This window comes from Cetorhinus maximus, unplaced genomic scaffold, assembly GCF_964194155.1.
Source record: "Cetorhinus maximus unplaced genomic scaffold, sCetMax3.hap1.1 HAP1_SCAFFOLD_458, whole genome shotgun sequence".
NCBI classification, from domain to species: domain Eukaryota; kingdom Metazoa; phylum Chordata; class Chondrichthyes; order Lamniformes; family Cetorhinidae; genus Cetorhinus; species Cetorhinus maximus.
Genome location: NW_027596402.1, coordinates 26,832 through 171,010, shown reverse-complemented (window position 1 = coordinate 171,010; position 144,179 = coordinate 26,832). Strand labels below are relative to the sequence as shown.

Sequence of the window (144,179 nt, the reverse complement as noted above, 5' to 3'; positions counted from 1 at the left end):
CACCTGGCCTCCTCCCCCTTCTGCCCCTCTCTTCCTCCTCAGAGGAGATGCTGCCCAGCGGAGACCACAATCCCCATGACCAAGGTAACAGGAGGCTGTCTGATACCTAGAAGGGGCCACACGATCAAAATCGTCAGGGGGCCTGGGAGACACCAGTGAGTCCTGAAATGAAGCCCTGAACAGAGATGAAGCTGCCAAGTACCGATAAGCAACCAGCAACAAACTATTGCCAAAACCCCTCATTACTCACACTGGAAATGCTGCTGACCCTTATTATCCCGCCCGTGGATGAGGTTTGCGAATGGTCGGCTGCCCGAGCGATGAGCGCAAACTTGCACTGGCAACGTTAAATCGGTGTCACTTGGCTTAAGGGCCTTAACTGGCCTCTTAATTAATGGCGGGAGCGGCTCTGACTCCCATGCGTGCCCGCTGACTGAACTATCCGTGAGTGTGCGATGACGTTGGGACGCTCGCCCAAGGTCTTCGCGCGTCACCTTACGCTCGAGCGTGTTGGGCATGCGCCCGAACGCCGGTGCAAAAAATTCTGCCCCAAGTCTTCTTTCCATCCAGTAATTCCAATGTTCGTTTCTCACCAGTGATTGGAAAGATCATGGTGATTCTTTTGGTAAAAGGCAAATATCTTTACTTTTTATCTCCAAAATTATTATTAGTGTTGTTAGAAACAAGATTTGAGGTGATATTCAAAACACAGTGAACAGTGATGTGAAATAAACAACATGCATTTTAATTTCCAAATCTATGATTGTCCACCAGTGGGAACAGACTTTGGCCTTTTGTTAACTTTAACTGGTTTGAATTGGAATATAAAAGATATTGTTTGGTTTAATAAAGTTTCAGTCTAACAGGAGCCCCAGAGTCAACCCCGAGCAACACCCACCCACCACCTCCTGTTACTGGGCAGCACGATGTAACCTCCCCTTCACCCACTGTCCTTATCACTTTAATGTCACATTCAAGCCCAGATGGGCAGCCGATCATAAAATGATTGGGAGTAAAAAATGAAAATGCTGGAGAAACTGAGCAAGTCCTTCGGGCTGATACCTGGCAGGGAGAGACCATGATCATGTTGCTTCTGCATATGTGCAAATGTAGTTTTTGTGGGTATCATTTCTTTTACCGGGTGGTTTCAGCAAAGCTTTTGGCCTTTTTGCCCTTTGGTATTGGAGGCTCTTCTGTGGTTGTTTGTCCTCCTTTGAAGAGGCTTCAGTGCCGAACAGGAGTGATGGCTGCAACCAGTCAAGCCCCAAACCAGCGTTAGGGAGGCAGTGAAGGACAGCGAAGGAGGGACACCCATTGGCTGAGCCTTCTTCATTAAAAGAGTCCTTTTGGAATCCTGTGGAATTGAAGCTGCTGAGACCTACTGTCTGCAGGACTTGCCCAGCGCTGGATACTTCAATGTGACCTTCAAGAATGTTGCTGCCTGTGCCCAGTTCCTGAAGGTGTTTGAGGAGAAGGGAGACCAGCCACAGTTGAGAATCCTCACGGTGGAGCCACTCTTTACTCGGACTCCGCAATGGGACCATGTGGTGACTGTGCTTCACACTCGCTTGAGGTGCAGGCAGAGGCAGAGAGTGGGATATGCGGAAGGATCTGGCGGGGATAAATGAGGGAATGTGTGCCGTGGTCTCCATTGTGGAAGAGTTCCGGTGCAGCAGCGGCACTGCGTTGACCCTCATGGTTGAGCGCACTGCCGCCTCCATGAGGAGAGTGGTGAGTCTCATGGAGAGGCTGCTCCAGGGACAGAATCAGGGGTTCCTGGGGTTGCGCTCAGGCCTGCAAGCCCTCACACAGACGCTAACCTCAAGTGGGAAGTGGATGGGGCACCCAGTATCCCAGCTAGCTGCCCATCCATCAGCAGCAAGCAGGGAGGTGCACAGCGACCTCACGTTGGATCACGACCTTCTTGTTGTCTCTGCGGGCTCCTCTCAGGGCGCTCTGGATGATGGCAGCAGCTCCTCCATCCCTCTGCCAGTGACTGTCACATTTGATGAGGCTGCGATGACTGGGACGATGCCAGCCGTGGCACTGGCCGCTCCCTCCCAGGCGGGGCCAGCACAGGCTCCACTGGCCAGAGGATGACACCAAGATCATCAAGGCCAACAGGACAGCAGAGTCAGCAGGCTGTCTCCAATGTCGGTGCCAGTGAGGGGAGAGCACCCGTAAACGCAAGTTTAAAGCACCTTAAGAACAAGAGGGACTGGTCACCGGTCATCTATTGTTCCCTGTTTTGTTTATCTTGTTTTAATGGTGTGACCACCAACAGCGGATATTGTTCCCTTCAATACTATGTGACTTCCAACATTAAATTATATTTGCTTTTGTGTTATTGGCGTGTGTCTGTTTCATTTATTTTGTAGGTGCAGGGTACGCCGGTATGTAATGCTGGATGTGGGTGGCTCAAAACTTTATTGCACAGGCACTGAGTGTATCTTGGGGCCCAAGGAAAGGGTGATTTCTGTGATCCAGGATGGAGGTGGCAGCCCTGGCATGAGGTGGTAGTTCTTATTTGGCAGCCTAGCTGAAGGAGCGTTGGATCAAGGCATCCCTGCCTCCATAGACGTTACTGAGTCTCCCTCCACACCCTCAGCGTTTTCCTCACTGTGCTCCTCTTCGGACTCACTCCGGGATTCATCATCTGTGGCCTATGGAGCTGTGTCAAGATCCTCTTCCTCCAGTGGGTCCCCCTTTGCCATTGCCAGATTGTGGAGAGCGTAGCATGCAAGCACTATCAGTGACACCCGCTCTGGGGGGTTATTGTAGTGCTCCCCCGAACGGTCCAGGCATCGGAAGCGCATCTTCTGAAGTCTTTTGGTCCTCTCTTACCACCCCGCTTTGGAGGCTTGGCTCCTGTTGTATTGCTGCTCTTGGATGACGGAGAGGCATCATGAGCCACCTTTTCAGGGGATAGCACTAGTCTCCCAGGAGCCATCAATCCAGATGGGCTGTAGCACTGAATAGCCTTGACGCCTGGGAGTGTCTCAGGATGTAAGTGACATGGGGTCTGCCTGGGTACCTTGCATAGACTTGCAGAATCTGCATCCTATGGTCACACACTATCTGCACGTTCATGGAGGGGAATCCCTTCCTGTTGACGAAGGCATCCGGCTTACCCACTTGCACCCAGGATGGGAGGGCATCCCAGTAATCGCTGCAAAGCCTCTGGCTCGCTCAGCCTGGCTGGCCTCGTCTTACGGAAATGAGTGAAGTCAATACCCGCCTGAACAGAGCTTCTGTCACCAGCTTGACACAACTGTGGACAGCTGATTGGGAGGCTCCACACAGATGCTCCACTGAGCCCTGGAAAGAGCCAGAGGCATAGACATTGAAGGCCACAGTGACCTTCAGAGCCACTGGCATGAAGTGTCCATCCACGCAGTCGGAGGTCATCTCAGGCCCGATCATCTGACAAATGGAGGTCACAGTCTCGCTGGAACGATGGAGCCACCTTCAGCATTGCACCTCAGACATATTGAAGTAGCTACATCACTGCCTGTAAACCCTGGCAGCAGGATAGTGGCATCTTCTGCGGCCCCTTGTGCCTTGGACTACCTGCTGGCCCTGCGCCCCTTGTGCCTGCAACTCTCCTCCCGCAGGTCACTCCCCTGGACCTGCATTGGGACACTTGGCCTCCTCCCCCTTCTGCCCCTCCCTCCTCAGAGGAGGTGCCTCCAGCAGAGACCACAAGGCTGTCTGATACCTGGAAGGGTCCACACGATCCGAATCCTCAGGGGGCCTGGAAGACACCAACGAGTCCTGGAATGACGTGTGGAAATGCTCTGAATGAAGCCCCGATCAGAGATTCAGCTGACAAGTACCAATAAGCCACCAGCAGCAAGTTATCTCCAAAACTCCTCACTACTCACATCGACAATGCTGCTGACCCTTCTTACGCCGCACGTGGATGAGGTTTAGCGAATTGTGGGCTGCCCACCTGCCTGTGCAAGGACTGACAAGTCGCACGGGGAACATTCAATCAGCATCAGCTGAGTTGCTAAGGGCCTTAACTGGCCTCTTTATCAATGGCAGGCGCGGCTCCGACTTCTGCGTGGGTCCGCCGAGCGAAATATCGCACGAGTGCGCGATGACACCAGGACACTCGCCCGCCGCCATCGCCCGTCATTTTACACTTGTTCAAGTCGGGCGCACGCCCGCCCAGGTGAAAAGTCTGGCCTATATGTATTTCTGTAGACTGTATGTACCTTCTGTAACTTTGTAATTTCTGTAAGGCAACGTGTCACTCTGTACTTTCACCATTTTTTAAAATTAACTTGTACCAAGCACAGGCAGATAAGAATTCTAGAAGACATCTAGACATCAATTAAACAGTTAAGTTAGTGAGCCTCATACCGCTACCTGCACGTTGGTAGAGGAGAATATTGGCATCTTGAAGATGCGATTCTGAAGCCTCGACAGATCTGGCAGAACGCTCCAGTCCAATCCCCAGAGGGTCTCACAGATCATCGTAGCTCAGTGAATGCGGCCTAACCTGGCACTACAAAGGGGTGAAGACTTATTCGTGGGTGTGGACATCACTGCCTAGACCAGCATCTATTGCCCATCCCTAGTTACCCTTGAGAAGGTGATGGTGAGCTGCCTTCTTGAACTGCTTCAGTCTATGTGGTGTAGGTGCATCCATAGCACTGTTAGGGAGGGAGTTCCAGGGTTTTGACCCAGTGACAGTGAAGGAAAGGTGATATATTTCCCAGTCAGGATGGTGAGGGGCTTGAATGGGAGCTTCCAGGTGGTGGTGATTCCATGTGTCTGCTACCCTTCTCCTTCTAGGTGGTAGCGGTGGTGGGTTTGGAAGGTGCAGTACAAGGAGCCTTGGTGAATTTTTGCAGTGCATCTTGGGGATGGTACACACTGCTGCTACTGTGCATCGGTGGTGGAGGGAGTGAAGGTTTGTGAAAAGTCCAGCTAAACGCGATTAGGGATGGGCAATAAATGTTGGCCGAGCCAGCGACACCCACATCCCATCAATCAAAAAAACAAACACCTCACCCGGAGACTTCAGAGAGGCACAACTGATTTGAGCTGGGCTGCTCCAAAAAGCAGGGACAGAATTGTTATGTGAGCCATCAAATGCTGAAGCCTTTTATCCTCAGGGTGGGGATTTGTAGAAAGTTTAGCTTTAATAATTAGCTTGTAGTTCAGTTATGTTTAGTGATCAACCAATCGAAGTATGTTCATCAATTAACCCAACATGACTTTGCTGAATTGTAGTCAATACAGGACATTAGTGCATCACATGACTAGGCCCTTGTTAAAAGTCAGATCCACACTTGATCGAGTGGACACACCACACGGCCCCAAGCCAGTGCTCTGAAGTCAGTCAATGTTGATTCGATTAGAATGTAGCGTCATTGTGCTTCCTAGCAATTGAAATTCAGATTGCATTTCAAAATTTAAATGAAGAAATTTAAAAGGTTTATTGTGTGAAGTAAAACAACTGCAAGGTTCTAAACAATTAATCAGAACCAGCTTAGTCTTTTTAAACTGGGAGTGTTGTAAATATATAACCATCCTCGTCTCTGTAAATTTAGTGAAGTTCTGTAATCGGTTTTTGTAGCTGTGTAGTTCCTGTGACTTTTATTCTTTATGAACCTGTGATATATTAGTCTATATCTTGTACCTGTACCTTGTTACCTTAAGATAAAAGCAAAAAATTGCAGATGCTGGAAATCCAAAACAAAAAACAAAAATACCTGGAGGAACTCAGCAGGTCTGACAGCATCTGCGGAGAGGAGCACAGTTAACGTTTCAAGTCTGTATGACTCTTCACCAGAACTAAGAAAAAATAGAAAAGAAGTGAAATATAAGCTGGTTTAAGGGGAGGTGGGACAGGTAGAGCTGGATAAAGGACCAGTGATAGGTGGAGATTGCCAAAAGATGTCATAGACAAAAGGCCAAAGAGGTGTTCACGGTGGTGATATTAGCTAAGAAATGTGCTAATGGTGACATTAAGGGTAGAAAGCAGGACGAGCAAGGTACAGATAGCCCTAGTGGGGGTGGGGTGGGGGGAAGGGATCGAAATAGGCTAAAAGGTAGAGATAAAACAATGGATGGAAATACATTGAAAAATAATAGAAATAGGTGGGAAAAGAAAAATACATATAAATTACTGGAAAAAGGGGAAGAGACAGTTCATGATCTAAAGTTGTTGAACTCAATATTCAGTCCGGAAGGCTGTAAAGTACCTGGTCGGAAGATGAGGTGCTGTTCCTCCAGTTTGCGTTGAGCTTCACTGGAACAATGCAGCAAGCCAAGGACGGGCATGAGAGCAGGGTGGAGTGTTGAAATGGCAAGCGACAGGGAGGTCTGGGTCATACTTGCAGACAGGCCGGAGGTGTTCCTCCAAGCTGTCACCCAGTCTGCGTTTGGTCTCTCCCATTGGGAGAAGTGAATGCAGTAGACTAAATTGAGGGAAGTGCAAGTGAAATGCTGCTTCACTTGAAAGGAGTGTATGGGCCCTTGGACGGTGAGGAGAGGGGAAGTAAAGGGACAGGTGTTGCACCTTCTGCGGATGCATGGGAAGGTGCTGTGGGAGGGGGGTTGAGGTGTTGGGGCTGATGGAGGAGTGGATCAGGGTGTCTCGGAGGGAACGATCCCTGCGGAATGCCACCGGGGGGGTGAAGGGAAGATGTGTTTGGTGGTGGCATCATGCTGGAGTTGGCGGAAATGGCGGAGGATGATCCTTCGAATGCAGAGGCTGGTGGGGTGACCTCAAGGTAACCTTGTTACCTTAAGTTTAATACAGCAGTAATCTCTATGCACTGATATATGCATTTGTGTAGACTGTTTGTACTTTCTGTAACTTTGTAATTTCTATGACGCTATGTACCAATTTGCACTTTCACTATTTTAAAAATTAATTTGTAACATTTAGGTGAATGAGTCTAAATGTTAATCAGTAGTGTTGGGCACCACACTCTCCTAACATAATCCAAAAAATAGAACTCATCATGCACATGGGTTGTACTTTGGAAAGAGTTAAAAGCACCAGCTTTAAGCTGTCAGGCATGAATTTGAAGATTGAACTGGGAGCAGAAGACCACAGAACTGATAGAGAAAAGGTGGGGGGAGGGGGAGAGAGAGAGATGGGGGGAGGGGGAGTGAGAGAGAGGGGTGGAGGGGGAGAGAGAGAGAGAGGGAGAGAGGGGGGAGGGGGAGAGAGACGGGAGAGAGAGAGAGAGAGGGGGGAGGGGGAGAGAGAGGGAGAGGGGGAAGGAGGGGGAGAGAGAGGGAGAGAGAGAGGGGGGAGGGGGAGAGAGAGGGAGAAAGAGAGAGAGAGAGAGGGGGGGGAGGGGGAGAGAGAGGGAAAGGGGGAAGGAGGGGGAGAGAGAGAGGGGGGAGGGGGAGAGAGAGGGGGGGAGGGGGAGTGAGAGAGAGGGAGAGAGGGGGGAGGGGGAGAGAGACGGGAGAAAGAGAGAGGGGGGAGGGGGAGAGAGAGGGAGAGGGGGAAGGAGGGGGAGAGAGAGGGAGAGAGAGAGGGCGGAGGGGGAGAGAGAGGGAGAAAGAGAGAGAGAGGGGGGGGGAGGGGGAGAGAGAGGGAAAGGGGGAAGGAGGGGGAGAGAGAGGGAGAGAGAGAGGGGGGAGGGGGAGAGAGAGGGAGAAAGAGAGGGGGGAGGGGGAGAGAGACGGGAGAGAGAGAGAGCAAGTGAGCCTAGCTTGAATGGAGAAGTAAAAACTGTATTAAGTCAGTAAATTCACTGCCTAATTGGTTAATTCTTATTTTTGGTGCTTAATAAACGTTCCTGAGTTACATTACTAGATTGTGTTCTGTTGCCTGAATGGTTAAAGTCTCAAAAGAACAAACTAATATTGGGTGAGTGGATTTGGAGGTTAAAACCCTGAAAAAACTTAGTGGCCATGTACTGAACAACTCCACACAGACACACACAACAGGAAGAGACCAGCTGAGCTGCTACTTGGATACAAAGCAACAGCAAGATGCCAGAGCTGAGGGAGATCAGTGTAGATCAGGAGGTCTGAGATCATGATGCTGAAAAAATGCAGAGGCTGCTGCAAAGCTTTATGGAGACCACTGAAGGCGGGCGGTGGGGGGGCACGAGACAGTCTGATCAAATACTGCTGAGACAAAAGAATCTGAGGGAGAACGGATACACCATTTTACCCCAAGCTGTACACTGTCATTGCCGAGAAGGGAAACCGTGCGAATCTCCAGCTGCCAGAAGCAGTACTGTGTGGCACAAATTCTCCATGTGTCGAAAAGGATTCTGGTGACAAAGGCATAAGCAGCAGATGAACCAGATGTAGGAGCTGAGGCAAAGCTGACATCCAGTAATCCACAAGCCCAGGTCAGCAATGCTGACGGCAGGCACACAGCTAGCTATCCAGAGGGGAAAGCACCAGTTCCAGAGGGGAACCTAACCCTGACATGATGGCCAGAGTTCCCAAAACAGCAGGCAGGGCCACGATGCGACAGGTTTGGCTCAAAGAAGGGCAGGACTGGGCATTAAATATTCTCGGTGTTTGGGAGAGACAGGAAAGGGGGGAAACGGCCGGGGGTGGATGGGAGCGGCGATATTGGTTAAAGGTGGCTTTACAGTACTGGAAAGAGAGGATGTCCCAGAGGGGTCAAGGACAGGATCTCTCTGGCTAGAGCTAAGGAATGAAAAAGTTGCAATGACATTGATCAGTGTAGTATATAGATCGCCAACTAGTGGAAGGGATGTGGAGAGATAAATTTGCAAAGTAATTTCATAGAGGTGCAAGAATTATAGAGTAATCGTAATGGGGGACTTCAACTATTCAAATTCACACTGGGATAGGAATAGTGCAAAGGGACAAGAGGGGCCAGAGTTCCTGGAATGTGCTTAAGATCATTTTCGGCGGCAGCATCTTTCCAATCCAACCAGAGGGCAGGCACTGCTGGACCTGCTTCTGGGCAATGAGTTGGCCCAAGTGGTCAAATATCACTGGGAGAGCCTCGAGGGGACGGTGATCATTGTATCATAAGGTTTAGATTGCCCATGGAAAAGGACAGAGAACAATCCAGAGCAGGGATAATTAATTGGGGGAAAGACAACTTCGATGAGATGACAATGCACCTGAGTCAAGTGAGTTGGAATCGAATGTTGGCGGAAAAGACAGTGGCTGAACAATGGACCATGTTCAGAGAGAAAGTATTGTAGACCATGTCAAGGTATATTCCCTTGCAGGGAAAGGTCGGACAAATAAATCCAGAACGCCCCTGGATGATGAGAGATGGAGGTGAGGTTGAAATGGAAGGAGTGCACATATGTCAGGTGGAAACTACAATCGACAATCAGGCTAAATATAGAAAGACCAAAAGGGAAGTGAAGAAACTAATAAGAAAAGCAAGGAGAGAGCCTGAAAAGAAGCTTCCAGCGAACATAAAAGGGAATTTCAAGGTCTTCTATCAACATGTATATAAAAAGAAAGGTTGGTAAAAGAAAGGGTAGGGCGGATTAGGGACAACAAACGGGACTTGCACGTGGAGGCTGGAGAAATAGTGGAGGTATTGAACAAGTAACGTCTGTCTTTACAAAGGAAGACGATGCTACCCAGGCCGAGGTGAGAGAGGAGGTAACTGGTACAGTAGAAGAATTTACAATTGATAGGAAGGTGGTGTTGGAAAGGCTATCTTTACTTAAAACAGATAAGGTACCAGGACCGGATGAGATGCATCCGAGTCTTCCAGTCTTCCTTAGACACCGGCGAGGTGCCAGAGGACTGGAGAATTGTGAATGTTACACCCTTGTTCAAAAAGGGTTGCAAGGATAAAGCTGGCAACTACAGACCAGTCAGTTTGACCTCAGTGGTAGGGAAACTTCTGGAAACTATAGTACCGGATAAAATCAATAATCACCTAGACAAGTGCAGGATAATTAAGGAAAGTCAGCATGGCTTCATCAAGGGAAAATCATGTTGAACTAACTTGGAGTTTTGCGGAGGTAACAGAGAAGGCTGATGAAGGAAATGCTGTTGATGTGGTGTATATGGATTTTCAAAAGGCATTTGAGACAGTGCCACACAACAGACTTGTGAGCAAAATTCTAGCTCCTGGAATAAAAGGGAAAGTAGGCACTTGGATAAGAAATTGGTTGAGTGACAGGAAACAGTAGTGATAAATGGTTGTTTTCCAGATTGGAGGAAGGTTTGTAGTGGGGTTCCTCAGGGGTCAGTTGTGGGGCCCTTGCTCTTTCTGATATATATTAATGCTCTAGACTGTGGTTTGCAGGGCACGACTTCAACATTTGCAGTTGATACAAAGATTCAAAATGTTGTCAACTGTGATGAGCATAGTCTTGAACTTCAAAAGGACATCGACGTTGAAGATGCAGAAAATTTGGATTTATTTTAAAGTACTAGCCAGGACCAGCAGCTAAGGCACCAAAGCATACACAAACAGTCGCAGCCTTACATGAAAGCTATAAACTTGTACAAAGGGCTCAGCTGTAAATTTGCAGTTAGGAAATGGGAGACACACGGGCGGGGACACGGGATAACTCAATCAAGAGATGGGGAAGCCCATTTCGCACCGTCTGATAGCAATCTTCAAAAGGACAATGCCCAGTCCCTGCACTGCAATTACTGTACAAGAACACAATTATCAGCCCACCGGGGGGGGGGTCATTGTGCTGTGGCCTTTGTCTAACGAATACCATTAAGTTGTAACTGATAGTAAAAGATATATAAACTGTGCTCATTTCAACCTCGGTGGAGAAGCGCCCGAATTTCCCAGCATTTTCTCCCTGCATGTGTAATAAAGGAACCACTTGAATATTGCATCTGGACTCCGAGTGTTGAAATTTTGTCCCAGAGTATTCCTCGGACCTTTCAATTGGTGCTGCGAGCAGGGCCCGAAGGATGCAGGACACCGACGGGGAAATGGGATGAGTCAGTGTGAATTCATTTTTATTCATACTAAATCCGACTCCGTCCCGATCCAGGAACCGTCAGGCGCCCCACGTATCAGAAACCTGGGCTCCAGGCAATAGTTCAAGGGGTGGTAAGGGTGGGGTAGTTCGCTTGTCTTATAGATTGTTATAATTACATCCGGTATTAGCCGCAAGTAACGAGTTCGGTCAGAAAGGACCCAGGGTAAGAACCGTACCGCTGACAACAACTATACCCCGACCGTCTTACCCAGAGATGGCCAGTGGTGACAAACTCGAGTGGGGACCAGAGGGATCCTTGACACAGCATTGAGCTGACAAAAATAAGAAATCGATAGGCAAAATGAGAAAGAACAATTGGAACCCATTTGACTCACCCGCTGATCAGAGAAAATGGTGGGATAATCAGAAAAAAGACAAAGATGATGAAGCCTGGATCCTAATGTTAAGACAACACGTAGAGTTAAGTAAGAAAGTAAATCGAATGTTGGCCAACAAATCCCAAAATGAAGAGCTGGTCCAGGCAAAAAATCTCATGTCAGTTTCGGCAGCTTTACCACAGCCACCAGTAGCTGCACAATACGCAGATAATGTAGATTGGAACGGGCTGGTGGAACAAGCAGCAGGATATGAGGAACAACGGGAAGCGGGTTGGGAATCACCACCCCCGTAACCCGTGGCCCCAATTAAGATAGAGCATGTGCCCCTGGTGCCCGGACAACCAGGCAGACCAGGCACAGCAGCAAGCTGATTTCCGAGCCTTTAGAGCAGAAATGGCACAAGACTTAGGGCAAGCCCCAGTTAATTGGAATACAGTGACTGGAGTAAAACAAGAAAAGGGCGAGAGTGCCCATGAATATGGCAATCGGAGGTTTGAGGCATATTGTAACTACAGGGTTGTAGGTGCTGCGCTGAACCGAGACGATGTACAGATTATGCAATTGTACAAGGATGGCCTTAGCCTGGCCCACCAGGCAATCCTAAACACCAGGCCTGGGCCCACCAGGCGATCCTAAACACCGGGCCCACCAGGCGATCCTAGACACCGGGCCCACCAGGCGATCCTAGACACCGGGCCCGGGCTAGTAGACAAGAACACATATGATCGAGGAAGATGGGCCACCGGGGTAGATAACCACATAGGGAAAACTAAGATAAAGGTGTCGGCAGTGAGGTTACAGACCCCACTGAAATGGTGGCCACTGCAGCAGCCGTTCCTAAACCCGAGGTGTGCTTTAATTGTAAAAACCCGAACATAAAATATTTACAGTGTTAGATGTAGCCAATGGATTTTGGTCGATACCACTGGACCAGGAATCCCAAGATAAATTTGCTTTCACAGTGGGAGGGAGACGGTGAACATGGGCGAGGCTCCCACAGGGATTCCACAACAGCCCCAACATCTTCCATCGGGTCACGAGTGAGAAGCTGAGTCCGTGCGACGTAGAGTCTAACAACAGTACAATCTTATAATATGCAGATGATATCCTAATAGCGTCAGAATCGGAAAGGGGCCACATCGGAGCTCTCCTCTGATAGTCATAAGGACACTGAAAAATGCTGGATTTAAGATAAACCCCTTTATGAGTTGCTGACCGGGAGGGCGATGCGCTTGCCAGAGGGCAGAGCCACCGGAAGTGAGGATATGGGACCCATCAGAGATAAAATTAAAAACGATATTAAGCAATTGGATGGACAGCTAAAGGAATTACAACAGGAAGTGAAGGACCAACAGGCTATCAGGGATTTAGAAGAGAGGACAAAAGGGGGACCCCCGTCACCACCGGCTGAGGTCGGAGACATGGTGTTTGTTCAAATCACCCCTAGCCAACCAGGTTTTGCCCCAAAATGGACTGGACCGTACGGAATTATTCACGTGCCTGCGCCGATATGAAGGGAAAAGCTAGGTGGAAACACTGGTCGCAACTGAAAAGGTATGATGTAAGTAAGAAAGACTAAATTACCAGGCAGCGGGGGGAAAACGGGCAACGAGCAGTCCGTACTGTGTAGGCCAAGTGGTTTAGGATTCATTCCCGATCTGGAGGACCGGCCATCTGAAAGACAAAAGGGGGAATCCTCAACTACGGGGAGGGTCACCGTGGGCTGTGCACGAGGAGGGGCGTAAAGGAGAAAGCTACAGTGTGTGAGAGATTTTTCGCAATTTACCTTCACACCCCAGGAGAACAACAACTGGGGTCACTGTCCCGGGGAGGAAGACTTGGGAATGACAGATACCTGGCATTGGATCTTGAGGGCCAAACACGGAGAGTTGACTGCAACGGCGGACCCCCGGACCGACACCACCCTGCTATCACAGGACACGACGACACCACAGAGACTATCTTGCCCAGACATGACCCCTGGGCCACAGAATGGACTGGTACTGTATACGGACGGTGAACTCTTGTATGATAATGTTAAACATGAAATTGTACAGGTAATTGTGAACCTGGCAGGTATGCGACTGCCAGAGTATTGCAGAAACCAAGCGCCCCTACGAAAACTGTACAAATTACTGAGTAAGGCTGTGATTAATCAGCCGGCCGACGCCACGGGAGCCACTAGATTCAGGGCACCACCAGAAGAGAGAGTTAGTTAACAATGTACTGACAAGGGTGAACACAGGGACTTCCCTGGTAAACTCTCTCGACATTCAAGGAATCAACTCCGAGGTCACGAATCTTAAAGGGATCATGAGGCAGCTTGCTCATAAGAGTAGCGAGGGGTGGTGAAACGGCAGCGGCCCTAGGGGGCAAGAGTGTGGCATCTGTATTGGAAAGCGTACACGTTATAGAGACCCATGCTAAAGCCACCAGCCAATTAACAGAAAGGGAGGAACGACAAGAGGACAGCACCCAAAAAAGCCAGCTTACGGCCGGTGGATGATCGGGCAATTAAGACACAATCTGGGCCAGATCCAAAGTGGGGAGGTACCGGGCTGGATCAACAGTGCCCGGTTGTGGGGGATGGACAAGAACCCAGGCGTCATCGACGCATGTACATTGAAAGGAGTGACCAGGGTGTATGCGGTGATTCAGAAGTGCACCTCAAACCAAATGAACGTGATAGGTATGGGCAATCCCCTCAGTCACAGCAGACACGGGCCCACACCCTCAGTACCAAGTGGAGAACATTGGGTTAATCTGAGACAATGACTCCCTCCGGTACTACCCCATAGATATGCATGCCATACGCAAGAATGAGGGCATACACGGGGAATCACTGAGCGGGTGCAGGAGGAAAGGTAGCCTCACAATTAGCTCCCATCCAGTTGGAACGGGGGGGGGTGCTGGACAAATGCGGGTACAACCGAACGGAGGGTTGTATATTAGAAATTACCCACAGAGAAAACCATCACACCCGCTCAGGATACAAGGGAACCCCGGCTCCCAGTTACTATCAGACACGCGTGAATGATGTACGTCCAACAAAGGGGTCAGGTCTCAGTCAACCCCTCCGACACACTCCACCATGCCCTGGAACACTATGACGAACCTAAGCAGGCCCCAATTCCCAACCTTCCCGAAAGTCTGACAAAGTTGAAAGGTGTCTTACGAAAGGTGAGGAATCAGCATTACGTGTTACAGGCGGTGTGTAAAAGGCTAATCAATGATATGGAAGAGCACTTGAGAGATCCGACATGGTGGGAGCAAGTGTGGGAATGGGGGCTGAATGCGGACATACACCCCTGGATAAGAATAAGCTCTCATATACTCGTCGCAGTGCAGCTAGTGTTAGCATTGTTTAACTCTAATTCTTTCAATGTCTTCTCCAGACAATCCAAAAAGTACCAGGAGACCATGAGTGGCGTACTGAGAGGCTGCGAGGAGACATTTGCGTTACATTATGGGACCAGCAACACTCACACACACACAGATTACACAATCCACACTGACATCACTAAAAATCACAGACGGAATCTCAGTAACAATCCACATGCTTTGCACAGTCTTGTGTTGGGGGTTTAGTGTTTGATATTTCGAACTGCAGTGACATTCCCGACAAGATGAGTTAAAGTTTTAACATTAACCAGAAAATGGCTGAAACATTGTTTTCCTGGGATGAACACGTCAAAGGACAGGAAGAATCAGAAAGTTGTCCTGCCCTGGGATTAACATATCAATGGACAGGCCTCCTGGGGAGCAGATTGAGAGACATCCCAACATGCCAGGGGTGGAGTCTGCAAACTGCTCATTCAGGATATACCTGGCTAGGAACCCAATCCGAAAACCGCCTCCAGAGTGCGGAGCTAGTCCCCACTCTGGTTTAATGTGCGTGTGTGTTCCCTCTGTCTCAATCTGCTTTATAACTCTTTGACTTGTTTGTATTTGTAACTGAGAGTGAATCATTGGCTCTTGCGTTATTTTGTTTGAAAATGTTCTTTGCTCTCTGTTTTAATGGAATTAATTTTCTCCCCCACCCCTCAAAGAATTTTTATTTTGAAACCTGCAATCTGAAGATCCAGACTGGGACAAGGACTCTTCTTCTTCAGGAGTTTCCTGAGACCTTCTCCAAGGCCGTGCCCCATGGGCCCACGTGAGTTTGTGTCCGTTTCTTACCCTGAGATTTAATTTCCTCTCCGGGACCCTGGTTTTCGGTGGCTCCGGTTAACCAGTTCCTGTTGGACTGCGGGCCTGGAGTTTCAAAAAGAAAATCCTGGGGTTAAAGTAGCCCAGCCTTGCAATCCAAAACTTACATGTTAGCCTCCAGTGTGTGAGGAACAGGAGCCCCACAAGAGGAAATGAAAAGTCCTAAAGTGAAGCTGCCTAAAATCTTGTTATAATTCAGGGACAATGCGTGTATTTTGGGCTGTGCGATCATTCTGACGGTTAAACGGGATTCCCGGTGGTCATTTTACTGAGGGTTTAGATTTCTATCTGCCTTTCTCCAGTTTTCTTTCTGTTTATTTCTTCGCTTTGCGCTATTTAAGCCTTCAAGGAATAATCACAGGTGAATTGATGGGCCTACAGCAGGGCAAGTGAGCTGCAGAAGGGGCAGGGAAAGACTTTTACACATGAGGAGAGGGGGCAGGAGTTTCAGAAGGTAGGAGTCACACAGGGGGCTGATTAAGGGGGAGATTATACAGAGGGGGTGGGAGGCTGCTGTTCGTTTCGGAGGGGGATAATTAGAATGAACATGGGGACAGGGTGCTTGTTCATGTTTGAAATAGTGAGGGGTCGCTGCTACATGTTTAAAATGGTGAATGCATATGAGTTAATAGCTGATATGAGTTTGTATTTATACAGACGTCCAGATAGATAGGGGGTGGGGCGGTGCTGGGAGTGCGGGGACTGTTGTGATGGTGGGTCGGGTGTTAGATGGGGGTTGTTTGAGAGAGATTTTTGAGTGGGCAAACGCGGGGTTAAAAATGGCGCGAGTAATTTGGCGGCCACGAAACAAACGGTCTGGCGAAAATGATGCATAGATGGAATAATTGTCGGCTGATAATGACAGGGAGGAAAAGAATGGGGGTTGGATAATATTTGCGAGGAGGAAAGAAAAAGCTAAATAACCAGTCCAGTATAGATTTTGAAGAGCACACATTGGGGGTTATATATTTCTTTTTTCAGAAAAGGTTGCTGACAGGAAATAGAAGAGAAAATGAAAGATATAATGAAATCTATTTTTTGAATTGTGAATCGGGGAGAGCGCAAACGCAGTCCCCCACTACCACAAATTTTACAGTCGAGTATCCCGCATTTGGGGACATCGCAGGCGTCAGCACACCCGAAGTGCAATGGGCTAGCCTCGTCCTGGGAGAACCTTTTTTTTTTGCAAAAATATACTTTATTCATAAAATATCTTCAACCACATTCCAAACCATTTCAAAAACACCATTACAAGGGTACAATCCGGTTCAACTTTAACAAAATGTATCACCAGGTGCATCAGTACAAACAATATTACAATCATTTACAGGCTTTCACTTTGAGCTGTACAGCCCGAGGGGCTCTAAACAGTTCCCAGTCTCTCGGTGCGCTGTGGCAGAAAGGTCTTAGACAGCGGCCCTTCCCCATTGCGCTTTTGCAGCAGCTGCCCCAAGCTTTAGTGCGTCCCTCAGCACGTAGTCCTCGGCCTTGGAATGTGCCAGTCCGCAACACTCGGTCGGGGACAACTCTTTGCGCTGGAAGACCAACAAGTTTCGGGCAGACCAAAGCGCGTCTTTCACCGAGTTGATGATCCTCCAGCTGCAGTTGATGTTTGTCTCGGTGTGTGTCGCTGGGAACAGCCCGTAGAGCACAGAGTCCTGTGTCACAGAACTGCTCGGGATGAACCTCGACAGAAACCACTGCATCTCTCTCCAGATCTTCTTTGCAAAGGCACCAGCTACAAGGATGTGAACAACGGTCTCATACCGACCACAGCCACCTCGAGGGCAACATGCCAAGGGGGTGAGACTCCTGACTTTGACAGTCTGCTCGGGGAACCATCCCACAGGGTCCACCCTCTCCTTTTCCCTCAGGGCCTCTAAGACGTTACGTGCTGACCACTGCCTGATGGACTTGTGGTCAAAGGTGTTTTTCTGCATAGATTTTTCCACCAGGGACAGGTGGTACGGCACGGTCCAACTACTTGGAGCGTTCCGCGGCAGCGTGGCCAGACCCATCCTTCGCAACACCGGGGACAGGTAGAACCTCAGCACGTAGTGACACTTGGTGTTTGCGTACTGAGGGTCTACGCACCGCTTGATGCAGCCACACACAAAGGTGGCCATCAGTATGAGGGCGATGTTGGGCACGTTTTTTTCCCCTTTATCTAGAGGCTTGTACATCGCGTCTCTGCGGACACGATCCATTTTTGACCTCCAGATAAAGCGGAAGATGGCTCGAGTGATCGCCACCACGCAGGAGTGTGGAATGGGCCAGACCTGCGCCACGTACAGCAACAGCGAGAGTGCCTCACACCTGATGACCAGGTTCTTACCCGCAATGGAGAGGGAGCGTCGCTCCCACATGCCCAGTTTCCTTTTCACCATAGACACTCGCTCCTTCCAGTTTCTAACGCATGCCCTGGTCCCTCCGAACCATATCCCCAGCACCTTCAGGCCGTCAGCCCTGACAGTGAAGGGGACAAAGGATCGGTCAGCCCAGTTCCCAAAGAACATGGCCTCGCTCTTCCCACGATTTACCTTGGCTCCCGAGGCCAGTTCGAACTGGTCGCAAATGTGGATCAGTCTGCGCACCGACAGCGGATCCGAGCAGAAGACGACGACATCGTCCATGTACAGGGAGGCTTTTACCTGAGTGCCTCCACTGCCTGGGATCGTCACTCCTCTTATGCCCGGATCCTTCCTGATGGACTCGGCCAAGGGTTCTATGCAACACACGAAAAGGACAGGCGAGAGAGGTCAGCCCTGCCTGACTCCAGATTTAATCGGAAAGCTATCTGTTTCCCACCCATTGATTGAGACTGCGCTACTGATGTTAGTGTAGAGCAGTTGGATCCAATATCGAATTCCCTCCCCAAACCCCATTTTGGAAAGCACATCCACCACGTAGGTGTGCGATATTCTGTCAAAGGCCTTCTCCTGATCCAGGCTGATGAGGCAAATGTCCACACCCCTATCCTGCACATAGGCAATCGTATCCCTGAGCAGCGCCAGGCTGTCAGAGATCTTCCTGCCCGGCACAGTGCAGGTCTGGTCATGGTGTATCACCAATTCCAGAGCGGATTCGACCCGATTGGCGATGACCTTGGACAGAATCTTATAGTCCACATTCAACAGTGAAATGGGTCGCCAAATTCTAATTTCCTCCCTTTCTTCCTTGTGCTTGTAGATGAGGGTGATGATGCCTTTCCTCATGGATTCTGACATGCTGCCGGCCAGGAGCATACTCTCGTACACTTCTAGTAGGTCTGGGCCCTTCCAGTCCCACAGAGCCGAATACAACTCCACCGGCAAGCCGTCGCTTCTGGGGAGATTTACTCTTCTCGAAGGACTCAAGGGCCTAAGTCAGTTCGTCAGGAGTTCGCGGTTTGTCAAGCCTCTCCCGTGTACTGTCGACTAAGACCTCCGTGATAGAGGACAAGAAGGACTGGGAGGCCGTGCTGCCCGTGGGCTTCACGTCATACAATCCGGCATAAAACGATTTGCTGATCCTCAAAATGTCGGACTGCGCTGACTTTACTGAGCCGTCTTCTTCCTTCAGGCTGCTGATCACAGAGCTCTCTCTCTGTACCTTTTCGAAGAAGAAACGTGAGCACGTCTCATCCTGCTCCACGGAGCGCGCTCCGGAATGGAAGATGTTCTTGGAGGCAAAGGGCTAGGCTTGCTGGCTCTTCACCTCTTAGAGTTCCTCCTTGACATCGACCCCCACCGACTGCAGCCGGAGCAGATTCTGCATGTATTTCAGGAGTCGGGACATTTCCCTCTGTTCCTTTCTAGCTTTCTGGGTGCCTTTGACGATGAAAAACCTCTTGATGTTTCCCTTGATCGCTTCCCACCAATGTGTCAGGGACTCAAAGAGGGGTTTCACGGTTCTCCAACCTTTGTAATCCCTCTTGAGCTCCTCAATGTTCTCTGGGGTCAGCAGTTGCACGTTTAGCTTCCATGCCCCCCTGCCCACCCTCTGGTCTTCCTCTAAGTGACAGTCAACCAGTAGGAGGCAGTGGTCAGAGAACACCGGCTTGACATCGGTGGATCTGACTGCGAATGCGCGGGACACAAACAGTTAGTCTATCCTGAAACGGATGGACCCGTCTGGTCGCGACCGGGTGTATCTATGCTGTGCTCAGTCTGCAGGGTTGCTGAAGACGTCGTGCAGCTTGGCATCCTTAACTGTTTCCATCGGGGATCTGGACGTAGCGTCCAACCTTCTGTCGGCCCTGCCGGATCGTCCAGCCGCATCGATGTTGCAGTTGAAGTCACCGCCCACAATGACCGGCCTGGACGTCACCAACAGCAGTGGGAGCTGCTGAAAAACCGCCAGCCGGGCGGTCTTTTGTGCCGGGGCATACACGTTAATTAACCGGAGTGGAGCATTCTTGTACATTACTTTTGCTACGAGGAGGCACCCACCCATGACCTCCTTAACCTCGGAGACAGTGAAGTTGCCTCCCCGCAGCAGAATACCAAGGCCGGAGGAACGAGAGTCGTATCCGTCCGATCAGATCGATGGCCCGTATGACCACCACCGTGACCATTGTCTGTAGTAGCTGAGGTGCGGTATCGCACACTCCTGCAGAAACAACAGGTCAGCTTTGACCTTGGCAAGGTAATCCAAGGTCGCTACACATCGCGTAGTTGATTTAATGCTATGCACATTTATGGATACCATCTTTACACCCATTTTAAAGCATTTAGTCTCTTACCAAACCTGTTGCCTCTGAGAGTCCCAGGCCTTTGGTCTGCTCCTGCATACCCATAGTGTTTACAAATTGCCTCACTTTGGATGGGCTGAGGAAACTGTCCTGAACATCCCCATTGGCAATGTTCTGCTCAGGTGGCATCTGGGGTTCGTGCAGAGAATGGGATTTGAAATGTCCTCTGTTGGAGAAGCTTCTCCAATCCTCTCCCTCTCTGGGGCGTTGCTACTCCCGGCTTCCCGGAGCTGGGGTGCGCTGAGCGCCTCACTGCTCCCAGATTCCTGGGGCTGGGATGCGCTGGCCTCTTCGGGTTGTGGGCAAAGTTGGGGTGCGCTGGTCTCCTCATTGTCTCCAATGTTCTGGAGCTCAGGTGTCTCGTCCTCCAACTCCCTAGAGCTTTGCCGCTTCTTCTGCAGGTGTCGCCCAGGCACTTCTTCGTCCGAAGAGCAGCTGCCCTTGTTATCCGTGTCGGATGGGAGACGCCTCTTGCCTCTTGTCTGGGAAGTGGCTTGGTCCCTTCTTCCTTTTGGCTCTCTTCACCAGCTGCCACTCCCCCTGCTGATTTTCCGCTGCTTCCTCCTCCTCCATTGATTCGCTCTCCTGAGGAGTGGGAGGTTCAGGGGGCAGTGCTGTTGATCGGTTGTCTGCTGCCTCAATCTTTTCCTCCACCTTGTCTCTCCCTGTGTCCTCCTTTGTCCCCTTGTTTTCACTGGGGGCCATGGTGGTTGGAGTGTTGCAAGTGTCCTTGGTAGTGGTGACTCGAAGCATTTCTGCTGCTTCCCCCTCTTTGGCTTTGGCTGCCTGTGCATAATTGAGGCAGCGTTTGGGGCAGGTCCTGTAGAGGTGAGCTGCCTCGCCACACAGGTTGCAGCTCTTAGTCTGTTTGCAATCCTTTGTCTGGTGCCCTTCCTGTTTGCAGTTCTTGCAGAGGGCGCCGATGCAGTTGGCCGCCACATGACCAGACTTGCCGCATGAGCAACAAAGTTTGGGTTGCCCAGCGTAAACAAAGTAGCCATGGCTTCTCCCGATAGCGAAGCTGGAAGGAGGGTGGAAGATGGTTCCCTTACCGTCGGGGTCTTGAGCGTGACCTTAACCTGGCGTTTGCATGTCCAAATCCTGAAGGCGTCTCTATCCTCGCTGGAGCTCCCAACTTTGTTGACGTACCTGGCGAGGAAGGTGAACACGTCGGCGACAGGGTCGTAGGGGTTACAGAGACGCACCGTCACCACATGGTCCCGTTGCAACGGCGGAGCAAAGAGCGGCTCCACCGTCAGGATCTTCATCTCCGGCTGGTCTCTGTTCTCCTCGAACACCTTCAGGAACGTGACGCAAGCTGCCACTCGCTTGAAAGTCACATCGAAATGTCCAGCGCTTGGGAAGTCTTGCAGGGAGTAGATCTCCTCCGCTTCAAATCCACATGCCTTCAACAGGATCCGCTTGATGAAGAAGGCCCGATCCATGGGTGCTCCTCCTTCGCTGCCCTTCACCGTCACCCGAACAGTGTTACGTACCCCATCATATGGGGCTCGACTGGTTATAGCCATCGCTTCACGACTACACTTTATCTTAGCCAAAAGGCCGAGTCAATCGAATGTTGGCCAACAAATCCCAAAATGAAGAGCTGGTACCGGCAAAAAATCTCATGTCAGTTTCGGCAGCTTTACCACAGCCACCAGTAGCTGCACAATACGCAGATAATATAGATTGGAACGGGCTGGTGCAACAGGCAGCAGGATATGAGGAACAACGGGAAGCAGGTTGGGAATCACCACCCCCATAACCCGTGGCCCCAATTAAGATAGAGCATGTGCCCCCGGTGTCCGGACAACCAGGCAGACCAGCTCAAGCGGCCGTACCGGCACAAAATGGGCAGCCGGCCCAGGCGCCAATACACGGACAGAGAGCTATAACGGGGGGTTCCTGGCGCAACTGAGAACCACGTATGTGTCCCTGTCACCTAGCGACACTATGAAGCTATTGGAAATAAATTACCCCAACTAAAACCTAGACACGGAATGAGTCGTTTTGGCAAAAATTGAGGGAAATAAGGCAATGCCACCGTCTCCATAACAGGGACGTTCGCGGGTTAGTCCGGATAAAACTACCTGAGGCGTTTTGGGGACGGCTGCGGCGAGCGTATCAGGACGGAACCTGGTGTAATGATATCGCTGCAGACCAGGCACAGCAGCAAGCTGATTTCCGAGCCTTTAGAGCAGAAATGGCACAAGTCTTAGGGCAAGCCCCAGTTAATTGGAATACAGTGACTGGAGTAAAACAAGAAAAGGGCGAGAGTGCCCATGAATATGGCAATTGGAAGTTTGAGGCATATTGTAACTACGGGGGTGTAGGTGCACTGGAGGTTCACTAGAGCTTTCCCCACCAGGGACTGCAACGCCACCACGGCCACAAAGATCCTCGCTTTTGAAGTAGTACCAAGATGGGGAATCCCTTTACAGATAGATTCGGATCAAGGAGCGCATTTTACGGACAGTATTATGAAAAGGACGTGTGAGCTGCTCGGAGTAAAACAGAAATTTCACGTACCTTACCATCCACAAAGCTCAGGAATGGAAGAATGTATGAACCGCACGTTAAAAAATGCTATTGCAATGGCAAACACAACAACTGGTGGGGGATGGGTGGATGTGCTCCCCTGCATATTGATGCGACTGAGGGCTACCCCCAACAGGACAACTGGTTTAACCCCTTATGAGTTGCTGACCGGGAGGGCTATGCGCTTGCCAGAGGGCAGAGCCACCGGAAGTGAGGATATGGGACCCATCAGAGATAAAATTAAAAACGATATTAAGCAATTGGATGGACAGCTAAAGGAATTACAACAGGAAGTGAAGGACCAACAGGCTATCAGGGATTTAGAAGAGAGGACAAAAGGGGGACCCCCGTCACCACCGGCTGAGGTCGGAGACATGGTGTTTGTTCAAATCACCCCTAGCCAACCAGGTTTTGCCCCAAAATGGACTGGACCGTACGGAATTATTCACGTGCCTGCGTCGATATGAAGGGAAAAGCTAGGTGGAAACACTGGTCGCAACTGAAAAGGTATGATGTAAGTAAGAAAGACTAAATTACCAGGCAGTGGGGGGAAAACGGGCAACGAGCAGTCCGTACTGTGTTAGCCAAGTGGTTTAGGATTCATTCCCGATCTGGAGGACTGGCCATCTGAAAGACAAAAGGGGGAATCCTCAACTACGGGCAGGGTCACCGTGGGCTGTGCACAAGGAGGGACGTAAAGGAGAAAGCTGCCTCTTATATCCAACCTAAACCCTGGTGATCACCAGCAGTGTGCTTCATTACAGAAATAACAATAACCGGGTAACCTCCACGCCAAGATGGAAAAAAGCTGGGTGTCCATGATCATTACCAGGGCCCTGGCTATCGCAGCCACCGGCATACAGAATGTAAACCGTGAAGCAGTGGCCGGTATGGGCTTATACTACAAGAATGTCAGCGACGGATATTGCGTGAAAGGTGTGAATGTCACAACGGAAAGGTCAATGCTCTTCAAGTGTGGCACCGGGCTTACGCAACTATCCATTGGAACGAGCGATGGTGAGAGCCTAGGGCAGAGCTCGCATTCGGGAACGGAACTCCGATGGAAAAATGAGGGTCCACTATGCTTCCAGATCAGCGATGGTTCGGACGGACCCTGGACATGTGCGAAGGGGGCACAGGTCCAGATACAGTGTGTGAGAGATTTTTCGCAATTTACCTTCACAAGGAGGACTTGGGAATGACAGATACCTGGCATTGGATCTTGAGGGCCAAACACGGAGAGTTGACTGCAACGGCGGATCCCCGGACCGACACCACCCCGCTATCACAGGACGCGACGACACCAAAGAGACTATCTTGCCCAGACATGACCCCTGGGCCACAGAATGGACTGCTACTGTATACGGACGGTGAACTCTTGTATGATAATTTTAAACATGAAATTGTACAAGTAATTGTGAACCTGGCAGGTATGCGACTGCCTGAGTATTGCAGTAACCAAGCACCTCTACGAAAACTATACAAATTACTGAGTAAGGCTGTGATTAATCAGGCGGCCGACGCCACGGGTGCCACTAGATTCAGGGGACATCCTGCTTTCCACCGCCAGAAGAGAGAGTTAGTGTGGAAGAATAAAATACATCTACAGGTCAACTAAGGGTTAAACAGTTAGCACCATCGTGGAATACTACAGCACTGTTCCCTCTCTCGTTAGCACCATCGTGGAATACTACAGCACTGTTCCCTCTCTCGTTAGCACCATCGTGGAATACTACAGCACTGTTCCCTCTTTTGTTCTAGCAGGTACACCTGCAGCTGCCAGCTAATTGAGCAGGAGGGGAGAAAGGGAGTGTCATGGGCAGGCTTCCTGGAGTCATTAAGACGGGGCTGGGATGTCTGCCCCCAACACAAGGAGACAGGATCAAGCAATGGTCATCTGTTCTCTAGAGTGTACACCGCCTAGCACTAAAGATAAGGTCAAGCATGGTTATCTATTCTCTGTCTCACTTTTTATTAGTACGTGAGCTTCCCCTAATATCCTGTATAGTCATAAACTTAGAATAGACTAATTGTGTGACAATGATTCTCAATGTAATTGATCATTGAAAGTTAGACAGTCTTATCACCTTCAAGCTCTTTGATATGTACAACCTCTACTATAAATATGTGTGTGCTCTGATGCTTCCTCAGAGTGTGCTTGTATGTTACTGGGCTCTCCGTGATATCACGATTAATAAAGGCTTCCGAGACAAACCTCCTGGGTCTGAGTGTTCACTCCGATTTCCGCGACAGTTAGTTAACAATGTACTGACAGGGGTGAACACAGGGACTTCCCTGGTAAACTCTCTCGACATTCAAGGAATCAACTCCGAGGTCACGAATCTTAAAGGGATCATGAGGCAGCTTGCTCATAAGAGTAGCGAGGGGTGGTGAAACGGCAGCGGCCCTAGGGGGCAAGAGTGTGGCATCTGTATTGGAAAGCGTACACGTTATAGAGACCCATGCTAAAGCCACCAGCCAATTAACAGAAAGGGAGGAACGACAAGAGGGCAGCACCTAAAAAAGCCAGCTTACGGCCAGTGGCTGATCGGGCAATTAAGACACAATCTGGGCCAGATCCAAAGGGGGGAGGTACTGGGCTGGATCAACAGTGCCCGGTTGTGGGGGATGGCCAAGAACCCAGGCATCATCGACGCATGTACATTGAAAGGAGTGACCAGGGTGTATGCGGTGATTCAGAAGTGCACCTCAAACCAAATGAACGTGATAGGTATGGGCAATCCCCTCAGTCACAGCAGACACGGGCCCACACCCTCAGTACCAAGTGGAGAACATTGGGTTAATCCGAGACAATGACTCCCTCCGGTACTACCCCATAGATATGCATGCCATACGCAAGAATGAGGGCATACACAGGGTATCACTGAGCGGGTGCAGGAGGAAAGGTAGCCTCAATTTGCTCCCATCCAGTTGGAACGGGGGTGGTGCTGGACAAATGTGGGTACAACCGAACGGAGGGTTGTATATTAGAAATTACCCACAGAGGAAACCATCACACCCGCTCAGGATACAAGGGAACCCCGGCTCCCAGTTACTATCAGACACAGCGTGAATAATGTACGTCCAACAAAGGGGTCAGGTCTCAGTCAACCCCTCCGACACACTCCACCATACCCTGGAACACTATGACGAACCTAAGCAGGCCCCAATTCCCCACCTTCCCAAAAGTCTGACAAAGTTTGAAGGTGACTTACGAAAGGTGAGGAATCAGCATTACGTGTTACAGGCGGTGTTTAAAAGGCTAATCAATGATACGGAAGAGCACTTGAGAGATCAAGGGGAATGTCCCCCCACCCACTCAGGGAATGGCTCAGGGAATCCCCCCCCCCACCACACAGGTAGCTCTCAGCGATTGCGAGCGAGCATCACGCTGCCCGGGCCTTAATTGGCCCACCCACATAAAATGGCAACTCGCCCCCGATTGGGGCGTCAATTGGGTTCACGCCGGCCCCTGCACAACTCCCCCCCCCCGATGGGGGGAAGATTCAGCCCATGAATATATTTCAATCTGCGTCACTCGGCAGTGAGAGAAAAGCTGAAAGGATCAATGATATCCTCAGGCTCGGTGTTCATACTTGAATTGTTGGCCTTTGTGTCATCGCATATCACATTTGGACAAAATGCTTTATAGTAAGGTTGATATAAATTGGAACTATTTCTTCCCTTCTATCACTTTACAGATAAACTGCTTTATGCAATGTGCTGCTGACAGTGGAGAATGGCCTTGGCTGACCTCTTTCTCCGGACATGCTTATTCGTACTGTCCACTTTAACAGGCTTCTCGTGGAACCCGCTCAACAGCTACCACCCAGCAAAATAGATGTGGCTGACTTCTTACCTTCCCACTAACTTCCTCATTTTTAAATTAATCCACTGGCCGTCGACATTTTGTTCAAATCGATGGGATTTTACTTTGTCCGAAAGCCTTGCAGATCCGACTAATAATAATGGATCTTTCTGATGGTGATCAGAGAAACAATGAGCGGGACATCCATCGATGTTTGTCCCCCTGTTGGAGCCACTGTCCTGGGTCATGGGAGAAACTCCGTTTCCTGACCACTGTTTCCATCCCTGGCATCTGTCGAAATCTGAGCTCCTTTATTGACAAGAAATCTTGACCCCAAGATGAGCTTCTGAACACTGAGCTGGACCCGGATTTTCCTCCACTCGTTTCTTTCCGCCCACCCAGCCTTTTTCCAGCTCCCACAAACTCTAATTTTCCTAATGACGGTTTTCCTTTCATTCCCCAATAGCTTGTGACTCCAGCCCCCTCCCCGCCGCCGCCGCCCACCAACTTGCTCCCCCCCCTCCCCCACCCCCCAGTCTCCCGCCCCGGAGTTCTCTCTCCCCCCCCACCACACCCCCGTCTTCCCCTCCGAGCTCTCTTCCCCCAACCCCGAGCTCCCCTTCCCAGCCCCCTGCGCTCCCTCTCTCCCTCCACCCCCCAGAGTTCTCCTCCCCCCCCGCGCCGAGCTCTCTCTCCCCCCCGCCAACCACACCCCCCCCGAGCTCCCCTTCCCCCCGCCCCACCCAAGATCCCCTCCCCTCCACCCGAGCTCCCCTCCTCCCACACCCCCCAACAAGCTCCCCTCTTCCCACAACCCCCCGAGCTCTCCACCCCCCCGCCCCCTTCCCCCCGAGCTCACTCTCTCTCCTCCCCCCGCAGAGCTCTCTCTCCCCCTCCGAGCTCCCCTTCCCCCCCCAGCTCTCCTCCTCCCCCTACCCCCTGAGCTCCCCCTCCTCCCCTCCCCCTCTCCCCCGAGCTCTCCCCTCCCCCGCTCCCTCCTCCCCCCCAGCACTTCGCCACGCCCCCCCGAGCTCCCCTCCTCCCTCCCAGCTCCCCTCCTCCCCCTCCAGCTGTACCCCCCACCCGAGCTCCCCTTCTCCCCCACCAGCTCTCCCCACCCCCAGCTCCCCTCCTCTCCAGCTTTCTCCCTCCCCCCCAGCTCTCTCTCCCTCCCAGCTCTCTCTCTCTCCGCTCCCCCCAGCCCTCTCTCACCCCCCCAGCTCTCTTCCCCCCCCCCAGCTCTCTTCCCCCCCCACCCCGAGTTCTCTCTCTCCCCCCACCCCCACCCCGAGTTCTCTCTCTCTTCCCCCCCTCCCCGAGTTCTCTCTCTCTTCCCCCCCTCCCCCCGAGTTCTCTCCCCTCCCCCCCCACCCCCCCGAGTTCTCTCCCCTCCCCCCCCACCCCCCCGAGTTCTCTCCCCTCCCCCCCCACCCCCCCGAGTTCTCTCCCCTCCCCCCCCACCCCCCCGAGTTCTCTCCGCCCCCCAACCCCCCTCCGAGTTCTCTCCGCTCCTCCGCTATTTCTATATTTTGCCCTCGGTCCTTTTCTCTCCCGTTTGATTCTCGATCGCCGCGCGCGCCATTCAGTTTACCGCCAAAACCAACCGCCGCCTCCCGATCCCCGGCAACGGCCGCCTGACCCGGCTCAAACCTCGCGAGAGGGCCCCGGAGCGGCATCACGTGACAATGGGTATTTAAGGCGCCGCCGGAGCCCCTGTCTCTCCAGCGGGCAGGGTTTGGGAATTTATGTCTTTGGGAACTCTCATTGGGGGGAAACTCTCAGGGAGGGAAAAACGGGCCGAATGGGCTTTAGTCCGATGAGGCTGTGTGGAGAGCTCGGGCTCGGCCACTGACATTAACACTCGATGTCCGGCTCTCTCCGCTCTTTCCAAAGCTTCTTGTGACATTCAGGCTTTTTCTTCTCTTTCCATCCGGATGAAGCAAATGTGGCTGCAACAAAACAAGGCCAATGCGGTCAGACATTGTGGAGAATGTACTGCCTGGAAAGATGCTGGAAGCCCATGCAATGATTTCCCTAAAGGAATTGGACATCAGCTTGAATTGGAACAATGGCTGGGGTTGGGGGGAGAGCAGAGGAATGGGATCAATTGGATCTTTTAAAGAGCCAGCACAGCCTCAATGGTCGAATAGCTGCCTTTTTTAATGTATGATTTTAGACACTGAAGAATCAATGGGAATCTGCATTGGTGCAAGAATTCATCACATTAATCCTCATTAATTTAGCATTTAATTAGTTCCCTGATTCAAGAAGCTGCTGATCATTTCCAGAGAGTATTTATATTTTCCTGATGCTCTGGACATTGGTGAGAAGTTGTGTAAACATCAACAGCTTGTGTTTTTGTGCAGGCTCTCCCCATAAAAGGATGCCCCAAACTGCTGAATTGTTTAAGTGCTGTCACTTATTGTAAAGAGTCAACACTAAAATGGAGGCCCTTTGGCAAAACTGTTCACTGATTTTAAACTCCTCAGGAGTTCCCTCCCACTCTGAACTGTTTCCACCTGCCTGTATTTCTCTGTTCCCCTCAGGCTCCCCTTAAATGTTTGCAATCTGTTCTACTACTCTGTGGTAGTAAGTTTCATCAGAGTATGCAAGTATTTTCTCTCTAAAATCTTGATTTGATTTTAGTGGTTCTTGTGTTCATTTAAGCAAATGTGGGACCCCTTTCCCTCAGCAGACTGTCACTGACAGCAATGAGTGTTCATCTGTCCTTGTCGTGTAATTGATCTCCCTATATTTTCTGAACATCAACTTGAATAGGCAAACAAAGCACCCCTCTCAACATCTTTTGCTTTTGGGGGATTTCTGATAGTACGGTGGACACGTGTTGGGGAGTAAGAAGCTGGGGGAAGTCTGGAGGGTATTAAATAATAAAAAGGTACATGTCTTTATTACATCATCTGATTTCTGGATTGTTTAAAAGAATGCAGTCTATTGCATTGAGCTAAAATGAATTGGTGCCAATATTCTACTCTTATTAGGAAGTGAAAACAATTTGGGTACAGTTTCCAGAGATGCTCAACTTGATTTCCAAACCATTAGTATTTTGGCTGTCAACACTGGCAGGGCACCTACAATCATGGCCCTTAAGGGTGTCAAAAATCAATTTCCAGACTTTGTAAACAAACATCCAGCTCTTGGTGCATGAATGGTTTCTTCAGAAGAGCCATTGCAAATCGTTGTAAAGCCTTTTTTATGGTGAAGGAGGGGCAACAAAAGAGAAGGGGCAGCATAGGACGTGAACATGTCCCAACACCGTGCCCTACCCTGCATAGAATGCAATGTACAGGTAACAAAATCACAAGGGCCTTGGTGAGATGTGCATTAGAATTGTATACCTCAACATAGGGGGTATATGTCATCTCTGCCACCTACTGCATGAAGACCAGCAGCTTATCACCTGTCCAGTTTGAAGGTGTTGACCAAAGTACGTTTATAGCACAGACTCTGAAATGGGGGGGCCTCTGGGACATCTCTGTAATGCCTGAGTCTGTGGGACAGGAGAGCAGGGAAACTGGTCACATTTGTCACCTCAGCAAAGTGGTAGCAAGATGTGGCCATTCAGTCTCACGAGGTCACTGGCTTACTTATGGTCCAGGCTACGTAACTAATGCCATCAATGTTGTGTTTCATTCTCAAATAGAAAAGCACCTCCAAAGGACTTTTACACCCAGAATATACATTGTGCGTGACAACACATGAGGTTTCGGTCAATGTGAAGGATGCTGGAAATTATGATGTGTTCCTTCCAAATTTCTCTTGATCTCATCTTCAAAACAAAATCATTTCAATGGATGGCTTGTGGTTGACCTAAGTTTAGCTCCTCTGCCATGGCTCTGACCTCCAGATGAGTGCTCCAAATGTTACCTGAGGTGTGCCAGTGACAAATTGTGTGTGTGCCTCTACAACAGGATTGGTCATTTACAGATTCTTTGGGATTTTAAAGGGGCCACTTTTGCTGCCTACACTAACCTGTAGAGGCTCTGCAGTATCTTTAGTTTGTGAATATGGGGATATTTGAAACCTACCGCATGCAGTACAAATTCATCATGCCAAAAAAAGGCCTGAGCTGCTTCATTTGAAGTGCTCGGTAGAACGCAGTTTACCTTGTTGTAGAAGGTGTTGAGCTTCTTGTGTTGTTGGAGCTGCACTCGTCCAGCCAAGTGGAGAGCATTTCATCACACTCCTGACTGGTGTCACAGAATTCCCTACACCCATTAGCAATAATGCCGGTAGTTGCAAACGTGTTACAAGAAATTAACAGCGAGTTGTCAACCCCCTGATCTTTCCTTCTAGTAGTTGACCCAGGCTGCTTGGTTAAGCACTTTTATTTTTATTTATTTATTTTTTTGCAACAATTTTTATACCATTGGATGGGCAGGATATTCCATTGACAAGGTCATTTTTAAAAAAATTCATTTATGGGATGTGGGCTTCGCTGGCTGGGCCAGCATTTATTGCCCATCCCTGAAGGAGGAGGAGGAGGTGGTGGTGGTGGTGAGCTACCTTCTTGAACCACTGCAGTCCATGTGGTGAAGGTGTACCCATAGTGCTGTTAGGAAGGGAGTTCCAGGATTTTGACCCAGCTATGGTGAAGGAATAGCAATATATTTCCAAGCCAGGATAGTGAGTGGTTTGGAAGGGAACTTCTACGTGGTGGTTTTCTCATGTATCTGCTGCCCTTGTCCTTCAAGATGGTAGTAGTCGTGGGTTTGGAAGGTGCTGTCGAAGGAGCCTTGGCGAATTCCTGCAATGCATCTTGTAGATGGTACACGTTGCTACTGTGTGTTGATGGTTGAGGGAATGAATGTTTGTGGACAAGTGTAGCTTAAGCTCGATAGGACAACGTGCTCCTTCAGAGATCCAGCACTGATCTGATGGGTAGAATGTCCTCCAGTGCTGTAACCAATGATATTAGATACTCTGTCCATATCCTAGGCTTTCCCTGTCTATCATCCCAGCTGTGTATGATCTGATGGTGTTCCCTTCACAAGCCCCTGTCGAGGTGCTATGTGTTTGCCTTATTTCAATATTAACTGTGTGCAGTCTCTTTGACCTTATACTGTGACTGAGTGCTTGAGAAAGCAGTTCATACATCACCTTCCTCCCTCTTGAGACTTTGGCCTGCTCTGCAGAGCTCTTTCCATATCCAGAGTATTGATCTCAGTCAGACCTCCCACTCATACCATGCTAACTGGCACTAAGTCTCACTTTCTTATGCTGTGCTCAGCACTAAATTTCTTGGCGTTGTGGGTGTGTTTTCCATAGCCTGGCTCTTTCTTTTCCCAGGAAGCCTTCGTAAACGGCCTCAGCATACAATCTGGCAACGTGCTCTCTTTTCCCCAGCTGCTCTACAAAGGTGACAACTTTACACCCCTGGTGGCAGAAATGTTATTCTTGAATCTGCAGCCTTAGCTGAATGCAGCAATTTCTCAGTTGCAGGATGTACCTTTTTTTTTCCTGAGTGAGCTTGAGAATGAATGAAAATTTTTCAGAGCAAATGGATTTGCCATCCTCCTTCAAATTCCTCAGGAAGCGCACCCTTTTGTGAGCAGGGCTAGAAGGGGTGGAATGTACAGAAGAATGGGGAGAGAGCAGTCCCCTCGCGTGACTCAAGGGGTTCACACAGACTCGAGGGTCAAATGGCCTCCCTTTGCATTGTTACATTCCATGATGACTCCAAAGCAGGATGGTGTGTTACTCAGCAAGGCTTGCAGGCAATGCTATTGTGAACTGGGACAATCAAGATTGTCTGTCTGTACAATTTGTTGCAGCATCAACTACAGTTGTCATCTGAAGCTTCATATGGCAATGTTCATTTAGTGAAATGCTTCCTTAGAGTAGATCAGGCAGGCATCAATTTGCCCTAAAATCCTGGAGCTGTGTAAAGTCTGAACAAGTGCATGACCTAGATGTTAAGTGTTCTGAATGGGTGCATCACATTTACAACACTTGCATTTGGCAGGGCAGTGATGAGTTCATTTTTGTTTTAAAGAAAGGAAACATGGGCTAGGGCGAGTCCTGAGCTCTGGTAATTAGGACACAAGTGATGTGGTGGGCAGATGCTGATACTGGTCAGATGGAATATTGGAAGTGGAGATGGAGGTGAAATGGGTGCTGTGCCACCACCAATTTTAACATCATTTTAACTTCCCAGTGTTTAATGCAGTTTGTTCGTGTAATACAGGATTAAGTTTAAAAACAAACACTGGAATATGACCTTGGAAACTCAAAAAAAGCCCAAATTTTTAAAGAGCACTACTCTGGTTTGGTTTTCCCTTTTCTTTAACAGTAAGATATGGAGCTGTAACATGGGCCTTCTAAGCAGTGACTCTTGGCAGAATGTTTAGTGGCCAGTTTCTGCTGTGTGATTTCTAGCATTTCCAGCGACTTTCTGCCCTGGGGTTTCACCTCAGCATACGTATTGTGCACCTCTTGTGCACACTTCACAAGCTTGCTACTGCCAGGATTACTACTTTTGCTTTACTTTGCAAAGTAAGCTACACTTGACTGATCCTCTGCTCAGTGCTAATTTTGCTGTTTGGATGGCGCTGAATATGCTAAAGTTCATCCAGAGGCATCCAAGTCCATGATATTACCCTCGCTGCTTAAGCAACACTTGGCCATAGGCACATACCTGCTGCATAATCCATTTGGTCAGCATCAGCCCTGATAATTTTTGTGTGTTAAATAAACCAATATCATTAGAGGATGATGGTAATACTCAAAAGTATAGCACGCGTGCAATTTCCCTTGTTCTCCAGTCTGAAGTCGCTGGCCATTAGTGACTGATACTGATAAACATTTTGATTATTATCAATGACTCAGAATCCTTGCATTTGAAGAACACTCTTTTTTTCAATTTGTGTGATTACGTCTAATAATGACCCTGGAACAAATTCCAGGCAGATTCTGTGAATCTGCTTTTACAAGCTCCGCTCCTTCTTCCAATCACAGCACCTCTTGCAGATGGAGAGCTTCAAATGCAAAGGGGAATGAGCTGGTTGAGTGGGTGAACCTGCTGAAAGTAATGTCTGGGAAGAGTGGAATCAGATTAAAGCTTAACTGTTTTTATTGTTAATTCAACAATTTACAGACTTTATTATATCCTTTGGGAGGAAGGGACTTGCCTGAAGGTGGCAGCTCCAAGTTTTACTTCGCAGACTTTTTTTGTACAATTATCACATGAGAGATCTGGATTTTGCTCATCGTGTCCAGAGGTGAAATGAGAACTACCAGAATGTTGACTGAAGCTTTGCACTTTCACACCGATTTTAATTTGGCGGGGAGGTTTTCTTTCCGGGACAGAGATGAGCATTTTAGAAGATGCAGGCAGCAAATCAACTTGCAGATTCACACTGTCGGCATGAAGCTTAAATGACCAAATAGTGTCTATGGGGGAGAATTGTTGATACACGTACCTATAGGTCCTATAGGGTGTAATAGACAGAGATACCTTGATGTCAACTGACCCACAAGTTTCAGTTCCCAGCATGTGCACCTTTTGTATGGAAGCTCAGAGCTGGCAATGTGAATTCATAACTTGCACCTTTTATGGAGCCTGCTATTACATACTGACTCAGCTACAATTAACAATTAATGTTTTCAAAAGCACTTGAAGTTATTAAGCAATTAATTAATTAAGACATTAATTGCGTAAAAAGACAGACAATTAAGCACAGCTTGCTTTTGTGTCTGTCTGGGGGTTGAGTAACTGGAATTTTGATGTTGCTGAAATTGTCTGGAGTTGGATTCCAGACTTTGATTTTTCTTGCATCCCCTCCAAAACTTTCAAGAAAAGGATCATTAAAGGAAATTGCACGATGGTTCAAACCACAATGCAGGTGCTGTAGTGTCCGGACTGTCACATGACCGGCTGCGAGAGAAACACAGCTGGGAAGATGCTGGGTTAACAGCAGTGCAGTAATATTTTAACAGGAGCAATTACAGCACGAAGATATCGGGATTGGGAGGGTCCAAAATAACAGGCAACACTGAATTAACGCAAGAGTTATTTGAATTCATCTCTGAAAACAATACTGTTGTGACTTTCTTAATTCATTGGAGCACTTCTAATGCAGTAACTTTAAACTGGTGCTGAAAACTGACAGGTATGTTGGCTGTATATTTCTGCTCTGTTTCTCTGCAGCATCCTTCCTGCTGCACTAATACTGGTTTCAGGCTAGCTGAGCACTGATCAAACAATCAAACCATTACCAACTGAGGCAGGAGGGGATCTCCTAGAAAAGTTTCAGGTTCTCTTGACATATGAATGATTTCATATTTTGCAATTTACATTAACTAATGACGTGAATGTGTTCAATCCCAAGTACCAATACTTGATAGTAATGCAAAAGGGTTTCACCCTTACAGTAAACAGCTCTTAAACTGCTGTTGGAATTGATTTTTAGTTTCACCCTAGATGAAAGCCAATCCAGTAGATTCCAGATAAATTTTTCCATAAGCCCATTTTCATACTCATAGGTTGCTATATTATTCGATACGTAAACATTGCAAAGAATATGATCGAACCTCTCCAAAATATAGGATTGTGGGAGTGAACAAAGCATTTTGAGAAGCTCTTTGTCAGTATAAAAACTCGTGGTCTTAGATTGACAGGTGGCAATTAAACGGTGGAGTTATAATAGGCCCTGATATCTTGGAATGATTTAATAGTAAAAGACAGCCAAGAGTATAAACCGGTACCCAACACTTTCCCTTTCCATCCTCCTTTTTCACTGTCAGTGGTAAAGTAAGAGCTTTCAGCCCAGAGAGCAATTAGTGCAGAGGGATTACTGTACATTGAAAGACACGGCATGTCTAACCCAAGCAAACACTTTCAATGTTTCCTGTCATCCAGCCAGCAGTGATCTGCAGCTGGATATTATCATCTCCACACAGAATAGAATCATAGAAAGTTTATGGCACAAAGCGGCCACTTGGCCCATTGTGTCTGCTCGGGCTGAAAAACGAGCCACCCAGCCTAATCCCACTTTCCAGCATTTAGTCTGTAACCCTGCAGGTTCCGGCATTTTAAGGTGCATATCCAGACACGCTTTTAAATGAGTGTTTCTGCTTCTACTAATCTTCAAACTTCTTGATCATTCCCCCTACATTTACATCCAAATTATTAGATATACCTCAAAAAGCAGGGGATCTAATACACGTCAACCCACAAATGCAACTATTTATATGGAAGTATTTCTTCTAGAGCGGCTGAGGTGGGATGTGGTCGTGTTTTATGGAGAAGGTGATGGTTGGGACTGAGCACAAAAAGATCAGTTCTATTGATTTGAAATTTTCACTTGAAATAATAAAGTAATAACGAGCATCACTGCGGTCCTGCAGCTGAACCTTGTAGAGTTTAAAGACTTTCCATTCTGGAACTACCTCACTCATTAAAAATTGGTTCCAGTGTCATTATTAGACCTGCATGTTAAGGACTAGCTGACTACACCTTTTGTAGCCTTCATGTGTACTGTGTATGGAAAAGCCTCAAACCATCCTTGTTCCTGTGAAAGGTCTTTGCATTTTGGTGATGTTTCTTTAACAGGATGTGCACAGCAGCTTGACCAGCTCCAGCTCAAAGGATTTTCCCAGCAGTGGCTGCTCTCACTCCAGGCCTTTATCTGTACCTCAGATCAGCAGGAGCTGAATACAAGATTTGTGCCAGCAGGTACAGGCTAGGTTGGGAGTGGACAAAACTGCAGCATTTCAGGTTCTACTTGGAATTTACTCAGATATAAAGAGTCAAATGTTTCTCCTTTAGCAGCCACTACAAAAAGAGTACAGAGCACTGATCTATTACAGAGCATTGTAAACTGTGAGGAGGACAGTATAGAACTTCAAAAGAACATAGACAAGTTGGTAGAGTGGGCAGATAGGTGGCAGATGAAGCTCAATGCGGAGAAGTGTGAGGGGATGCACTTTGGTACAAAGAACATGGAGAGACAATATAAAATAAGGGGTACAATTCTTAAGGACGTGGCGGAGCAGAGGGATCGGGGTGTTTATGTGCATAGGTCATTGAAGGTGGCAGGACAGTGGTGCGAGCAGTTAGTAAAGCATGCAGTATCCTGGGCTTTATTAAGAGGAGCATAGAGTACAAGAGTGGAGAGGTTATGCTGAGCTCACATAAGATGCTATTTAGCCCTCAGCTGGAGTATTGTGTCCAGCTCTGGGCACCACACTATAGAACGGATGTGAACACATTGGAGAGAGTGCAGAAGAGGTTTACAAATATGTCTCCGGGGTAAGAAACTTCAGTTACGAAGATAGATTGGAAACGTTGGGACTGTTCTCCTTGGAGAAGAGAAGGCTAAGAGGAGATTTGATAGAGGTGTTCAAAATCATGAGGGGGCTGGATAGAGTAGATAGGAAGAATCTGTTCCCGCTCTGAAAAGGATCGAGACCGAGAGAGCACAGGTTTAAAGTGATTTACAAAAGAAGCAAACGTGATGTGAGAAAAATCTTTTTCACACAGCGAGTGGTTCGAGTATGGAATGCACTGCCTGGAAGTGTGGTGGAGGCAGGTTCAATCGAGGCATTCAAGAGGATTATCACTAGATGATTATTTGAATAGAAACAATGTGCAAGGGTAAGGGGAAAAGGGAGGAGAATGGTGCTAAGTCATAATGCTCATTCGGAGAGCTGGTGTAAATATGATGGGCCAAATGGTCTCCTTCTGAACCCTAACAATTCTGTGATTCTGTGACATTATCTGATTGGTTTTCCTTGTGGGAACTTTTATGTTTTTCATTCTAATGGTTCAGTTTCTGCTGTGTTTCTCAACCAAGAGGCAATCATTTCTATTCCTGCTCGCTACTGGATGGTGCAAAATACTTCAATCAATTAAATATTTTTGAAGTGCTGATATCTGTTGTGATGCTGGAAATGTGTCAGTTAATTTACTCACAGCAAAGTCCCACATACAGAAATGACATCATGACAAATAATGTTTTCAGTAATGTTGGTTGAAGGAGAAATATTGGCCAGGAGACCAGGGAGAATTCGGCCACTCTTTCTTGAATAGTGCCATGGAATATTTTGCATCCAGTTATGATGTTAGCTGGAATATCTGCTCAATTCTCTGGGGTGATACTAGATCTCACACAACCCTCTTCCCACAGAAAAACAGCAGTTTAGAGGTCTACTAATGGAAGTCAAATTACTTTTGGTTATTTTAATGGACTATCTCTTTAAATCTATGAGCAGTGGGCAGCCCAGCTCCACAAGCTTTTCACACACAATCTGGAAACAGGCTTTTTATTGGGGTGTGGGGAGCTGTGTAGCTGTTGGGATGAGGCTCTTTGTCAGAACACAGTACTCTCCAAACAAAGGGTCAAAGGGACTCGAAATGTTAGCTGTGTTTCTCTCTCCACAGATGCTGCTGGACCTGCTGAGCTTTTCCAGCATTTTTTGTTCTTGTTTCAGATTTCTATCTGCATCCAGCATCCATCAGCAGTATTTTGCATTTACTCTCTGATCAAATCATGAGTTGTCTGCAATTTTCCGTTTGAATGTCAGACCTGATCTGCAGGGTGTCTTTGTTTTCAATGTGTCTCACTTCTCACTTCCTTGCATGTCTGACCTATCCACATGTTCTTTGTTTTGCTAATGTCTTTAATTTCTTCAATGCTTCTTTCCATTGTTTCCATCTCACTCAACAATGCAGCAGTTTACATCACAGAAACGAGCTGAGATAATTTCACTTTGGGTACAATCGGGAAATTGCACGGGAAGAACACTTGAAATTGTGCAGGTTAGGTTAGGCTTCTGGCCACCAATTCATTTGGAAAATCATGAATGCAAAATCTCCCTGAACCAACGCAACAAGGCAGAATAATAAAAAGTAACTTTATTTTCTCTGTATTCCTTGATGCATTTGAATGGTAGGTGACAGATAATGTTTCAGTGATATATCTGAAACTGGTTTATTGTAATAAAATGAGAATTTGTAATCTGGGTGACCAGTTGTCCCTGAGTAAGCTGATTTAAAATGGCAGAAAAAAAATTATACTGAACCACTTAATTGTTTCATTGGGACACATCAGTAAGTTTCTTATTAAATTAAACAATTCTGATGCGACAAAAACTTTTAAAACATGCCGATGTCCACTACATGCTTTAACCTGGTCTTGCAGGGTATAGCAGAATGGTGCAACTCCCCTGTTTACGATGAGCAGATGTAACAGTCAACAGAACAATGTTTTTACAGCTGCCTGACCATGCTTTACATTTCTTCTGAAACTGCTCCTCATTAAGAGTTGCTTTTCTCACCTTCAATGTGCCATTTACATGTGGGTATTTGCGCTGAAGTTCAGCTCAGGGCCTTGCAATTTTTCTCCTGTGCAGCTAGGCCAGACACTGCCCCCTGTTGGATTTCTGTGCAACTGCAGGCACAACCACACTAAGGCAGTTGTCCACGTTAGAAAATAGGGTGACAGCACCTGTACCCCGCTTCACCCTGTTGGCTGCAGTTTCTTTTGCCTGTGCCAGCCTTCCTATCCTTTGTGCTGTACTCTCCTTCCCTCCACTTTCCTCAGCACAGCCTTAGTGAACCCAAGACCACGGCTCATTCTTCTAAACTCCAGAAAATATTGGCCACTCCATTCAATCTTTACTGAACCATTGTTGCATCCCTACTATGGAAAATATATCCTTCATTTGGTGAGGAGACCAAAACAATGGTACACAATACTCTGGGTATGATCTCGCCAAAGCTCCGTTTGTTGCAGCAAGAATTCATGTAAACACAAATAAGGATCCTCGGCTTTATAAATTGAGGCGTGGAGTCCAAAGGGAAGGAAGTTATGCCAAACCGTTATGATACACTGGTTAGGCTACAGCTGAAGGAACAGGAAGTGACGGAAGGTAAGAAATGCTTTATCTGATTGTGCTGTGCAGCAACACAAAGGTTGACAATTCTTCAGGTGTGAACCCTGGTGAGCACCACTGATCTTTTCCAACTATTAAACCACTGTCCAATAGCACAGAGTGAAATGTGCTCCTGTTACATTTTCCTGAAACTGAAGTCGGTTAAACACAGCAGCCCATGTTGAGCAATGTACATTGAGTTTGGCTGCTGGGTAGTGATGCAGCAATGATGTCATTAGCACAGTGACCTAAGACGCCCCAATGCTCAGGCCCAAGAATCCAGGCCCAAGTGTCACTCCGTGCTGAGATTCTACCTCTTCCCGGTGTTGGGAAGAATGGATATGGCTATGTTACCAGAGAACGCTCCATTCAGTTGGAACCTGCTGTATCACCTATCCCTTGTGGAACAGTTTATGCAGAAAAACCTGTTGACCACAAGTCCATCAGGCAGTGGGCTGCACATATTGTAATGTGGTCCTGCGGGAAAAGGAGATAGTGAATGCTGTCGGGTGGTTTCCTGAGCTGACTGTCAAAGTAATTTGGAAGAATGCCTCATCACCAAAACTTTCAAATTAGCATTAGGATGTAGCTTGGCTGATAGTGACAAAGGCCCTCCCCATCATGTGCATGACGGGTGTGGACACCTGCCTCATCAGCTTGGATCAGGAGAAGGCCTTTGACAGAATATCGCACACCTACATGGGGGATGTGCTCTCCAAAATGGGCTTTGGGGAGGGAATTCGAAATTGGATCCAACTGCTCTACACTAACATCAGTAGCGCAGTATCAATCAATGGGTGGGAAACAGATAGCTTTCCGATTAAATCTGGAGTCAGGCAGGGCTGTCCTCTCTCGCCTGTCCTTTTCGTGTGTTGCATAGAACCCTTTGCCGAGTCCATCAGGAAGGATCCGGGCATAAGAGGAGTGACGATCCCAGGCAGTGGAGGCACTCAGGTAAAAGCCTCCCTGTACATGGACGACGTCGCCGTCTTCTGCTCGGATCCGCTGTCGGTGCGCAGACTGATGCACATCTGCGACCAGTTCGAACTGGCCTCGGGAGCCAAGGTAAATCGTGGGAAGAGCGAGGCCATGTTCTTTGGGAACTGGGCTGACCGATCCTTTGTCCCCTTCACTGTCAGGGCTGACGGCCTGAAGGTGCTGGGGATATGGTTCGGAGGGACCGGGGCATGCGTTAGAAACTGGAAGGAGCGAGTGGCTATGGTGAAGAGGAAACTGGGCATGTGGGAGCGACGCTCCCTCTCCATTGCGGGTAAGAACCTGGTCATCAGGTGTGAGGTACTCTCGCTGTTGCTGTACGTGGCGCAGGTCTGGCCCATTCCACACTCCTGCGCGACGGCGATCACTCGAGCCATCTTCCGCTTTATCTGGAGGTCGAAAATGGATCGTGTCCGCAGGGACGCGATGTACAAGCCTCTAGATAAAGGGGGAAAAAACGTGCCCAACATCGCCCTCATACTGATGGCCACCTTTGTGTGCGGCTGCATCAAGCGGTGCGTAGACCCTCAGTACGCAAACACCAAGTGTCACTACGTGCTGAGGTTCTACCTGTCCCCGGTGTTGCGAAGGATGGGTCTGGCCACGCTGCCGCGGAACGCTCCAAGTAGTTGGACCGTGCCGTACCACCTGTCCCTGGTGGAAAAATTTATGCAGAAAAACACCTTTGACCACAAGTCCATCAGGCAGTGGTCAGCACGTAACGTCCTAGAGGCCCTGAGGGATAAGGAGAGGGTGGACCCTGTGGGATGGTTCCCCGAGCAGACTGTCAAAGTCATTTGGCAGAATGCCTCATCGCCAGAACTTTCCAACAAGCACCAAGACGTAGCTTGGCTGGTGGTGAGAAAGGCCCTCCCCGTCAGATCCTTCCTACACGCCAGGAAGCTCACCCCCTCTGCACGTTGCCCTCGAGGTGGCTGTGGTGGGGAAGAGACCGTTGTCCACCTCCTTGTGGATTGTGCCTTTGCAAAGAAAGTCTGGAGAGAGATGCAGTGGTTGCTGTTGAGGTTCATCCCGAGCAGTTCTGTGACACAGGACTCTGTGCTCTACGGGCTGTTCCCAGGGACACACACCGAGACAAACATCAACTGCAGCTGGAGGATCATCAACTCGGTGAAAGACGCGCTTTGGTCTGCCCGAAACTTGTTGGTCTTCCAGCACAAAGAGTTGTCCCCGACCGATTGTTGCGGACTGGCACAATCCAAAGTCCAGGACTACGTGCTGAGGGACGCACTAAAGCTTGGGGCAGCTGCCGCAAAGGCGCAATGGGGAAGGGTCGCTGTCTAAGACCTTTCTGCCACAGCGCACCGAGAGACTGGGAACTGTTTAGAGCCCCTCGGGCTGTACAGATCAAAATGAAAGGCTGTAAATGATTGTAATATTGTTTGTACTGACGCACCTGGTGATACATTTTGTAAAAGTTTAACCTGGATTGTACCCTTGTAATGTTGTTTTTGAAATGGTTTGGAATGTGATTGAAGATATTTTATGAATAAAGTATATTTTTACAAAAAAAAAAAAATCAGTTTAATATCTGATACGTCCCTTATCTGGGGACCATATATTAAATTGATTTTTGGAGCAGGGAGATGGAATAGGGGCTTGCTCCGTCCACTCCACGCATCGACCCGGTATTGCAGTATCTCTGGGAATGGTGCACCACCCCTTTCCAGGGGATTTTCAATGCTAAAAATAGTTTTCTTACAAACATCTGCTTTCTTTACTTTTCAACATGCACATCTTTCAAAACACAACTTTCTTTCTTTCTCATCGCTTCTCGGCCTTTTGGCTAACATCAAGTGTTGCAGGGGCGACACCATGGTCCTGCCAAGGCAAGGTCGGGATGGAAGGGCGATAACCAATCGCAATCCAAATCCATACCGTGGGCTACCTATCACCGTCCGAGTCACGGTGAACCACAGCGAAGGAGGATCACCTATGGATCGGGGCTTCTTCACCAGGAGGATCCTGTTGAAGGCGTGCGACTTCCAAGCTACGGAGATCTTCACCCTGCACGACTCCCGCAAAGGCGGTTATTTTGACGTGACGTTCAAGCGGGTGGCAGACTGCGTCCGGCTCCTGAGGGTGTTCGAGGAGAAGAGAGACCTGCCGGAGATGAAGATCCTGACGGCGGAGCCGCACTTTTCTCTGCCGTTGCAACGGGAACGTGAGGTGATGGTGCATGTGTACAACCCCTTCGTCCCTGTCGCCGACGTGGTCACCTTCCTCACCAGGTACTTCGATAAGGTGGGGAGCGGCACCGAGATTCGAGACGACTTGGGGATCTGGACAGGCAAACGCCTGTTTAAGGTCACGCTAAAGACCGATGGTAAGGGAGCCATTTTCCACCCTCCCTCCAGTTTCGCTATCGGGGGAAACCGGGGCTACCTGGTCTACGCTGGGCAACCCAAGCATTGTCGCTCATGCGGCAAGGCTGGTCATGTGGCGGCCAACTGCAGCGCCTCCCTCTGCAAGATCTGCAAACAGGAAGGGCACCAGACAAAAGACTGCAAACAGGCCAAGTGCTGCAACCTGTGTGGCGAGGCAAGTCACCTCTACAGGAAATGCCCCAAACGCTGCCGTACTTACGCACAGGCAGCCAAAGCCGACCAGGGGGAAGCAGAAGAAACGTTCCGTGTCACTCCAACCACCAAGGCCCCCAGGGAGCTCAACGGGACAAAGGAGGACACAGAGAGAGACAAGGTGGAGAAAGAGATTGAGGCAACAGAGAGCCAACCAACAGCACTACCCCCTGAACCTACCAGTCCTCAGGACAGCGAATCAATGGAGGAGGAGGCAGCAGTGGAAAAGCAGCAGGGGGAGTGGCGGACGGTGAAGAACAAGAAAAGTAAGAGGGAGCGAAGAAGAAGCAAAGGCGTTTCCCAGAGAAGCGGCAAGAGGCGTCTCCCATCCGACACGGATGACAAGGGCAGCAGCTCTTCGGATGATGAAGTGCCAGAGCGGCACCGACAGAAGAGGCGGCAAAGCTCCAGGGCGTTGGAGGACGAGACACCCGAGCTCCAGAAAATTGGAGACAACAAGGAGACCAGCGCACCCCAACTTTGCCTGCAACCTGAGGAGGCCAGTGCACCACAGCCCCTGGAATCTGGGAGCAGTGAGGCAATCATCGCACCCCGGCTCCAGGAAGCCGGGAACAGCAACCCCCCAGAGGGGGTGAGTTTTGGAGAAGCTTCTCCAGCAAAGGTCATCTCAAAACCCGCTCTCTACGTGAACCTCCAGATGCCACCGGAGCAGAACACGGCCAAGGAGATCTACCTCAGCCCATCCAAAGTGAAGGAATTTGAGCTCACTACGGGTATGAAGGAGCAGACTAAAGGTCTGGGACTCTCAGAGACAGTGGGTTTGGTAGGAGAATAAATGCTTTAAAATGGGTTTAAAGATTGTATCCATAAATGTGCGTAGCATTAAATCTACTACGCGATGTGTTGCGACCTTGGACTACCTAGCCAAGGTCAAAGCTGACCTGTTGTTTCTGCAGGAGTGTGCGATACCGCACCTCAGCTCCTACAGGCAATGGTCACGATGGTGGTCCCACGGGCCATCGATCTGGTCGGGCGGAAACGACTCTCGTTCCTCCGGCCTGGGTATTCTGCTGCGGGGAGGCAACTTCACCGTCTCCGAGGTCAAGGAGGTGGTGGGCGGGCGACTCCTCGTAGCAGACGTAATGTACAAGAACGCTCCACTCCGGTTAATTAACGTGTACGGCCCGGCACAAGGGGCTGAGCGGCTGGAGGTTTTTCAGCAGCTCCCACTGCTGCTGGCGACCTCCAGGCCGGTCATTCTGGGCGGGGACTTCAACTGCATCATCGATGCGGCTGGACGATCCGGCAGGGCCGGAAGCAGATTGGACGCTACGTCCAGATCCCTGATGGAAACAGTTAAGGATGCCAAGCTGCACGACGTCTTCAGCAACCCTGCAGACGGAGCGCAGCGTAGATACACCTGGTCGCGGCCAGACGGGTCCATTCGTTCCAGGATAGACTTCCTGTTTGTGTCCCGTGCATTCACAGTCAGATCCACCGAGGTCAAGCCGGTGTTCTTCTCTGACCACTGCCTCCTACTGGCGGACTGCCACATGGAGAAGGACCTGAGGGTGGGCAGGGGGGCATGGAAGCTAAATGTGCAACTGCTGACCCCAGAGAACATTGAGGAGCTCAAGAGGGATTACAAAGGTTGGAGAACCGTGAAACCCCTCTTTGAGTCCCTGACACACTGGTGGGAAGTGATCAAGGGAAGCATCAAGAGGTTTTTCATCCTCAAAGGCACCCAGAAAGCTAGAAAGGAACAGAGGGAAATGTCCCGACTCCAGAAAAAGATGCAGAATCTGCTCCGGCTGCAGTCGATGGGGTCGATGTCAAGGAGGAGCTCCAAGAGATGAAGGGCCAGCAAGCCTCGCACTTTGCCTCGGAGGCCTCCAAGATCATCTTCCGTTCCAGGGTCCGCTCCGTGGAGCAGGATGAGACGTGCTCACGTTTCTTCTTCCAAAAGGTACACAGAGAGCGCTCTGTGATCAGCAGCCTGAAGGAAGAAGACGGCTCAGTAAAGTCATCACGGTCCGACATTCTGAGGATCAGCAAATCCTTTTATGCCGGATTGTATGACGTGAAGCCCACGGACAGCACGGCCTCCCAGTCCTTCCTGTCCTCTATCACGGAGGTCTTAGACCACAGTACGCGGGAGAGCCTAGACAAACCGCTAACTCCTGATGAACTGACTAAGGCCCTCGAGTCCTTCGAGAAGAGTAAAACCCCCGGAAGCGACGGCTTGCCGGCGGAGTTGTATTCGGCTCTGTGGGACTTGATCGGCCCAGACCTGCTAGAAGTGTACGAGAGTATGCTCCTGGCCGGCAGCATGTCAGAATCCATGAGGAAAGGCATCATCACCCTCATCTACAAGCACAAGGGGGAAAGGGAGGAAATTAGAAATTGGCGACCCATTTCACTGTTGAATGTGGACTATAAGATTCTGTCCAAGGTCATCGCCAATCGGGTCAAATCCGCTCTGGAATTGGTGATTCACCCTGACCAGACCTGCTCTGTGCCGGGCAGGAAGATCTCTGACAGCCTGGCGCTGCTCAGGGATACGATTGCCTATGTACAGGACAGGGGTGTGGATACCTGCCTCATCAGCTTGGATCAGGAGAAGGCCTTTGACAGAATATCGCACACCTACATGGGGGATGTGCTCTCCAAAATGGGCTTTGGGGAGGGAATTCGAAATTGGATCCAACTGCTCTACACTAACATCAGTAGCGCAGTCTGAATCAATGGGTGGGAAACAGATAGCTTTCCGATTAAATCTGGAGTCAGGCAGGGCTGCCCTCTCTCGCCTGTCCTTTTCGTGTGTTGCATAGAACCCTTTGCCGAGTCCATCAGGAAGGATCCGGGCATAAGAGGAGTGACGATCCCAGGCAGTGGAGGCACTCAGGTAAAAGCCTCCCTGTACATGGACGACGTCGCCGTCTTCTGCTCGGATCCGCTGTCGGTGCGCAGACTGATGCACATCTGCGACCAGTTCGAACTGGCCTCGGGAGCCAAGGTAAATCGTGGGAAGAGCGAGGCCATGTTCTTTGGGAACTGGGCTGACCGATCCTTTGTCCCCTTCACTGTCAGGGCTGACGGCCTGAAGGTGCTGGGGATATGGTTCGGAGGGACCGGGGCATGCGTTAGAAACTGGAAGGAGCGAGTGGCTATGGTGAAAAGGAAACTGGGCATGTGGGAGCGACGCTCCCTCTCCATTGCGGGTAAGAACCTGGTCATCAGGTGCGAGGTACTCTCGCTGTTGCAGGTCTGGCCCATTCCAGACTCCTGCGCGACGGCGATCACTCGAGCCATCTTCCGCTTTATCTGGAGGTCGAAAATGGATCGTGTCCGCAGGGACGCGATGTACAAGCCTCTAGATAAAGGGGGAAAAAACGTGCCCAACATCGCCCTCATACTGATGGCCACCTTTGTGTGCGGCTGCATCAAGCGGTGCGTAGACCCTCAGTACGCAAACACCAAGTGTCACTACGTGCTGAGGTTCTACCTGTCCCCGGTGTTGCGAAGGATGGGTCTGGCCACGCTGCCGCGGAACGCTCCAAGTAGTTGGACCGTGCCGTACCACCTGTCCCTGGTGGAAAAATTTATGCAGTAAAACACCTTTGACCAAAAGTCCATCAGGCAGTGGTCAGCACGTAACGTCCTAGAGGCCCTGAGGGATAAGGAGAGGGTGGACCCTGTGGGATGGTTCCCCGAGCAGACTGTCAAAGTCATTTGGCAGAATGCCTCATCGCCAGAACTTTCCAACAAGCACCAAGACGTAGCTTGGCTGGTGGTGAGAAAGGCCCTCCCCGTCAGATCCTTCCTACACGCCAGGAGGCTCACCCCCTCTGCACGTTGCCCTCGAGGTGGCTGTGGTGGGGAAGAGACCGTTGTTCACCTCCTTGTGGATTGTGCCTTTGCAAAGAAAGTCTGGAGAGAGATGCAGTGGTTGCTGTCGAGGTTCATCCCGAGCAGTTCTGTGACACAGGACTCTGTGCTCTACGGGCTGTTCCCAGGGACACACACCGAGACAAACATCGACTGCAGCTGGAGGATCATCAACTCGGTGAAAGAGGCGCTTTGGTCTGCCCGAAACTTGTTGGTCTTCCACACAAAGAGTTGTCCCCGACCGATTGTTGCGGACTGGCACAATCCAAAGTCCAGGACTACGTGCTGAGGGACGCACTAAAGCTTGGGGCAGCTGCCGCAAAGGCGCAATGGGGAAGGGTCGCTGTCTAAGACCTTTCTACCACAGCGCACCGAGAGACTGGGAACTGTTTGGAGCCCCTCGGGCTGTACAGATCAAAATGAAAGGCTGTAAATGACTGTAATATTGTTTGTACTGATGCACCTGGTGATACATTTTGTAAAAGTTTAACCTGGATTGTACCCTTGTAATGTTGTTTTTGAAATGGTTTTGAATGTGGTTGAAGATATTTTATGAATAAAGTATATTTTTACAAATAAAAAAAAAATCTGTTCTTATCAGTTTAATATCTGATACGTCCCTTATCTGGGGACCATATATTAAATTGATTTTTGGAGCAGGGAGATGGAATAGGGGCTTGCTCCGTCCACTCCACGCATCGACCCGGTATTGCAGTATCTCTGGGAATGGTGCACCACCCCTTTCCAGGGGATTTTCAATGCTAAAAATAGTTTTCTTACAAACATCTGCTTTCTTTACTTTTCAACATGCACATCTTTCAAAACACAACTTTCTTTCTTTCTCATCGCTTCTCGGCCTTTTGGCTAAGATCAAGTGTTGCAGGGGCGACACCATGGTCCTGCCAAGGCAAGGTCGGGATGGAAGGGCGATAACGAATCGCAATCCAAATCCATACCGTGGGTTACCTATCACCGTCCGAGTCACGGTGAACCACAGCGAAGGAGGATCACCTATGGATCGGGGCTTCTTCACCAGGAGGATCCTGTTGAAGGCGTGCGGCTTCCAAGCTACGGAGATCTTCACCCTGCACGACTCCCGCAAAGGCGGTTATTTTGACGTGACGTTCAAGCGGGTGGCAGTCTGCGTCCGGCTCCTGAGGGTGTTCGAGGAGAAGAGAGACCTGCCGGAGATGAAGATCCTGACGGCGGAGCCGCACTTTTCTCTGCCGTTGCAACGGGAACGGGAGGTGATGGTGCATGTGTACAACCCCTTCGTCCCTGTCGCCGACGTGGTCACCTTCCTCACCAGGTACTTCGATAAGGTGGGGAGCGGCACCGAGATTCGAGACGACTTGGGGATCTGGACAGTCAAACGCCTGTTTAAGGTCACGCTAAAGACCGATGGTAAGGGAGCCATTTTCCACCCTCCCTCCAGTTTCGCCATCGGGGGAAACCGGGGCTACCTGGTCTACGCTGGGCAACCCAAGCATTGTCGCTCATGCGGCAAGGCTGGTCATGTGGCGGCCAACTGCAGCGCCTCCCTCTGCAAGATCTGCAAACAGGAAGGGCACCAGACAAAAGACTGCAAACAGGCCAAGTGCTGCAACCTGTGTGGCGAGGCAAGTCACCTCTACAGGACCTGCCCCAAACGCTGCCGTACTTACGCACAGGCAGCCAAAGCCGACCAGGGGGAAGCAGAAGGAATGTTTCGTGTCACTCCAACCACCAAGGCCCCCAGGGAGCTCAACGGGACAAAGGAGGACACAGAGAGAGACAAGGTGGAGAAAGAGATTGAGGCAACAGAGAGCCAATCAACAGCACTACCCCCTGAACCTCCCAGTCCTCAGGACAGCGAATCAATGGAGGAGGAGGCAGCAGTGGAAAAGCAGCAGGGGGAGTGGCGGACGGTGAAGAACAAGAAAAGTAAGAGGGAGCGAAGAAGAAGCAAAGGCGTTTCCCAGAGAAGCGGCAAGAGGCGTCTCCCATCCGACACGGACGACAAGGGCAGCAGCTCTTCGGATGATGAAGTGCCAGGGCGGCACCGACAGAAGAGGTGGCAAAGCTCCAGGGCGTTGGAGGACGAGACACCCGAGCTCCAGAAAATTGGAGACAACAAGGAGACCAGCGCACCCCAACTTTGCCTGCAACCTGAGGAGGCCAGTGCACCACAGCCCCTGGAATCTGGGAGCAGTGAGGCAATCATCGCAACCCAGCTCCAGGAAGCCGGGAACAGCAACACCCCAGAGGGGGTGAGTTTTGGAGAAGCTTCTCCAGCAAAGGTCATCTCAAAACCCGCTCTCTACGTGAACCTCCAGATGCCACCGGAGCAGAACACGGCCAAGGAGATCTACCTCAGCCCATCCAAAGTGAAGGAATTTGAGCTCACTACGGGTATGAAGGAGCAGACTAAAGGTCTGGGACTCTCAGAGACAGTGGGTTTGGTAGGAGAATAAATGCTTTAAAATGGGTTTAAAGATTGTATCCATAAATGTGCGTAGCATTAAATCTACTACGCGATGTGTTGCGACCTTGGACTACCTAGCCAAGGTCAAAGCTGACCTGTTGTTTCTGCAGGAGTGTGCGATACCGCACCTCAGCTCCTACAGGCAATGGTCACGATGGTGGTCCCACGGGCCATCGATCTGGTCGGGCGGAAACGACTCTCGTTCCTCCGGCCTGGGTATTCTGCTGCGGGGAGGCAACTTCACCGTCTCCGAGGTCAAGGAGGTGGTGGGCGGGCGACTCCTCGTAGCAGACGTAATGTACAAGAACGCTCCACTCCGGTTAATTAACGTGTATGGCCCGGCACAAGGGGCTGAGCGGCTGGAGGTTTTTCAGCAGCTCCCACTGCTGCTGGCGACCTCCAGGCCGGTCATTCTGGGCGGGGACTTCAACTGCATCATCGATGCGGCTGGACGATCCGGCAGGGCCGGAAGCAGATTGGACGCTACGTCCAGATCCCTGATGGAAACAGTTAAGAATGCCAAGCTGCACGACGTCTTCAGCAACCCTGCAGACGGAGCGCAGCGTAGATACACCTGGTCACGGCCAGACGGGTCCATTCGTTCCAGGATAGACTTCCTGTTTGTGTCCCGTGCATTCACAGTCAGATCCACCGAGGTCAAGCCGGTGTTCTTCTCTGACCACTGCCTCCTACTGGCGGACTGCCACTTGGAGAAGGACCTGAGGGTGGGCAGGGGGGCATGGAAGCTAAATGTGCAACTGCTGACCCCAGAGAACATTGAGGAGCTCAAGAGGGATTACAAAGGTTGGAGAACCGTGAAACCCCTCTTTGAGTCCCTGACACACTGGTGGGAAGTGATCAAGGGAAGCATCAAGAGGTTTTTCATCCTCAAAGGCACCCAGAAAGCTAGAAAGGAACAGAGGGAAATGTCCCGACTCCAGAAAAAGATGCAGAATCTGCTCCGGCTGCAGTCGATGGGGGTCGATGTCAAGGAGGAGCTCCAAGAGGTAAAGGGCCAGCAAGCCTCGCACTTTGCCTCGGAGGCCTCCAAGATCATCTTCCGTTCCAGAGTCCGCTCCGTGGAGCAGGATGAGACGTGCTCACGTTTCTTCTTCCAAAAGGTACACAGAGAGCACTCTGTGATCAGCAGCCTGAAGGAAGAAGACGGCTCAGTAAAGTCATCCCGGTCCGACATTCTGAGGATCAGCAAATCCTTTTATGCCGGACTGTATGACGTGAAGCCCACGGACAGCACGGCCTCCCAGTCCTTCCTGTCCTCTATCACGGAGGTCTTAGACCACAGTACGCGGGAGAGCCTAGACAAACCGCTAACTCCTGAGGAACTGACTAAGGCCCTCGAGTCCTTCGAGAAGAGTAAAACTCCCGGAAGCGACGGCTTGCCGGCGGAGTTGTATTCGGCTCTGTGGGACTTGATCGGCCCAGACCTGCTAGGGGTGTACGAGAGTATGCTCCTGGCCGGTAGTATGTCAGAATCCATGAGGAAGGGCATCATCACCCTCATCTACAAGCACAAGGGGGAAAGGGAGGAAATTAGAAATTGGCGACCCATTTCACTGTTGAATATGGACTATAAGATTCTGTCCAAGGTCATCGCCAATCGGGTCAAATCCGCTCTGGAATTGGTGATTCACCCTGACCAGACCTGCTCTGTGCCAGGCAGGAAGATCTCTGACAGCCTGGCGCTGCTCAGGGATACGATTGCCTATGTACAGGACAGGGGTGTGGATACCTGCCTCATCAGCTTGGATCAGGAGAAGGCCTTTGACAGAATATCGCACACCTACATGGGGGATGTGCTCTCCAAAATGGGCTTTGGGGAGGGAATTCGAAATTGGATCCAACTGCTCTACACTAACATCAGTAGCGCAGTCTCAATCAATGGGTGGAAAACGGATAGCTTTCCGATTAAATCTGGAGTCAGGCAGGGCTGTCCTCTCTCGCCTGTCCTTTTCGTGTGCTGCATAGAACCCTTTGCCGAGTCCATCAGGAAGGATCCGGGCATAAGAGGAGTGACGATCCCAGGCAGTGGAGGCACTCAGGTAAAAGCCTCCCTGTACATGGACGACGTCGCCGTCTTCTGCTCGGATCCGCTGTCGGTGCGCAGACTGATGCACGTCTGCGACCAGTTCGAACTGGCCTCGGGAGCCAAGGTAAATCGTGGGAAGAGCGAGGCCATGTTCTTTGGGAACTGGGCTGACCGATCCTTTGTCCCCTTCACTGTCAGGGCTGACGGCCTGAAGGTGCTGGGGATATGGTTCGGAGGGACCGGGGCATGCGTTAGAAACTGGAAGGAGCGAGTGGCTATGGTGAAAAGGAAACTGGGCATGTGGGAGCGACGCTCCCTCTCCATTGCGGGTAAGAACCTGGTCATCAGGTGTGAGGTACTCTCGCTGTTGCTGTACGTGGCGCAGGTCTGGCCCATTCCACACTCCTGCGCGATGGCGATCACTCGAGCCATCTTCCGCTTTATCTGGAGGTCGAAAATGGATCGTGTCCGCAGGGACGCGATGTACAAGCCTCTAGATAAAGGGGGAAAAAACGTGCCCAACATCGCCCTCATACTGATGGCCACCTTTGTGTGTGGCTGCATCAAGCGGTGCGTAGACCCTCAGTACGCAAACACCAAGTGTCACTACGTGCTGAGGTTCTACCTGTCCCCGGTGTTGCGAAGGATGGGTCTGGCCACGCTGCCGCGGAACGCTCCAAGTAGTTGGACCGTGCCGTACCACCTGTCCCTGGTGGAAAAATTTATGCAGAAAAACACCTTTGACCAAAAGTCCATCAGGCAGTGGTCAGCACGTAACGTCCTAGAGGCCCTGAGGGAAAAGGAGAGGGTGGACCCTGTGGGATGGTTCCCCGAGCAGACTGTCAAAGTCATTTGGCAGAATGCCTCATCGCCAGAACTTTCCAACAAGCACCAAGACGTAGCTTGGCTGGTGGTGAGAAAGGCCCTCCCCGTCAGATCCTTCCTACACGCCAGGAGTCTCACCCCCTCTGCACGTTGCCCTCGAGGTGGCTGTGGTGGGGAAGAGACCGTTGTTCACCTCCTTGTGGATTGTGCCTTTGCAAAGAAAGTCTGGAGAGAGATGCAGTGGTTGCTGTCGAGGTTCATCCCGAGCAGTTCTGTGACACAGGACTCTGTGCTCTACGGGCTGTTCCCAGGGACACACACCGAGACAAACATCGACTGCAGCTGGAGGATCATCAACTCGGTGAAAGACGCGCTTTGGTCTGCCCGAAACTTGTTGGTCTTCCAGCACAAAGAGTTGTCCCCGACCGATTGTTGCGGACTGGCACAATCCAAAGTCCAGGACTACGTGCTGAGGGACGCACTAAAGCTTGGGGCAGCTGCCGCAAAGGCGCAATGGGGAAGGGTCGCTGTCTAAGACCTTTCTACCACAGCGCACCGAGAGACTGGGAACTGTTTAGAGCCCCTCGGGCTGTACAGATCAAAATGAAAGGCTGTAAATGATTGTAATATTGTTTGTACTGATGCACCTGGTGATACATTTTGTAAAAGTTTAACCTGGATTGTACCCTTGTAATGTTGTTTTTGAAATGGTTTTGAATGTGATTGAAGATTTTTTATGAATAAAGTATATTTTTACAAAAAAAAAAAAAAAAATCTGTTCTTATCAGTTTAATCCAACTGCTCTACACTAACATCAGTAGCGTAGTCTCAATCAATGGGTGGGAAACAGATAGCTTTCCGATCAAATCTGGAGTCAGGCAGGGCTGTCCTCTCTCGCCTGTCCTTTTCGTGTGCTGCATAGAACCCTTTGCCGAGTCCATCAGGAAGGATCCGGGCATTAGAGGAGTGACGATCCCAGGCAGTGGAGGCACTCAGGTAAAAGCCTCCCTGTACATGGACGACGTCGCCGTTTTCTGCTCGGATCCGCTGTCGGTGCGCAGACTGATGCACGTCTGCGACCAGTTCGAACTGGCCTCGGGAGCCAAGGTAAATCGTGGGAAGAGCGAGGCCATGTTCTTTGGGAACTGGGCTGACCGATCCTTTGTCCCCTTCACTGTCAGGGCTGACGGCCTGAAGGTGCTGGGGATATGGTTCGGAGGGACCGGGGCATACGTTAGAAACTGGAAGGAGCGAGTGGCTATGGTGAAAAGGAAACTGGGCATGTGGGAGCGACGCTCCCTCTCCATTGCGGGTAAGAACCTGGTCATCAGGTGTGAGGTACTCTCGCTGTTGCTGTACGTGGCGCAGGTCTGGCCCATTCCAGACTCCTGCGCGACGGCGATCACTCGAGCCATCTTCCGCTTTATCTGGAGGTCGAAAATGGATCGTGTCCGCAGGGACGCGATGTACAAGCCTCTAGATAAAGGGGGAAAAAACGTGCCCAACATCGCCCTCATACTGATGGCCACCTTTGTGTGTGGCTGCATCAAGCGGTGCGTAGACCCTCAGTACGCAAACACCAAGTGTCACTACGTGCTGAGGTTCTACCTGTCCCCGGTGTTGCGAAGGATGGGTCTGGCCACGCTGCCGCGGAACGCTCCAAGTAGTTGGACCGTGCCGTACCACCTGTCCCTGGTGGAAAAATTCATGCAGAAAAACACCTTTGACCACAAGTCCATCAGGCAGTGGTCAGCACGTAACGTCCTAGAGGCCCTGAGGGATAAGGAGAGGGTGGACCCTGTGGGATGGTTCCCCGAGCAGACTGTCAAAGTCATTTGGCAGAATGCCTCATCGCCAGAACTTTCCAACAAGCACCAAGACGTAGCTTGGCTGGTGGTGAGAAAGGCCCTCCCCGTCAGATCCTTCCTACACGCCAGGAGTCTCACCCCCTCTGCACGTTGCCCTCGAGGTGGCTGTGGTGGGGAAGAGACCGTTGTTCACCTCCTTGTGGATTGTGCCTTTGCAAAGAAAGTCTGGAGAGAGATGCAGTGGTTGCTGTCGAGGTTCATCCCGAGCAGTTCTGTGACACAGGACTCTGTGCTCTACGGGCTGTTCCCAGGGACACACACCGAGACAAACATCGACTGCAGCTGGAGGATCATCAACTCGGTGAAAGACGCGCTTTGGTCTGCCCGAAACTTGTTGGTCTTCCAGCACAAAGAGTTGTCCCCGACCGATTGTTGCGGACTGGCACAATCCAAAGTCCAGGACTACGTGCTGAGGGACGCACTAAAGCTTGGGGCAGCTGCCGCAAAGGCGCAATGGGGAAGGGTCGCTGTCTAAGACCTTTCTACCACAGCGCACCGAGAGACTGGGAACTGTTTAGAGCCCCTCGGGCTGTACAGATCAAAATGAAAGGCTGTAAATGATTGTAATATTGTTTGTACTGATGCACCTGGTGATACATTTTGTAAAAGTTTAACCTGGATTGTACCCTTGTAATGTTGTTTTTGAAATGGTTTGGAATGTGATTGAAGATATTTTATGAATAAAGTATATTTTTACAAAAAAAAAAAAAAAATCTGTTCTTATCAGTTTAATATCTGATACGTCCCTTATCTGGGGACCATATATTAAATTGATTTTTGGAGCAGGGAGATGGAATAGGGGCTTGCTCCGTCCACTCCACGCATCGACCCGGTATTGCAGTATCTCTGGGAATGGTGCACCACCCCTTTCCAGGGGATTTTCAATGCTAAAAATAGTTTTCTTACAAACATCTGCTTTCTTTACTTTTCAACATGCACATCTTTCAAAACACAACTTTCTTTCTTTCTCACTCACCCGCACCATCTACACACAAAAAACACGCACGCTCACCCAACGCTCACAGACACCACTCTCATCTCACAAACACTCTACCTCACTCATACAAAAACATCTTTCACTTGCAAATACACCTCTCAAACACTCTCTCAGCTGCACCTTTCGCCTCACAACACTTTCAACCAGCTCTCTGCTGCCGCTCCCGCCCGCTGCTGCTGCTGCTGCTGATACAGCAACAGTCAAAACTCACACCTCAAAGCTCACACACTTTACACAGCTACTCGGAAACGTCTACATCCACGTTCACACAATCCTTACGCTGCACAAGGAGCCCATTCCGCCCGTCGTGACTGCACCAGCTCTCCCAATGAACATTTCACTTCGTGCCATTCTCCTGCCTTCTCCACGTAACCCAGCACATGCTTTCTTTTCAAATAATCATCTCATTCCCTCTTCAATTGAACCTGCCTCCGCCACGCTATCAGGCGGTGCATTCCAGACCCTGACCACTCGCTGCTCCTATCACTTTTGCTTCTTCTGCTAGTTACTTTAAACCTGTGCCCGCTCCTTCTCGATCCTTTCATCGGTGCAAGCAGTTTCTCCCTATCTACTCTCTCCAGATACCTCATGATTTTCAATACCTCTATCAAGTCTCCTCTCAGACTTCTTTTCCCCAAGGAATACAGTCCCAACTTCTCCAATCTTACTTCATAACTCAACTTCCTCGCCCCTGGAACCAAACTCGTAAACCTCTTCTGCACTCTCTCCAATGCCTTCACTACCCTCCTAAAATGCAAGTCAAAATGCAATCCATCAGAGTCAGCATGGCTTTATGAAGACTAAATCGTGTTTGACTAAATTGCTACAGTTCTTTGAAGATGTGACAAGCAAAGTGGATAATGGCGATCCTGTAGATGTAGTATGTCTGGACTTCCAGAAGGCATTTGATAAGGTGCCGCACAAAAGATTAATACACAAGATAAGATCACACGCAGCTAAGGGTAATATATTTGCTTGGATAGAGCTTTGGCTAACCAACAGAAAGCAGAGAGTCAGGATAAATGGGTCTTTTGTGGATGGCAAGCTGTAACTAGTGGGGTGCCACAGGGTTCGGTCCTTGGGCCCCAACTATTTACTTGGATTCAGGAGTAGAAGGTACCATAGCTAAATTTGCAGATGACACCAAAATAGGTGGGAAAGTAAGTTGCAGTGAAGAAATGAGAAATTTACAAATGGATATGGACAGGTTAGGTGAATGGGCCAAAATTTGGCAGATGGAGTTTAACGTGGATAAGTGAGGTTATCCAGTTCAGCTCCTACAGGCAATGGTCACGGTGGTGGTCCCACGGGCCATCGATCTGGTCGGGCGGAAACGACTCTCGTTCCTCCGGCCTGGGTATTCTGCTGCGGGGAGGCAACTTCACCGTCTCCGAGGTCAAGGAGGTGGTGGGCGGGCGACTCCTCGTAGCAGACGTAATGTACAAGAACGCTCCACTCCGGTTAATTAACGTGTATGGCCCGTCACAAGGAGCTGAGCGGCTGGAGGTTTTTCAGCAGCTCCCACTGCTGCTGGCGACCTCCAGGCCGGTCATTCTGGGCGGGGACTTCAACTGCATCATCGATGCGGCTGGACGATCCGGCAGGGCCGGAAGCAGATTGGACGCTACGTCCAGATCCCTGATGGAAACAGTTAAGGATGCCAAGCTGCACGACGTCTTCAGCAACCCTGCAGACGGAGCGCAGCGTAGATACACCTGGTCGCGGCCAGACGGGTCCATTCGTTCCAGGATAGACTTCCTCTTTGTGTCCCGTGCATTCACAGTCAGATCCACCGAGGTCAAGCCGGTGTTCTTCTCTGACCACTGCATCCTACTGGCGGACTGCCACTTGGAGAAGGACCTGAGGGTGGGCAGGGGGGCATGGAAGCTATTCGTGCAACTGCTGACCCCAGAGAACATTGAGGAGCTCAAGAGGGCTTATGAAGGTTGGAGAACCATGAAACCCCTCTTTGAGTCCCTGACACACTGGTGGGAAGCGATCAAGGGAAACACCAAGAGGTTTTTCATCCTCAAAAGCATCCAGAAAGCTAGAAAGGAAGAGAGGGAAATGTCCCGACTCCAGAAAAAGATGCAGAATCTGCTCCGGCTGCAGTCGGTGGGGGTCGATGTCAAGGAAGAACTCCAAGAGGTGAAGAGCCAGCAAGCCTCGCACTTTGCCTCCAAGAACATCTTCCGTTCCAGAGTCCGCTCCGTGGAGCAGGATGAGACGTGCTCACGTTTCTTCTTCCAAAAGGAACAGAGAGAGAGCTCTGTGTTCAGCAGCCTGAATGAAGAAGACAGATCAGTAAAGTCAGCGCAGTCCGACATTTTGAGGATCAGCAAATCCTTTTATGCCGGATTTTATGACGTGAAGCCGACGGACAGCACGGCCTCCCAGTCCTCCTTGTCCTCTATCACGGAGGTCTTAGGCGACAGTACACGGGAGAGGCTGGACAAACCGCGAACTCCTGACGAACTGACTTAGGCCCTTGAGTCCTTCGAGAAGAGTAAATCTCCCCAGAAGCGACGGCTTGCCGGCGGAGTTGTATTGGGCTCTGTGGGACTGGATGGGCCCAGACCTGCTAGGGGTGTACGAGAGTATGCTCCTGGCCGGCAGTATGTCAGAATCCATGAGGAAAGGCATCATCACCCTCATGTACAAGCACAAGGAAGAAAGGGAGGAAATTAGAAATTGGCGACCCATTTCACTGTTGAATGTGGACTATAAGATTCTGTCCAAGGTCATCGCCAATCGGGTCAAATCCGCTCTGGAATTGGTGATACACCCTGACCAGACCTGCACTGTGCCGGGCAGGAAGATCTCTGACAGCCTGGCGCTGCTCAGGGATACGATTGCCTATGTGCAGGACAGGGGTGTGGACACCTGCCTCATCAGCCTGGATTAGGAGAAAGCCTTTGACAGAATATCGCACACCTACATGGTGGATGTGCTCTCAAAATGGGGTTTGGGGAGGGAATTCGCAATTGGATCCAGTTGGATCCTACTCTACACTAACATCAGTAGCGCAGTCTCAATCAATGGGTGGGAATCAGATAGCTTTCCAATTAAATCTGGAGTCAGGCAGGGCTGTCCTCTCTCGCCTGTTCTTTGCTGAGTCCATCAGGAAGGATCCGGGCATTAGAGGAGTTACGATCCCAGGCAGTGGAGGCACTCAGATCAAAGCCTCCCTGTACATGGACGATGTCGCCGTCTTCTGTTCTGATCCGCTGTCGGTGTGCAGACTGATCCACATCTGCGACCAGTTCGAACTGGACTCGGGAGCCAAGGTAAATCGTGGGAAGAGCGAGGCCGTGTTCTTTGGGAACTGGGCTGACCGATCCTTTGTCCCCTTCACCGTCAGTGCTGACGGCCTGAAGGTGCTGGGGATATGGTTCGGAGGGACCGGGGTATGCGTTAGAAACTGGAAGGATCCAGTGTCTATGGTGAAAAGGAAACTGGGAATCTGGGAGCGACGCTTCCTCTCCGTTGCGGGTAAGAACCTGGTCATCAGGTGTGAGGCACTCTCGCTGTTGCTGTACATGGCGCAGGTCTGGCCCATTCCAGACTGCTGCGCGACGGCGATCACCCGAGCCATCTTCCGCTTTATCTGGAGGTCGAAAATGGATCGTGTCCGCAGGGACGCGCTGTATAAGCCTCTAGATAAAGGGGGAATAAACGTGCCCAACATCGCCCTCACACTGATGGCCACCTTTGTGTGCGGCTGTATCAAGCTGTGCGTAGACCCTCGGTACGCAAACACCAGGTGTCACTACGTGCTGAGGTTCTACCTGTCCCCGGTTTAGCGAAGGATGGGTGTGGCCACGCTGCCGCGGAACGCTCCAAGTAGTTGGACCGTGCCGTACCACCTGTCCCTGGTGGAAAACTTTATGCAGAAAAACACCTTTGACCCCAAGTCCATCAGGCAGTGGTCGGCACGTAACGTCCTATAGGCCCTGCGGGGAAAGGAGATGGTGGATCCTGTGCGATGTTTCCCCGAGCAGACTGTCAAAGTCGTTTGGCAGAATGCCTCGTCTCCAGAACTTTCCAACAAGCACCAAGACGTAGCTTGGCTGGTGGTGAGAAATGCCCTCCCCGTCAGATCCTTCCTGAAGTCTCACCCTCTCTGCATGTTGACCTCGAGGTGGCTGTCGTGGGGACGAGACCGTTGTTCACCTCTTTGTGGAATGTGCGTTTGCAAAGAAGGTCTGCAGAGAGTTGCCGTGGTTTTTGTCGCGGTTCATCCCAAGCAGTTCTGTGACACAGGTCTCTGTGCTCTACGTGTTGATCCCAGGGACAGGGACGCACATCGAGACAAGCAGGTGGAGGATCATCTACTCGGTGAAAGACGCTCTTTGGTCTGCCCGAAACTTGTTGGTCTTCCAGTGCAATGAGTTGTCCCCAGCAGAGTGTTGCAGACTGGCTGGCACATTCCAAGGCCGAGGACTACGTGCTGAGGGACGCACTAAAGCTTGGGGCAGCCGCCACAAATGCGCAGTGGGGAACGGTCGCTGTCTAAGACCTTTCAGCCATAGTGCACCGAGGGACTGGGAAAGGTATGGACCCCTCGGCCTGAAAGACTCACATTGAATGTATGCGGTGAATATTACATTTATCACAATTGTATTGAAGCACCTCAGAGTGCAACATGATCTATGTAGATAACTTGAATACTATTGCACTGTCTGACTGCCTGTAATGAGCATGTTGAAATGTCTGTAATGTTCATTGATCGTATTGAAGCGTCGCAGGGTGCGACATGATCTATTTGAAAAACTGGAATATGATTGCACTTTTTGCGATGGCCATTTTGAAATGTTTTGTAATGTTCTTTCAGATATTTTATGGATAAGGTATATTTTTCCACAAAAAAACGACAACAGTTACAAAGAAAACCAACAGCAGCAACAACAGCTCTTCTCCACAGTCTGAATTAGAATTTCAGAGTCAGAAAACAGAGCAAAAAAACACGCAGCGTCCTGAAATGACAAACCTGAAATGAAAGTGTACTTAGTGTATCAAGCCTTTAAACTGCATTGCTGAAAACTCCTTCCTGCCTGCTAGTGCAACAAGATGCTGCAAAGTATATTACACAGCGAATCAGGCCTTCAGTCGTCTTGACTTGTGCAGCTCCAGTGACTTCAGGCCTCCAAAAGCAGGCCAGTATTTGAAAGGGCTCCTCTTGACAAGTGTAAGACCCTGATCAAACTAAATATTTTAATTTTCTTAACCAGTGAGATTGAACGAACCGTGATGCATGTCCAAGACAAAATAGAATATAAAGCAATGTAAAGTAAATTAATAACAAATTGAGAAAGTAAATATGGAACACAAAATATTTTAAAACTAGGGCACAGGTTAAAAACATGATCCTAATTTCTGTTGAACTGAATGAGGCGAGTCATTACAGTGCGTGACCGATTTGTTTAAGTGTGCGGGCCCATTAAACTTTTTGCACAGCCGCGCAAATTTAAAGGGGCTTATGTGGCGGTGTGTCTGTGAGGAAACCTCTCCTCATATCTTGTATCCCACTGTGAAATCGTCTTCAGCTCCCAAATTGCACTCAGACAATGTGCTACATTTGCATATTGTGCAGGAGTCGGGGGAGGGGTCATGGGGCTGCCCCTTGTCTCTGTACTTGAAATGGCAGCCAGGCAGCAACTGTAGTGCTTCCTCAAATCCAACCTGAAGAAAAGGCAAGACATGTTGGGTGCTGAGAGGGAGAAGCATTGCCACTTTAGGTTCTACTTGGATTTTACTGAGGTAAAAGGTGATTGAAAAAGTCAAGCCTTTCTCCCCTAGCAGTTACCACTGAGGACAGAAATAATACCGAGCGCTGATCTATCACCGAGCACTGAGGCCGGCCAAGGGGAGGCATCTGAAAGCTGCAGAGAGAGCAAGAAGCCAGGATGGACGACTGAGAATACTGGCTGAGATAGACAGCAAAAACTGTGACACAAGCTCAGGTAAGCGTGGTGTTTTGCAGTTCAAGTTCATCACTTTGTGACAGTATAGGTATTTTTCACTTTCCTAGGATAAGGCTGTTCCCTTTCTAGAAGTTAGAAACAGCCGTGCAGATGTATTTTCTGCGCTCCTTTGCTTGCCTGCTGAATAGGACTGATGGGAGGGGAAAAGGTGATTAAAAGAGAGCCGACATCATTGCAGGCTGGCAGATGGTGTGCTGTGCTGTGCACGCAGGTGGTTTTGTTGTTTGGCTTGTGTGTGACTTCTGGTTGAAGCTGAAAGATTTCTAAAATTTTGAAGGAAATAATCTTCGAGAAGGGGAGAAACATTTTCAACATTTTAACAGGATCTAAGGCTGTTCGCTGTGTCGTACCTGTACTTATCCTTGCTGCCACCTGCCTTCTCACTGCTGATCATCATCTTGTGTTATTATAATGATATAATGCATTGGACTTATTTACTGTGACTTCATAACATGACACATTTCCCTTCTGGTGATGTCATGCTGACATCCCGTAAAGGAAATAGACCAACAGTCAGCCCAAAAGAAGGCCCAATGCCAAGCAAAGGAAGCCCATAAACGAGGATGCTAGACAGCTCGTACAAAAGAAAGCAGGGCATCAGGAAACAACTCAACAGCAGCTGACGTAGTACTCTCCAGGTTCAGTGCAGGAGAAGCACTGGAATCAGTAAAAAGTAATGCCCCTACATGTCTGAACATACAACTTAGGAGCAGGAGTAGGCCACTGGGCCCCAAGAGCCTGCTCCACTACTCAGAAGATCATGGCTGATCCGATTGTAACCTCAACCCCACATTCCTGCCTACCAGCGATAACCTTCCAACCCCGCCTTGTTAATCTATCCAGCTCTGTCTTGAAAATATTCAAAGACTCTGTTTCCACCACCTTTCGAGGAAGAGAGTTCCAAGGACTCTCTACACTCTGGGAGAAACGCTGCTGACTTTGCCTTCCCTGTAGATGTGGAAGGACTTTAGCTGCATACCTGGTCAGCTGGCAAGCTCCACAGACCGATCGGCGCAGGCTTGGAGGGCCGAAGGGCCTGTTCCTGTGCTGTACTTTTTTTTCTTCTTTGTTCTTTGACTGCTCAAGCTGAAAGCAAAGACAAAAATACAGCAGGCCTCGATCGAAGAACTCCTCTGCGCTGTGAGCTAGTTGCTCACACGGAAACTCAGCTACAAAGACTCATGGATTGTCTCTCATGCCTGTCACGTGTTCTCCCTTGTGACTGAGTGTTTCTCGAAATTTTCCATTACCTGCCAGTTACACGACACATCTAGCGCAACCGTAGACAGCGACCTTTCTCCATTACGCCTTTGCCCCAAACTTTAGTGCGTCCCTCAGCACGTAGTCCTGGACCTTGGAATGTGCCAACTCTTTGCAATGGAAGACCAACAAGTTTCGGACAGCCAAAGAGTGTCTTTCACCGAGTGGATCCTCCGGCGGTAGTTGATGTTTGTCTCGGCGTGTGTCCCTGGGAACAGCCCCTGGAGCACAGAGTCCATACCTGTGTCACGGAACTGCTCGGGATGCACCTCGACAAGAACCACGGCCACTCTCTTCAGAGTTCTGGTGATGAGGCATTCTGCCAAATGACCCTGACGGTCTGTTCGGCGAACCGTCCGCCGGAATCCACCATCTCCTTTTCCCGCAGGGCCTCTAGGGTGATACGTGCTAACCACTGCCTGATGGACTTGCGGACAAAGGTGTTTCTCTGCATAAGTTTTTCCACACGGGGCAGGTGATACGGCACTTGGAGCGTTCCTCGGCAGGGTGGCCAGACCCATCCTTCGCAACACCAGGGACAGGTAGAACCTCAGCACGTAGTGACGCTTGGTGTTTGGGTCTACACACAGCTTGATACTGCCATACACAAAGGTGGCCATCAGGATGAGGGTGATGTTGGGCATGTTTTTTCCCCCTTCATCCAGAGTTTTTTTACATCATGTCCCTGCAAACAGGATCAACTTTTGACCTCCAGATAAAGCGGAAGATGGCTGGCGTGATCGCCACAGCGCAGGAGTGAGGAATGGGCCAGACCTGCGCCACGTACAGCAACACCTGTCCCTGGTGGAAAAATTTATGCAGAAAAACACCTTTGACCACAAGTCCATCAGGCAGTGGTCAGCACGTAACGTCCTAGAGGCCCTGAGGGAAAAGGAGAGGGTGGACCCTGTGGGATGGTTCCCCGAGCAGACTGTCAAAGTCATTTGGCAGAATGCCTCATCGCCAGAACTTTCCAACAAACACCAAGACGTAGCTTGGCTGGTGGTGAGAAAGGCCCTCCCCGTCAGATCCTTCCTACACGCCAGGAGGCTCACCCCCTCTGCACGTTGCCCTCGAGGTGGCTGTGGTGGGGAAGAGACCGTTGTTCACCTCCTTGTGGATTGTGCCTTTGCAAAGAAAGTCTGGAGAGAGATGCAGTGGTTGCTGTCGAGGTTCATCCCGAGCAGTTCTGTGACACAGGACTCTGTGCTCTACGGGCTGTTCCCAGGGACACACACCGAGACAAACATCGACTGCAGCTGGAGGATCATCAACTCGGTGAAAGAGGCGTTTTGGTCTGCCCGAAACTTGTTGGTCTTCCAGCACAAAGAGTTGTCCCCGACCGATTGTTGCGGACTGGCACAATCCAAAGTCCAGGACTACGTGCTGAGGGACGCACTAAAGCTTGGGGCAGCTGCCGCAAAGGCGCAATGGGGAAGGGTCGCTGTCTAAGACCTTTCTACCACAGCGCACCGAGAGACTGGGAACTGTTTAGAGCCCCTCGGGCTGTACAGATCAAAATGAAAGGCTGTAAATGATTGTAATATTGTTTGTACTGATGCACCTGGTGATACATTTTGTAAAAGTTTAACCTGGATTGTACCCTTGTAATGTTGTTTTTGAAATGGTTTGGAATGTGATTGAAGATATTTTATGAATAAAGTATATTTTTACAAAAAAAAAAAAAAAAATCTGTTCTTATTGTTTGTACTGATGCACCTGGTGATACATTTTGTAAAAGTTTAACCTGGATTGTACCCTTGTAATGTTGTTTTTGAAATGTTTTGGAATGTGATTGAAGATATTTTATGAATAAAGTATATTTTTACAAAAAAAAAAAAAAAATCTGTTCTTATCAGTTTAATATCTGATACGTCCCTTATCTGGGGACCATATATTAAATTGATTTTTGGAGCAGGGAGATGGAATAGGGGCTTGCTCCGTCCACTCCACGCATCGACCCGGTATTGCAGTATCTCTGGGAATGGTGCACCACCCCTTTCCAGGGGATTTTCAATGCTAAAAATAGTTTTCTTACAAACATCTGCTTTCTTTACTTTTCAACATGCACATCTTTCAAAACACAACTTTCTTTCTTTCTCACTCACCCGCACCATCTACACACAAAAAACACGCACGCTCACCCAACGCTCACAGACACCACTCTCATCTCACAAACACTCTACCTCACTCATACAAAAACATCTTTCACTTGCAAATACACCTCTCAAACACTCTCTCAGCTGCACCTTTCGCCTCACAACACTTTCAACCAGCTCTCTGCTGCCGCTCCCGCCCGCTGCTGCTGCTGCTGCTGATACAGCAACAGTCAAAACTCACACCTCAAAGCTCACACACTTTACACAGCTACTCGGAAACGTCTACATCCACGTTCACACAATCCTTACGCTGCACAAGGAGCCCATTCCGCCCGTCGTGACTGCACCAGCTCTCCCAATGAACATTTCACTTCGTGCCATTCTCCTGCCTTCTCCACGTAACCCAGCACATGCTTTCTTTTCAAATAATCATCTCATTCCCTCTTCAATTGAACCTGCCTCCGCCACGCTATCAGGCGGTGCATTCCAGACCCTGACCACTCGCTGCTCCTATCACTTTTGCTTCTTCTGCTAGTTACTTTAAACCTGTGCCCGCTCCTTCTCGATCCTTTCATCGGTGCAAGCAGTTTCTCCCTATCTACTCTCTCCAGATACCTCATGATTTTCAATACCTCTATCAAGTCTCCTCTCAGACTTCTTTTCCCCAAGGAATACAGTCCCAACTTCTCCAATCTTACTTCATAACTCAACTTCCTCGCCCCTGGAACCAAACTCGTAAACCTCTTCTGCACTCTCTCCAATGCCTTCACTACCCTCCTAAAATGCAAGTCAAAATGCAATCCATCAGAGTCAGCATGGCTTTATGAAGACTAAATCGTGTTTGACTAAATTGCTAGAGTTCTTTGAAGATGTGACAAGCAAAGTGGATAATGGCGATCCTGTAGATGTAGTATGTCTGGACTTCCAGAAGGCATTTGATAAGGTGCCGCACAAAAGATTAATACACAAGATAAGATCACACGCAGCTAAGGGTAATATATTTGCTTGGATAGAGCTTTGGCTAACCAACAGAAAGCAGAGAGTCAGGATAAATGGGTCTTTTGTGGATGGCAAGCTGTAACTAGTGGGGTGCCACAGGGTTCGGTCCTTGGGCCCCAACTATTTACTTGGATTCAGGAGTAGAAGGTACCATAGCTAAATTTGCAGATGACACCAAAATAGGTGGGAAAGTAAGTTGCAGTGAAGAAATGAGAAATTTACAAATGGATATGGACAGGTTAGGTGAATGGGCCAAAATTTGGCAGATGGAGTTTAACGTGGATAAGTGAGGTTATCCAGTTCAGCTCCTACAGGCAATGGTCACGGTGGTGGTCCCACGGGCCATCGATCTGGTCGGGCGGAAACGACTCTCGTTCCTCCGGCCTGGGTATTCTGCTGCGGGGAGGCAACTTCACCGTCTCCGAGGTCAAGGAGGTGGTGGGCGGGCGACTCCTCGTAGCAGACGTAATGTACAAGAACGCTCCACTCCGGTTAATTAACGTGTATGGCCCGTCACAAGGAGCTGAGCGGCTGGAGGTTTTTCAGCAGCTCCCACTGCTGCTGGCGACCTCCAGGCCGGTCATTCTGGGCGGGGACTTCAACTGCATCATCGATGCGGCTGGACGATCCGGCAGGGCCGGAAGCAGATTGGACGCTACGTCCAGATCCCTGATGGAAACAGTTAAGGATGCCAAGCTGCACGACGTCTTCAGCAACCCTGCAGACGGAGCGCAGCGTAGATACACCTGGTCGCGGCCAGACGGGTCCATTCGTTCCAGGATAGACTTCCTCTTTGTGTCCCGTGCATTCACAGTCAGATCCACCGAGGTCAAGCCGGTGTTCTTCTCTGACCACTGCATCCTACTGGCGGACTGCCACTTGGAGAAGGACCTGAGGGTGGGCAGGGGGGCATGGAAGCTATTCGTGCAACTGCTGACCCCAGAGAACATTGAGGAGCTCAAGAGGGCTTATGAAGGTTGGAGAACCATGAAACCCCTCTTTGAGTCCCTGACACACTGGTGGGAAGCGATCAAGGGAAACACCAAGAGGTTTTTCATCCTCAAAAGCATCCAGAAAGCTAGAAAGGAAGAGAGGGAAATGTCCCGACTCCAGAAAAAGATGCAGAATCTGCTCCGGCTGCAGTCGGTGGGGGTCGATGTCAAGGAAGAACTCCAAGAGGTGAAGAGCCAGCAAGCCTCGCATCCTTTGCCTCCAAGAACATCTTCCGTTCCAGAGTCCGCTCCGTGGAGCAGGATGAGACGTGCTCACGTTTCTTCTTCCAAAAGGAACAGAGAGAGAGCTCTGTGTTCAGCAGCCTGAATGAAGAAGACAGATCAGTAAAGTCAGCGCAGTCCGACATTTTGAGGATCAGCAAATCCTTTTATGCCGGATTTTATGACGTGAAGCCGACGGACAGCACGGCCTCCCAGTCCTCCTTGTCCTCTATCACGGAGGTCTTAGGCGACAGTACACGGGAGAGGCTGGACAAACCGCGAACTCCTGACGAACTGACTTAGGCCCTTGAGTCCTTCGAGAAGAGTAAATCTCCCCAGAAGCGACGGCTTGCCGGCGGAGTTGTATTGGGCTCTGTGGGACTGGATGGGCCCAGACCTGCTAGGGGTGTACGAGAGTATGCTCCTGGCCGGCAGTATGTCAGAATCCATGAGGAAAGGCATCATCACCCTCATGTACAAGCACAAGGAAGAAAGGGAGGAAATTAGAAATTGGCGACCCATTTCACTGTTGAATGTGGACTATAAGATTCTGTCCAAGGTCATCGCCAATCGGGTCAAATCCGCTCTGGAATTGGTGATACACCCTGACCAGACCTGCACTGTGCCGGGCAGGAAGATCTCTGACAGCCTGGCGCTGCTCAGGGATACGATTGCCTATGTGCAGGACAGGGGTGTGGACACCTGCCTCATCAGCCTGGATTAGGAGAAAGCCTTTGACAGAATATCGCACACCTACATGGTGGATGTGCTCTCAAAATGGGGTTTGGGGAGGGAATTCGCAATTGGATCCAGTTGGATCCTACTCTACACTAACATCAGTAGCGCAGTCTCAATCAATGGGTGGGAATCAGATAGCTTTCCAATTAAATCTGGAGTCAGGCAGGGCTGTCCTCTCTCGCCTGTTCTTTGCTGAGTCCATCAGGAAGGATCCGGGCATTAGAGGAGTTACGATCCCAGGCAGTGGAGGCACTCAGATCAAAGCCTCCCTGTACATGGACGATGTCGCCGTCTTCTGTTCTGATCCGCTGTCGGTGTGCAGACTGATCCACATCTGCGACCAGTTCGAACTGGACTCGGGAGCCAAGGTAAATCGTGGGAAGAGCGAGGCCGTGTTCTTTGGGAACTGGGCTGACCGATCCTTTGTCCCCTTCACCGTCAGTGCTGACGGCCTGAAGGTGCTGGGGATATGGTTCGGAGGGACCGGGGTATGCGTTAGAAACTGGAAGGATCCAGTGTCTATGGTGAAAAGGAAACTGGGAATCTGGGAGCGACGCTTCCTCTCCGTTGCGGGTAAGAACCTGGTCATCAGGTGTGAGGCACTCTCGCTGTTGCTGTACATGGCGCAGGTCTGGCCCATTCCAGACTGCTGCGCGACGGCGATCACCCGAGCCATCTTCCGCTTTATCTGGAGGTCGAAAATGGATCGTGTCCGCAGGGACGCGCTGTATAAGCCTCTAGATAAAGGGGGAATAAACGTGCCCAACATCGCCCTCACACTGATGGCCACCTTTGTGTGCGGCTGTATCAAGCTGTGCGTAGACCCTCGGTACGCAAACACCAGGTGTCACTACGTGCTGAGGTTCTACCTGTCCCCGGTTTAGCGAAGGATGGGTGTGGCCACGCTGCCGCGGAACGCTCCAAGTAGTTGGACCGTGCCGTACCACCTGTCCCTGGTGGAAAACTTTATGCAGAAAAACACCTTTGACCCCAAGTCCATCAGGCAGTGGTCGGCACGTAACGTCCTATAGGCCCTGCGGGGAAAGGAGATGGTGGATCCTGTGCGATGTTTCCCCGAGCAGACTGTCAAAGTCGTTTGGCAGAATGCCTCGTCTCCAGAACTTTCCAACAAGCACCAAGACGTAGCTTGGCTGGTGGTGAGAAATGCCCTCCCCGTCAGATCCTTCCTGAAGTCTCACCCTCTCTGCATGTTGACCTCGAGGTGGCTGTCGTGGGGACGAGACCGTTGTTCACCTCTTTGTGGAATGTGCGTTTGCAAAGAAGGTCTGCAGAGAGTTGCCGTGGTTTTTGTCGCGGTTCATCCCAAGCAGTTCTGTGACACAGGTCTCTGTGCTCTACGTGTTGATCCCAGGGACAGGGACGCACATCGAGACAAGCAGGTGGAGGATCATCTACTCGGTGAAAGACGCTCTTTGGTCTGCCCGAAACTTGTTGGTCTTCCAGTGCGATGAGTTGTCCCCAGCAGAGTGTTGCAGACTGGCTGGCACATTCCAAGGCCGAGGACTACGTGCTGAGGGACGCACTAAAGCTTGGGGCAGCCGCCACAAATGCGCAGTGGGGAACGGTCGCTGTCTAAGACCTTTCAGCCATAGTGCACCGAGGGACTGGGAAAGGTATGGACCCCTCGGCCTGAAAGACTCACATTGAATGTATGCAGTGAATATTACATTTATCACAATTGTATTGAAGCACCTCAGAGTGCAACATGATCTATGTAGATAACTTGAATACTATTGCACTGTCTGACTGCCTGTAATGAGCATGTTGAAATGTCTGTAATGTTCATTGATCGTATTGAAGCGTCGCAGGGTGCGACATGATCTATTTGAAAAACTGGAATATGATTGCACTTTTTGCGATGGCCATTTTGAAATGTTTTGTAATGTTCTTTCAGATATTTTATGGATAAGGTATATTTTTCCACAAAAAAACGACAACAGTTACAAAGAAAACCAACAGCAGCAACAACAGCTCTTCTCCACAGTCTGAATTAGAATTTCAGAGTCAGAAAACAGAGCAAAAAAACACGCAGCGTCCTGAAATGACAAACCTGAAATGAAAGTGTACTTAGTGTATCAAGCCTTTAAACTGCATTGCTGAAAACTCCTTCCTGCCTGCTAGTGCAACAAGATGCTGCAAAGTATATTACACAGCGAATCAGGCCTTCAGTCGTCTTGACTTGTGCAGCTCCAGTGACTTCAGGCCTCCAAAAGCAGGCCAGTATTTGAAAGGGCTCCTCTTGACAAGTGTAAGACCCTGATCAAACTAAATATTTTAATTTTCTTAACCAGTGAGATTGAACGAACCGTGATGCATGTCCAAGACAAAATAGAATATAAAGCAATGTAAAGTAAATTAATAACAAATTGAGAAAGTAAATATGGAACACAAAATATTTTAAAACTAGGGCACAGGTTAAAAACATGATCCTAATTTCTGTTGAACTGAATGAGGCGAGTCATTACAGTGCGTGACCGATTTGTTTAAGTGTGCGGGCCCATTAAACTTTTTGCACAGCCGCGCAAATTTAAAGGGGCTTATGTGGCGGTGTGTCTGTGAGGAAACCTCTCCTCATATCTTGTATCCCACTGTGAAACCGTCTTCAGCTCCCAAATTGCACTCAGACAATGTGCTACATTTGCATATTGTGCAGGAGTCGGGGGAGGGGTCATGGGGCTGCCCCTTGTCTCTGTACTTGAAATGGCAGCCAGGCAGCAACTGTAGTGCTTCCTCAAATCCATCCTGAAGAAAAGGCAAGACATGTTGGGTGCTGAGAGGGAGAAGCATTGCCACTTTAGGTTCTACTTGGATTTTACTGAGGTAAAAGGTGATTGAAAAAGTCAAGCCTTTCTCCCCTAGCAGTTACCACTGAGGACAGAAATAATACCGAGCGCTGATCTATCACCGAGCACTGAGGCCGGCCAAGGGGAGGCATCTGAAAGCTGCAGAGAGAGCAAGAAGCCAGGATGGACGACTGAGAATACTGGCTGAGATAGACAGCAAAAACTGTGACACAAGCTCAGGTAAGCGTGGTGTTTTGCAGTTCAAGTTCATCACTTTGTGACAGTATAGGTATTTTTCACTTTCCTAGGATAAGGCTGTTCCCTTTCTAGAAGTTAGAAACAGCCGTGCAGATGTATTTTCTGCGCTCCTTTGCTTGCCTGCTGAATAGGACTGATGGGAGGGGAAAAGGTGATTAAAAGAGAGCCGACATCATTGCAGGCTGGCAGATGGTGTGCTGTGCTGTGCACGCAGGTGGTTTTGTTGTTTGGCTTGTGTGTGACTTCTGGTTGAAGCTGAAAGATTTCTAAAATTTTGAAGGAAATAATCTTCGAGAAGGGGAGAAACATTTTCAACATTTTAACAGGATCTAAGGCTGTTCGCTGTGTCGTACCTGTACTTATCCTTGCTGCCACCTGCCTTCTCACTGCTGATCATCATCTTGTGTTATTATAATGATATAATGCATTGGACTTATTTACTGTGACTTCATAACATGACACATTTCCCTTCTGGTGATGTCATGCTGACATCCCGTAAAGGAAATAGACCAACAGTCAGCCCAAAAGAAGGCCCAATGCCAAGCAAAGGAAGCCCATAAACGAGGATGCTAGACAGCTCGTACAAAAGAAAGCAGGGCATCAGGAAACAACTCAACAGCAGCTGACGTAGTACTCTCCAGGTTCAGTGCAGGAGAAGCACTGGAATCAGTAAAAAGTAATGCCCCTACATGTCTGAACATACAACTTAGGAGCAGGAGTAGGCCACTGGGCCCCAAGAGCCTGCTCCACTACTCAGAAGATCATGGCTGATCCGATTGTAACCTCAACCCCACATTCCTGCCTACCAGCGATAACCTTCCAACCCCGCCTTGTTAATCTATCCAGCTCTGTCTTGAAAATATTCAAAGACTCTGTTTCCACCACCTTTCGAGGAAGAGAGTTCCAAGGACTCTCTACACTCTGGGAGAAACGCTGCTGACTTTGCCTTCCCTGTAGATGTGGAAGGACTTTAGCTGCATACCTGGTCAGCTGGCAAGCTCCACAGACCGATCGGCGCAGGCTTGGAGGGCCGAAGGGCCTGTTCCTGTGCTGTACTTTTTTTTCTTCTTTGTTCTTTGACTGCTCAAGCTGAAAGCAAAGACAAAAATACAGCAGGCCTCGATCGAAGAACTCCTCTGCGCTGTGAGCTAGTTGCTCACACGGAAACTCAGCTACAAAGACTCATGGATTGTCTCTCATGCCTGTCACGTGTTCTCCCTTGTGACTGAGTGTTTCTCGAAATTTTCCATTACCTGCCAGTTACACGACACATCTAGCGCAACCGTAGACAGCGACCTTTCTCCATTACGCCTTTGCCCCAAACTTTAGTGCGTCCCTCAGCACGTAGTCCTGGACCTTGGAATGTGCCAACTCTTTGCAATGGAAGACCAACAAGTTTCGGACAGCCAAAGAGTGTCTTTCACCGAGTGGATCCTCCGGCGGTAGTTGATGTTTGTCTCGGCGTGTGTCCCTGGGAACAGCCCCTGGAGCACAGAGTCCATACCTGTGTCACGGAACTGCTCGGGATGCACCTCGACAAGAACCACGGCCACTCTCTTCAGAGTTCTGGTGATGAGGCATTCTGCCAAATGACCCTGACGGTCTGTTCGGCGAACCGTCCGCCGGAATCCACCATCTCCTTTTCCCGCAGGGCCTCTAGGGTGATACGTGCTAACCACTGCCTGATGGACTTGCGGACAAAGGTGTTTCTCTGCATAAGTTTTTCCACACGGGGCAGGTGATACGGCACTTGGAGCGTTCCTCGGCAGGGTGGCCAGACCCATCCTTCGCAACACCAGGGACAGGTAGAACCTCAGCACGTAGTGACGCTTGGTGTTTGGGTCTACACACAGCTTGATACTGCCATACACAAAGGTGGCCATCAGGATGAGGGTGATGTTGGGCATGTTTTTTCCCCCTTCATCCAGAGTTTTTTTACATCATGTCCCTGCAAACAGGATCAACTTTTGACCTCCAGATAAAGCGGAAGATGGCTGGCGTGATCGCCACAGCGCAGGAGTGAGGAATGGGCCAGACCTGCGCCACGTACAGCAACACCTGTCCCTGGTGGAAAAATTTATGCAGAAAAACACCTTTGACCACAAGTCCATCAGGCAGTGGTCAGCACGTAATGTCCTAGAGGCCCTGAGGGAAAAGGAGAGGGTGGACCCTGTGGGATGGTTCCCCGAGCAGACTGTCAAAGTCATTTGGCAGAATGCCTCATCGCCAGAACTTTCCAACAAGCACCAAGACGTAGCTTGGCTGGTGGTGAGAAAGGCCCTCCCCGTCAGATCCTTCCTACACGCCAGGAGTCTCACCCCCTCTGCACGTTGCCCTCGAGGTGGCTGTGGTGGGGAAGAGACCGTTGTTCACCTCCTTGTGGATTGTGCCTTTGCAAAGAAAGTCTGGAGAGAGATGCAGTGGTTGCTGTCGAGGTTCATCCCGAGCAGTTCTGTGACACAGGACTCTGTGCTCTACGGGCTGTTCCCAGGGACACACACCGAGACAAACATCGACTGCAGCTGGAGGATCATCAACTCGGTGAAAGAGGCGCTTTGGTCTGCCCGAAACTTGTTGGTCTTCCAGCACAAAGAGTTGTCCCCGACCGATTGTTGCGGACTGGCACAATCCAAAGTCCAGGACTACGTGCTGAGGGACGCACTAAAGCTTGGGGCAGCTGCCGCAAAGGCGCAATGGGGAAGGGTCGCTGTCTAAGACCTTTCTGCCACAGCGCACCGAGAGACTGGGAACTGTTTAGAGCCCCTCGGGCTGTACAGATCAAAATGAAAGGCTGTAAATGATTGTAATATTGTTTGTACTGATGCACCTGGTGATACATTTTGTAAAAGTTTAACCTGGATTGTACCCTTGTAATGTTGTTTTTGAAATGGTTTGGAATGTGATTGAAGATATTTTATGAATAAAGTATATTTTTACAAAAAAAAAAAAAATCTGTTCTTATTGTTTGTACTGATGCACCTGGTGATACATTTTGTAAAAGTTTAACCTGGATTGTACCCTTGTAATGTTGTTTTTGAAATGGTTTGGAATGTGATTGAAGATATTTTATGAATAAAGTATATTTTTACAAAAAAAAAAAAATCTGTTCTTATCAGTTTAATATCTGATACGTCCCTTATCTGGGGACCATATATTAAATTGATTTTTGGAGCAGGGAGATGGAATAGGGGCTTGCTCCGTCCACTCCACGCATCGACCCGGTATTGCAGTATCTCTGGGAATGGTGCACCACCCCTTTCCAGGGGATTTTCAATGCTAAAAATAGTTTTCTTACAAACATCTGCTTTCTTTACTTTTCAACATGCACATCTTTCAAAACACAACTTTCTTTCTTTCTCACTCACCCGCACCATCTACACACAAAAAACACGCACGCTCACCCAACGCTCACAGACACCACTCTCATCTCACAAACACTCTACCTCACTCATACAAAAACATCTTTCACTTGCAAATACACCTCTCAAACACTCTCTCAGCTGCACCTTTCGCCTCACAACACTTTCAACCAGCTCTCTGCTGCCGCTCCCGCCCGCTGCTGCTGCTGCTGCTGATACAGCAACAGTCAAAACTCACACCTCAAAGCTCACACACTTTACACAGCTACTCGGAAACGTCTACATCCACGTTCACACAATCCTTACGCTGCACAAGGAGCCCATTCCGCCCGTCGTGACTGCACCAGCTCTCCCAATGAACATTTCACTTCGTGCCATTCTCCTGCCTTCTCCACGTAACCCAGCACATGCTTTCTTTTCAAATAATCATCTCATTCCCTCTTCAATTGAACCTGCCTCCGCCACGCTATCAGGCGGTGCATTCCAGACCCTGACCACTCGCTGCTCCTATCACTTTTGCTTCTTCTGCTAGTTACTTTAAACCTGTGCCCGCTCCTTCTCGATCCTTTCATCGGTGCAAGCAGTTTCTCCCTATCTACTCTCTCCAGATACCTCATGATTTTCAATACCTCTATCAAGTCTCCTCTCAGACTTCTTTTCCCCAAGGAATACAGTCCCAACTTCTCCAATCTTACTTCATAACTCAACTTCCTCGCCCCTGGAACCAAACTCGTAAACCTCTTCTGCACTCTCTCCAATGCCTTCACTACCCTCCTAAAATGCAAGTCAAAATGCAATCCATCAGAGTCAGCATGGCTTTATGAAGACTAAATCGTGTTTGACTAAATTGCTAGAGTTCTTTGAAGATGTGACAAGCAAAGTGGATAATGGCGATCCTGTAGATGTAGTATGTCTGGACTTCCAGAAGGCATTTGATAAGGTGCCGCACAAAAGATTAATACACAAGATAAGATCACACGCAGCTAAGGGTAATATATTTGCTTGGATAGAGCTTTGGCTAACCAACAGAAAGCAGAGAGTCAGGATAAATGGGTCTTTTGTGGATGGCAAGCTGTAACTAGTGGGGTGCCACAGGGTTCGGTCCTTGGGCCCCAACTATTTACTTGGATTCAGGAGTAGAAGGTACCATAGCTAAATTTGCAGATGACACCAAAATAGGTGGGAAAGTAAGTTGCAGTGAAGAAATGAGAAATTTACAAATGGATATGGACAGGTTAGGTGAATGGGCCAAAATTTGGCAGATGGAGTTTAACGTGGATAAGTGAGGTTATCCAGTTCAGCTCCTACAGGCAATGGTCACGGTGGTGGTCCCACGGGCCATCGATCTGGTCGGGCGGAAACGACTCTCGTTCCTCCGGCCTGGGTATTCTGCTGCGGGGAGGCAACTTCACCGTCTCCGAGGTCAAGGAGGTGGTGGGCGGGCGACTCCTCGTAGCAGACGTAATGTACAAGAACGCTCCACTCCGGTTAATTAACGTGTATGGCCCGTCACAAGGAGCTGAGCGGCTGGAGGTTTTTCAGCAGCTCCCACTGCTGCTGGCGACCTCCAGGCCGGTCATTCTGGGCGGGGACTTCAACTGCATCATCGATGCGGCTGGACGATCCGGCAGGGCCGGCAGCAGATTGGACGCTACGTCCAGATCCCTGATGGAAACAGTTAAGGATGCCAAGCTGCACGACGTCTTCAGCAACCCTGCAGACGGAGCGCAGCGTAGATACACCTGGTCGCGGCCAGACGGGTCCATTCGTTCCAGGATAGACTTCCTCTTTGTGTCCCGTGCATTCACAGTCAGATCCACCGAGGTCAAGCCGGTGTTCTTCTCTGACCACTGCATCCTACTGGCGGACTGCCACTTGGAGAAGGACCTGAGGGTGGGCAGGGGGGCATGGAAGCTATTCGTGCAACTGCTGACCCCAGAGAACATTGAGGAGCTCAAGAGGGCTTATGAAGGTTGGAGAACCATGAAACCCCTCTTTGAGTCCCTGACACACTGGTGGGAAGCGATCAAGGGAAACACCAAGAGGTTTTTCATCCTCAAAAGCATCCAGAAAGCTAGAAAGGAAGAGAGGGAAATGTCCCGACTCCAGAAAAAGATGCAGAATCTGCTCCGGTTGCAGTCGGTGGGGGTCGATGTCAAGGAAGAACTCCAAGAGGTGAAGAGCCAGCAAGCCTCGCACTTTGCCTCCAAGAACATCTTCCGTTCCAGAGTCCGCTCCGTGGAGCAGGATGAGACGTGCTCACGTTTCTTCTTCCAAAAGGAACAGAGAGAGAGCTCTGTGTTCAGCAGCCTGAATGAAGAAGACAGATCAGTAAAGTCAGCGCAGTCCGACATTTTGAGGATCAGCAAATCCTTTTATGCCGGATTTTATGACGTGAAGCCGACGGACAGCACGGCCTCCCAGTCCTCCTTGTCCTCTATCACGGAGGTCTTAGGCGACAGTACACGGGAGAGGCTGGACAAACCGCGAACTCCTGACGAACTGACTTAGGCCCTTGAGTCCTTCGAGAAGAGTAAATCTCCCCAGAAGCGACGGCTTGCCGGCGGAGTTGTATTGGGCTCTGTGGGACTGGATGGGCCCAGACCTGCTAGGGGTGTACGAGAGTATGCTCCTGGCCGGCAGTATGTCAGAATCCATGAGGAAAGGCATCATCACCCTCATGTACAAGCACAAGGAAGAAAGGGAGGAAATTAGAAATTGGCGACCCATTTCACTGTTGAATGTGGACTATAAGATTCTGTCCAAGGTCATCGCCAATCGGGTCAAATCCGCTCTGGAATTGGTGATACACCCTGACCAGACCTGCACTGTGCCGGGCAGGAAGATCTCTGACAGCCTGGCGCTGCTCAGGGATACGATTGCCTATGTGCAGGACAGGGGTGTGGACACCTGCCTCATCAGCCTGGATTAGGAGAAAGCCTTTGACAGAATATCGCACACCTACATGGTGGATGTGCTCTCAAAATGGGGTTTGGGGAGGGAATTCGCAATTGGATCCAGTTGGATCCTACTCTACACTAACATCAGTAGCGCAGTCTCAATCAATGGGTGGGAATCAGATAGCTTTCCAATTAAATCTGGAGTCAGGCAGGGCTGTCCTCTCTCGCCTGTTCTTTGCTGAGTCCATCAGGAAGGATCCGGGCATTAGAGGAGTTACGATCCCAGGCAGTGGAGGCACTCAGATCAAAGCCTCCCTGTACATGGACGATGTCGCCGTCTTCTGTTCTGATCCGCTGTCGGTGTGCAGACTGATCCACATCTGCGACCAGTTCGAACTGGACTCGGGAGCCAAGGTAAATCGTGGGAAGAGCGAGGCCGTGTTCTTTGGGAACTGGGCTGACCGATCCTTTGTCCCCTTCACCGTCAGTGCTGACGGCCTGAAGGTGCTGGGGATATGGTTCAGAGGGACCGGGGTATGCGTTAGAAACTGGAAGGATCCAGTGTCTATGGTGAAAAGGAAACTGGGAATCTGGGAGCGACGCTTCCTCTCCGTTGCGGGTAAGAACCTGGTCATCAGGTGTGAGGCACTCTCGCTGTTGCTGTACATGGCGCAGGTCTGGCCCATTCCAGACTGCTGCGCGACGGCGATCACCCGAGCCATCTTCCGCTTTATCTGGAGGTCGAAAATGGATCGTGTCCGCAGGGACGCGCTGTATAAGCCTCTAGATAAAGGGGGAATAAACGTGCCCAACATCGCCCTCACACTGATGGCCACCTTTGTGTGCGGCTGTATCAAGCTGTGCGTAGACCCTCGGTACGCAAACACCAGGTGTCACTACGTGCTGAGGTTCTACCTGTCCCCGGTTTAGCGAAGGATGGGTGTGGCCACGCTGCCGCGGAACGCTCCAAGTAGTTGGACCGTGCCGTACCACCTGTCCCTGGTGGAAAACTTTATGCAGAAAAACACCTTTGACCCCAAGTCCATCAGGCAGTGGTCGGCACGTAACGTCCTATAGGCCCTGCGGGGAAAGGAGATGGTGGATCCTGTGCGATGTTTCCCCGAGCAGACTGTCAAAGTCGTTTGGCAGAATGCCTCGTCTCCAGAACTTTCCAACAAGCACCAAGACGTAGCTTGGCTGGTGGTGAGAAATGCCCTCCCCGTCAGATCCTTCCTGAAGTCTCACCCTCTCTGCATGTTGACCTCGAGGTGGCTGTCGTGGGGACGAGACCGTTGTTCACCTCTTTGTGGAATGTGCGTTTGCAAAGAAGGTCTGCAGAGAGTTGCCGTGGTTTTTGTCGCGGTTCATCCCAAGCAGTTCTGTGACACAGGTCTCTGTGCTCTACGTGTTGATCCCAGGGACAGGGACGCACATCGAGACAAGCAGGTGGAGGATCATCTACTCGGTGAAAGACGCTCTTTGGTCTGCCCGAAACTTGTTGGTCTTCCAGTGCGATGAGTTGTCCCCAGCAGAGTGTTGCAGACTGGCTGGCACATTCCAAGGCCGAGGACTACGTGCTGAGGGACGCACTAAAGCTTGGGGCAGCCGCCACAAATGCGCAGTGGGGAACGGTCGCTGTCTAAGACCTTTCAGCCATAGTGCACCGAGGGACTGGGAAAGGTATGGACCCCTCGGCCTGAAAGACTCACATTGAATGTATGCAGTGAATATTACATTTATCACAATTGTATTGAAGCACCTCAGAGTGCAACATGATCTATGTAGATAACTTGAATACTATTGCACTGTCTGACTGCCTGTAATGAGCATGTTGAAATGTCTGTAATGTTCATTGATCGTATTGAAGCGTCGCAGGGTGCGACATGATCTATTTGAAAAACTGGAATATGATTGCACTTTTTGCGATGGCCATTTTGAAATGTTTTGTAATGTTCTTTCAGATATTTTATGGATAAGGTATATTTTTCCACAAAAAAACGACAACAGTTACAAAGAAAACCAACAGCAGCAACAACAGCTCTTCTCCACAGTCTGAATTAGAATTTCAGAGTCAGAAAACAGAGCAAAAAAACACGCAGCGTCCTGAAATGACAAACCTGAAATGAAAGTGTACTTAGTGTATCAAGCCTTTAAACTGCATTGCTGAAAACTCCTTCCTGCCTGCTAGTGCAACAAGATGCTGCAAAGTATATTACACAGCGAATCAGGCCTTCAGTCGTCTTGACTTGTGCAGCTCCAGTGACTTCAGGCCTCCAAAAGCAGGCCAGTATTTGAAAGGGCTCCTCTTGACAAGTGTAAGACCCTGATCAAACTAAATATTTTAATTTTCTTAACCAGTGAGATTGAACGAACCGTGATGCATGTCCAAGACAAAATAGAATATAAAGCAATGTAAAGTAAATTAATAACAAATTGAGAAAGTAAATATGGAACACAAAATATTTTAAAACTAGGGCACAGGTTAAAAACATGATCCTAATTTCTGTTGAACTGAATGAGGCGAGTCATTACAGTGCGTGACCGATTTGTTTAAGTGTGCGGGCCCATTAAACTTTTTGCACAGCCGCGCAAATTTAAAGGGGCTTATGTGGCGGTGTGTCTGTGAGGAAACCTCTCCTCATATCTTGTATCCCACTGTGAAACCGTCTTCAGCTCCCAAATTGCACTCAGACAATGTGCTACATTTGCATATTGTGCAGGAGTCGGGGGAGGGGTCATGGGGCTGCCCCTTGTCTCTGTACTTGAAATGGCAGCCAGGCAGCAACTGTAGTGCTTCCTCAAATCCATCCTGAAGAAAAGGCAAGACATGTTGGGTGCTGAGAGGGAGAAGCATTGCCACTTTAGGTTCTACTTGGATTTTACTGAGGTAAAAGGTGATTGAAAAAGTCAAGCCTTTCTCCCCTAGCAGTTACCACTGAGGACAGAAATAATACCGAGCGCTGATCTATCACCGAGCACTGAGGCCGGCCAAGGGGAGGCATCTGAAAGCTGCAGAGAGAGCAAGAAGCCAGGATGGACGACTGAGAATACTGGCTGAGATAGACAGCAAAAACTGTGACACAAGCTCAGGTAAGCGTGGTGTTTTGCAGTTCAAGTTCATCACTTTGTGACAGTATAGGTATTTTTCACTTTCCTAGGATAAGGCTGTTCCCTTTCTAGAAGTTAGAAACAGCCGTGCAGATGTATTTTCTGCGCTCCTTTGCTTGCCTGCTGAATAGGACTGATGGGAGGGGAAAAGGTGATTAAAAGAGAGCCGACATCATTGCAGGCTGGCAGATGGTGTGCTGTGCTGTGCACGCAGGTGGTTTTGTTGTTTGGCTTGTGTGTGACTTCTGGTTGAAGCTGAAAGATTTCTAAAATTTTGAAGGAAATAATCTTCGAGAAGGGGAGAAACATTTTCAACATTTTAACAGGATCTAAGGCTGTTCGCTGTGTCGTACCTGTACTTATCCTTGCTGCCACCTGCCTTCTCACTGCTGATCATCATCTTGTGTTATTATAATGATATAATGCATTGGACTTATTTACTGTGACTTCATAACATGACACATTTCCCTTCTGGTGATGTCATGCTGACATCCCGTAAAGGAAATAGACCAACAGTCAGCCCAAAAGAAGGCCCAATGCCAAGCAAAGGAAGCCCATAAACGAGGATGCTAGACAGCTCGTACAAAAGAAAGCAGGGCATCAGGAAACAACTCAACAGCAGCTGACGTAGTACTCTCCAGGTTCAGTGCAGGAGAAGCACTGGAATCAGTAAAAAGTAATGCCCCTACATGTCTGAACATACAACTTAGGAGCAGGAGTAGGCCACTGGGCCCCAAGAGCCTGCTCCACTACTCAGAAGATCATGGCTGATCCGATTGTAACCTCAACCCCACATTCCTGCCTACCAGCGATAACCTTCCAACCCCGCCTTGTTAATCTATCCAGCTCTGTCTTGAAAATATTCAAAGACTCTGTTTCCACCACCTTTCGAGGAAGAGAGTTCCAAGGACTCTCTACACTCTGGGAGAAACGCTGCTGACTTTGCCTTCCCTGTAGATGTGGAAGGACTTTAGCTGCATACCTGGTCAGCTGGCAAGCTCCACAGACCGATCGGCGCAGGCTTGGAGGGCCGAAGGGCCTGTTCCTGTGCTGTACTTTTTTTTCTTCTTTGTTCTTTGACTGCTCAAGCTGAAAGCAAAGACAAAAATACAGCAGGCCTCGATCGAAGAACTCCTCTGCGCTGTGAGCTAGTTGCTCACACGGAAACTCAGCTACAAAGACTCATGGATTGTCTCTCATGCCTGTCACGTGTTCTCCCTTGTGACTGAGTGTTTCTCGAAATTTTCCATTACCTGCCAGTTACACGACACATCTAGCGCAACCGTAGACAGCGACCTTTCTCCATTACGCCTTTGCCCCAAACTTTAGTGCGTCCCTCAGCACGTAGTCCTGGACCTTGGAATGTGCCAACTCTTTGCAATGGAAGACCAACAAGTTTCGGACAGCCAAAGAGTGTCTTTCACCGAGTGGATCCTCCGGCGGTAGTTGATGTTTGTCTCGGCGTGTGTCCCTGGGAACAGCCCCTGGAGCACAGAGTCCATACCTGTGTCACGGAACTGCTCGGGATGCACCTCGACAAGAACCACGGCCACTCTCTTCAGAGTTCTGGTGATGAGGCATTCTGCCAAATGACCCTGACGGTCTGTTCGGCGAACCGTCCGCCGGAATCCACCATCTCCTTTTCCCGCAGGGCCTCTAGGGTGATACGTGCTAACCACTGCCTGATGGACTTGCGGACAAAGGTGTTTCTCTGCATAAGTTTTTCCACACGGGGCAGGTGATACGGCACTTGGAGCGTTCCTCGGCAGGGTGGCCAGACCCATCCTTCGCAACACCAGGGACAGGTAGAACCTCAGCACGTAGTGACGCTTGGTGTTTGGGTCTACACACAGCTTGATACTGCCATACACAAAGGTGGCCATCAGGATGAGGGTGATGTTGGGCATGTTTTTTCCCCCTTCATCCAGAGTTTTTTTACATCATGTCCCTGCAAACAGGATCAACTTTTGACCTCCAGATAAAGCGGAAGATGGCTGGCGTGATCGCCACAGCGCAGGAGTGAGGAATGGGCCAGACCTGCGCCACGTACAGCAACACCTGTCCCTGGTGGAAAAATTTATGCAGAAAAACACCTTTGACCACAAGTCCATCAGGCAGTGGTCAGCACGTAATGTCCTAGAGGCCCTGAGGGAAAAGGAGAGGGTGGACCCTGTGGGATGGTTCCCCGAGCAGACTGTCAAAGTCATTTGGCAGAATGCCTCATCGCCAGAACTTTCCAACAAGCACCAAGACGTAGCTTGGCTGGTGGTGAGAAAGGCCCTCCCCGTCAGATCCTTCCTACACGCCAGGAGTCTCACCCCCTCTGCACGTTGCCCTCGAGGTGGCTGTGGTGGGGAAGAGACCGTTGTTCACCTCCTTGTGGATTGTGCCTTTGCAAAGAAAGTCTGGAGAGAGATGCAGTGGTTGCTGTCGAGGTTCATCCCGAGCAGTTCTGTGACACAGGACTCTGTGCTCTAAGGGCTGTTCCCAGGGACACACACCGAGACAAACATCGACTGCAGCTGGAGGATCATCAACTCGGTGAAAGAGGCGCTTTGGTCTGCCCGAAACTTGTTGGTCTTCCAGCACAAAGAGTTGTCCCCGACCGATTGTTGCGGACTGGCACAATCCAAAGTCCAGGACTACGTGCTGAGGGACGCACTAAAGCTTGGGGCAGCTGCCGCAAAGGCGCAATGGGGAAGGGTCGCTGTCTAAGACCTTTCTGCCACAGCGCACCGAGAGACTGGGAACTGTTTAGAGCCCCTCGGGCTGTACAGATCAAAATGAAAGGCTGTAAATGATTGTAATATTGTTTGTACTGATGCACCTGGTGATACATTTTGTAAAAGTTTAACCTGGATTGTACCCTTGTAATGTTGTTTTTGAAATGGTTTGGAATGTGATTGAAGATATTTTATGAATAAAGTATATTTTTACAAAAAAAAAAAAAATCTGTTCTTATTGTTTGTACTGATGCACCTGGTGATACATTTTGTAAAAGTTTAACCTGGATTGTACCCTTGTAATGTTGTTTTTGAAATGGTTTGGAATGTGATTGAAGATATTTTATGAATAAAGTATATTTTTACAAAAAAAAAAAAATCTGTTCTTATCAGTTTAATATCTGATACGTCCCTTATCTGGGGACCATATATTAAATTGATTTTTGGAGCAGGGAGATGGAATAGGGGCTTGCTCCGTCCACTCCACGCATCGACCCGGTATTGCAGTATCTCTGGGAATGGTGCACCACCCCTTTCCAGGGGATTTTCAATGCTAAAAATAGTTTTCTTACAAACATCTGCTTTCTTTACTTTTCAACATGCACATCTTTCAAAACACAACTTTCTTTCTTTCTCACTCACCCGCACCATCTACACACAAAAAACACGCACGCTCACCCAACGCTCACAGACACCACTCTCATCTCACAAACACTCTACCTCACTCATACAAAAACATCTTTCACTTGCAAATACACCTCTCAAACACTCTCTCAGCTGCACCTTTCGCCTCACAACACTTTCAACCAGCTCTCTGCTGCCGCTCCCGCCCGCTGCTGCTGCTGCTGCTGATACAGCAACAGTCAAAACTCACACCTCAAAGCTCACACACTTTACACAGCTACTCGGAAACGTCTACATCCACGTTCACACAATCCTTACGCTGCACAAGGAGCCCATTCCGCCCGTCGTGACTGCACCAGCTCTCCCAATGAACATTTCACTTCGTGCCATTCTCCTGCCTTCTCCACGTAACCCAGCACATGCTTTCTTTTCAAATAATCATCTCATTCCCTCTTCAATTGAACCTGCCTCCGCCACGCTATCAGGCGGTGCATTCCAGACCCTGACCACTCGCTGCTCCTATCACTTTTGCTTCTTCTGCTAGTTACTTTAAACCTGTGCCCGCTCCTTCTCGATCCTTTCATCGGTGCAAGCAGTTTCTCCCTATCTACTCTCTCCAGATACCTCATGATTTTCAATACCTCTATCAAGTCTCCTCTCAGACTTCTTTTCCCCAAGGAATACAGTCCCAACTTCTCCAATCTTACTTCATAACTCAACTTCCTCGCCCCTGGAACCAAACTCGTAAACCTCTTCTGCACTCTCTCCAATGCCTTCACTACCCTCCTAAAATGCAAGTCAAAATGCAATCCATCAGAGTCAGCATGGCTTTATGAAGACTAAATCGTGTTTGACTAAATTGCTAGAGTTCTTTGAAGATGTGACAAGCAAAGTGGATAATGGCGATCCTGTAGATGTAGTATGTCTGGACTTCCAGAAGGCATTTGATAAGGTGCCGCACAAAAGATTAATACACAAGATAAGATCACACGCAGCTAAGGGTAATATATTTGCTTGGATAGAGCTTTGGCTAACCAACAGAAAGCAGAGAGTCAGGATAAATGGGTCTTTTGTGGATGGCAAGCTGTAACTAGTGGGGTGCCACAGGGTTCGGTCCTTGGGCCCCAACTATTTACTTGGATTCAGGAGTAGAAGGTACCATAGCTAAATTTGCAGATGACACCAAAATAGGTGGGAAAGTAAGTTGCAGTGAAGAAATGAGAAATTTACAAATGGATATGGACAGGTTAGGTGAATGGGCCAAAATTTGGCAGATGGAGTTTAACGTGGATAAGTGAGGTTATCCAGTTCAGCTCCTACAGGCAATGGTCACGGTGGTGGTCCCACGGGCCATCGATCTGGTCGGGCGGAAACGACTCTCGTTCCTCCGGCCTGGGTATTCTGCTGCGGGGAGGCAACTTCACCGTCTCCGAGGTCAAGGAGGTGGTGGGCGGGCGACTCCTCGTAGCAGACGTAATGTACAAGAACGCTCCACTCCGGTTAATTAACGTGTATGGCCCGTCACAAGGAGCTGAGCGGCTGGAGGTTTTTCAGCAGCTCCCACTGCTGCTGGCGACCTCCAGGCCGGTCATTCTGGGCGGGGACTTCAACTGCATCATCGATGCGGCTGGACGATCCGGCAGGGCCGGCAGCAGATTGGACGCTACGTCCAGATCCCTGATGGAAACAGTTAAGGATGCCAAGCTGCACGACGTCTTCAGCAACCCTGCAGACGGAGCGCAGCGTAGATACACCTGGTCGCGGCCAGACGGGTCCATTCGTTCCAGGATAGACTTCCTCTTTGTGTCCCGTGCATTCACAGTCAGATCCACCGAGGTCAAGCCGGTGTTCTTCTCTGACCACTGCATCCTACTGGCGGACTGCCACTTGGAGAAGGACCTGAGGGTGGGCAGGGGGGCATGGAAGCTATTCGTGCAACTGCTGACCCCAGAGAACATTGAGGAGCTCAAGAGGGCTTATGAAGGTTGGAGAACCATGAAACCCCTCTTTGAGTCCCTGACACACTGGTGGGAAGCGATCAAGGGAAACACCAAGAGGTTTTTCATCCTCAAAAGCATCCAGAAAGCTAGAAAGGAAGAGAGGGAAATGTCCCGACTCCAGAAAAAGATGCAGAATCTGCTCCGGTTGCAGTCGGTGGGGGTCGATGTCAAGGAAGAACTCCAAGAGGTGAAGAGCCAGCAAGCCTCGCACTTTGCCTCCAAGAACATCTTCCGTTCCAGAGTCCGCTCCGTGGAGCAGGATGAGACGTGCTCACGTTTCTTCTTCCAAAAGGAACAGAGAGAGAGCTCTGTGTTCAGCAGCCTGAATGAAGAAGACAGATCAGTAAAGTCAGCGCAGTCCGACATTTTGAGGATCAGCAAATCCTTTTATGCCGGATTTTATGACGTGAAGCCGACGGACAGCACGGCCTCCCAGTCCTCCTTGTCCTCTATCACGGAGGTCTTAGGCGACAGTACACGGGAGAGGCTGGACAAACCGCGAACTCCTGACGAACTGACTTAGGCCCTTGAGTCCTTCGAGAAGAGTAAATCTCCCCAGAAGCGACGGCTTGCCGGCGGAGTTGTATTGGGCTCTGTGGGACTGGATGGGCCCAGACCTGCTAGGGGTGTACGAGAGTATGCTCCTGGCCGGCAGTATGTCAGAATCCATGAGGAAAGGCATCATCACCCTCATGTACAAGCACAAGGAAGAAAGGGAGGAAATTAGAAATTGGCGACCCATTTCACTGTTGAATGTGGACTATAAGATTCTGTCCAAGGTCATCGCCAATCGGGTCAAATCCGCTCTGGAATTGGTGATACACCCTGACCAGACCTGCACTGTGCCGGGCAGGAAGATCTCTGACAGCCTGGCGCTGCTCAGGGATACGATTGCCTATGTGCAGGACAGGGGTGTGGACACCTGCCTCATCAGCCTGGATTAGGAGAAAGCCTTTGACAGAATATCGCACACCTACATGGTGGATGTGCTCTCAAAATGGGGTTTGGGGAGGGAATTCGCAATTGGATCCAGTTGGATCCTACTCTACACTAACATCAGTAGCGCAGTCTCAATCAATGGGTGGGAATCAGATAGCTTTCCAATTAAATCTGGAGTCAGGCAGGGCTGTCCTCTCTCGCCTGTTCTTTGCTGAGTCCATCAGGAAGGATCCGGGCATTAGAGGAGTTACGATCCCAGGCAGTGGAGGCACTCAGATCAAAGCCTCCCTGTACATGGACGATGTCGCCGTCTTCTGTTCTGATCCGCTGTCGGTGTGCAGACTGATCCACATCTGCGACCAGTTCGAACTGGACTCGGGAGCCAAGGTAAATCGTGGGAAGAGCGAGGCCCTGTTCTTTGGGAACTGGGCTGACCGATCCTTTGTCCCCTTCACCGTCAGTGCTGACGGCCTGAAGGTGCTGGGGATATGGTTCAGAGGGACCGGGGTATGCGTTAGAAACTGGAAGGATCCAGTGTCTATGGTGAAAAGGAAACTGGGAATCTGGGAGCGACGCTTCCTCTCCGTTGCGGGTAAGAACCTGGTCATCAGGTGTGAGGCACTCTCGCTGTTGCTGTACATGGCGCAGGTCTGGCCCATTCCAGACTGCTGCGCGACGGCGATCACCCGAGCCATCTTCCGCTTTATCTGGAGGTCGAAAATGGATCGTGTCCGCAGGGACGCGCTGTATAAGCCTCTAGATAAAGGGGGAATAAACGTGCCCAACATCGCCCTCACACTGATGGCCACCTTTGTGTGCGGCTGTATCAAGCTGTGCGTAGACCCTCGGTACGCAAACACCAGGTGTCACTACGTGCTGAGGTTCTACCTGTCCCCGGTTTAGCGAAGGATGGGTGTGGCCACGCTGCCGCGGAACGCTCCAAGTAGTTGGACCGTGCCGTACCACCTGTCCCTGGTGGAAAACTTTATGCAGAAAAACACCTTTGACCCCAAGTCCATCAGGCAGTGGTCGGCACGTAACGTCCTATAGGCCCTGCGGGGAAAGGAGATGGTGGATCCTGTGCGATGTTTCCCCGAGCAGACTGTCAAAGTCGTTTGGCAGAATGCCTCGTCTCCAGAACTTTCCAACAAGCACCAAGACGTAGCTTGGCTGGTGGTGAGAAATGCCCTCCCCGTCAGATCCTTCCTGAAGTCTCACCCTCTCTGCATGTTGACCTCGAGGTGGCTGTCGTGGGGACGAGACCGTTGTTCACCTCTTTGTGGAATGTGCGTTTGCAAAGAAGGTCTGCAGAGAGTTGCCGTGGTTTTTGTCGCGGTTCATCCCAAGCAGTTCTGTGACACAGGTCTCTGTGCTCTACGTGTTGATCCCAGGGACAGGGACGCACATCGAGACAAGCAGGTGGAGGATCATCTACTCGGTGAAAGACGCTCTTTGGTCTGCCCGAAACTTGTTGGTCTTCCAGTGCAATGAGTTGTCCCCAGCAGAGTGTTGCAGACTGGCTGGCACATTCCAAGGCCGAGGACTACGTGCTGAGGGACGCACTAAAGCTTGGGGCAGCCGCCACAAATGCGCAGTGGGGAACGGTCGCTGTCTAAGACCTTTCAGCCATAGTGCACCGAGGGACTGGGAAAGGTATGGACCCCTCGGCCTGAAAGACTCACATTGAATGTATGCGGTGAATATTACATTTATCACAATTGTATTGAAGCACCTCAGAGTGCAACATGATCTATGTAGATAACTTGAATACTATTGCACTGTCTGACTGCCTGTAATGAGCATGTTGAAATGTCTGTAATGTTCATTGATCGTATTGAAGCGTCGCAGGGTGCGACATGATCTATTTGAAAAACTGGAATATGATTGCACTTTTTGCGATGGCCATTTTGAAATGTTTTGTAATGTTCTTTCAGATATTTTATGGATAAGGTATATTTTTCCACAAAAAAACGACAACAGTTACAAAGAAAACCAACAGCAGCAACAACAGCTCTTCTCCACAGTCTGAATTAGAATTTCAGAGTCAGAAAACAGAGCAAAAAAACACGCAGCGTCCTGAAATGACAAACCTGAAATGAAAGTGTACTTAGTGTATCAAGCCTTTAAACTGCATTGCTGAAAACTCCTTCCTGCCTGCTAGTGCAACAAGATGCTGCAAAGTATATTACACAGCGAATCAGGCCTTCAGTCGTCTTGACTTGTGCAGCTCCAGTGACTTCAGGCCTCCAAAAGCAGGCCAGTATTTGAAAGGGCTCCTCTTGACAAGTGTAAGACCCTGATCAAACTAAATATTTTAATTTTCTTAACCAGTGAGATTGAACGAACCGTGATGCATGTCCAAGACAAAATAGAATATAAAGCAATGTAAAGTAAATTAATAACAAATTGAGAAAGTAAATATGGAACACAAAATATTTTAAAACTAGGGCACAGGTTAAAAACATGATCCTAATTTCTGTTGAACTGAATGAGGCGAGTCATTACAGTGCGTGACCGATTTGTTTAAGTGTGCGGGCCCATTAAACTTTTTGCACAGCCGCGCAAATTTAAAGGGGCTTATGTGGCGGTGTGTCTGTGAGGAAACCTCTCCTCATATCTTGTATCCCACTGTGAAACCGTCTTCAGCTCCCAAATTGCACTCAGACAATGTGCTACATTTGCATATTGTGCAGGAGTCGGGGGAGGGGTCATGGGGCTGCCCCTTGTCTCTGTACTTGAAATGGCAGCCAGGCAGCAACTGTAGTGCTTCCTCAAATCCAACCTGAAGAAAAGGCAAGACATGTTGGGTGCTGAGAGGGAGAAGCATTGCCACTTTAGGTTCTACTTGGATTTTACTGAGGTAAAAGGTGATTGAAAAGGTCAAGCCTTTCTCCCCTAGCAGTTACCACTGAGGACAGAAATAATACCGAGCGCTGATCTATCACCGAGCACTGAGGCCGGCCAAGGGGAGGCATCTGAAAGCTGCAGAGAGAGCAAGAAGCCAGGATGGACGACTGAGAATACTGGCTGAGATAGACAGCAAAAACTGTGACACAAGCTCAGGTAAGCGTGGTGTTTTGCAGTTCAAGTTCATCACTTTGTGACAGTATAGGTATTTTTCACTTTCCTAGGATAAGGCTGTTCCCTTTCTAGAAGTTAGAAACAGCCGTGCAGATGTATTTTCTGCGCTCCTTTGCTTGCCTGCTGAATAGGACTGATGGGAGGGGAAAAGGTGATTAAAAGAGAGCCGACATCATTGCAGGCTGGCAGATGGTGTGCTGTGCTGTGCACGCAGGTGGTTTTGTTGTTTGGCTTGTGTGTGACTTCTGGTTGAAGCTGAAAGATTTCTAAAATTTTGAAGGAAATAATCTTCGAGAAGGGGAGAAACATTTTCAACATTTTAACAGGATCTAAGGCTGTTCGCTGTGTCGTACCTGTACTTATCCTTGCTGCCACCTGCCTTCTCACTGCTGATCATCATCTTGTGTTATTATAATGATATAATGCATTGGACTTATTTACTGTGACTTCATAACATGACACATTTCCCTTCTGGTGATGTCATGCTGACATCCCGTAAAGGAAATAGACCAACAGTCAGCCCAAAAGAAGGCCCAATGCCAAGCAAAGGAAGCCCATAAACGAGGATGCTAGACAGCTCGTACAAAAGAAAGCAGGGCATCAGGAAACAACTCAACAGCAGCTGACGTAGTACTCTCCAGGTTCAGTGCAGGAGAAGCACTGGAATCAGTAAAAAGTAATGCCCCTACATGTCTGAACATACAACTTAGGAGCAGGAGTAGGCCACTGGGCCCCAAGAGCCTGCTCCACTACTCAGAAGATCATGGCTGATCCGATTGTAACCTCAACCCCACATTCCTGCCTACCAGCGATAACCTTCCAACCCCGCCTTGTTAATCTATCCAGCTCTGTCTTGAAAATATTCAAAGACTCTGTTTCCACCACCTTTCGAGGAAGAGAGTTCCAAGGACTCTCTACACTCTGGGAGAAACGCTGCTGACTTTGCCTTCCCTGTAGATGTGGAAGGACTTTAGCTGCATACCTGGTCAGCTGGCAAGCTCCACAGACCGATCGGCGCAGGCTTGGAGGGCCGAAGGGCCTGTTCCTGTGCTGTACTTTTTTTTCTTCTTTGTTCTTTGACTGCTCAAGCTGAAAGCAAAGACAAAAATACAGCAGGCCTCGATCGAAGAACTCCTCTGCGCTGTGAGCTAGTTGCTCACACGGAAACTCAGCTACAAAGACTCATGGATTGTCTCTCATGCCTGTCACGTGTTCTCCCTTGTGACTGAGTGTTTCTCGAAATTTTCCATTACCTGCCAGTTACACGACACATCTAGCGCAACCGTAGACAGCGACCTTTCTCCATTACGCCTTTGCCCCAAACTTTAGTGCGTCCCTCAGCACGTAGTCCTGGACCTTGGAATGTGCCAACTCTTTGCAATGGAAGACCAACAAGTTTCGGACAGCCAAAGAGTGTCTTTCACCGAGTGGATCCTCCGGCGGTAGTTGATGTTTGTCTCGGCGTGTGTCCCTGGGAACAGCCCCTGGAGCACAGAGTCCATACCTGTGTCACGGAACTGCTCGGGATGCACCTCGACAAGAACCACGGCCACTCTCTTCAGAGTTCTGGTGATGAGGCATTCTGCCAAATGACCCTGACGGTCTGTTCGGCGAACCGTCCGCCGGAATCCACCATCTCCTTTTCCCGCAGGGCCTCTAGGGTGATACGTGCTAACCACTGCCTGATGGACTTGCGGACAAAGGTGTTTCTCTGCATAAGTTTTTCCACACGGGGCAGGTGATACGGCACTTGGAGCGTTCCGCGGCAGGGTGGCCAGACCCATCCTTCGCAACACCAGGGACAGGTAGAACCTCAGCACGTAGTGACGCTTGGTGTTTGGGTCTACACACAGCTTGATACTGCCATACACAAAGGTGGCCATCAGGATGAGGGTGATGTTGGGCATGTTTTTTCCCCCTTCATCCAGAGTTTTTTTACATCATGTCCCTGCAAACAGGATCCACTTTTGACCTCCAGATAAAGCGGAAGATGGCTGGCGTGATCGCCACAGCGCAGGAGTGAGGAATGGGCCAGACCTGCGCCACGTACAGCAACACCTGTCCCTGGTGGAAAAATTTATGCAGGAAAACACCTTTGACCACAAGTCCATCAGGCAGTGGTCAGCACGTAACGTCCTAGAGGCCCTGAGGGAAAAGGAGAGGGTGGACCCTGTGGGATGGTTCCCCGAGCAGACTGTCAAAGTCATTTGGCAGAATGCCTCATCGCCAGAACTTTCCAACAAACACCAAGACGTGGCTTGGCTGGTGGTGAGAAAGGCCCTCCCCGTCAGATCCTTCCTACACGCCAGGAGGCTCACCCCCTCTGCACGTTGCCCTCGAGGTGGCTGTGGTGGGGAAGAGACCGTTGTTCACCTCCTTGTGGATTGTGCCTTTGCAAAGAAAGTCTGGAGAGAGATGCAGTGGTTGCTGTCGAGGTTCATCCCGAGCAGTTCTGTGACACAGGACTCTGTGCTCTACGGGCTGTTCCCAGGGACACACACCGAGACAAAAATCAACTGCAGCTGGAGGATCATCAACTCGGTGAAAGACGCGCTTTGGTCTACCCGAAACTTGTTGGTCTTCCAGCACAAAGAGTTGTCCCCGACCGATTGTTGCGGACTGGCACAATCCAAAGTCCAGGACTACGTGCTGAGGGACGCACTAAAGCTTGGGGCAGCTGCCGCAAAGGCGCAATGGGGAAGGGTCGCTGTCTAAGACCTTTCTGCCACAGCGCACCGAGAGACTGGGAACTGTTTAGAGCCCCTCGGGCTGTACAGCTCAAAATGAAAGGCTGTAAATGATTGTAATATTGTTTGTACTGATGCACCTGGTGATACATTTTGTAAAAGTTTAACCTGGATTGTACCCTTGTAATGGTGTTTTTGGAATGGTTTGGAATGTGATTGAAGATATTTTATGAATAAAGTATATTTTTGCAAAAAAAAAAAAAAAATCTGTTCTTATCAGTTTAATATCTGATACGTCCCTTATCTGGGGACCATATATTAAATTGATTTTTGGAGCAGGGAGATGGAATAGGGGCTTACTCCGTCCACTCCACGCATCGACCCGGTATTGCAGTAGCTCTGGGAATGGTGCACCACCCCTTTCCAGGGGATTTTCAATGCTAAAAATAGTTTTCTTACAAACATCTGCTTTCTTTACTTTTCAACATGCACATGTTTCAAAACCCAACTTTCTTTCTTTCTCACTCACCCGCACCATCTACACACAAAAAACACGCACGCTCACCCAACGCTCACAGACACCACTCTCATCTCACAAACACTCTACCTCACTCATACAAAAACATCTTTCACTTGCAAATACACCTCTCAAACACTCTCTCAGCTGCACCTTTCGCCTCACAACATTTTCAACCAGCTCTCTGCTGCCGCTCCCGCCCGCTGCTGCTGCTGCTGCTGATACAGCAACAGTCAAAACTCACACCTCAAAGCTCACACACTTTACACAGCTACTCGGAAACGTCTACATCCACGTTCACACAATCCTTACACTGCACAAGGAGCCCATTCCGCCCGTCGTGACTGCACCAGCTCTCCCAATGAACATTTCACTTCGTGCCATTCTCCTGCCTTCTCCACGTAACCCAGCACATGCTTTCTTTTCAAATAATCATCTCATTCCCTCTTCAATTGAACCTGCCTCCGCCACGCTATCAGGCGGTGCATTCCAGACCCTGACCACTCGCTGCTCCTATCACTTTTGCTTCTTCTGCTAGTTACTTTAAACCTGTGCCCGCTCCTTCTCGATCCTTTCATCGGTGCAAGCAGTTTCTCCCTATCTACTCTCTCCAGATACCTCATGATTTTCAATACCTCTATCAAGTCTCCTCTCAGACTTCTTTTCCCCAAGGAATACAGTCCCAACTTCTCCAATCTTACTTCATAACTCAACTTCCTCGCCCCTGGAACCAAACTCGTAAACCTCTTCTGCACTCTCTCCAATGCCTTCACTACCCTCCTAAAATGCAAGTCAAAATGCAATCCATCAGAGTCAGCATGGCTTTATGAAGACTAAATCGTGTTTGACTAAATCGCTAGAGTTCTTTGAAGATGTGACAAGCAAAGTGGATAATGGCGATCCTGTAGATGTAGTATGTCTGGACTTCCAGAAGGCATTTGATAAGGTGCCGCACAAAAGATTAATACACAAGATAAGATCACACGCAGCTAAGGGTAATATATTTGCTTGGATAGAGCTTTGGCTAACCAACAGAAAGCAGAGAGTCAGGATAAATGGGTCTTTTGTGGATGGCAAGCTGTAACTAGTGGGGTGCCACAGGGTTCGGTCCTTGGGCCCCAACTATTTACTTGGATTCAGGAGTAGAAGGTACCATAGCTAAATTTGCAGATGACACCAAAATAGGTGGGAAAGTAAGTTGCAGTGAAGAAATGAGAAATTTACAAATGGATATGGACAGGTTAGGTGAATGGGCCAAAATTTGGCAGATGGAGTTTAACGTGGATAAGTGAGGTTATCCAGTTCAGCTCCTACAGGCAATGGTCACGGTGGTGGTCCCACGGGCCATCGATCTGGTCGGGCGGAAATGACTCTCGTTCCTCCGGCCTGGGTATTCTGCTGCGGGGAGGCAACTTCACCGTCTCCGAGGTTAAGGAGGTGGTGGGCGGGCGACTCCTCGTAGCAGACGTAATGTACAAGAACGCTCCACTCCGGTTAATTAACGTGTATGGCCCGTCACAAGGAGCTGAGCGGCTGGAGGTTTTTCAGCAGTTCCCACTGCTGCTGGCGACCTCCAGGCCGGTCATTCTGGGCGGTGACTTCAACTGCATCATCGATGCGGCTGGACGATCCGGCAGGGCCGGCAGCAGATTGGACGCTACGTCCAGATCCCTGATGGAAACAGTTAAGGATGCCAAGCTGCACGACGTCTTCAGCAACCCTGCAGACGGAGCGCAGCGTAGATACACCTGGTCGCGGCCAGACGGGTCCATTCGTTCCAGGATAGACTTCCTCTTTGTGTCCCGTGCATTCACAGTCAGATCCACCGAGGTCAAGCCGGTGTTCTTCTCTGACCACTGCCTCCTACTGGCGGACTGCCACTTGGAGAAGGACCTGAGGGTGGGCAGGGGGGCATGGAAGCTATTCGTGCAACTGCTGACCCCAGAGAACATTGAGGAGCTCAAGAGGGCTTATGAAGGTTGGAGAACCATGAAACCCCTCTTTGAGTCCCTGACACACTGGTGGGAAGCGATCAAGGGAAACACCAAGAGGTTTTTCATCCTCAAAAGCATCCAGAAAGCTAGAAAGGAAGAGAGGGAAATGTCCCGACTCCAGAAAAAGATGCAGAATCTGCTCCGGCTGCAGTCGGTGGGGGTCGATGTCAAGGAAGAACTCCAAGAGGTGAAGAGCCAGCAAGCCTTTCACTTTGCCTCGGAGGCCTCCAAGATCATCTTCCGTTCCAGAGTCCGCTCCGTGGAGCAGGATGAGACGTGCTCACGTTTCTTCTTCCAAAAGGAACAGAGAGAGAGCTCTGTGATCAGCAGCCTGAATGAAGAAGACAGATCAGTAAAGTCAGCGCAGTCCGACATTTTGAGGATCAGCAAATCCTTTTATGCCGGATTTTATGACGTGAAGCCGACGGACAGCACGGCCTCCCAGTCCTCCTTGTCCTCTATCACGGAGGTCTTAGGCGACAGTACACGGGAGAGGCTGGACAAACCGCGAACTCCTGACGAACTGACTTAGGCCCTTGAGTCCTTCGAGAAGAGTAAATCTCCCCAGAAGCGACGGCTTGCCGGTGGAGTTATATTCGGCTCTGTGGGACTTAATCGGCCCAGACCTGCTAGGAGTGTACGAGAGTATGCTCCTGGCCGGCAGTGTGTCAGAATCCATGAGGAAAGGCATCATCACCCTCATGTACAAGCACAAGGAAGAAAGGGAGGAAATTAGAAATTGGCGACCCATTTCACTGTTGAATGTGGACTATAAGATTCTGTCCAAGGTCATCGCCAAGCGGGTCAAATCCGCTCTGGAATTGTTGATACACCCTGACCAGACCTGCACTGTGCCGGGCAGGAAGATCTCTGACAGCCTGGCGCTGCTCAGTGATACGATTGCCTATGTACAGGACAGGGGTGTGGATACCTGCCTCATCAGCCTGGATTAGGAGAAAGCCTTTGACAGAATATCGCACACCTACATGGTGGATGTGCTCTCAAAATGGGGTTTGGGGAGGGAATTCGCAATTGGATCCAGTTGGATCCTACTCTACACTAACATCAGTAGCGCAGTCTCAATCAATGGGTGGGAATCAGATAGCTTTCCAATTAAATCTGGAGTCAGGCAGGGCTGTCCTCTCTCGCCTGTTCTTTGCTGAGTCCATCAGGAAGGATCCGGGCATTAGAGGAGTTACGATCCCAGGCAGTGGAGGCACTCAGATCAAAGCCTCCCTGTACATGGACGATGTCGCCGTCTTCTGTTCTGATCCGCTGTCGGTGTGCAGACTGATCCACATCTGCGACCAGTTCGAACTGGACTCGGGAGCCAAGGTAAATCGTGGGAAGAGCGAGGCCCTGTTCTTTGGGAACTGGGCTGACCGATCCTTTGTCCCCTTCACCGTCAGTGCTGACGGCCTGAAGGTGCTGGGGATATGGTTCAGAGGGACCGGGGTATGCGTTAGAAACTGGAAGGATCCAGTGTCTATGGTGAAAAGGAAACTGGGAATCTGGGAGCGACGCTTCCTCTCCGTTGCGGGTAAGAACCTGGTCATCAGGTGTGAGGCACTCTCGCTGTTGCTGTACATGGCGCAGGTCTGGCCCATTCCAGACTGCTGCGCGATGGCGATCACCCGAGCCATCTTCCCCTTTATCTGGAGGTCGAAAATGGATCGTGTCCGCAGGGACGCGCTGTATAAGCCTCTAGATAAAGGGGGAATAAACGTGCCCAACATCGCCCTCATACTGATGGCCACCTTTGTGTGCGGCTGCATCAAGCGGTGCGTAGACCCTCAGTACGCAAACACCAAGTGTCACTACGTGCTGAGGTTCTACCTGTCCCCGGTGTTGCGAAGGATGGGTCTGGCCACGCTGCCGCGGAACGCTCCAAGTAGTTGGACCGTGCCCTACCACCTGTCCCTGGTGGAAAAATTGATGCAGAAAAACACCTTTGACCACAAGTCCATCAGGCAGTGGTCAGCACGTAACGTCCTAGAGGCCCTGAGGGATAAGGAGAGGGTGGACCCTGTGGGATGGTTCCCCGAGCAGACTGTCAAAGTCATTTGGCAGAATGCCTCATCGCCAGAACTTTCCAACAAGCACCAAGACGTAGCTTGGCTGGTGGTGAGAAAGGCCCTCCCCGTCAGATCCTTCCTACACGCCAGGAAGCTCACCCCCTCTGCACGTTGCCCTCGAGGTGGCTGTGGTGGGGAAGAGACCGTTGTCTACCTCCTTGTGGATTGTGCCTTTGCAAAGAAAGTCTGGAGAGAGATGCAGTGGTTTCTGTCGAGGTTCATCCCGAGCAGTTCTGTGACACAGGACTCTGTGCTCTACGGGCTGTTCCCAGGGACACACACCGAGACAAACATCAACTGCAGCTGGAGGATCATCAACTCGGTGAAAGACGCTCTTTGGTCTGCCCGAAACTTGTTGTTCTTCCAGCACAAAGAGTTGTCCCCGACCGAGTGTTGCGGACTGGCACATTCCAAGGCCGAGGACTACGTGCTGAGGGACGCACTAAAGCTTGGGGCAGCTGCCGCAAAGGCGCAATGGGGAAGGGTCGCTGTCTAAGACCCTTCTGCCACAGTGTACCGAGGGACTGGGAACTGTTTAGAGCCCCTCGGGCTGTACAGCTCACAATAAATGTACGCCCTTTGTTTTGATCATTTCCGATTTCATGATCTATCTCTAAATCACAAAATCTTGATACTGCTTTGTGATGTCACAGAATTTTTTACAGTGTGGAAGGAGGCCATTCGGCCTATCAAGTCTGCACTGGGTCTCTGAAAGAGCCTTCCACCTAGTCCTACTCCCCTGCCTCATCCCCGTAACCTTGCACATTCTGTCTTTTCAGGTAACGATCCAATTCCCTTCTGAATACCTCGATCGAATCTGCCTCCAGCACCCTCTCAGGAATTTTGTTCCAGACTCCAACCACCCTCTGGGTGAATTAATCTTTCCTCACATCACATTTACTCCTTTTGCCAATTATTTTGAATCTGTGCCCTCTAGTCCTTGATGTTCACTTGAGTGGAAACAGTTTCTCACGATTTACCTTGTCCATATCTCTCAGGATCTTGAATACCTCCACCAACTCTCCTCACAGTCTTCTTTTCTCCAAGGAAAACAGTCCCATCCTCTCCAATCTATCCTCATAGCTACAGTTCTTCATCCCGGGAATCATTCTTGTGAATCTCCTCTGTACCCTCTCCAATGTCTTCACATCCTTCCTCAAGTATGGCGCCCAGAACTGGACGCAGTATTCCAGATGAGGCCTAATTAGTGTCTTATACGAGTTCAACATGACCTCCTTACTCTTGTACTCAATGCCCCTATTAATAAAGCCTAAGATACTATCTGCTTTATTAACTGCTCTCAACACGTCCTGCCATCTTCAATGGCCTATGTACGTCTGAGTTCCCTCTGTTTGTGCACCTCTTTTAGAGGCTCTTCCTTTATTTTATGCTGTCTCACCATATTCTTCCTGCCAAAATGGATCACCTCACACTTCTGTACATTGAACTTCATCTGCCACTTGTCTGCTCAATCCACCAACACGTTGAAAGAACCGAGGAATACTCTGGTACAAAAGTTCAACACTCGGAGTCCAGATGCAATATTCAAGTGGTTCCTTTATTACGCATGCGGGGAGCAAACACTGGGCAATCCAGGCACTTCTCCACCGAGGTTCAAATGAGCACAGTTTATATATCTTTTATTATCAGTAACTTAATGGTATTAATTAGACAAAGGCCACAGCACAATGACCCCCTGGTTGACTGAGACCTGATCCCTTTGTTGGACGTACATTATTCACGCGTGTCCGATACTAACTGGGAGCCGGGGTTCCCTTGTATCCTGAGCGGGTGTGATGGTTTCCTCTGTGGGTAATTTCTAATATACAACCCTCCGTTCGGTTGTACCCACATTTGTCCAGCACCACCCCCGTTCCAACTGGTTGGGAGCAAATTGTGAGGCTACCTTTCCTCCTGCACCCACTCAGTGATACCCCGTGTATGCCCTCATTCTTGCGTATGGCATGCATATCTATGGGGTAGTACCGGAGGGAGTCATTGTCTCGGATTAACCCAATGTTCTCCACTTGGTACTGAGGGTGTGGGCCCGTGTCTGCTGTGACTGAGGGGATTGCCCATACCTATCACGTTCATTTGGTTTGAGGTGCACTTCTGAATCACCGCATACACCCTGGTCACTCCTTTCAATGTACATGCGTCGATGACGCCTGGGTTCTTGGCCATCCCCCACTACCGGGCACTGTTGATCCAGCCCAGTACCTCCCCCCTTTGGATCTGGCCCAGATTGTGTCTTAATTGCCCGATCATCCACCGGCCGTAAGCTGGCTTTTTTGGGTGCTGCCCTCTTGTCGTTCCTCCCTTTCTGTTAATTGGCTGGTGGCTTTAGCATGGGTCTCTATAACGTGTACGCTTTCCAATACAGATGCCACACTCTTGCCCCCTACGGCCGCTGCCGTTTCACCACCCCTCGCTACTCTCATGAGCAAGCTGCCTCATGATCCCTTTAAGATTCGTGACCTCGGAGTTGATTCCTTGAATGTCGAGAGAGTTTACCAGGGAAGTCCCTGTGTTCACCCCTGTCAGTACATTGTTAACTAACTCTCTCTCCTGGCGGTGGAAAGCAGGATGTCCCCTGAATCTAGTGGCACCCGTGGCGTCGGCCGGCTGATTAATCACAGCCTTACTCAGTAATTTGTACAGTTTTCGTAGGGGCGCTTGGTTACTGCAATACTCAGGCAGTTGCATACCTGCCAGGTTCACAATTACCTGTACAATTTCATGTTTAACATTATCATACAAGAGTTCACCGTCCATATACAGTACCAGTTCATTCTGTGGCCCAGGGGTCATGTCTGGGCAAGATAGTCTCTTGTCGTGTCCTGTGATAGCGGGGTGGTGTCGGTCCGGGGGTCCGCCGTTGCAGTCAACTCTCCGTGTTTGGCCCTCAAGATCCAATGCCAGGTATCTGTCATTCCCAAGTCCTCCTCCCCGGGACAGTGACCCCAGTTGTTGTTGTCCTGGGGTGTGAAGGTAAATTGTGAAAAATCTCTCACACACTGTATCTGGACCTGTGCCCCCTTCGCACATGTCCAGGGTCCGTCCGAACCATCGCTGATCTGGAAGCATAGTGGGCCCTCATTTTTCCATCGGAGTTCCGTTCCCGAATGCGAGCTCTGCCCGAGGCTCTCACCATCGCTCATTCCAATGGATAGTTGCGTAAGCCCGGTGCCACACTTGAAGAGCATTGACCTTTCCGTTGTGACATTCACACCTCCTTTCACGCAATATCCGTCGCTGACATTCTTGTAGTATAAGCCCATACCGGCCACTGCTTCACGGTTTACATTCTGTATGCCGGTGGCTGCGATAGCCAGGGCCCTGGTAATGATCATGGACACCCAGCTTTTTTCCATCTTGGCGTGGAGGTTACCCGGTTATTGTTATTTCTGTAATGAAGCACACTGCTGGTGATCACCAGGGTTTAGGTTGGATATAAGAGGCAGCTTTCTCCTTTACGTCCCTCCTTGTGCACAGCCCACGGTGACCCTCCCCGTAGTTGAGGATTCCCCCTTTTGTCTTTCAGATGGCCAGTCCTCCAGATCGGGAATGAATCCTAAACCACTTGGCCTACACAGTACGGACTGCTCGTTGCCCGTTTTCCCCCCGCTGCCTGGTAATTTAGTCTCTCTTACTTACATCATACCTTTTCAGTTGCGACCAGTATTTCCACCTAGCTTTTCCCTTCATACCGACGCAGGCACGTGAATAATTCCGTACGGTCCAGTCCATTTTGGGGCAAAAACTGGTTGGCTAGGGGTGATATGAACAAACACCATGTCTCCGACCTCAGCCGGTGGTGACGGGAGTCCCCCTTTTGTCCTCTCTTCTAAATCCCTGATAGCCTGTTGGTCCTTCACTTCCTGTTGTAATTCCTTTAGCTGTCCATCCAATTGCTTAATATCGTTTTTAATTTTATCTCTGATGGGTCCCATATCCTCACTTCCGGTGGCTCTGCCCTCTGGCAAGCGCATAGCCCTCCCGGTCAGCAACTCATAAGAGGTTAAACCAGTTGTCCTGTTGGGGGTAGCCCTCAGTCGCATCAATATGCAGGGGAGCACATCCACCCATCCCCCACCAGTTGTTGTGTTTGCCATTGCAATAGCATTTTTTAACGTGCGGTTCATACATTCTTCCATTCCTGAGCTTTGTGGACGGTCAGGTACGTGAAATTTCTGTTTTACTCCGAGCAGCTCACACGTCCTTTTCATAATACTGTCCGTAAAATGCGCTCCTTGATCCGAATCTATCTGTAAAGGGATTCCCCATCTTGGTACTACTTCAAAAGCGAGGATCTTTGTGGCCGTGGTGGCGCTGCAGTCCCTGGTGGGGAAAGCTCTAGTGAACCTCCAGTGCACCTACACCCCCATAGTTACAATATGCCTCAAACTTCCAATTGCCATATTCATGGGCACTCTCGCCCTTTTCTTGTTTTACTCCAGTCACTGTATTCCAATTAACTGGGGCTTGCCCTAAGACTTGTGCCATTTCTGCTCTAAAGGCTCGGAAATCAGCTTGCTGCTGTCCCTGGTCTGCAGCGATATCATTACACCAGGTTCCGTCCTGATACGCTTGCTGCAGCCGTCCCCAAAACGCCTCAGGTAGTTTTATCCGGACTAACCCGCGAACGTCCCTGTTATGGAGATCGTGGCATTGCCGTATTTCCCTCAATTTTTGCCAAAACGACTCATTTCCATGTCTAGGTTTTAGTTGGGGTAATTTGTTTCCAATAGCTTCATGGTTGCGCTAGGTGACAGGGACACATACGTGGTTCTCAGTTGCGCCGGGAAGCCCCCGTTATAGCTCTCTGTCCGTGTATTGGCGCCTGGGCCAGCTGCCCATTTTGTGCCGGTACGGCCGCTTGAGCGCAGCGTAGATACACCTGGTCGCGGCCAGACGGGTCCATTCGTTCCAGGATAGACTTCCTCTTTGTGTCCCGTGCATTCACAGTCAGATCCACCGAGGTCAAGCCGTTGTTCTTCTCTGACCACTGCCTCCTACTGGCGGACTGCCACTTGGAGAAGGACCTGAGGGTGGGCAGGGGGGCATGGAAGCTATTCGTGCAACTGCTGACCCCAGAGAACATTGAGGAGCTCAAGAGGTCTTACAAAGGCTGGAGAACCGTGAAACCCCTCTTTGAGTCCCTGACACAGTTGTGGGAAGCGATCAAGGGAAACATCAAGACGTTTTTCATCCTCAAAGGCACCCAGAAAGCTAGAAAGGAACAGAGTGAAAGGTCCCGACTCCAGAAAAACCTGCAGAATCTGCTCCTGCTGCAGTCGATGGGGGTCGATGTCAAGGAGGAACTCCAAGAGGTGAAGGGCCAGCAAGCCTTGCTCTTTGCCTCGGAGGCCTCCAAGATCATCTTCCGTTCCAGAGTCCGCTCCGTGGAGCAGGATGAGACGTGCTCGCATTTCTTCTTCCAAAAGATACACAGAGAGAGCTCTGTGATCAGCAGCCTGAAGGAAGAAGACGGCTCACTAAAGTCATCGCAGTCCGACATTTTGAGGATCAGCAAATCCTTTTATGCCCGATTGTATGACGTGAAGCCCACAGACAGCACGGCCTCCCAGTCCTTCCTGTCCTCCATCACGGAGGTCTTAGACGACAGTACATGGGAGAGCCTGGACAAACCGCTAACTCCTGACGAACAGACTAAGGCCCTTGAGTCCTTCGAGAAGAGTAAAACTCCCGGAAGCGACGGCTTGCCAGCGGAGTTGTATTCGGCTCTGTGGGACTGGATGGGCCCGGACCTGCTAGAAGTGTACGAGAGTATGCTCCTGGCCGGCAGCATGTCAGAATCCATGAGGAAAGGCATCATCACCCTCATCTACAAGCACAAGGGGGGAAGGGAGGAAATTAGAAATTGGCGACCCATTTCGCTGTTGAATGTGGACTATAAGATTCTGTCCAAGGTCATCGCCAACCGGGTCAAATCCGCTCTGGAATTGGTGATCCACCATGACCAGACCTGCACTGTGCCGGGCAGGAAGATCTCGGACAGCCTCGCGCTGCTCAGGGATACGATTGCCTATGTACAGGACAGGTGTGTGGATACCTGCCTCATCAGCTTGGATCAGGAGAAGGCCTTTGACAGAATATCGCACACCTACATGGTGGATGTGCTCTCCAAATTGGGGTTTGGGGAGGGAATTCGAAATTGGATCCAACTGCTCTACACTAACATCAGTAGCGCAGTCTCGATCAATGGGTGGGAAACAGATAGCTTTCCGATTAAATCTGGAGTCAGGCAGGGCTGTCTTCTCTCGCCTGTTCTTTTCGTGTGTTGCATAGAACCCTTTGCCGAGTCCATCAGGAAGGATCCGGGCATAAGAGGAGTGACGATCCCAGGCAGTGGAGGCACTCAGTTCAAAGCCTCCCTGCACATGGATGATGTCGCCGTCTTCTGCTCGGATCCGCTGTCGGTGCGCAGACTGATCCACATCCGCGACCAGTTCGAACTGGCCTCGGGAGCCAAGGTAAATCGTGGGAAGAGCGAGGCCATGTTCTTTGGGAAGTGGGCTGACCGATCCTTTGTCCCCTTCACTGTCAGGGCTGACGGCCTGAAGGTGCTGGGGATATGGTTCGGAGGGACCGGGGCATGCGTTAGAAACTGGAAGGAGCGAGTGTCTATGGTGAAAAGGAAACTGGGCATGTGGGAGCGACGCTCCCTCTCCATTGCGGGTAAGAACCTGGTCATCAGGTGTGAGGCACTCTCGCTGTTGCTGTACGTGGCGCAGGTCTGGCCCATTCCACACTCCTGCGTGGTGGTGATCACACGAGCCATCTTCCGCTTTATCTGGAGGTCAAAAATGGATCGTGTCCGCAGAGACGCGATGTACAAGCCTCTAGATAAAGGGGGAAAAACCGTGCCCAACATCGCCCTCATACTGATGGCCACCTTTGTGTGTGGCTGCGTCAAGCGGTGCATAGACTCTCAGTACGCAAACACCAAGTGTCACTACGTGCTGAGGTTCTACCTGTCCCCGGTGTTGCGAAGGATGGGTCTGGCCACGCTGCCGCTGAACGCTCCAAGTAGTTGGACCGTGCCCTACCACCTGTCCCTCGTGGAAAAATTTATGCAGAAAAACACCTTTGACCACAAGTCCATCAGGCAGTGGTCAGCACGTAACGTCCTAGAGGCCCTGAGGGAAAAGGAGAGGGTGGACCCTGTGGGATGGTTCCCCGAGCAGACTGTCAAAGTCATTTGGCAGAATGCCTCATCGCCAGAACTTTCCAACAAGCACCAAGACGTAGCTTGGCTGGTGGTGAGAAAGGCCCTCCCCGTCAGATCCTTCCTACACGTCAGGAGTCTCACCCCCTCTGCACGTTGCCCTCGAGGTGGCTGTGGTGGGGAAGAGACCGTTGTTCACCTCCTTGTGGATTGTGCCTTTGCAAAGAAAGTCTGGAGAGAGATGCAGTGGTTGCTGTTGAGGTTCATCCCGAGCAGTTCTGTGACACGGGACTCTGTGCTCTACGGGCTGTTCCCAGGGACACACACCGAGACAAACATCGACTGCAGCTGGAGGATCATCAACTCGGTGAAAGAGGCGCTTTGGTCTGCCCGAAACTTGTTGGTCTTCCAGCACAAAGAGTTGTCCCCGACCGATTGTTGCGGACTGGCACAATCCAAAGTCCAGGACTACGTGTTGTGGGATGCACTAAATCTTGGAGCAGCTGCCGCAAAGGCGCAATGGGGAAGGGTCGCTGTCTAAGACCTTTCTACCACAGCGCACCGAGGGACTGGGAACTGTTTAAATCCCCTCGGGCTGTACAGCTCAAAATGAAAGGCTGTAAATGATTGTAATATTGTTTGTACTGATGCACCTGGTGATACATTTTGTAAAAGTTTAACCTGGATTGTACCCTTGTAATGTTGTTATTGAAATGGTTTGGAATGTGATTGATGATATTTTATGAATAAAGTATATTTTTGCAAAAAAAAGAAAAAAAAGGTTCTCCCAGGACGAGGCTAGCCCATTGCACTTCGGGTGTGCTAACGCCTGCGATGTCCCCAAATGCGGGATACTCGACTGCAAAATTTGTGGTAGTGGGGGACTGCGTTCGCGCTCTCCCCTGATTCACAATTCAAAAAATAGATTTCATCATATCTTTCATTTTCTCTTCTATTTCCTGTCAGCAACCTTTTCTGAAAAAAGAAATATATAACCCCCAATGTGTGCTCTTCAAAATCTATACTGGACTGGTTATTTAGTTTTTTCTTTCCTCCTCGCAAATATTATCCAACCCCCATTCTTTTCCTCCCTGTCATTATCAGCCGGCAATTATTCCATCTCTGCATCATTTTCGCCAGACCGTTTGTTTTGTGGCCGCCAAATTACTCGCGCCATTTTTAACCCCGCGTTTGCCCACTCAAAAATCTCTCTCAAACAACCCCCATCTAACACCCAACCCACCATCACAACAGTCCCCACACTCCCAGCACCGCCCCACCCCCTATCTCTCTGGACGTCTGTATAAATACAAACTCATATCAGTCAGCTATTAACTCATATGCATTCACCATTTTAAACATGTGGCAGCGACCCCTCACTATTTCAAACATGAACAAGCACCCTGTCCCCATGTTCATTCAAATTATCCCCCTCCGAAACGAACAGCAGCCTCCCACCTCCTCTGTATAATCTCCCCCTTAATCAGCCCCCTGTGTGACTCCTACCTTCTGAAACTCCTGCCTCCTCTCCCCATGTGTAAAGTCTTTCCCTGCCCCTTCTGCAGCTCACTTCCCCTGCTGTGGGTCCATCAATTCACCTGTGATTATTCCTTGAAGGCTTAAATAGCGCAAAGCGAAGAAATAAACAGAAAGAAAACTGGAGAAAGGCAGATAGAAACCTAAACCCTCAGTAAAATGACCACCGGGAATCCCGTTTAACCGTCAGAATGATCGCGCAGCCCAAATTACACGCATTATCCCTGAATTATAACAAGATTTTAGGCAGCTTCACTTTAGGACTTTTCATTTCCTCTTGTGGGGCTCCTGTTCCTCACACACTGGAGGCTAACATGTAAGTTTTAGATTGCAAGGCTGGGCTACTTTAACCCCAAGATTTTCTTTTTGAAACTCCAGGCCCACAGTCCAACAGGAACTGGTTAACCGGAGCCACCGAAAACCAGGGTCCCGGAGAGGAATTGAAATCTCGGGGTAAGAAACGGACACAAACTCACGTGGGCCCATGGAGCACGGCCTTGGAGAAGGTCTCAGGAAACTCCTGAAGAAGAAGAGTCCTTGTCCCAGTCTGGATCTTCAGATTGCAGGTTTCAAAATAAAAATTCTTTGAGGGGTGGGGGAGAAAATTAATTCCATTAAAACAGAGAGCAAAGAACATTTTCAAACAAAATAACGCAAGAGCCAATGAATCACTCTCAGTTACAACTCAGCAACATCCAAATACAAACAAGTCAAAGAGTTATAAAGCAGATTGAGACAGAGGGAACACACACGCACATTAAGCCAGAGTGGGGACTAGCTCCGCACTCTGGAGGCGGTTTTCGGATTGGGTTCCTAGCCAGGTATATCCTGAATGAGCAGTTTGCAGACTCCACCCCTGGCATGTTGGGATGTCTCTCAATCTGCTCCCCAGGAGGCCTGTCCATTGATATGTTAATCCCAGGGCAGGACAACTTTCTGATTCTTCCTGTCCTTTGATGTGTTCACCCCAGGAAAACAATGTTTCAGCCATTTTCTGGTTAATGTTAAAACTTTAACTCATCTTGTCGGGAATGTCACTGCAGTTCGAAATATCAAACACTAAACCCCCAACACAAGACTGTGCAAAGCATGTGGATTGTTACTGAGATTCCGTCTGTGATTTTTAGTGATGTCAGTGTGGATTGTGTAATCTGTGTGTGTGTGAGTGTTGCTGGTCCCATAATGTAACGCAAATGTCTCCTTGCAGCCTCTCAGTACGCCACTCATGGTCCCCTGGTACTTTTTGGATTGTCTGGAGAAGACATTGAAAGAATTAGAGTTAAACAATGCTAACACTAGCTGCACTGCGACGAGTATATGAGAGCTTATTCTTATCCAGGGGTGTATGTCCACATTCAGCCCCCATTCCCACACTTGCTCCCACCGTCGGATCTCTCAAGTGCTCTTCCGTATCATTGATTAGCCTTTTAAACACCGCCTGTAACACGTAATGCTGATTCCTCACCTTTCGTAAGTCACCTTTAAACTTTGTCAGACTTTCGGGAAGGTGGGGAATTGGGGCCTGCTTAGGTTCCTCATAGTGTTCCAGGGCATGGTGGAGTGTGTCGGAGGCGTTGACTGAGACCTGACCCCTTTGTTGGACGTACATTATTCACGCTGTGTCTGATAGTAACTGGGAGCCGGGGTTCCCTTGTATCCTGAGCGGGTGTGATGGTTTTCTCTGTGGGTAATTTCTAATATACAACCCTCCGTTCGGTTGTACCCGCATTTGTCCAGCTCCCCCCCCCGTTCCGAATGGATGGGAGCAAATTGTTAGGCTACCTTTCCATCTGCAGCCGCTCAGTGATACCCTGTGTATGCCCTCATTCTTGCGTATGGCATGCATATCTATGGGGTAGTACCGGAGGGAGTCATTGTCTCGGATTAACCCAATGTTCTCCACTCGGTACTGAGGGTGTGGGCCCGTGTCTGCTGTGACTGAGGGGATTGCCCATACCTAACACGTTCATTTGGTTTGAGGTGCACTTCTGAATCACCGCATACACCCTGGTCACTCCTTTCAATGTACATGCGTCGATGATGCCTGGGTTCTTGGCCATCTCCCACAACCGGGCACTGTTGATCCAGCCCGGTAGCTCCCCACTTTGGATCTGGCCCAGATTTTGTCTTAATTGCCCGATCAGCCACTGGCCGTAAGCTGGCTTTTTTAGGTGCTGCCCTCTTGTCGTTCCTCCCTTTCTATTAATTGGCTGGTGGCTTTAGCATGGGTCTCTTTAACGTGTACGCTTTCCAATACAGATGCCACACTCTTGCCCCCTAGGGCCGCTGCCGTTTCACCACCCCTCGCTACTCTTATGAGCAAGCTGCCTCATGATCCCTTTAAGATTCGTGACCTCGGAGTTGATTCCTTGAATGTCGAGAGAGTTTACCAGGGAAGTCCCTGTGTTCACCCCTGTCAGTACATTGTTAACTAACTCTCTCTTCTGGCGGTGGAAAGCAGGATGTCCCCTGAATCTAGTGGCACCCGTGGCGTCGGCCGGCTGATTAATCACAGCCTTACTCAGTAATTTGTACAGTTTTCGTAGGGGCGCTTGGTTACTGCAATACTCAGGCAGTTGCATACCTGCCAGGTTCACAATTACCTGTACAATTTCATGTTTAACATTATCATACAAGAGTTCATCGTCCGTATACAGTACCAGTCCATTCTGTGGCCCAGGGGTCATGTCTGGGCAAGATAGTCTCTGTGGTGTCGTCGTGTCCTGTGATAGCAGGGTGGTGTCGGTCCGGGGGTCCGCCGTTGCAGTCAACTCTCCGTGTTTGGCCCTCAAGATCCAATGCCAGGTATCTGTCATTCCCAAGTCTTCCTCCCCGGGACAGTGACCCCAGTTGTTGTTCTCCTGGGGTGTGAAGGTAAATTGCGAAAAATCTCTCACACACTGTATCTCTCACACACTGTAGCTTTCTCCTTTACGTCCCTCCTTGTGCACAGCCCACGGTGACCCTCCCCGTAGTTGAGGATTCCCCCTTTTGTCTTTCAGATGGCCAGTCCTCCAGATCGGGAATGAATCCTAAACCACTTGGCTAACACAGTACGGACTGCTCGTTGCCCGTTTTCCTCCCACTGCCTGGTAATTTAGTCTTTCTTACTTACATCATACCTTTTCAGTTGTGACCAGTGTTTCCACCTAGCTTTTCCCTTCATATCGGCGCAGGCACGTGAATAATTCCGTACGGTCCAGTCCATTTTGGGGCAAAACCTGGTTGGCTAGGGGTGATTTGAACAAACACCATGTCTCCGACCTCAGCCGGTGGTGACGGGGGTCCCCCTTTTGTCCTCTCTTCTAAATCCCTGATAGTCTGTTGGTCCTTCACTTCCTGTTGTAATTCCTTTAGCTGTCCATCCAATTGCTTAATATCATTTTTAATTTTATCTCTGATGGGTCCCATATCCTCACTTCCGGTGGCTCTGCCCTCTGGCAAGCGCATCGCCCTCCCGGTCAGCAACTCATAAAGGGGTTTATCTTAAATCCAGCATTTTTCAGTGTCCTTATGACTATCAGGAGAGCTCCGATGTGGCCCCTTTCCGATTCTGACGCTATTAGGATATCATCTGCATATTATAAGATTGTACTGTTGTTAGACTCTACGTCGCACGGACTCAGCTTCTCACTCGTGACCCGATGGAGGATGTTGGGGCTGTTGTGGAATCCCTGTGGGAGCCTCGCCCATGTACACCGTCTCCCTCCCACTGTGAAAGCGAATTTATCTTGGGATTCCTGGTCCAGTGGTATCGACCAAAATCCATTGGCTACATCTAACGCTGTAAATATTTTATGTTCGGGTTTTTACAATTAAAGCACACCTCGGGTTTAGGAACGGCTGCTGCAGTGGCCACCATTTCAGTGGGGTTTGTAACCTCACTGCCGACACCTTTATCTTAGTTTTCCCTATGTGGTTATCTACCCCGGTGGCCCATCTTCCTCGATCATATGTGTTCTTGTCTACTAGCCCGGTGTCTAGGATTGACTGGTGGGCCCGGGCCCGGTGTCTAGGATGGCCTGGTGGGCCCGGGCCTGGTGTCTAGGATGGCCTGGTGGGCCCGCGCCCGGTGTCTAGGATGGCCTGGTGGGCCCAGTGTCTAGGATGGCCTGGTGGGCCCGGGCCCGGTGTCTAGGATCGCCTGGTGGGCCCGGGCCCGGTGTCTAGGATTGCCTGGTGGGCCCGGGCCCGGTGTCTAGGATTGCCTGGTGGGCCAGGCTAAGGCCATCCTTGTACAATTGCATAAACTGTACATCGTCTCGGTTCAGCGCAGCACCTACACCCCCGTAGTTACAATATGCCTCAAACTTCCGATTGCCATATTCATGGGCACTCTCGCCCTTTTCTTGTTTTATGGGGCTTGCCCTAAGTCTTGTGCCATTTCTGCTCTAAAGGCTCGGAAATCAGCTTGCTGCTGTGCCTGGTCTGCCTGGTTGTCCGGGCACCGGGGGCACAAGCTCTATCTTAATTGGGGCCACGGGTTATGGTGGTGGTGATTCCCAACCCGCTTCCCGTTGTTCCTCATATCCTGCCGCCTGTTCCACCAGCCCGTTCCAATCTATATTATCTGCGTATTGTGCAGCTACTGGTGGCTGTGGTAAAGCTGCCGAAACTGACATGAGATTTTTTGCCTGGACCAGCTCTTCATTTTGGGATTTGTTGGCCAACATTCGATTTACTTTCTTACTTAACTCTATGTGTTGTCTTAACATTAGGATCCAGGCTTCATCATCTTTGTCTTTTTTCTGATTATCCCACCATTTTCTCTGATCAGCGGGTGAGTCAAATGGGTTCCAATTGTTCTTTCTCATTTTGCCTATCGATTTCTTATTTTTGTCAGCTCAATGCTGTGTCAAGGATCCCTCTGGTCCCCACTCGAGTTTGTCACCACTGGCCATCTCTGGGTAAGACGGTCGGGGTATAGTTGTTGTCAGCGGTACGGTTCTTACCCTGGATCCTTTCTGACCGAACTCGTTACTTGCGGCTAATACCGGATGTAATTATAACAATCTATAAGACAAGCAAACTACCCCACCCTTACCACCCCTTGAACTATTGCCTGGAGCCCAGGTTTCTGATACGCGGGGTGCCTGACACTTCCTGGATCGGGACGGAGTCGGATTTAGTATGAATAAAAATGAATTCACACTGTGACTCATCCCATTTCCCCGTCGGTGTCCTGCATCCTTCGGGCCCTGCTCGCAGCACCAATTGAAAGGTCCGAGGAATACTCTGGGACAAAATTTCAACACTCGGAGTCCAGATACAATATTCAAGTGGTTCCTTTACTACACTTTTTTTTTTGCAAAAATAAACTTTATTCATAAAATATCTTCAACCACATTCCAAACCATTTCAAAAACACCATTACAAGGGTACAATCCGGTTCAACTTTTACAAAATGTATCACCAGGTGCATCAGTACAAACAATATTACAATCATTTACAGCCTTTCATTTTGAGCTGTACAGACCGAGGGGATTTAAACAGTTCCCAGCCCCTCGGTGCGCTGTGGTAGAAAGGTCTTAGACAGCGGCCCTTCCCCATTGCGCCTTTGCGGCAACTGCCCCAAGCTTTAGTGCGTCCCTCAGCACGTAGTCCTGGACTTTGGATTGTGCCAGTCCGCAACACTCGGTCGGGGACAACTCTTTGCGCTGGAAGACCAACAAGTTTCGGGCAGACCAAAGCGCGTCTTTCACCGAGTTGATGATCCTCCAGCTGCAGTTGATGTTTGTCTCGGTGTGTGTCCCTGGGAACAGCCCGTAGAGCACAGAGTCCTGTGTCACAGAACTGCTCGGGATGAACCTCGACAGAAACCACTGCATCTCTCTCTAGACCTTCTTTGCAAAGGCACAATCCACAAGGAGGTGAACAACGGTCTCTTCCCCACCACAGCCACCTCGAGGGCAACGTGCAGAGGGGGTGAGACTCCTGACGTGTAGGAAGGATCTGACGGGGAGGGCCTTTCTCACCACCAGCCAAGCTACGTCTTGGTGCTTGTTGGAAAGTTCTGGCGATGAGGCATTCTGCCAAATGACTTTGACAGTCTGCTCGGGGAACCATCCCACAGGATCCACCCTCTCCTTTTCCCTCAGGGCCTCTAAGACGTTACGTGCTGACCACTGCCTGATGGACTTGTGGTCAAAGGTGTTTTTCTGCATAAATTTTTCCACCAGGGACAGGTGGTACGGCACGGTCCAACTACTTGGAGCGTTCAGCGGCAGCGTGGCCAGACCCATCCTTCGCAACACCGGGGACAGGTAGAACCTCAGCACATAGTGACACTTGGTGTTTGTATACTGAGGGACTACACACCGCTTGATGCAGCCACACAAAGGTGGCCATCGGTATGAGGGCGATGTTGGGCACGTTTTTTCCCCCTTTATCTAGAGGCTTGTACATCGCGTCCATGCGGACACGATCCATTTTTGACCTCCAGATAAAGCGGAAGATGGCTCGAGTGATCGCCACCACGCAGGAGAGTGGAATGGGCTAGACCTGCGCCACGTACAGCAACAGCGAGAGTGCCTCACACCTGATGACCAGGTTCTTACCCGCATTGGAGAGGGAGCTTCGCTCCCACATGCCCAGTTTCCTTTTCACCATAGACACTCGCTCCTTCCAGTTTCTAACGCATGCCCTGGTCCCTCCGAACCATATCCCCAGCACCTTCAGGCCGTCAGCCCTGACAGTGAAGGGGACAAAGGATCGGTCAGCCCAGTTCCCAAAGAACATGGCCTCACTCTTGCCACGATTTACCTTGGTACCCGAGGCCAGTTCGAACTGGTCGCAGATGTGGATCAGTCTGCGCACCGACAGCGGATCCGAGCAGAAGACGGCGACGTCGTCCATGTACAGGGAGGCTTTGACCTGAGTGCCTCCACTGCCTGGGATCGTCACTCCTCTTATGCCCGGATCCTTCCTGATGGACTCAGAAAAGGGTACTATGCAACACACGAACAGGACAGGGGAGAGAGGACAGCCCTGCCTGACTCCAGATTTAATCGGAAAGCTATCAGATTCCCACCCATTGACTGAGAGTGCGCTAGTAATGTTAGTGTAGAGCAGTTGGATCCAATTGCAAATTCCCTCCCCAAACCCCATTTTGGAGAGCACATCCACCATGTAGGTGTGCGATAATCTGTCAAAGGCCTTCTCCTGATCCAAGCTGATGAGGCAGGTGTCCACACCCCTGTCCTGCACATAGGCAATCGTATCCCTGAGCAGCGCGAGGCAGTCAGAGATCTTCCTGCCCGGCACAGTGCAGGTCTGGTCAGGGTGGATCACCAATTCCAGAGCGGATTTGACCCGATTGGCGATGACCTTGGACAGAATCTTATAGTCCACATTCAACAGTGAAATGGGTCGCCAATTTCTAATTTCCTCCCCTTCCCCCCTTGTGCTTGTAGATGAGGGTGATGATGCCTTTCCTCATGGATTCTGACATACTACCGGCCAGGAGCATACTATCGTACACTCCTAGCAGGTCTGGGCCGATCAAGTCCCACAGAGCCGAATACTACTCCGCCGGCTAGCCGTCGCTTCCGGGAGTTTTACTCTTCTCGAAGGACTCAAGGGCCTTAGTCAGTTCATCAGGAATTAGCGGTTTGTCCAGGCTCTCCCGTGTACTGTCGTCTAAGACCTCCGTGATAGAGGACAGGAAGGACTGGGAGGCCGTGCTGTCCGTGGGCTTCACGTCATACAATCCGGAATAAAAGGATTTGCTGATCCTCAAAATGTCGGAGGGCGATGACTTTACTGAGCCGTCTTCTTCCTTCGGGCTGCTGATCACAGAGTGTACCTTTTGGAAGAAGAAACGTGAGCACGTCTCATCCTGCTCCATGTAACGGACTCTGGACCGGAAGATGATCTTGGAGGCCTCCGAGGCAAAGGGCGAGGCTTGCTGGCTCTTCACCTCTTGGAGTTCCTCCTTGACATCGACCCCCATCGACTGCAGCCGGAGCAGATCCTGCATGTTTTTCTGGAGTCGGGACATTTCCCTCTGTTCCTTTCTAGCTTTCTGGGTGCCTTTGAGGATGAAAAACCTCTTGATGTTTCCCTTGATCGCTTCCCACCAGTGTATCAGGGACTCAAAGAGGGGTTTCACGGTTCTCCAACCTTTGTAATCCCTCTTGAGCTCCTCAATGTTCTCTGGGGTCAGCAGTTGCAGGTTCAGCTTCCATGCCCCTCGGCCAAGCCTCTGGTCTTCTTGAACCACTGCAGTCCATGTAGTGTAGGTACACCCACAGTGTTTTTAGAGTGGGAGTTTCAGGATTTTGACCCAGCGACAGCGAAGGAAAGGTGATATGTTTCCAAATCAGGATGGTGCGTGATTTGGAGGGGGACTTCCAGGCGCTGGTGTTCCCATGTATCTGCTGCCCTTGTCCTTCTAGATGGTAGTGGTCATGGGTTTGGAAGGTGCTGTCTAAGGAGCCTTGGTGAGTTCCCGCAGTGTATCTTGTAAATGATACACACTGCTGTTACTGAGCGTTGGTGGTGGAGGGAGCGAATGTTTGTGGATGGGGTGCCAATCAGCGCGCTGCTCTGTCCTGGATGGTGTTGAGCTTTTTGAGTGTTGTGGCAGCTGCACTCATCCAGGCAAGTGGGGAGTATTCCATCACATTCCTGACTTGTGCCTTGTAGGTGGTGGACAGGCTTCGGGGAGTCAGGTGGTGAGTTACTCTCCACAGGATTCCTAGCCTGTGGTCAGCTCTTGTAGCCACAGTATTTATACAGCTAGTCCAGTTCAGTTTCTGGTCAATGGCACCCTCAGGATGTTAATAGTGGGGGATTCAGTGATGGCAATGCCATTGAATGTCAAGGGGCGATGGTTGGATTCTCTCTTGTTGGAGATGGTCATTGCCTGACACTTGTCTGGCACCAATGTTACTTGCCACTTGTCAGCCCAAGCCTGGATATTGTCCAGGTCTTGCTGCATTTGGACATGGACTGCTTCAGTATCTTCAACCATCAGCAAACATCCCCACTTCTGACCTTATGATGGAAGGAAGGTCATTGATGAAGCAGCTGAAGATGGTTGTGCCGAGGACACGACGCTGAGGAACTCCTGCACTGATGTCCTGAACCAAGATGACTGACCTCCAACAACCACAACCATTTTCCTTTGTGCTAGGTACGCCTCCAACCAGTGGAAGGTTTTCTCCCGATTCCCATTAACTCCAGTTTTGCTAGGGCTCCTTGATGCCACACTCAGTCAAAAACAGCCTTGATGTCAAGGGCAGTCAATCTCACCTCACCTCTGGAGTTCAGCTCTTTTATCCGTGTTTGAACCAAGGCTGTAATGAGGTCAGGAGCTGAGTGACCCTGGCGGAGTCCAAACTGGGCATCAGTGAGCAGGTTATTGCTAAGCAAGTGCTGCTTGGCAACACTGTTGATGACCCCTTCCATCACTTTACTGATGACCAAGAGTAGGCTGATGGGGCGGTAATTGGCCAGATGGGATTTTTCCTGCTTTTTGTGTACAGGACAAATCCGGGCAATTTTCCACATAGCCGGGTAGATGTCAGTGTTGTAGCTGTACTGGAACAGCTTGGCTAGGGGCGTGGCAATTACTAAAGCACAAGTCTTCAGTAGCATTGCCGGAATATTGTCAGGGCTGATAAAGACCTGTACTGATATACATAGAAGACAGAGGGTAGCAGTGGAAGGGTGCTTTTCTGAATGGAGAGCTGTGACTAGTGGAGTTCCACAGGGATCAGTGCTGGGACCATTGCTGTTTGTAGTATACATAAATGATTTGGAGGAAAATGTAACTGGACTAATTAGTAAGTTTGCAGACGAGACCAAGGTTGGAGGAGTTGCAGATAGTGAAGAGGATTGTCAAAGGATACAACGGGACATAGATCGGTTGGAGACTTGGGCGGAGAAATGGCAGATGGAGTTTAATCCGGACAAATGCGAGGTAATGCATTTTGGAAGGTCTAATACAGGCAGGAATTACACAGTAAATGGCAGAACCATTAGTGCATCGACGGGCAGAGGGATCTGGGTGTACAGGTCACTGAAAGTGGCAACGCAGGTGGATAAGGTAGTCAGGAAGGCATATGGCATGCTTGCCTTCATCGGCAGGGGTATTGAGTATAAAAGCTGGAAAGTCATGCTGCAGCTGTATAGAACCTTGGTTAGGCCACACTTGGAATATTGCGTGCAATTCTGGTCACCACATTACCAGAAGGATATGGAGGCGTTGGAGAGGGTGCAGAGGAGGTTTACCAGGATGCTGCCTGGTCTGGAGGTTATTAGCTATGAGGAGAGGTTGGAGAAACTCGGATTGTTCTCACTAGAGCGACGGAGATTGAGGGGCGACTTGATCGAAGTTTACAAAATTATGAGTGGCATGGACAGAGGAGATAGTCAGAAGCTTTTTCCCTGGGTGAAAGAGTCAATTACTAGGGGACATAGATTTAAGGTGAGAGGAGGAAACTATAGAGGAGATGTGTGGGGCAAGTTTTCTACGCAGAGGGTAGTGAGTGTCTGGAATTCGCTGCCAGAGGAGGTGGTGGAAGCAGGTACGATAGTGGTGTTTAAGAGGCAGCTTGACAAATACATGAATAGGATGGGAATAGAGGGATACGGACCCCGGAAGTGCAAAATGTTTTAGCTGACGGGCAATATGATTGGCACAGGCTTGGAGGGCCAAAGGGCCTGTTCCTGTGCTGTACTTTTCTTTGTTCTTTGATAAAGACCTGTGTGTGTGTTAATACTCATGTATTCTCTCGATGATTTATCCAGTTCTAATTGTTGGATGGTTGGCTCATATCCACTATTGTATAGGACTTGCCTCCAGCCAGCTTTGCATACAATTGGTCTATCCTTGGAATGGGGCAGTTGTCTGGTTTTGCTGCCTTATTCACTGTCAACTTATACTTCCCACCAATTCCTATGGTTTGGTCAGGCTTAACCACTGGAACTATGAGTGCTGCCCACTCTGAGAATTGGACAGCTTGGGCGATGCCCAGTTTTTCTAACTGGCACAGTTCTGCATCCGCCTTCTCCTTCAATGCATAAGGCACAGGTCCGGTCTTAAAGAAACGTGGTGTCACCTGTGGATCCACATATATCGTGGGCTTTTAACTTCCCTGATTAATCCCAAAATACCATGGCGTATTTCCTTAGCAGTTCAGGAACTCCTGTTTTCAGGTGAAATATCTCAGACCAGTCAAGCTTGATCTTCTGTAACCAGTCTCGGCCTAACAGACTGGGTCCTTCTCCAGTCACTATTATCACAGGCAGCTGGGCTGTCTGTTGCCTGTAAGACACTGGTGCTGTGGCGATCCCCTTTACCTGAATAGATTCTCCAGTGCAATATCTTTAATTTAGCGGTTCTCTGCTCCAGGTTTACTAACTTTCTACCTTTAGTCAGGGATCTGAAAGTGTGCTCTCCCACCACTGTAGTTGAGGCCTCCATATCCACCTCCATTATTAATGGCTTCTCATTAACTTGGATTGTGACAGTGATGGATTCGGTTTTTACAGCTGTTACATTACACAGTGAATAGATGTCGGTGTCAGCAGCTTCAGGTTCTGCTGTATTCTTTAATTCAATCTTCTTGGTTTGATGCTTTGTGGGCTGTTTCGACCCTTCTTATGGCAATAATGACATTCTGCCTCCTTGAATTTACAGCTGTCCGGCACGTGGTCACCTCCACATCTATAACAACTTAATCTTGGAGCCGCTGATGAATTCTTTCTTTTGATGAAGGACTTTTCATGGTTTTAACAGCAGACATTGCATCTCCCCTCGATGCTGTGGGTCTGGTTTCCACACCACACTCAGCAGCAGGTTCCTGCCCCACATGAAGAACAGCGCCATGTTGTATGTGTACAAAGCCTGCCAGTCTCTCACTGCACTTTCCATGGCGAGGGAGATTCCTTGGGTACGCTTAAAGACGATGTTTACCTCGGTGAGTGAAAGGCGCTCTGTGGCATCGTCTTGAACTCCACAAACTAATCGGTCCTGCAGCAAATCATTTACCGTGTTCCCGATGTCAGTGTTCTGTCAGTGCACCCCATCTCTGGGAAGCAGCAACGCCCCTGAGGGGGAATGGATCAGAGAGATTTCTCCAGCAGAGAACAATCCAAACCTCGCTCCTTGCACGAACCCCCCGTTGTCACCTGAGCGGAACATTTCCAACGGGGCGGTTCTGGGCTGTTTCCTCAGCCCGTCAAAAGCGAGACAATTTGCAAACACTATGGGTTTGTAGGAGCAAACCAAAGGACTGGAACTGACAAAAACAACAGGACTGGTAAGTGAGAAAATGCATTAAAATGGGGATCAAGATTGAGTCCATCAACGTGTGTAGCGTTAAATCTGCTACGCGATGTGTTGCAACCTTGGATTACCTTGCCAAGGTCAAAGCTGACCTGTTGTTTCTGCAGGAGTGTGCAATACTGCACCTCAGCTCCTACAGGCAATGGGCACGATGGTGGTCCCAAGGGGCATCACTCTGGTCGGGAGGAAACGACTCTCGTTCCTCCGGCCTGGGTATTCAGCTGCAGGGAGGCAATGTCACCATGTCCGAGGTTGAGGAGGTGGTGGGCGGGCCCCTCCTCGTAGCGGACATTATTGTACAAGAATGCGCCACTCTAGTTAATTAACATGTATGCCCCGGATCAAAACAGCGAGTGGCTGGTTGTCCTTCAGCAGCTCCCACTTCTGCTGGCGACTTCCAGGCTGGCCATTCTGGGCGGTGACTTCAGCCGCATCATCGATGGAGCTGGACAATCTGGCAGGGCCGACAGCAGACTGGACACCACGTCCAGATCCCTGATGGAAATAGTAAAGGATGGCAAGCTGCACAACGTCTTCAGCAACCCTGCAGATGAAGCGCAGCAGAGATACACCTGGTCGCGGCCAGAGTGGTCCACCCACTCAAGGATAGACTTCCTGTTTGTGTCCCGAGCGTTCACAGTCAGGTCCACGGACATCAAGCCAGTGTTCTTCTCTGACCACTGCCTCCTACCGGTCAAATGTCACTTACAGGAAGACCAGAGGCTTGGCCGGGGGACATGGAAGCTGAACGTGAAACTGCTGACCCCAGAGAACTCAAGAAGGATTACAAAGGCTGGGGAACTGTGAAACACTCTTTGATTCCCTGACACACTGGTGGGAAGCGATCAAGGAGGATATCAAGAAGGTACTCATCCAGAAAGCGAGAAAGGAACAGAGGGAAATGTCCTGACTCCAGCGAAACATGCAGAATCTGCTCCGGCTGCAGTCGATGGGGTTGATGTCAAGGAGGAACTCCAAGAGATGAAGCCCACAGACAGCACGGTCTCCCAGTCCTTCCTGTCCTCTATCACAGAGGTATTAGACGACAGTACACGGGAGAGCCTGGACAAACCGCTAACTCATGACGAACTGACTAAGGCCCTTGAGTCCTTCGAGAAGAGTAAAACTCCCGGAAGCGACGCCTTGCCGTTGGAGTTGTATTCGGCTCTGTGGGACTGGATGGGCCCAGACCTGCTGGAAGTGTACGAGAGTATGCTCCTGGCCGGCAGCATGTCAGAATCCATGAGGAAAGGCAACACCCTCATCTACAAGTGGAAGTGGAAAGGGGAGGAAATTAGAAATTGGCGACCCATCTCACTGTTGAATATGGATTATAAGATTCTGTCCAACGTCAATGACAATTGGGTGAAGTCTGCTCTAGCGTTGGTGATCCACCCTGACCAGACCTGCACTGTGCCGGGCAGGAAGATCTCTGACAGCCTCGCGCTGCTCAGGGATACGATTGCCTATGTGCAGGACAGGGGTGTGGACACCTCCCTCATCAGCCTGGATCAGGAGAAGGCCTTTGACAGAATATCGCACACCTACATGGTGGATGTGATCTCCAAAATGGGGTTTGGGGAGGGAATCTGCAATTGGATCCAACTGCTCAACACTAACATCAGTAGCGCAGTTTCAATCAATGGGTGGGAATCAGATAGCTTTCCCATTAAATCTGGAGCCAGGCAGGGCTGCTCTCTCTCCCCTGTCCTGTTCGGATGTTACACTGAACCCTTTGCTGAGTCCATCAGGAAGAATTAGGGCATAAGAGGAGTGACGATCCCAGGCAGTGGAGGCACTCAGGTCAAAGCCTCCCTGTAGATGGACGATGTCGCCATCTTCTGCTCGGATCCGCTGTCGGTGCGCAGACTAATCAGCATCTGCGATCAGTTCAAACTGGCCTCGGGAGCCAAGGTAAATCATGACAAGTGCGAGGCCATGTTCTTTGGGAACTAGGCTGACCGATCCTTTGTCCCGTTCGTCACCAGGTGAGACTGCCTGAAGGTGTTGGGGATATGGTTTGGAGGGACCAGGGCATGCGTTAGAAACTGGAAGGAGCGAGTGGCTATGGTGGAAAGAAAACTGGGCATGTGGGAGCGACGCTCCCTCTCCATTGCGGGTAAGAACCTGGTCATCAGGTGTGAGGCACTCTCGCTGTTGCTGTACGTGGCGCAGGTCTGGCCCATTCCTCACTCCTGCGTGGTGGCGATCACTCGAGCCATCTTCCGCTTTATCTGGAGGTCAAAAATGGATTGTGTTCGCAGGGACGCGATGTACAAGCCTCTAGAAGAAATGTGCTTAACATCACCCTCATCCTGATGGCCACCTTTGTGTGTGGCTGCATCAAGCTGTCTGTAGACCCTCGGTACGCAAACACCAAGTGTCACTATGTGCTGAGGTTCTACCTGTGCCCGGTGTTGCGAAGGATGGGTCTGGCCACGCTGCCGCAGAACGTTCCAGGTAGTTGGACCGTGCCGTACCACCTGTCCCTCGTGGAAAGATTTATGCAGAGAAACAACTTTGACCACAAGTCCACCAGGCAGTAACGTCCAAGAGGCCCTGAGGGAAAAGGAGAGGGTGGATCCTGTGGGATGGTTCCCCGAGCAGACTGTCAAAGTCATTTGGCAGAATACCTCATCACCAGAACTTTCCAACAAGCACAAAGACATAGCTTAACGGGTGGTGAGAAAGGTCCTCCCCGTCAGTTCCTTCCTACACACCAGGAGTCTCACCCTCTCTGCACGTTGCCCTCGAGGTGGCTGTGGTAGGGAAGAGACCGTTGTTCACCTCCTTGTAGATTGTGCCTTTGCAAAGAAGGTCTGGAGAGAGATGCAGTGGTTTATGCCGTGGTTCATCCCGAGCAGTTCTGTGACACAGGACTCTGTGCTCTACGGGCTGATCCCAGGGACAGGGACGCACATCGAGACAAACATCAGCTGCAGCTGGAGGATCATCTACTCAGTGAAAGACGCTCTTTGGTCTGCCCGAAACTTGTTGGTCTTCCAGCGCAAAGAGTTGTCCCTGACCAAGTGTTGCAGACTGGCACATTCCAACGCCCAGGACTATGTGCTGAGGGACGCACTAAAGCTTGGGGCAGCCGCTGCACAGGGGAAAGGTCGCTGTCTAAGACCTTTCAGCCGTAGTGCACCGAGGTGCTGGGAATCGTATTGACCCTTCAGGCTGTGTGACTCACATTGAATGTATGCAGTGAATATTACATGTATCACAATTGTACTGAAGCACCTCAGAGTGCAACATGATCTGCAAGGAAAAGCTGAATATTATTACTCTTTTTGTGAAGGCCATTTTGAAATGTCTTGTCATCTTCTATGTTCATAAAATATCTGAAAGTACAGTTTTGCACAAAAAAATCATTTTTCACTCCTCACTGGATACAGGCGAGGTACCAGAGCACTGGAGGTCTGTGAATGTTGTGCCATTGTACAGATAGGCCAAATAATTATAGACCAGTCAGTCTTACTTAGGTAGTATTCAGATTATTAGAATCAATTCTCAGACACAGAGAAAACTGTCAATTAGAAAGGCACAGATTAATCGGGGACAGTCAGCATGGTTTTCTTAAGGGAAAGCTGTGCCTTATTAACTTAACTGAATTTTTTGAGTAAATAACGAGGATTGATGAGGGTAGTGCAGTGAATGTTGTCTACATGGATTTTAGTAAGGTATCTGACAAAGTTCCATATGGCAGACTGGTCAGAAAAGTCAAAGCCACAGGGGACACAGGGGAATGTGGTGGGTTGGATCCAAAATTGGCTCAATGACAAGAAACGAATGGTAATGGTCGACAAATGTTTTAGCGAAAGGAAAGCTCTTTCCAGCGGTGTTCCACAGGGCTCAGTATTGGGCCCCTTGCTGTTTGTGGTGTGTATTAATGATTTGGACTTAAATGTGGGAGGCATAGTTGGGAAATTTGCCCATGTCACAAAAATTGTCCATGTCATGAATTGTGAAGATATCAATGGTTTGGCCGAGTGCGCAGAAAAGTAGCAAATGGGGTTCGATCGGAAATGTCTGAGGTAATGCATTTGGGGAGAGCAAACAAAGCAAGGGAATACTCAATAAATGGGAGGATATTGAGAGGGGTTGAGGAATTGAGAGTCCTTGGAATGCATGTCCAGAGGTCCCTGAAGGTGGCAGGACAGGTGGATAAGGTGCTCAAGAAAGCATATGGAATGCTGTCTTTTATTTGACAAGGTATTGAATATAAAAGCAGGGATGTAATGAGGGAACTGTATATAGCGCTGGTTAGGCCACAGCTGGAATTTTGTGCACAGTTCTGGTCACCAGATTACAGGAAGGACATAATTGCTCTGGAGAAAGTGCAGAGGTGATTTACAAGAATGCTGCCAGGGCATGAAAATTGCAGCTATGAGGAGAGACCGGGTAGGCTGGGGTTGTTTTCCTTAGAACAGAGGAGGCTAAGGGGTGACCTAATTGAGGTGTACAAAATTATGAGGGGCCGAGATAGAGAGGACAAGATGCCCTGTTTACCCCAGTGGAGAGGTCAATTAGCAGGAGGCACAGATTTAAGATGCTTGGAAGAAGGGTTCGAAGGGATATTAGGAATAACTGTGTCACCCAGAGGGTGGTGGGCATTTGGAATTTGTAGCCCAGATTGGTATCGAAGCAGGAACCCTAAAACCATCGGTTGCACACCGCGATTTTACGTGGGCGGGCCAATTACAGCCCGCCCAGCGTAATTCGTGCCTCCTGATATCTGCAGCAAGGGGCGGGCAGCGGCAGGAGGCCAATGACTGCCGGGTCCAATGGCGACCCGGCGGCCTATTCAAAAACGGTGCAGGCAGCCACTGAGTTCGGTCATCTGCTATGTATTGATTTCAGCCTCCAACATGGGATTCCCATTGATAATGGAAAGACGAGCGCATCCTGATCCGGGTGCCAGGCATGCACATTAACAGTGTAACTACTTCAACTAATCAAATGTCCTGGTTCTCCCTTTCAGCCTCACCAGAGCACGCCCGGTCTCAGGAGCCTGAGGGACCGCCGCTGACCCCTGAGACACAGATGATATGAACGTACCAGCGCCACACCCTCTCAGCCAGGCAGGCACCAGCGCCACACCCTCTCAGCCAGGCAGGCACCAGCGCCACACCCTCTCAGCCAGGCAGGCACCAGCGCCACACCCTCTCAGCCAGGCAGGCACCAGCGCCACACCCTCTCAGCCAGGCAGGCACCAGCGCCACACCCTCTCAGCCAGGCAGGCACCAGCGCCACACCCTCTCAGCCAGGCAGGCACCAGCGCCACACCCTCTCAGCCAGGCAGGCACCAGCGCAGATACCAGCACCTCAGTGAGAATAAGATTGTCAGCTAGAAACTCGGTGCACAGCGGTGAGGGCACTTCATACTTGCTTGAGGTGTAGGCGGAGGCAGAGCACGTCCAGGGCGCTGGCAGTTGGAGGACGGCTGGGGACCAGAAACATGCTCAGTCAGTGGCTGCTGATGAGCCTCTGGTGTCGTCCCTGAGACAGCAGATGCTGGAAGTCCAGCAGGTTGTGTGGGAGGATCTGACGGAGATACATGGGGGAATGCGTGCCATGGTCTACGTTGTGGAGGAGTCCATACGGAGCATGAGCAATGCAACGACCCTCATGGCCGAGTGCGCTGCCTCCTCCATAGAGAGAGTGGCAGCTCTCATGGAGAGGCTCCTCCAGGAGAACAACCAGGGCTTCCTGGGGATGCGCTCAGACCTGCAAGCCCTCAATGACCGGCAATGACCTCAGGTGGTCACCGTCAGTGTGGGAGATGGATTGGTACCCAGTATCCCAGCTAGGCGACTATCCATCAGTGGTGAGCAGGGAGGTCCAAAGTGACCTGACGGTGGCGCACCAACTGCCTGTCGTCTCTGCGAGCTCCTCTCAGGCCGCTCTGGGAGGCTCCGTGAGCAGCAGCTCCTCTACCCCTCTGCCAGTGACCGTGGCGTCTGGTGAGGCTACGGCAACTGGGGAGATGCCAGCCATGGCACTGGCCACTCCCTCCCAGGCAGGGACAGCATAGGCTCCATGGCCAGAGGATGCCCACCAAGGTCATCAAGGCCAACAGGACAGCAGAGTGAGCAGGCTGTCTGCAATGCCAGTGTCAACGAGGGGGGAGCACCAAGACGTAGCACCCGCCAGTGTAAATGTAAAGCACTTTATGCACAACACGGGCTTAACACTAGTCGTTTTCTTTTGTCCCGCTTTTAAGTTCCTGTTAAGTTGGTGCTGGTGTTGAACACATTTTCATTTAGTTTAATTTCTGTATGCCAAGCTGTAAAGCATTAAATGGGTTGGTTCTCAACAAGCCTCTGGGTGCTTCATTAGTTCTGCAGGTGAAGGGGAATCCATGATGTTATGAGTGACTGTTTGTCACTGAGCTTTATTGAAATGGCACATAGTGCATGTTGCTGACCAAGCAACTGTTGCTCTCAGGTATTGAGTATGGAGCCTCCAGCCCTGCCATGTGGTGGTGGTTCATGTGTGGTAGGCGAGCTGAAGGAACAGTAGATCAAAGCCTCCCGAGTGTCCCTGCTTCCCTGGAGGTTGCCCAGGTCGGCATCTATCTCTTCAGCGTTCTCCTGACCGTGTTCGTCCTCGGACTCACGACTGGACTCACTGTCTGCCGCCAGAGCAGCTGTGGCAACATCATCCTCCACTGATTCCCCCCTTTCCGATGCCAGGTTGTGGAGAGTCCAGCATGCAACCACTATCAGTGACACACGATCTGGGGGGTACTGGAGTGTGCCCCCTGGACGGTCCAGGCATCGGAAGTGCATCTTGAGAAGACCGATGGTTGTCTCTGTCACCGCCCTTGTGGTGCCATGACTCCTATTGTACTGCTGCTCAGCCTCTCTTCCTGGATGGCGGAGAGGCGTCATGAGCCACCTTCTGAGGGGATAGCCCTTGTCACCCAGCAGCCATCCATCCAGCCGGGCTGGAGCACTGAAGAGCTGCGGCGCCTGGGAGAGTCTCGGGGTGTACGGGTCATGGGAGCCTCCTGGGTACCTTGCACAGACTTGCAGAATCTGCATCCTATGGTCACACACTATCTGCACGTTCATGGAGTGGAATCCCTTCCTGTTGACGAAGGCTCCCGGCTCACCCGCTGGTGCCTTGATGGCCACTCGTGTGCAGTCGATTGCACCCTGGACGTGGGGGAACTCAACAATCACTGCAAAGCCTCTGGCTCGCTCTGCCTGACTGGCCTCGTCCGTACGGTAGTGAATAAAGTACAGTACCCGCCTGAACAGAGCATCCACCAGCTTGACACAACTGTGGACAGCTGACTGGGGGACTCCACATAGATCACCCACTGACCCCTTCTATACCGGAGGGCATAGAAGTTGAGGGCCACAGTGACCTTCAGTGCCACTGGCATGGGGTGTCCACCCACACAGTTGGAATGGATCTCAGGGCCGATCATCTGACAGGTGGAGGTCACTGTCTCCCTTGAGACACGGAGCCTCCTTTGGCATTGCACCTCAGGCATATTGAGTAGCTGCATCGCCGTCTTTAAACCCTGGCAGCAGGTTAGTGGCATCTTCTGCGGTCCCTTCTGCCTCGGACGTCCTGTTGGCCCCGCACCCATGTGCCTGTGCCTCTCCTCCCACAGGTCAGCCTGGAGGCTGAATAGGGACACTTGGTCTCCTCCCTCTTCTACCCCTCTCTTCCTCTTCAGAATAGGGGCCTCCAGCGGAGATCACAATCCCTTTTCGCAGGGTAAGCCAAGGCTGTCTGATACCTGGAAGGCCTCAAATGTTATGAATCCTCCGGGAGCCTGGAAAACAAAACTGAGTCCTGAACTGAAGCCTCTTATTTCTGTCAAAGCACTTCTGAAGCGAAATGAAGATGCCTTATTCACACAAGCAACCAGCAGCAAGTTATATCCTAAACTACAAACTACTCACATTTACAAGCTCTCTGACCCCTCTTACCCCACTCGTGGATGAGGTTTTTGTCAATGTGGCCTGCACGCCAGCACATTTAGCCCATGCGGTAGCCTGAAAATCGCACGGGCTACGTAAAGTCCGGGACACTCAGTGTCTCAAGGGCCTTAACTGGCCAGTTAATTAATGGACGGTGCGCCTCCGACCCCATCGTACACCCACCTAGCGAAATATGCTGAGAGTGCGCTCGGCTGAGGTCAACTCGCTTTATATCACAGTCGGGCATGTCGGGCGGGCGCCTGCACACCGAGCTCAAAATTCTGGCCTGGGAGTTTTGCTCACCTTATACCTGGGCCTGTTGGAGACAAATTGATAAGAGTTTGATCGCTGTGATTAGTGAACAACTCCATCAACATCCTATCATGCAACTACCACAGGTGGTGAACTGGATGAACCTTAAGGGCAGAATTTTGCCCACGTTGGGCAGGATTTGCAGGGTGAGCGGGAGCGGCTGGGAAATGGACCACTGCCCACGAGTGGGCTGTGACCACGATTTCACACTGTGCGGACCAATTAAGGCCTTAACTGTCCCCCCAGCGTGAACGCCAGCTGCAGAAATGTTTGAGAAGGGGCAGGCGGGGGCCTGTTGGCCGCTGGGTCCAATGGCGACCCGGCAGCCAGTTCAAGAACGACGCAGGCAGCGCCAGGGAGGCTGCCCGGGTCAGAGTTGCTGCAAGGACATGGCTGCAAACGAGGATGCAGAGACCAGGCGGGAGAGGAGGTCGGCTGGTCACTCGGTACCCTGTTTTTCGGACGAGTGCCTCGTCGTCCTCCTGGAGGGGGTGGCTGCCAGGAGGGACACCCTTATCCCCAGAGATAGGAGGAGGAGGCCACTGCACCTCAGCAAGAGGGCATGGGAGGAGGTGGCAGCCCGGGTGAGCAGCCACGATGTGGTTTAATGACCTGCTGCGCTCAGGAAGGGCGAGTACCATGTTGGCATGGGTCAGTGTGGTGAAATGTTAAGGGCTGGCCGTCTCCTCGTGGAGCTCAGGGGTTTTACAGTGTGACTGCCAACTGTCTACGACACCGGAGCTGTCCCAGGGGCTGAGTCCTGGCTGCTTGGACTGAGTGCCTTGCGGCATGAGGCCCCCAACTCGGATGAGCCCTGTGAGGTGCTCCTCAGGTGGGGTTGGCCAGGCTGCAATGGTGCTGCAGGGAGAGAGTGGACCAATCAATGCTCCTCTGTCCTTTCAGGAAAAGATATCCTATAACAATATTGAGAGGTCACGGACAGGCGGAGGACCCCCACACCTTCTCAGCCTCTCCCACAATGAGCAGGAGGACTTGGAGCTTGAGAGGTGCCACGCATCTCAATTAACCAGCCATGGAGAGGCTGGGAGTGCCAGGTGAAGGTAAGAGTGCAGTGCACTGAGGTGAGAGTGTCGGATGGTGCAAACATGTAGTCTCATTATTCATGGTAGCCTCCAGACTGGAGTCTCCATAGGCCACTGAATGATGATGGCACCATGATGCACATCGCCATTGTCTCACCAGGGTGCCTGGCATGCATTAAACTAATGACTTGTCCTCATTCTCCCCTAGGTCTGCCACCAAGCAGCGAAGCACACAACCCCCAGGAGCTATACCTGACCCCAGAGGACCACCATGCTCCCCAAGCACATCCGCCACACCCACTCTCTGAACCAGACACCAGCGCAGATACCAGCACCTCGGTGGGCATCAGTTCGGCAGATAGTATCTCAGTGCACATTGGTGAAGGCACTTCACACTCGCTTGAGGTGTAGGCAGAGGCAGAGAGTGCTCAGGGCTGATGATGAGTCTCTGGAGTTGTCCATTAGGCGACAGATGCTGGATGTCCAACGGGATGTGCGGGAGGATCTGGCGGAGATACACGAGGGTATTCGTGCCATGGTCTCCAGTATGGAGGAGTCCCTGTGGAGCATCAGCACTGTGTTGACCCTCATGGCCGAACGCACTTCCTCCTCCATTGAGAGAGTGGCGACTCTCATGGAGAGGCTGCTCCAGGGACAGAATCAGGGGTTCCTGGGGTTGCGCTCAGGCCTGCAAGCCCTCACACAGACGCTAACCTCAAGTGGTCAGTGTCAGTGTGGGAAGTGGATGAGGCACCCAGTATCCCAGCTAGCTGCCCATCCATCAGCAGCAAGCAGGGAGGTGCACAGCGACCTCACGTTGGATCACGACCTTCTTGTTGTCTCTGCGGGCTCCTCTCAGGGCGCTCTGGATGATGGCAGCAGCTCCTCCATCCCTCTGCCAGTGACTGTCACATTTGATGAGGCTGCGATGACTGGGACGATGCCAGCCGTGGCACTGGCCGCTCCCTCCCAGGCGGGGCCAGCACAGGCTCCACTGGCCAGAGGATGACACCAAGATCATCAAGGCCAACAGGACAGCAGAGTCAGCAGGCTGTCTCCAATGCTGCTGCCAGCGAGTGGGGAGCACCTAGGCATAGCAGCTGTAAACATTAGTTTAAAGCACCTTAAGCACAAGAGGGACTGGTCATGGGTGATCTTTTGTTTCTCTTTTTGTTTTTCTTTACTTAATGGTGTGACCACCAACAGCGGATATTGTTCCCTTCAAAGCCATGTGAGTTCCAACATCAGACTAGATTTGCTTTTGTGTTATTGGCGTGAGTCTGTTTCATTTATTTTGTAGGTGCAGGGTACGCCGGTATGTAATGCTGGATGTGGGTGGCTCGAAACTTTATTGCACAGGCACTGAGTGTATCTTGGGGACCAGGGAAAGGGTGATTTCTGTGATCCAGGATGGAGGTGGCAGCCCTGGCATGTGGTGGTAGTTCTTATTTGGCAGCCTAGCTGAAGGAGCGTTGGATCAAGGCATCCCTGGTGTGCCTGCCACACCGGAGATTAGAGAGGTCTCCCTCCACACCCTCAGCGTTCTCCTCACTGCGCTCCTATTCTGACTCACTACGGGATTCATCATATGTGGCCTGTGGAGCTCCCTCAAGATCCTCTTCCTCCAGTGGGTCCCGCCTTGCCATTGCCAGATTGTGGAGGGTGCAGCGTGCAAGCACTATCAGTGACACCCGCTCTAGGGGGGTTATTGTGGTACTCCCCCTGAACAGTCCAGGCATTGGAAGCGCATCTTCTGAAGATATGGTCTTCTCTATCCCCTCCACCCTTGTGGAAGTGTGGCTCCTGTTGTAATGCTGTTCGGCCTCTGTTCTTGGGTGACGGAGAGGAGTCATGAGCCACCTTTTCAACGGATAGCCCTTGTCACCCAGCAGCCATCCATCCAGCCGGGCTGGAGCACTGAAAAGCCGCGGCGCCTGGGAGAGTCTCAGGGTGTACGGGTCACGGGAGCTGCCTGGGTACCTTGCACAGACTTGCAGAATCTGCATCTTATGGTCACACACTATCTGCACGTTCATGGAGTGAGATCCCTTCCTGTTGACGAAGGCTCCCGGCTTACCCACTGGCACCTTGATGGCCACATGTGTGTCAGGGGATGGCACCCTGGACATGGGGGCATCCACCAATCACTGCGAAGCCTCTGCCTCACTCAGCCTGGCTACCCTCATCCATACAGAAATGAATGACAGTCAATACCCGCCTGAACAGAGCTTCTGTCACTAGCTTGACACAACTGTGGACAGCTGATTGGGAGGCTCCACATAGATCTCCCACTGAGCCCTGGAAAGAGCCAATGGATAGAAGTTGAGGGCCACAGTGACCTTCAGAGACACTGGCATGGGGTGTCCACCCACAGTCAGATCTGCAGGTCCTTCAGCATTGCACCTTGGATATATTGAGGTAGCTGCATCGCAGCCTGTAAACCCTGGCAGCAGGATAGTGGCGGCACCTGCAGCCCCTTCTGCCTTGGACTACCTGCTGGCCCTGCGCCCCTTGTGCCTGCAACTCTCCTCCCGCAGGTCACTCCCCTGGAAGCTGCATTGGGACACCTGGCCTCCTCCCCCTTCTGCCCCTCTCTTCCTCCTCAGAGGAGATGCTGCCCAGCGGAGACCACAATCCCCATGACCAAGGTAACAGGAGGCTGTCTGATACCTAGAAGGGGCCACACGATCAAAATCGTCAGGGGGCCTGGGAGACACCAGTGAGTCCTGAAATGAAGCCCTGAACAGAGATGAAGCTGCCAAGTACCGATAAGCAACCAGCAACAAACTATTGCCAAAACCCCTCATTACTCACACTGGAAATGCTGCTGACCCTTATTATCCCGCCCGTGGATGAGGTTTGCGAATGGTCGGCTGCCCGAGCGATGAGCGCAAACTTGCACTGGCAACGTTAAATCGGTGTCACTTGGCTTAAGGGCCTTAACTGGCCTCTTAATTAATGGCGGGAGCGGCTCTGACTCCCATGCGTGCCCGCTGACTGAACTATCCGTGAGTGTGCGATGACGTTGGGACGCTCGCCCAAGGTCTTCGCGCGTCACCTTACGCTCGAGCGTGTTGGGCATGCGCCCGAACGCCGGTGCAAAAAATTCTGCCCCAAGTCTTCTTTCCATCCAGTAATTCCAATGTTCGTTTCTCACCAGTGATTGGAAAGATCATGGTGATTCTTTTGGTAAAAGGCAAATATCTTTACTTTTTATCTCCAAAATTATTATTAGTGTTGTTAGAAACAAGATTTGAGGTGATATTCAAAACACAGTGAACAGTGATGTGAAATAAACAACATGCATTTTAATTTCCAAATCTATGATTGTCCACCAGTGGGAACAGACTTTGGCCTTTTGTTAACTTTAACTGGTTTGAATTGGAATATAAAAGATATTGTTTGGTTTAATAAAGTTTCAGTCTAACAGGAGCCCCAGAGTCAACCCCGAGCAACACCCACCCACCACCTCCTGTTACTGGGCAGCGCGATGTAACCTCCCCTTCACCCACTGTCCTTATCACTTTAATATGTCACATTCAAGCCCAGATGGGCAGCCGATCATAAAATGATTGGGAGTAAAAAATGAAAATGCTGGAGAAACTGAGCAAGTCCTTCGGGCTGATACCTGGCAGGGAGAGACCATGATCATGTTGCTTCTGCATATGTGCAAATGTAGTTTTTGTGGGTATCATTTCTTTTCAGCAAAGCTTTTGGCCTTTTTGCCCTTTGGTATTGGAGGCTCTTCTGTGGTTGTTTGTCCTCCTTTGAAGAGGCTTCAGTGCCGAACAGGAGTGATGGCTGCAACCAGTCAAGCCCCAAACCAGCGTTAGGGAGGCAGTGAAGGACAGCGAAGGAGGGACTCCCATTGGCTGAGCCTTCTTCATTAAAAGAGTCCTTTTGGAATCCTGTGGAATTGAAGCTGCTGAGACCTACTGTCTGCAGGACTTGCCCAGCGCTGGATACTTCAATGTGACCTTCAAGAATGTTGCTGCCTGTGCCCAGTTCCTGAAGGTGTTTGAGGAGAAGGGAGACCAGCCACAGTTGAGAATCCTCACGGTGGAGCCACTCTTTACTCGGACTCCGCAATGGGACCATGTGGTGACTGTGCTTCACACTCGCTTGAGGTGCAGGCAGAGGCAGAGAGTGGGATATGCGGAAGGATCTGGCGGGGATAAATGAGGGAATGTGTGCCATGGTCTCCATTGTGGAAGAGTTCCGGTGCAGCAGCGGCACTGCGTTGACCCTCATGGTTGAGCGCACTGCCGCCTCCATGAGGAGAGTGGTGAGTCTCATGGAGAGGCTGCTCCAGGGACAGAATCAGGGGTTCCTGGGGTTGCGCTCAGGCCTGCAAGCCCTCACACAGACGCTAACCTCAAGTGGGAAGTGGATGGGGCACCCAGTATCCCAGCTAGCTGCCCATCCATCAGCAGCAAGCAGGGAGGTGCACAGCGACCTCACGTTGGATCACGACCTTCTTGTTGTCTCTGCGGGCTCCTCTCAGGGCGCTCTGGATGATGGCAGCAGCTCCTCCATCCCTCTGCCAGTGACTGTCACATTTGATGAGGCTGCGATGACTGGGACGATGCCAGCCGTGGCACTGGCCGCTCCCTCCCAGGCGGGGCCAGCACAGGCTCCACTGGCCAGAGGATGACACCAAGATCATCAAGGCCAACAGGACAGCAGAGTCAGCAGGCTGTCTCCAATGTCGGTGCCAGTGAGGGGAGAGCACCCGTAAACGCAAGTTTAAAGCACCTTAAGAACAAGAGGGACTGGTCACCGGTCATCTATTGTTCCCTGTTTTGTTTATCTTGTTTTAATGGTGTGACCACCAACAGCGGATATTGTTCCCTTCAATACTATGTGACTTCCAACATTAAATTATATTTGCTTTTGTGTTATTGGCGTGTGTCTGTTTCATTTATTTTGTAGGTGCAGGGTACGCCGGTATGTAATGCTGGATGTGGGTGGCTCAAAACTTTATTGCACAGGCACTGAGTGTATCTTGGGGCCCAAGGAAAGGGTGATTTCTGTGATCCAGGATGGAGGTGGCAGCCCTGGCATGAGGTGGTAGTTCTTATTTGGCAGCCTAGCTGAAGGAGCGTTGGATCAAGGCATCCCTGCCTCCATAGACGTTACTGAGTCTCCCTCCACACCCTCAGCGTTTTCCTCACTGTGCTCCTCTTCGGACTCACTCCGGGATTCATCATCTGTGGCCTATGGAGCTGTGTCAAGATCCTCTTCCTCCAGTGGGTCCCCCTTTGCCATTGCCAGATTGTGGAGAGCGTAGCATGCAAGCACTATCAGTGACACCCGCTCTGGGGGGTTATTGTAGTGCTCCCCCGAACGGTCCAGGCATCGGAAGCGCATCTTCTGAAGTCTTTTGGTCCTCTCTTACCACCCCCCTTTGGAGGCTTGGCTCCTGTTGTATTGCTGCTCTTGGATGACGGAGAGGCATCATGAGCCACCTTTTCAGGGGATAGCACTAGTCTCCCAGGAGCCATCAATCCAGATGGGCTGTAGCACTGAATAGCCTTGACGCCTGGGAGTGTCTCAGGATGTAAGTGACATGGGGTCTGCCTGGGTACCTTGCATAGACTTGCAGAATCTGCATCCTATGGTCACACACTATCTGCACGTTCATGGAGGGGAATCCCTTCCTGTTGACGAAGGCATCCGGCTTACCCACTTGCACCCAGGATGGGAGGGCATCCCAGTAATCGCTGCAAAGCCTCTGGCTCGCTCAGCCTGGCTGGCCTCGTCTTACGGAAATGAGTGAAGTCAATACCCGCCTGAACAGAGCTTCTGTCACCAGCTTGACACAACTGTGGACAGCTGATTGGGAGGCTCCACACAGATGCTCCACTGAGCCCTGGAAAGAGCCAGAGGCATAGACATTGAAGGCCACAGTGACCTTCAGAGCCACTGGCATGAAGTGTCCATCCACGCAGTCGGAGGTCATCTCAGGCCCGATCATCTGACAAATGGAGGTCACAGTCTCGCTGGAACGATGGAGCCACCTTCAGCATTGCACCTCAGACATATTGAAGTAGCTACATCACTGCCTGTAAACCCTGGCAGCAGGATAGTGGCATCTTCTGCGGCCCCTTGTGCCTTGGACTACCTGCTGGCCCTGCGCCCCTTGTGCCTGCAACTCTCCTCCCGCAGGTCACTCCCCTGGACCTGCATTGGGACACTTGGCCTCCTCCCCCTTCTGCCCCTCCCTCCTCAGAGGAGGTGCCTCCAGCAGAGACCACAAGGCTGTCTGATACCTGGAAGGGTCCACACGATCCGAATCCTCAGGGGGCCTGGAAGACACCAACGAGTCCTGGAATGACGTGTGGAAATGCTCTGAATGAAGCCCCGATCAGAGATTCAGCTGACAAGTACCAATAAGCCACCAGCAGCAAGTTATCTCCAAAACTCCTCACTACTCACATCGACAATGCTGCTGACCCTTCTTACGCCGCACGTGGATGAGGTTTAGCGAATTGTGGGCTGCCCACCTGCCTGTGCAAGGACTGACAAGTCGCACGGGGAACATTCAATCAGCATCAGCTGAGTTGCTAAGGGCCTTAACTGGCCTCTTTATCAATGGCAGGCGCGGCTCCGACTTCTGCGTGGGTCCGCCGAGCGAAATATCGCACGAGTGCGCGATGACACCAGGACACTCGCCCGCCGCCATCGCCCGTCATTTTACACTTGTTCAAGTCGGGCGCACGCCCGCCCAGGTGAAAAGTCTGGCCTATATGTATTTCTGTAGACTGTATGTACCTTCTGTAACTTTGTAATTTCTGTATGGCAACGTGTCACTCTGTACTTTCACCATTTTTTAAAATTAACTTGTACCAAGCACAGGCAGATAAGAACTCTAGAAGACATCTAGACATCAATTAAACAGTTAAGTTAGTGAGCCTCATACCGCTACCTGCACGTTGGTAGAGGAGAATATTGGCATCTTGAAGATGCGATTCTGAAGCCTCGACAGATCTGGCAGAACGCTCCAGTCCAATCCCCAGAGGGTCTCACAGATCATCGTAGCTCAGTGAATGCGGCCTAACCTGGCACTACAAAGGGGTGAAGACTTATTCGTGGGTGTGGACATCACTGCCTAGACCAGCATCTATTGCCCATCCCTAGTTACCCTTGAGAAGGTGATGGTGAGCTGCCTTCTTGAACTGCTTCAGTCTATGTGGTGTAGGTGCATCCATAGCACTGTTAGGGAGGGAGTTCCAGGGTTTTGACCCAGTGACAGTGAAGGAAAGGTGATATATTTCCCAGTCAGGATGGTGAGGGGCTTGAATGGGAGCTTCCAGGTGGTGGTGATTCCATGTGTCTGCTACCCTTCTCCTTCTAGGTGGTAGCGGTGGTGGGTTTGGAAGGTGCAGTACAAGGAGCCTTGGTGAATTTTTGCAGTGCATCTTGGGGATGGTACACACTGCTGCTACTGTGCATCGGTGGTGGAGGGAGTGAAGGTTTGTGAAAAGTCCAGCTAAACGCGATTAGGGATGGGCAATAAATGTTGGCCGAGCCAGCGACACCCACATCCCATCAATCAAAAAAACAAACACCTCACCCGGAGACTTCAGAGAGGCACAACTGATTTGAGCTGGGCTGCTCCAAAAAGCAGGGACAGAATTGTTATGTGAGCCATCAAATGCTGAAGCCTTTTATCCTCAGGGTGGGGATTTGTAGAAAGTTTAGCTTTAATAATTAGCTTGTAGTTCAGTTATGTTTAGTGATCAACCAATCGAAGTATGTTCATCAATTAACCCAACATGACTTTGCTGAATTGTAGTCAATACAGGACATTAGTGCATCACATGACTAGGCCCTTGTTAAAAGTCAGATCCACACTTGATCGAGTGGACACACCACACGGCCCCAAGCCAGTGCTCTGAAGTCAGTCAATGTTGATTCGATTAGAATGTAGCGTCATTGTGCTTCCTAGCAATTGAAATTCAGATTGCATTTCAAAATTTAAATGAAGAAATTTAAAAGGTTTATTGTGTGAAGTAAAACAACTGCAAGGTTCTAAACAATTAATCAGAACCAGCTTAGTCTTTTTAAACTGGGAGTGTTGTAAATATATAACCATCCTCGTCTCTGTAAATTTAGTGAAGTTCTGTAATCGGTTTTTGTAGCTGTGTAGTTCCTGTGACTTTTATTCTTTATGAACCTGTGATATATTAGTCTATATCTTGTACCTGTACCTTGTTACCTTAAGATAAAAGCAAAAAATTGCAGATGCTGGAAATCCAAAACAAAAACAAAAATACCTGGAGGAACTCAGCAGGTCTGACAGCATCTGCGGAGAGGAGCACAGTTAACGTTTCAAGTCTGTATGACTCTTCACCAGAACTAAGAAAAAATAGAAAAGAAGTGAAATATAAGCTGGTTTAAGGGGAGGTGGGACAGGTAGAGCTGGATAAAGGACCAGTGATAGGTGGAGATTGCCAAAAGATGTCATAGACAAAAGGCCAAAGAGGTGTTCACGGTGGTGATATTAGCTAAGAAATGTGCTAATGGTGACATTAAGGGTAGAAAGCAGGACGAGCAAGGTACAGATAGCCCTAGTGGGGGTGGGGTGGGGGGAAGGGATCGAAATAGGCTAAAAGGTAGAGATAAAACAATGGATGGAAATACATTGAAAAATAATAGAAATAGGTGGGAAAAGAAAAATACATATAAATTACTGGAAAAAGGGGAATCGGAAAGGGGGTGGGGATGGAGGAGAGAGTTCATGATCTAAAGTTGTTGAACTCAATATTCAGTCCGGAAGGCTGTAAAGTACCTGGTCGGAAGATGAGGTGCTGTTCCTCCAGTTTGCGTTGAGCTTCACTGGAACAATGCAGCAAGCCAAGGACGGGCATGAGAGCAGGGTGGAGTGTTGAAATGGCAAGCGACAGGGAGGTCTGGGTCATACTTGCAGACAGGCCGGAGGTGTTCCTCCAAGCTGTCACCCAGTCTGCGTTTGGTCTCTCCCATTGGGAGAAGTGAATGCAGTAGACTAAATTGAGGGAAGTGCAAGTGAAATGCTGCTTCACTTGAAAGGAGTGTATGGGCCCTTGGACGGTGAGGAGAGGGGAAGTAAAGGGACAGGTGTTGCACCTTCTGCGGATGCATGGGAAGGTGCTGTGGGAGGGGGTTGAGGTGTTGGGGCTGATGGAGGAGTGGATCAGGGTGTCTCGGAGGGAACGATCCCTGCGGAATGCCACCGGGGGGGTGAAGGGAAGATGTGTTTGGTGGTGGCATCATGCTGGAGTTGGCGGAAATGGCGGAGGATGATCCTTCGAATGCAGAGGCTGGTGGGGTGACCTCAAGGTAACCTTGTTACCTTAAGTTTAATACAGCAGTAATCTCTATGCACTGATATATGCATTTGTGTAGACTGTTTGTACTTTCTGTAACTTTGTAATTTCTATGACGCTATGTACCAATTTGCACTTTCACTATTTTAAAAATTAATTTGTAACATTTAGGTGAATGAGTCTAAATGTTAATCAGTAGTGTTGGGCACCACACTCTCCTAACATAATCCAAAAATAGAACTCATCGTGCACATGGGTTGTACTTTGGAAAGAGTTAAAAGCACCAGCTTTAAGCTGTCAGGCACTATGAATTTGAAGATTGAACTGGGAGCAGAAGACCACAGAACTGATAGAGAAAAGGTGGGGGGAGGGGGAGAGAGAGAGAGAGGGGGGGAGGGGGAGTGAGAGAGAGGGAGAGAGGGGGGAGGGGGAGAGAGACGGGAGAAAGAGAGAGGGGGGAGGGGGAGAGAGAGGGAGAGGGGGAAGGAGGGGGAGAGAGAGGGAGAGAGAGAGGGGGGAGGGGGAGAGAGAGGGAGAAAGAGAGAGAGAGGGGGGGGGAGGGGGAGAGAGAGGGAAAGGGGGAAGGAGGGGGAGAGAGAGGGAGAGAGAGAGGGGGGAGGGGGAGAGAGAGGGAGAAAGAGAGGGGGGAGGGGGAGAGAGACGGGAGAGAGAGAGAGCAAGTGAGCCTAGCTTGAATGGAGAAGTAAAAACTGTATTAAGTCAGTAAATTCACTGCCTAATTGGTTAATTCTTATTTTTGGTGCTTAATAAACGTTCCTGAGTTACATTACTAGATTGTGTTCTGTTGCCTGAATGGTTAAAGTCTCAAAAGAACAAACTAATATTGGGTGAGTGGATTTGGAGGTTAAAACCCTGAAAAAACTTAGTGGCCATGTACTGAACAACTCCACACAGACACACACAACAGGAAGAGACCAGCTGAGCTGCTACTTGGATACAAAGCAACAGCAAGATGCCAGAGCTGAGGGAGATCAGTGTAGATCAGGAGGTCTGAGATCATGATGCTGAAAAAATGCAGAGGCTGCTGCAAAGCTTTATGGAGACCACTGAAGGCGGGCGGTGGGGGGGCACGAGACAGTCTGATCAAATACTGCTGAGACAAAAGAATCTGAGGGAGAACGGATACACCATTTTACCCCAAGCTGTACACTGTCATTGCCGAGAAGGGAAACCGTGCGAATCTCCAGCTGCCAGAAGCAGTACTGTGTGGCACAAATTCTCCATGTGTCGAAAAGGATTCTGGTGACAAAGGCATAAGCAGCAGATGAACCAGATGTAGGAGCTGAGGCAAAGCTGACATCCAGTAATCCACAAGCCCAGGTCAGCAATGCTGACGGCAGGCACACAGCTAGCTATCCAGAGGGGAAAGCACCAGTTCCAGAGGGGAACCTAACCCTGACATGATGGCCAGAGTTCCCAAAACAGCAGGCAGGGCCACGATGCGACAGGTTTGGCTCAAAGAAGGGCAGGACTGGGCATTAAATATTCTCGGTGTTTGGGAGAGACAGGAAAGGGGGGAAACGGCCGGGGGTGGATGGGAGCGGCGATATTGGTTAAAGGTGGCTTTACAGTACTGGAAAGAGAGGATGTCCCAGAGGGGTCAAGGACAGGATCTCTCTGGCTAGAGCTAAGGAATGAAAAAGTTGCAATGACATTGATCAGTGTAGTATATAGATCGCCAACTAGTGGAAGGGATGTGGAGAGATAAATTTGCAAAGTAATTTCATAGAGGTGCAAGAATTATAGAGTAATCGTAATGGGGCACTTCAACTATTCAAATTCACACTGGGATAGGAATAGTGCAAAGGGACAAGAGGGGCCAGAGTTCCTGGAATGTGCTTAAGATCATTTTCGGCGGCAGCATCTTTCCAATCCAACCAGAGGGCAGGCACTGCTGGACCTGCTTCTGGGCAATGAGTTGGCCCAAGTGGTCAAATATCACTGGGAGAGCCTCGAGGGGACGGTGATCATTGTATCATAAGGTTTAGATTGCCCATGGAAAAGGACAGAGAACAATCCAGAGCAGGGATAATTAATTGGGGGAAAGACAACTTCGATGAGATGACAATGCACCTGAGTCAAGTGAGTTGGAATCGAATGTTGGCGGAAAAGACAGTGGCTGAACAATGGACCATGTTCAGAGAGAAAGTATTGTAGACAATGTCAAGGTATATTCCCTTGCAGGGAAAGGTCGGACAAATAAATCCAGAACGCCCCTGGATGATGAGAGATGGAGGTGAGGTTGAAATGGAAGGAGTGCACATATGTCAGGTGGAAACTACAATCGACAATCAGGCTAAATATAGAAAGACCAAAAGGGAAGTGAAGAAACTAATAAGAAAAGCAAGGAGAGAGCCTGAAAAGAAGCTTCCAGCGAACATAAAAGGGAATTTCAAGGTCTTCTATCAACATGTATATAAAAAGAAAGGTTGGTAAAAGAAAGGGTAGGGCGGATTAGGGACAACAAACGGGACTTGCACGTGGAGGCTGGAGAAATAGTGGAGGTATTGAACAAGTAACGTCTGTCTTTACAAAGGAAGACGATGCTACCCAGGCCGAGGTGAGAGAGGAGGTAACTGGTACAGTAGAAGAATTTACAATTGATAGGAAGGTGGTGTTGGAAAGGCTATCTTTACTTAAAACAGATAAGGTACCAGGACCGGATGAGATGCATCCGAGTCTTCCAGTCTTCCTTAGACACCGGCGAGGTGCCAGAGGACTGGAGAATTGTGAATGTTACACCCTTGTTCAAAAAGGGTTGCAAGGATAAAGCTGGCAACTACAGACCAGTCAGTTTGACCTCAGTGGTAGGGAAACTTCTGGAAACTATAGTACCGGATAAAATCAATAATCACCTAGACAAGTGCAGGATAATTAAGGAAAGTCAGCATGGCTTCATCAAGGGAAAATCATGTTGAACTAACTTGGAGTTTTGCGGAGGTAACAGAGAAGGCTGATGAAGGAAATGCTGTTGATGTGGTGTATATGGATTTTCAAAAGGCATTTGAGACAGTGCCACACAACAGACTTGTGAGCAAAATTCTAGCTCCTGGAATAAAAGGGAAAGTAGGCACTTGGATAAGAAATTGGTTGAGTGACAGGAAACAGTAGTGATAAATGGTTGTTTTCCAGATTGGAGGAAGGTTTGTAGTGGGGTTCCTCAGGGGTCAGTTGTGGGGCCCTTGCTCTTTCTGATATATATTAATGCTCTAGACTGTGGTTTGCAGGGCACGACTTCAACATTTGCAGTTGATACAAAGATTCAAAATGTTGTCAACTGTGATGAGCATAGTCTTGAACTTCAAAAGGACATCGACGTTGAAGATGCAGAAAATTTGGATTTATTTTAAAGTACTAGCCAGGACCAGCAGCTAAGGCACCAAAGCATACACAAACAGTCGCAGCCTTACATGAAAGCTATAAACTTGTACAAAGGGCTCAGCTGTAAATTTGCAGTTAGGAAATGGGAGACACACGGGCGGGGACACGGGATAACTCAATCAAGAGATGGGGAAGCCCATTTCGCACCGTCTGATAGCAATCTTCAAAAGGACAATGCCCAGTCCCTGCACTGCAATTACTGTACAAGAACACAATTATCAGCCCACCGGGGGGGTCATTGTGCTGTGGCCTTTGTCTAACGAATACCATTAAGTTGTAACTGATAGTAAAAGATATATAAACTGTGCTCATTTCAACCTCGGTGGAGAAGCGCCCGAATTTCCCAGCATTTTCTCCCTGCATGTGTAATAAAGGAACCACTTGAATATTGCATCTGGACTCCGAGTGTTGAAATTTTGTCCCAGAGTATTCCTCGGACCTTTCAATTGGTGCTGCGAGCAGGGCCCGAAGGATGCAGGACACCGACGGGGAAATGGGATGAGTCAGTGTGAATTCATTTTTATTCATACTAAATCCGACTCCGTCCCGATCCAGGAACCGTCAGGCGCCCCACGTATCAGAAACCTGGGCTCCAGGCAATAGTTCAAGGGGTGGTAAGGGTGGGGTAGTTCGCTTGTCTTATAGATTGTTATAATTACATCCGGTATTAGCCGCAAGTAACGAGTTCGGTCAGAAAGGACCCAGGGTAAGAACCATACCGCTGACAACAACTATACCCCGACCGTCTTACCCAGAGATGGCCAGTGGTGACAAACTCGAGTGGGGACCAGAGGGATCCTTGACACAGCATTGAGCTGACAAAAATAAGAAATCGATAGGCAAAATGATAAAGAACAATTGGAACCCATTTGACTCACCCGCTGATCAGAGAAAATGGTGGGATAATCAGAAAAAAGACAAAGATGATGAAGCCTGGATCCTAATGTTAAGACAACACGTAGAGTTAAGTAAGAAAGTAAATCGAATGTTGGCCAACAAATCCCAAAATGAAGAGCTGGTCCAGGCAAAAAATCTCATGTCAGTTTCGGCAGCTTTACCACAGCCACCAGGAGCTGCACAATACGCAGATAATGTAGATTGGAACGGGCTGGTGGAACAAGCAGCAGGATATGAGGAACAACGGGAAGCGGGTTGGGAATCACCACCCCCGTAACCCGTGGCCCCAATTAAGATAGAGCATGTGCCCCTGGTGCCCGGACAACCAGGCAGACCAGGCACAGCAGCAAGCTGATTTCCGAGCCTTTAGAGCAGAAATGGCACAAGACTTAGGGCAAGCCCCAGTTAATTGGAATACAGTGACTAGAGTAAAACAAGAAAAGGGCGAGAGTGCCCATGAATATGGCAATCGGAGGTTTGAGGCATATTGTAACTACAGGGTTGTAGGTGCTGCGCTGAACCGAGACGATGTACAGATTATGCAATTGTACAAGGATGGCCTTAGCCTGGCCCACCAGGCAATCCTAAACACCAGGCCTGGGCCCACCAGGCGATCCTAAACACCGGGCCCACCAGGCGATCCTAGACACCGGGCCCGGGCTAGTAGACAAGAACACATATGATCGAGGAAGATGGGCCACCGGGGTAGATAACCACATAGGGAAAACTAAGATAAAGGTGTCGGCAGTGAGGTTACAGACCCCACTGAAATGGTGGCCACTGCAGCAGCCGTTCCTAAACCCGAGGTGTGCTTTAATTGTAAAAACCCGAACATAAAATATTTACAGTGTTAGATGTAGCCAATGGATTTTGGTCGATACCACTGGACCAGGAATCCCAAGATAAATTCGCTTTCACAGTGGGAGGGAGACGGTGAACATGGGCGAGGCTCCCACAGGGATTCCACAACAGCCCCAACATCTTCCATCGGGTCACGAGTGAGAAGCTGAGTCCGTGCGACGTAGAGTCTAACAACAGTACAATCTTATAATATGCAGATGATATCCTAATAGCGTCAGAATCGGAAAGGGGCCACATCGGAGCTCTCCTCTGATAGTCATAAGGACACTGAAAAATGCTGGATTTAAGATAAACCCCTTTATGAGTTGCTGACCGGGAGGGCGATGCGCTTGCCAGAGGGCAGAGCCACCGGAAGTGAGGATATGGGACCCATCAGAGATAAAATTAAAAACGATATTAAGCAATTGGATGGACAGCTAAAGGAATTACAACAGGAAGTGAAGGACCAACAGGCTATCAGGGATTTAGAAGAGAGGACAAAAGGGGGACCCCCGTCACCACCGGCTGAGGTCGGAGACATGGTGTTTGTTCAAATCACCCCTAGCCAACCAGGTTTTGCCCCAAAATGGACTGGACCGTACGGAATTATTCACGTGCCTGCGCCGATATGAAGGGAAAAGCTAGGTGGAAACACTGGTCGCAACTGAAAAGGTATGATGTAAGTAAGAAAGACTAAATTACCAGGCAGCGGGGGGAAAACGGGCAACGAGCAGTCCGTACTGTGTAGGCCAAGTGGTTTAGGATTCATTCCCGATCTGGAGGACCGGCCATCTGAAAGACAAAAGGGGGAATCCTCAACTACGGGGAGGGTCACCGTGGGCTGTGCACAAGGAGGGACGTAAAGGAGAAAGCTACAGTGTGTGAGAGATTTTTCGCAATTTACCTTCACACCCCAGGAGAACAACAACTGGGGTCACTGTCCCGGGGAGGAAGACTTGGGAATGACAGATACCTGGCATTGGATCTTGAGGGCCAAACACGGAGAGTTGACTGCAACGGCGGACCCCCGGACCGACACCACCCTGCTATCACAGGACACGACGACACCACAGAGACTATCTTGCCCAGACATGACCCCTGGGCCACAGAATGGACTGGTACTGTATACGGACGGTGAACTCTTGTATGATAATGTTAAACATGAAATTGTACAGGTAATTGTGAACCTGGCAGGTATGCGACTGCCAGAGTATTGCAGAAACCAAGCGCCCCTACGAAAACTGTACAAATTACTGAGTAAGGCTGTGATTAATCAGCCGGCCGACGCCACGGGAGCCACTAGATTCAGGGCACCACCAGAAGAGAGAGTTAGTTAACAATGTACTGACAAGGGTGAACACAGGGACTTCCCTGGTAAACTCTCTCGACATTCAAGGAATCAACTCCGAGGTCACGAATCTTAAAGGGATCATGAGGCAGCTTGCTCATAAGAGTAGCGAGGGGTGGTGAAACGGCAGCGGCCCTAGGGGGCAAGAGTGTGGCATCTGTATTGGAAAGCGTACACGTTATAGAGACCCATGCTAAAGCCACCAGCCAATTAACAGAAAGGGAGGAACGACAAGAGGACAGCACCCAAAAAAGCCAGCTTACGGCCGGTGGATGATCGGGCAATTAAGACACAATCTGGGCCAGATCCAAAGTGGGGAGGTACCGGGCTGGATCAACAGTGCCCGGTTGTGGGGGATGGACAAGAACCCAGGCGTCATCGACGCATGTACATTGAAAGGAGTGACCAGGGTGTATGCGGTGATTCAGAAGTGCACCTCAAACCAAATGAACGTGATAGGTATGGGCAATCCCCTCAGTCACAGCAGACACGGGCCCACACCCTCAGTACCAAGTGGAGAACATTGGGTTAATCTGAGACAATGACTCCCTCCGGTACTACCCCATAGATATGCATGCCATATGCAAGAATGAGGGCATACACGGGGAATCACTGAGCGGGTGCAGGAGGAAAGGTAGCCTCACAATTAGCTCCCATCCAGTTGGAACGGGGGGGGGTGCTGGACAAATGCGGGTACAACCGAACGGAGGGTTGTATATTAGAAATTACCCACAGAGAAAACCATCACACCCGCTCAGGATACAAGGGAACCCCGGCTCCCAGTTACTATCAGACACGCGTGAATGATGTACGTCCAACAAAGGGGTCAGGTCTCAGTCAACCCCTCCGACACACTCCACCATGCCCTGGAACACTATGACGAACCTAAGCAGGCCCCAATTCCCAACCTTCCCGAAAGTCTGACAAAGTTGAAAGGTGTCTTACGAAAGGTGAGGAATCAGCATTACGTGTTACAGGCGGTGTGTAAAAGGCTAATCAATGATATGGAAGAGCACTTGAGAGATCCGACATGGTGGGAGCAAGTGTGGGAATGGGGGCTGAATGCGGACATACACCCCTGGATAAGAATAAGCTCTCATATACTCGTCGCAGTGCAGCTAGTGTTAGCATTGTTTAACTCTAATTCTTTCAATGTCTTCTCCAGACAATCCAAAAAGTACCAGGAGACCATGAGTGGCGTACTGAGAGGCTGCGAGGAGACATTTGCGTTACATTATGGGACCAGCAACACTCACACACACACAGATTACACAATCCACACTGACATCACTAAAAATCACAGACGGAATCTCAGTAACAATCCACATGCTTTGCACAGTCTTGTGTTGGGGGTTTAGTGTTTGATATTTCGAACTGCAGTGACATTCCCGACAAGATGAGTTAAAGTTTTAACCTTAACCAGAAAATGGCTGAAACATTGTTTTCCTGGGATGAACACGTCAAAGGACAGGAAGAATCAGAAAGTTGTCCTGCCCTGGGATTAACATATCAATGGACAGGCCTCCTGGGGAGCAGATTGAGAGACATCCCAACATGCCAGGGGTGGAGTCTGCAAACTGCTCATT

At 50.1% G+C, this 144,179-nt stretch overlaps 1 non-coding gene and 8 pseudogenes across 1 annotated transcript; 8 read left to right on the top strand and 1 right to left on the bottom strand.

Annotated features, from left to right (window-relative positions):
* Positions 1-16,543: 16,543 nt before the first annotated feature.
* LOC144673764 (U1 spliceosomal RNA) lies at positions 16,544-16,706 on the bottom strand. Its single transcript, XR_013574413.1, has one exon. It is a non-coding gene; the product is annotated as a U1 spliceosomal RNA (small nuclear RNA).
* A 25,272-nt stretch (positions 16,707-41,978) lies between these two features.
* LOC144673762 (U2 spliceosomal RNA) lies at positions 41,979-42,144 on the top strand (annotated as a pseudogene).
* Positions 42,145-47,473: 5,329 nt separating this feature from the next.
* LOC144673746 (U2 spliceosomal RNA) lies at positions 47,474-47,650 on the top strand (annotated as a pseudogene).
* Positions 47,651-54,801: 7,151 nt separating this feature from the next.
* Positions 54,802-54,980, top strand: LOC144673751 (U2 spliceosomal RNA; annotated as a pseudogene).
* A 9,194-nt stretch (positions 54,981-64,174) lies between these two features.
* On the top strand, positions 64,175-64,353 carry LOC144673749 (U2 spliceosomal RNA; annotated as a pseudogene).
* A 9,193-nt stretch (positions 64,354-73,546) lies between these two features.
* LOC144673755 (U2 spliceosomal RNA) lies at positions 73,547-73,722 on the top strand (annotated as a pseudogene).
* Positions 73,723-82,913: 9,191 nt separating this feature from the next.
* On the top strand, positions 82,914-83,089 carry LOC144673754 (U2 spliceosomal RNA; annotated as a pseudogene).
* Positions 83,090-92,128: 9,039 nt separating this feature from the next.
* On the top strand, positions 92,129-92,307 carry LOC144673761 (U2 spliceosomal RNA; annotated as a pseudogene).
* Positions 92,308-104,419: 12,112 nt separating this feature from the next.
* Positions 104,420-104,571, top strand: LOC144673744 (U1 spliceosomal RNA; annotated as a pseudogene).
* The last annotated feature ends 39,608 nt before the right edge of the window (positions 104,572-144,179 follow it).